The sequence below is a fragment of the Sminthopsis crassicaudata genome, chromosome 1, assembly GCF_048593235.1.
Source record: "Sminthopsis crassicaudata isolate SCR6 chromosome 1, ASM4859323v1, whole genome shotgun sequence".
NCBI lineage: Eukaryota > Metazoa > Chordata > Mammalia > Dasyuromorphia > Dasyuridae > Sminthopsis > Sminthopsis crassicaudata.
The window spans coordinates 711,703,667-711,847,845 of record NC_133617.1 but is presented as its reverse complement, the minus strand read 5'-3'; the positions used below and the strand labels follow the sequence as shown (position 1 = coordinate 711,847,845).

Below are 144,179 nucleotides of genomic sequence, written 5' to 3'. Positions count from 1 at the left end.
ACTTGATGGAGTTACTAGAACAGCAAGTCTAATCTGAAACTTGGAGTATTCCATCAATTTAAGAAAGGCTATGGAGCAAACTGAAATCAAGGAAATGCTCTACTCTTCAAATTTCTGGGGCCAAATCCCCAAACAATCTAATCTTACATTAAGCTAATTGCCCCAGTAAAATAGAATTGATTTGAAATTAATCTACTTTTTCTCTCCCAGTTTCTTTTTATTAGGAATGCTAATGAACAGGGAAGTTCCAAACAAGGAGAAGGATGTGCAACAGGAAGCCTGATCTGTGTGTGTGTGTGTGTGTGTGTGTGTGTGTGTGTGTGTGTGTGTGTGTGCACATGCTTGCAGGTGTGCCCATATGTGCTTAATACAAATCAGGGCCTCTTCTGGCACAAATAGTCATATTCATTAAGTATTACAGGGTACCAGCTTCTGTGCTAAGGTCTCTGAGCACAGCCCCAAGCAAAAAGAAAAACAGTTCTAGTTCTCAAGAAGTGTATATTCTAGTAGGGGAAAATAACAAATAAAGGGAACCTGAAAGGAGTAGAGAGGGGAAGAAAGTAGTCAGGAAGGGACATGGTAGAGGAAGCCCAAAGAGATAGAAATGGAGTTTGGAGAGTTTGGAGAATTAATTAAGACTTGGCTGGCCTGGACATTTCCCTTAAAATGGAGGCTCTGGTTCTGAGATCAAGCAGAGGAAGGGGTCACAGGAGCCCTTTAGTGGGTGCTCAAAAATGTGTGATGAATGAATGAATGTGGACAAGGTTGGTCTATTACCAATATATAAGAAAGGGAATAATTGACACTTAAAAAGTGATTTAGGGTTTGCCAAATAAGTGTTTTCCACAAATTATCTCATTAGGTTCTTTCCACAACCTGTGAAAGAAAAGTTTTTATTAACCCCATTTTATAGATGATAAAAGTGAGACTCAGAGAGGATAAGGGTTTTGCATGAGTCACACAGCTACCTAATAAGTGAATGTGGCAGGATTTGAAGCCAAGTTTTGTTTCTTTCATGATTCTATCAGACAATCTAAAGCACTAGGCTAAGGTAAACTAGAAGTTGTGGATTCAAGTTTTAGTCCAGGACTACTGGCAAAACCCCTGACCTCCCTACTTGGGCAATGGGACTGATGAGGGTGGAGGACAAAAACTCACACCTTGCAACTCTGGGGCTGGTAACCCCAACATAATTTTGGGGCCTAACACTTCCAAATTCCAATACTGCTTGTACTGTCTGTACTTCAGAAGCATTGGCTATAATGAATATGCTTTGTAAATTGTAAAGTCCTATATAAGTGTGAGCCTCACAGAATGCAATAAACACTTATCAAGCACCTTCTATGTACTTGGTGCTGTCCCAGGTGCTGAGATTCGAGAGAACTATAACCCTACATTCTGATAATATGAAAAAGAATGAATTCAGTTCCAGAGAACAAATAACCAGCTTCCCTCTAGTAAAGAATTGCTTGTAAATATTCAACCAATCAATCCAAAAGCATTTATTCAATACCTGCTATTTCCAGGTGCTGGGCCAGTCATGAAATCAATTTGATGCCTGTAATCATAAAAAAATGCTTTTTGACAATTTTTTTCCTTTGAAAAGTTGCTCCAGGTCATTTCGAGTGGCATTTGTGTTTTTAAAAGTGTCTTCACCATTGGAATGAGGTCTTTTTGGAGTGTTTAAAAAAAAAAAAAGAAAAGAAAAGATCTGGCCTTACATTCAGCTTTCACATTGCCCGAATCATAAAAGAACTTTACCCTAGGAAATAGCCTGGTTCCAGGAACTTGTAATAAGAGCTGGGCTTGTCATGTCCAGGTCAGTAATTTCAGTCTAGCTCAGGAGATTTTTTTTGTTGTTGTTGGATCATCTGCCACTTGATCTATGACCTGAAGAGAAGGGGAAAAAGTTGGGCTCTATCCATTCTAGGAGACAGGCATTCTTTTCACAAAGGCCAGAATATGGTTCATTAGGTGGAGTGGAAAGGTCAAAAAATGAATGGTTTTGGGGATCAAAGGATTTTTTTTCTTTAGCAGTGGTATTTCTAGGTCAAGGGTAAACTAACAAAATATTGAGAAACTCTTCCTGTCTTCTTTTTTTTTTTTTTTTTTTTTTTTGGGTGGTGGTCAGAGAGGCTTTGCTTCTAGGACACTAAGGTTTGTTCTTTTCCACAATAAATATGGTCAATAAATGGCATAGAATTTTTAAGTACGGTTGAGAAATGACTTGAAAAGGTAATTTTCAGGAATTGACACTGGTTCTTTGTCTGAAAGGAAGGAAATTAAAACTGTGTACCAAGAAGAGGAGAGTTTTGTTTTTTTGGATGGAGATAGTAGGGTGTGGGAAGGAGCCTTTGTTATTTGTCTTTTTCTTGCTTCTCTAGGTAAACATTCTCTCCCTGGTGAATTTAGATACTGAATTTGGAAAATACATTGAGTTCTGGGTCTGACATCTTCTAGGTGGTTGTACAGTTCAGGAAAGAGGTGGTAGAAAAATCAGATGACATATTCATCTGCCACTTCAAGAATCCTCTGGGGAGAACATGTCCAAATAAATTGTTTTCATGTGTGAGTTAGTTGTTAGCCATTGCCTGGTTTTTACAAAATAAATATTCATTTAGGGATGAGGGAGACCAGGAGTTCTTAATGTAAAACCTGACAATTTTCAGTAATAGAATCTATAACTGTCATCTGCTATTTAAGGCTCAGCAGTTTTCTTCCTAAATGTCAATTTCAAAATCACTACAGCAAATTCCATTTGATGGCTTGTAGGATTATATAAAGATGGAAGAGACAGTATCATCTAATCTAGTGTTTTAAGTCATTTCATTTGATTCTCTCAATAGTCTTATAAAGTTAGTGGATTATTCCCATTTTATAAGCAAGGAAATGAAGGCCCAGACAGATTGTGAGTTGCCCTAGGTATTGGTTGTTTGATCAACAAGAGAATCTGAATATTGATGTGTGCATCTTAACTGCACATGATTATTTTGACTATCACCAATGATAGTGACTATCTTTCAATTCTAGATTGTTTTGGGGGAAAACCAAACACATACACAACAAAGTCATCTGGAAGCAAGTGTGGTGAAGAAAATGGACAATTAGGCTTAATATCATTTAGGGTAAACAAAAAAAAAAAAAGCAAATAAAACAATGTGCAGCTACAAAGCAATAAAGCTGATTTTCTTGTAAGGTTCATTAGCTGGCTTGGAAGATAATTCCCAGTTTAAAGATGTGCTTTTTTCAGACATTTGCAAATTTGCAGGTCATAAAGGCTCAAATAACAGAGACAATGAAATGTAAGTGATCATCCTACCTTGTAATCATCCTTGTAGAAGGTGAACCGCTTTTCAGATCTGAGTGGATGATTCTAAACCTTGTAAAGGATATGAAAGTTTGAATGGCCTATTTGAAAAAGCTCACATTTTTCTCTATTCTTCTGCATAGAGAACTTTTGAGTTAGAAAAAGTCTAGAGAACCTCGTATCCCAGAGCTTTTGGAGAATTATTGAGCACTTGGCCTTTGCCTGGTTGTGACCTAGTTTGTAGAGATGCCGAGTTGGGAAATACATCGGATAATCTCCATAAGTTACGGTGAGTTCTCTGTCCAAGGGGACCCATTCCTGAACCAGGAAGAATTAAATAAATATCACACTTTTAGATCTTGAAGGGAACTTTGTTGAAAGAAAATGTTAACCTGTTTTCCTACTTCCAGCCTAGGAAATAATGTTTTCAAGTTTGTTACACTTTTTAGAAGACCATAGCAATAGCCTAACTCATCCAATAGAGATAACATTTCTTGTGAGGAGTGAAGCCAACTGAGCAATCTGTCTAGCATAATGCCAAGCCCCAAAGAAAAATTTTGGAGCATTCTACTAATAGGGAAAGGACTTCAAAGCACTATAAAAGTTTTGAGTTACTTTGACCACATGTGAATGTGTGTGCCTCATTATACTTATGTTTTAAATTTATGACCACTCTATGGCCACAGTATATTTTGGGCAGAGTGCTCCCCAGGTTTATGGGAATCTTATTTTTATGATTAGCATTCTTCCCGTGTCATATGAGTAAAAGCCTTTGCTAAGACTTAATTGAATTTATTGACCGATTCTTAAAAGGAAGTGCACAAGTATCCAAAGAATTTCTACTCTAGAACTCTAGAACAGCAACCATTCTTTGGGAGACTCAACCTGTGTCATATAAGATGAGGAAGTCAGCTGAGAGGATGCTATACAATAGGACATTTCACATCATCATCTGCAAAAAATTATGACCTTCCAATGATGTCCACTTCTCTCCTGTTTTAGTACATTGAAAGAGGAGATTCTTTGTCTCAATTGCTCTCCAACCTTAATCACTGAATGGGTATAGCCTCAGTCAAACTGAAACCTATTAAAGAATTTAGCTTCAAAAGGCCAAGATCTCCCACTGCATCGAGGACCATCTCCAGTCGTCCTGATCTATATCTGGCCATTGGATCCAGGTGGCTCTCAAGGAGAAAACGAGGCTGGTGATTTTCCACAGCCCGCACTCACTGAAAACCAATTCACTTGCATGTCAGGGCATCAGCTCCCTGATGTCATGGTCCTCCTTGACAATGAAGGACAAACAAGAACAGGAAAAAGAACGAGAACAAGGGCTTTGTAATTTCCTATGTGTTGTTCTCCCTTTTTGCATTACAGTTAAGTGCATGAGAATCAGATTATTAGGAGAGTCAGCAGTAAGTTGCCTGAAGTTTTGAGGGATCAGCTCCAGTCTCCTGATCTATATTTGGACACTGGGCCCAAATGGCTCCAGAGGAAAGTGTAAGGCTGGAGACTTTGCACAGTCCTCCCTCACTTAAATCCAATTCACTTGCAAGTTATGTCATCAACTTCCTGATGTCATAGTCCTTTTGGAGAGTGAAGGACAAACAATAACAACCTGAAGTTCTGGGAAGATGGTGAGACTTGTGTGACTCATGTCAGAGAAGAGGCAGGACTAATGTGCCTCTAACAATAGGTTCTGGGATCCTCAAGGGCTCTAAGGACTCAGTCTTCTGGCCTTTAGCCAGCAATCACTTGTCAGATGAATTCACAGGGGTCTGAGCCGGGTTACTTGTAGAACAGCCCAGTGAAAACATCCCTCTTTCCCTTATCTATTGCTTTAATATTGAGTGGAACAAATTAAGGAGCACCATTTTGTCTAGGAGGGATTAATTTGTGAACTCAGCCATTTAACCTGTTAGACTTACGGATGAGAGCAGTGAGCAACATTTGGCAGTCTCAATGCTATGTTTAATTATCTTTCGCTTTCTTGCAATAAATGTACCTAATCTATAATTTGCATATGCTTTCCTTTTGGGTCACTTGAAGCTGAGATGAAGATGAAGATCTTGAGGAAACGAGGCACTGGTTATTTTGTAGATGTCCTTAGAGTATAAATCCACAGTATGAGCTTATTTTGTGATCTATTTGTGAAATGTCATATGCAAATGTTTTTGTACAAAATTTAACCCTTTACCAAATCTAGAGAAATCCGGGGCAGAATAAGAGTCACCATTATTACACTGAGAACAAATTCTCTGCTCCCTCTTCCAATATTTAATAATGGGATTAATGCTCCTTCCTCTTATAAGGCTTCATTCTTATAATATTCACACACATATACAACACATGTATGTATATGTATATGTACACATACACAGCTTACATGCATATATGCATATATATGATATATTTCTATATGTCATGCATTATAATCTCCATATCTCCATGTTTATGCCATCACAGAGAGGCAGTGTGATGTAGTAGATAGAGGGTCAATTAGAAAAACCTAGTTTTGGGGCTTGCTTCTGACTTATAGCTCTTAATGCCCTAAACAACTCTTTAAGAGTGTAAGTTAAAAAATAAATTGTCAGGAAAAATCAAGGGAAAATTGGAGTTTAAGGAAAAATACCAAATAGTTAGTTACTTGTAGTATAACAATGAAGAAATGATCACCTTTCTTAGTTTCTTCCTCTGTAAAATGATTGCATGAGACAATTTCTAAGGTCTTTCCCAATATTAAATAGTTTATGAATCTGTGAGCTCATCTATCTTTCCAGAGTATTTGAATTTTAATGAACAATTTTTGAAGATTGAAAAGCATTCCAGATCCAAAGATCTAGTGGTGGTATTTCAGGTATTGTGATAAGCAGTAAGAATCTGTGAAGAGTCTTTTGATTCATACACAAAAAGCAGGTGTCTACGTGTAACACTGGCAAGAATGTTTCTTTAGAGTAGTTGATTGTCATGTTCAACTCAGAATCATATGCCCATAAGATATTAGATCTTAGAAGAGGTCTTAATTCTTATCTGGTCCAACCCCTAATTTCTTAAATTAGGAAGTTATCTTGATCATGAAGTTTTACCTAAAATCACAAAATGTTAGAACTGGAAGCTTATTTTGTTCAATAACATCTGTATTACTGATTAGGAAACTGAAGCGAAGAGTGGTAAAATTATAGAATCATTGCATTCAGAATTGGAAAAGATCTTTGAGGTCAACAAGTTCAATATCCTTATTTTATAAATAAGGAAACTGAGTTCTAGAGAATTTATAGAACTTGCCCAAATTAGCATATCTAATTAGGGATAGAACCTTGATTAGGTTTCCTGATTCTTTAGTCCAGGATCAAGCCATACCTCATTCTGTGACTCCATAGCCCCTCTCCCAGAATTAAGAAAATGAACTTGAGAAGAAAATATAGTTTAACTTCTTAAGTTACTGGTAAATTAAACCTTGCAGCAAGATTTAGTAATCTTTTCCCCTCCAATTACTTACATGCAAGCTTGAGGCATAGGACGGGGCACACACACCATCTGCTGGCCACTAGTGTTTTCTAACTAATAATATTTTGAATCCAGTCAAGGCAATTCCACTTAATTCAGTTCTGCAAGGTTCTATTTATGCCTACTATGTGCCTAACATTGTGGCGGAATTCAGACAAAAAACATTCTCAGTGAAAAGTTAATATACATTTCCACTTAATCAACTGGCCTCCATTAATTTCTGATTTTCTTTTTCAGAGTGTTATTTTGCTTGGAGATGTAAGCCCTTTGAGGGTAGGGTCTGTTTCAAAAAAGAACTATACAAGGAAGTGGTATAAATTATCATTCAATCTAAAGCACTTAAGTTTACTACAAGCTGGGGATTGTGCTAAGTGCTGGGGATACAAAAATAAAAATGGAAGATTCTTGACCTTGAGGAGTTTACATTCTATCAGGGAGACAATGTGTATAGACAAAGGTATATATAGAGACATGCGTGACCAGAAAAAAAAGGTGAAATGGTCATGTAGCAAAAGTAAGAACTCATTGTTGAATAGCCTTGGTGAACTATTGATATCCACACAATATCTAGAGAATATATTCAAGGGAGTCCTCTAGCATATTGGATATAAGTCCCACAAAAGAGGGGTGTCTCATATATGGACTGGGAAAAACAGGTTGATATCATCTGTATGGAGCAGAGAAATTACCCACAGTGATAAGATTGCAGGTCTTTCAAAGTACTAAAATAATGAAGGAAAGAAGGGATTAAAAGTATTACCTTCTGATTTCCATTTGAGGTTTGAAGGACTAACTTTTGCTCCAGTTCCCCAAAACAGGCTATTTCAGAAACAGGGGGGAAAAAGTTCTCCCATTTTTTTTCTCCACCACCACTAGTGCAAAACATCATGGATTTTGTGGGGATTTTTTATTATTTTCCTTGGAGAGAACTAAAGGCAACTTAAAAGTCCATATAATCAAAGTAGTGCTGGCCATGCTTGCAATGAAGATAAGCATATTGGATCTGTGATGGAAACAGATGCACATTACCTGTGCTTTGGTATAGGTGAGTTCCTAGACATCAAGGATTATAGATTTCGTATCTTTGGATGTGCCTTTAGTCCCTAGTGACGTGGTTAAAATTAAGGTGAACTGAAGAATAAATTCTGAGCACTATCAATTTGTTATTAAAGTACGAATTATTAATAAAGAGGGTCAATGAATACTTCAGCTATGCCAGAGAATGAGGGCTGAGAGAGTCCTTTATAGCAATGAACAACATGACTGAATAAAATTTAGACCATTCTTCTACTTGACTATTGATGACATAGGTAGAATTAAGATCACATCAGTTGGACCTCCCTTTTTGAAACTTCCCTTAACTAGAGTCATATGATTTAAATTACAAAGGTAAAGGTTCTCAGGGGATAGGAGTAGTCTTCAGGGAATGGGAGTTGCTACTATAGCTTAAATTGATGAGATTTGACTTTCTAGATTAATCAACTTTCTCTGGAAAGTGGGGGATGGGAGAGTGATGACTAACAAAGGTGAAAAGGCAGCTAAGTGACACAAGTGGGATAGATAGTCCGGAGGACCTGAATCCAATGTGGTCTCAGATACCTAACACTTCCTAGCTGTGTGACCCTGGGCAACTGCCTTGCCAAAAAAGCCCTCAAGACAAAACAAAACAAAACAAACAAACAAAAAAAAAATAGATCAGACATAGGGATAGTGAGAGGAAAAAACAGTTTTCTTTCCTGACTATCTTTCTAAATATGTTTCTTCCCTATCCCTCCATTCCCATCTACTATGCTCTCTATTGGAAAGAAAAAATTTCCTTGTCTTTATTATTCAGTTGTTTGGTTTTCTTGGCACAGATACTGGAATGCTTTGCCATTTCCTTCTATGATTCATTTTACAGAAGAAGAAACTGAGTTAAATGCTCAAGGTCAGACAGCTGGTAAGTGTCTCAGATCAGACTTGAACTCAGGAAGAGTTTTCCTGATTCTAGGCTGGTGGTCTGTCCATTGTGCCACCGGACTGCCCCACAATTCCTTGCAAATTGGTTCCTATTTGCCTGGAAACTAATAGACACCATGCCCCATCTTGTAAAATATGTGGCCCTCTTCCTAAACTCCAAGGAACCTTATTTTGTGGGACAATCCAAATATTCCCACTCCAAACTGAGAGGAGGAGGAGGCAGAGTATGTCAAGCTCAGGAGGGCTAGGTCTGGAAGATGGCTCTCTCAAGATTGTCGGTCCCATTTTCCTGCCAAAACCTGGAAGATAATCTCACCTAAGACTTGAGCTCCCCCTTATGGCCAATTTGGGGATGAATCCTGTTTGGGGGAGCTTTGGTTTTATGTTTTTCTGATGACTGTGATCAGAATGTATCTTCTCCACACCCTGCTTTGTCTTCTACTGTCATATCTTATTTTAGGCGCTTTTTCATTTGTGAGTTCTAATGTGTTGTATCAAATGTTTATTGATTTTAACATCATTGTCTAGTTTGCTCTTTCTGTGGAAATCACTAAGTTTCCAAAACTAACAGCACCTGGGACAAATGGTGACTGGGACAGACACTAGAAGCAATTATGTCACCTTGGAAAGAGTGCTGTCATTGGACCTGGGTTCAAATCCTAGCAAAAGGCAATTTGCTTAATATTTGTGAGATTCAGTTTCCTCATCTGAATGGAAGCTGCAAGTGATACAGGCAAGCTAGGAAGGCTGAACTCGAGAACTCCAGTTTTGCACATACAATTTACTTCCCTAATAGTTCATTGTCTTTCAGGCTTTCCTTTTCCAGGCAATTCACTTTCCCTCACCTCTCGGAGCATGGATTTCTTTTCAAATCCCGGAATGGCATGGAACTGCTAACTGGAAAGCAAGGAAAATGCTTGACTTTACTTTTTTACAGACTCCAGTTATGACCAGCTTGTAACTGTCTTTTTAGAGTTTCTGAATTATGAATCCTTTGCCAGGCTTTCCAGTCCAATCTTGGTCTTTCCTCTTTCCTCAACTGTTCTCAATCAACTCCAAATTCTTGGGCTCAATTTGAACTAAACATTTCATCTACCCAGAATAAGGGATACTCTCTTTTCTTGTCTATAAGTATAACATTGATTACTCTGGCCTCTCTGAAGGCCAGATGTGTTGCATTTCCAGTATCTTTAATGATTGGGAGTCTTTTGTCATTGCCATTGGCTGAAATTACTATTAATTATGCTTTTTTAATTTTAGGGTTCCAAATATCCCAGTTCCATTTAGGCTTTAGAAATATATTTGCTTCAAAAATATAAGAAAAAAAGTCATGTAAACATTTCTCCCCTAACCAGAAGGACATAATCCAGCTTGAAGCACCTTGGTCTCTGGAGAGGGGAGGAGAATTAGTTTTATAGCTTAATTTCCAAGTATCTCCCTTCTCTACCTCCCCACTTCAGCTTGCATCCAGGCACCCTGGTTTCTTAGGAATTCCCTGCTTAGCTCTTTGCACCAAGTTTGCCATGGCTTGAGATCCTGGGTCAGGAAACTAAAACCCCAAGCTCATTTTCCAGGCATAGGAGAGGACAAAGTGTTCCTTTGCTTTTTCCTTCAGCACTTTACTACATGCTGTCCCTTCTGTGAATGAAGAAGTCCTTCATGTCTATATGCCACTGGAGACAGAGAGGCTGTGTCTCTGTGGTTGAGTTTAAACACACACAGCCAATTCTGGCTACCTAGCCAATAGAAAGAAGCTGCTTCCAAATATATGATAGATCAACACAGAATGACCATGTATGAGACAGTCCTCTCAGAGTCTCCAACAAGAGTGTCTCTATCTTAAATGATCTAGGTCCAAATATCTGTTACATAAACATTAAATAAAGTAAATACAAGTTTAGCATTTCTTCTGTCCAAGAGGGTTTCATGATAAGTGAACAAAATCAGGATTAAAGTAACTAATAAACTTGTGTTTCCAGCTAAGTGGGGAGGGAGAACAGATTTCCTACAAGGTGGAAGGGGTTTCAAGATCAGCACTGTTTTTCTCTATGATCCCCCACCACTCACCACTATAAATTGCTGATTCTGGCCTCTTTAATAGCTTTAATTCTAGCACAGGAAAAATTCAGACTTCAGAAACTACCTATTCTTCGTGATTCTGCTTTCATGTCTCTTCATCCAGCTTGATTGACTTTTTTTTTTTTCTTACCCACAATCCCCTTTTTGAAAAGTAAAGTCAAGGTCACTCTGCTAGCAACAATGAGTTCCTCCTCCCAAGTCTTTTACCTACTGTGGACATGACCAAAAGTCCGATTATATTCAAAATAACCACTTTCAAACTCTAATTAGGATCTTATAGACATGGACTGATGTTTCAAATTGTAAAGTAGGTACAATAGTTCAGGAATTCTTTATCAAGCATCTTGCAATTTCATTCTCATTCCTACCCTTCTCCCAAGTCTATTTTCTTCAACCCACTATCTTTAATAATGTACACCTGAAAGTGTACATGAGAAAAAAAAAAGTAGCTAAAGATATCACTGAAAGGCAAAAAGAAGTAAGGGTGGATAGGATTAAAATATGAGTACGTGGAAGAAGAGGGGAAGGAGAGAAGAATAAGCTTTAATTATTCATTATCTGAAATGTTTGTTTCTCAGCCCATAAAGTCACCCATTTCAGGGGAAAAAAAAAACCAACAAAACAAAGCACTACATCTTCTTGGCTTCATACCAAACAAAATGTTTTCTCTTAAATTCTTTTGATGCCTTGTATTTTTATGTTACGTTAATTTCCAAATATTTCTCCTCTACTCTTATCTAGAAAGCATTCCAGTGTAATAAAGATTAAAAAAAAAATAGCTCAGTAAAACCAACTATCACACTGACTGTGTCTGACAATATATGTGATATTCCACAACCATAATAACAATAAAAGAAGGGAGGGACATTTTCTTGATTTTCTCTTTTTCACTACCAAGCTTGGTTCTAATAATTTCCAGTGTTCAGTTTCATTTTACTGTTTTTTCCATTTGTTATTGTCATTGTATAGATTGTTTTTCAGCTTTCACTTTCTCTATATAAATCTTCCCATCTTTCTCTGAATTCTTTGAATTTGTCATTGCTTCTTAGTATACTAATATTCTAGTATATTTCATATAAATAATATATAAATCTGCTTATTTAAATAAATAATTTATGCAGTGATTTCCTAAATCATTGGGTATTGATTTTCTTCCTAGTTTTTGCCCCCCTGCTCCCCTGATGCTACACTGAATTGGGAACTATGCCCTTAAAGTTACCAAACTGGGTATATGTGCAGGTATACCAACATACCACAAAGAGATCAAAGAAAGAGAAAAAGGCACTATATTTACAAAAATGTTTTTATTGATAACAAAAAATTAGAAACTAATGAAATGTCCTATTATTGGGAACTGGTTAAACAAATTGTAGTAAATGAATATAATGGTGTATTGTTCTACCATAGGAAATGATGAAATGGATAGTTTCATAGGGAATTGACATGGGCTTTATGAATTAATTTAGAGCAAAGTGAGCAGGGTTAGGAAAAACAATTTATACACATGGTAACAATATTACAGAGAAAAACAACTCTGAAAGATTTTAAAGCTAATTAACACGACAAATCATGAATCCAAAAGAATCTAGATGAGACATGACACTCACCTCCTGAGAGAGAAAAAATGAACTTAAAAAGAAGATAAAGGATGTATATTTTCAGATATGGTCAATGTGGGAATGTGTTTTGCTGAACTATGTAGCTATGCATTGAAGGCTTTATTTTTATTTTATCTTAAAAGTTTGTTCAACAGAAAGGGGCAGGTTACTTTTTATGTATACTTATCCTGGTATGCCATATTTATTCCAAAATAGTTTACTGATATACATTTTTGTTGCTCTGAATTAAAACTGGAGGACTACATCACACTATCAAAAAAGAAAGGTAATAATACATTGCATCATCTTCCTACTAAAAATAGTATTTCAAGCACTGTCTTGATTGGGTAGGGCTGCTATTGATACTATTGTGCTTGAAAATAAATGAGGAATTATTATTATTATTTTTTTTTAATTTTTATTAATTTTATAATTATACATTTTTTGACAATATATATGTATGAGTAATTTTTTTATAACATTATCCCTTGTATTCATTTTTCCAGATTTTCCTCTTCCTCCCCTAGATGACAGGCAATATGAGGAATTATTATTGAAAAAAATTTAAAATGGACACATTTGTGTTTTAAAATCATTGTATAGCTAAGACTTACATGCTTTGTAACAAAATAAAAAAGCAAAGAAAAGCTATAAAATAAATATTTGGTGGATATATAATCTTTCTTTCATAGAGAATTGTTCAGGAGAAGGGGCCTTGTAAAGAGAACATGTTTAGGTGAAAGAGAACTGAACCAGGGTTCTGGTCCAGATGAGCTGTGTGACCATGGTTTTAACTTCTCAGTTTCTTCATCAATAAAACAAGTTATAACAATACTATAGTATCTCTTTAGTATAGTGTAGCATAGTATAGTATCTCTTCCTTTCCCTCTGGTTTCTGTAATTAGAGTGCACGTATAATTTGATTTTATTGTTATAATATAAAAAAGGAATTAGAAAGGAAAGGAAAGGGGATTGTACCAGAAAAAGGGAAAAATGGAGCTAAAATTACATCTCACAAAGAGGCAAAGGAAACCTATTGTATCTGAAAGAAACAAGGGAGGTGGATGAACATTGTGTGAATCTTAGTCTTATCAGATTTGGCTTAAAGAGAAAATATTAGACATATGTGGTTTACAGAGAAACTTCTCTCACCTTTTGTAAATCTCAAATAAGATAACATATATATAACATATTATAAATCTTAAAATGTCAGCGATTTGCCAGGTCGCCAGTTCCGTGGTTATTGCATATGTGCACACACATATATATCCATATATTTGTATTCATGTGTGAATATATATGTACATATATATGTATATAGATAGATAAATATAAAGATGACAATCTTGTGAAAATCACTTCAATCATAAATTTCTTATTTCATATTCATTTAGAAGGCTGGCATTTCTAAACCCATGGAAAAAGAAGGCTCATTAACCTTTCTTTCAGATCAGCATGTTTTAATTCATTTTTTCAATATGAGGGTGAGATCCAACACACAAGTGGGATACTGCTAGTTCCTTATGATTCAAAGGAGGGAGAAATAGTCAAAACATGGTTTTTACATAATGTTTAGAAATAAGCATCTGAGAAGTGGGGAAACATGCTGGCTGATTAGCCAAGCTACATCATTAAGTCATGGCATTATCACCATCTGCTCACTGGGGACAAGTATGAAGTGAGTCATCAAGTGTTGGAAACCTTCTCAAAGAGACTGGCTCTACAGATAATTCTCAGTCTCCTGGAAGTAATGAAAAGTCTGTTCTACTTGCATGGATCTAGAAAGCTCAAGAGAGTTCAAATTCCCCCAAGTGGTATTCTAGTTATCCTCAAGTACCAAGAAATCAATTTTCTCAGTGCTGTGGTATATTCTGCTCATATATCAAGAATGTTAAATGGCTTGGAGTACTGCAATATTACTTCTAAACTCACCAAGACTTTTCCTAAATGAGATATCCCCTGAGACAAATTCTTATCCCATTTTATAGATAAGAAACCTGGTATTTACGCAGGTTTCAAAACTTGCCTGAGGTCACATAGAACTGAACAGTGTCAGAGGTCATACCATAGGTCATCTAATGGCAGAACCAGCTTTTGAATTTCTGGCTTTTAGATGTAAAATCCAGTGATTTTTTCCCCCACTAAAAACACAATGATGCTTTAAGCCTTTGACATCCAGTGATTTCATGAAATGCAGACTCTTATTTGCTTATTCATTTATTTCCCAATAATCTCTTCCAAGAATACAGGCAGTTCCTTCTAGCTCCTTGGAGAGTAATCTCATTAAGGATTTTCTAGGACATTACCTCCTTCTTTAAAATATGATAAAGGAGGAGGAATTCAAATGTATTTACATTTGTAGAGTCCTTTCTGGATGATACTAAGTGCTTTCCCATTCTATCCAAGGTATCTTTAAAACAATCCTGTGAAGTGTGTAATAGAATTATTAATATTCTCTATTGGGTTGGGGGCAGGGTGAGTAAGGGGGCCAATAAACATGCATTAATTGTATTTCTGTATCAGTTATATGAAGACATGTTTATTGATTGATTTATTGATATTTTAAGCTGAGGATTGGAAGAGCTGCCAGAATTGATAGTGCAATCCAAAGATTTGAGGAGATGGATTGTATCTTTCTTCTTTGGCAGCTTTCAAGAGAGGAATGTGACTATAAGTGCCAAGTGGAGGAAGGTCACATTGTTGTCACCATGTTGTTAGATTGAGTCACTATATACTCTGAAGTATGTTTGTTTTATTTTATTTTATTTGCTTTTTATTTGCTTTTTTTTTTTTTTTTTCTGATTTCAAGTTAATTGAGTATTTCAAGGTGGATCTAACTAAATTATGACCTTGAAAGCTCCCAGGAGCCATCAGGGATCCCTTCAGCAACTAAAACAGGTAGCAGATACTGTTAGTGTCTATAACAGCAGTAGCTAAGTCCCAAGGGAAGCCAGCCTGAGTAAGGAGGAGGACTTCCAGGAGAGTAAGAATTCTTTAAAGGGAGAAAGGATCTCTAAAAGATTAGTTATTAATGGCCCTTGGCCACATATGTTCTTTAGAGTGTTGACTTTTTCTCTATTTTTGTGCTTTAAGGTTGTGTTATCTCTCTACAAGGACCAAGCGTATACAAAGGGGAGAATGAGCCCCCATTTTAGGAGAGATGTTTCTGTAACCTCTTTTCTTGCTTTACTTTTTGATCAAATATCCTTCTATAAAAGTTTGTTGACATAAACTGATTGATAGAACTGGGGAGTACTGCAATGAATGGAGACTCATGGGCAGTAGTGTTCAAAATCATAAACTCTGAGAGTTAATCCTAGAATCTTGAGGGAAACAATAACCAATCACTGTCGGAGAACTCAACCCACCAGTGAGAATGGAAGCTGGCATGGTTTTTTAATTAGCCAATTAGACAACCAATTATTTTTGTATTTTCTAGCACCTGAAATTAGCTCTTTGGTCAATTCCCCACTCTCTCCTCTCCTGCCCACACACTATTAGTATAAATATTTGAGACAGTTGTATACCATGGGAGTTTTTATTACAGTTAGTCAAAAAAGCAATTTTTAAAAAACCTTTATTATATGTTGGATACCTTGTTAAGTGCTGGGGATACAAAGATCAGCAAAAATAGTCCCAGCAGGCTAGCACTATTATTTAAAAAAATAAAAAGTGGAAAAATATGTTAATATCAATTTCACCTCTGGTCATTCAGGATGTAAAGAAACCTACCTGAAGACCCTGAGCTATTGCTATGTTGGTGACTTACAAAATAATAACATATATTTGTATAGTGTTCTAAAATTTGCCCTAGACATTCATTGTTCCTGTTTGACTCTCAATAGGCCAGTGACTAACTGTTGCTAACAGTAACTAACTATGCAGACCTCACTTTCTTACATGAGGAAACCCAAGTTCAGAGAGTGACTTGCCCTAGTTTATATATCTGTCTAAGTGGCAGAGCTGGAATGTGAATATAGATCTTCAGATTCACAGTCATATGAGGTTAAGCATGATGGAACAATGGTCAGAGGTGGTCTTGGAATCAGAAAGATCTAGGGTCAGATACTGTCTATTGACAATCACTAACTAGGAGCAAATAGTTAATGCAGTGGATAGAGCACCAGCCCTGAAGTCAGGAGGATCTGAGTTCAAATTTGGCCTTAGACACTTAACACTTCCTAGCTGTGTGACCCTGGGCAAGTCACTTAACCTAAAAAAAAACCAAACAATCACAAACTGTGTAATCACAGACAAGTCATCAAATGCCTGTCAGCCTTTGATTGTTACTCATTTGTTAATGATAATAATAGCTAGCATTTCTAGAGCATCTTAAGTTGTGCAAAGTACTTTATAAAATCCAAACAATTAGAGAAATATCAATTGCTCATAGGTAGGCCAAGTTAATAGAATAAAAATGACAATTCTACCTAAATTAATTTATTCAGTGCCATAACAATCAAATCACCAAAAATTATTTTATAGAATTAGAAAAGTAACAAAATTTATTTGGAAGAACAAAATGTCAAGAATATCAAGGAAATTGATGAAAAAAATTCAAAGGGAAAGTGACCTAGTCATTTATATTATAAAGCAGCAATCATTAAAACTATTTGGTACTGTTTAAGAAACTGAGATGGATCAGTAGATTAGGTTACATACCCAAGATACAATCATCAATGACTATAGTAATCTGTGGTTTGATAAACCCAAAGACACAAGCATCTGAGATAAGAATTCACTATTTGATAAAAACTGTAGGGAAATGGAAAATAGTATGGCAGAGGGTAAATGTAGACTATCATCTCACTATATACCAAAATAAGATCAAAATGAATCTGATTAAGATTTAAAAGGTGATCCTATAAATTTGTGGAGAAGGAAGGAATTTATGGCCAAGGAAGAACTAGAAAACATTATGAAATACAAAATGGATAATTCTAATTACATTAAATTAGAAAGGTTTTGCACAAAGCTAATGCAACCAGGATCAAAAGGAAAGTAGAAAGCTGAGAAATATTTTTAAAAAGCCACTGTTTTTGATAAAGGCCTCATTTCTCAAATATATGAAGAACTGAGTTAAATTTATAAAAATACAAGTCATTCCCCAATCGATAAATGGTCAAAAAATAAGAAGATGTAGTTTCTACATAAAGAAATTAAAACTATATTGTAGGCATATTTACAAAATGTCCTAAAACACTATTGTTTAGAGAAATGCAATTTAAAACAACTCTAAGGTACCAACCTCATACCTAACAGATTGGCTAATGTGACAGACAAGAAAAATGATAAATGTTGGAGAAGATGTGGAGAAATTGGAACATTAATGCATTGTAAGTGGAGTTGTGAACTGATCCAACAAGTCTGGAGAGTAATTTAGAACTATACAAAAAAAGATAAAAATCTATGCGTACCCTTTGATTCAGCCCTGTTTCTACTAGGCCTATATTCCAAAGAGTTCATAAAAAAAGGGAAAATGTAAAGGGCTGAAACTTTTGAGTTGATACATTGAGGTGGGACAATCGAGCACTTGAGGCTAATTACCAATTGGACATTACTTTATAGGAATATGCTTGGAAAATGGCCCTTCCCACTATTCTGTGCTGGCCCAATCATTTGGTGTATACAGAGAATTGTAGGAGGGACTAGGAGATGCAGAGAGACTAGCCAGACTCAATCTTGGCAGGAAATGAGGAGGTGAGATTGCAGAGATCCTACGGGTCCACTTTCTTCACCTCTACTGCTAAAGACCTAGAATAAAGACTTTTGCTGATCCTGACTCTGGCTGATTCTAAGGCATCCAGGGTCCTAACACAGTGGCCACATTTGATGCCCAACTTGATTGCCACATTTGGTGCCCAACGTGGGTCCTAATTTCACTGAACAAGTCCTCGGGGACCAGGAAATAGGGTGAGTATTTTAATAGACAAACAGGGAATTTACTTTGTTAAGGGCTAAACTAGTAACCTTTTCTAGCTGAAATGGGGCAGATGTTAGGAAAAGATTCTCCCCCAGCCCCACCCCACCCCCACCCCCACCCCAAGGGGGTACTATAGAAAGCATACTTAAATTGATAAAGGGACAAGGTTTAATTATAACTTGGTTGCAGATCACTAGTCTCTTGAGTAAATTAAGGAAGAAGAAGTAGAGGCAGATAATGGGAAGCTGGGAGGACAACTATGTGAATACTACAATGATAAAGGTCCTCATTCAATTTCCAAGGAAGCATTCTATATATACAGCATAATACAATTGGTCTTAAAAAATCCTGCAAGTTATAGAAAAAAGAAAAAATTTCAGAACAGCCAGATGAGGAAGAGTGAAGGAAAAGAGGAAGACAAAGGACAGATTAATGGCAATATCTCTAGAGGGCCTGAGGACTTAAGTGAAGATGAAGGGCGTGGCAATTCTACCTCTTCCAACATAGCTTCAACCCAACTGGTTCTTGACACACCCCCATCAACTCTACTTTCCATGATGGAAGGAGCAGGAGGAGTGGGAGGGGCAGTGATACCACCAGCACCTCCCCCCCAGCAATCATCCCCTCCTATGACTAGATTGCAAAAGGCACTACTTAAAGCCACAGAAGAAGGTCAGTATTTAGCTGATCTGAAAATCAAGATGTATCCAGTGATTCAACAGTTTAACTCTTCAGGTCAAGAAAGTAGAAGATATGCTCCTTTTGATCTAGAAATCCTCAAAGACCTGAAAAAGGCTTGCTCTCTTTATGGGGCAACATCAGCTTACGTTAAGATGTTATTACAGAATTTGATTTATGAAGTCTTAACCCCTTGTGACTGGAAAGACATTGCAAGGGTATGCTTAGAACCTAGACAAAACTTGTGGCTTTCTGAATATAGTGAGCTCAGTAGGATTCAAGTCCAGCAAAACAGTCAAAGTGGAGTTAATCCTCCAATCACCTATGACCAACTCACTGGTGTAGGTTCTTATGCAGACATTTCAGTACAGATTAATTACCCCATAGCAGCATATGAGCACATTGGTGCTGCTACTATCAAAGCATGGACTTTTCTCCCCAATAAAAACGACAAAGGCGAGACCTTCACAAAAAGTGTACAAGGATCAAATGAACCCTTTGATGATTTTGTGAGATGTTTGCAGAGAGCTGTCATATGGACTAATGGTGAAAATACAGTAACAAACACTTTGGTAAGACAACTTGCTAAAGAAAATGCTAATGAGGTTTGTAGAAGGATTACATTAGGACTACATAGGGATGCTCTTTTAGAGGAAATCATAAGATGCTGTGCCACAGTGGGCACAAATGCCTTTTATTGCTAGGCTATGGTGCAGACTTCCCAAGATCCCAACATGGGAAGGCAGGGTCCCTTTTGGCAAGGGATTTCCAGAGAGACTCATCAATGCTCTCAATGTGGTAAAGTAGACCACCTGAAAGCTCAATGTTGGCATAGAGACAGAGTGAGAAAACAGTGTGGGAGAACAAGACCCAATACCCCATGTCCAAAATGCAACAGAGACTTTCATTGAGCATCAGAATGTAGACTGATTCAGGGAAATGGGATGAGGGGCCCAGCTCCAGGGCCCCAGGCAAAAAACACTTGGGGCATGATGGCAGCGATACCACACCCAGAGAGTGCCTCCAAGTCCAATACCCAGACATGACCAATCAGCCAGGAAGCAACCTGATAGGAGAAAGGAATTACAATTGAGGAAGATAGAGTTATATGCAGCTGGGACAACTGAGATAACCCCTGATGGGTGACATCTGTTCTTCTCTAGCCTATGGATCCCTTGCCTCCAGGCACAGTAGGCTTGACCATTTCACCTCCTGAGAGTACTTACAAAACAGTGTCCATCCATACACTGATGTGGAAAACTGGGGAATGTGTAGATAATATTCCAGTCACTAACACGGGTAGATAATGTGTGACTTATCAATCAGGAGAAGTAGTAGCATTAGGTTTACTGATACAGACCCCTAATAAGCAACCTGGTGATAGTCACCCACATCCTGACTCCATGAGCAAAACCCAGGAATATACTGGACAGCAGCTGTGACAGCTGACCAACCTATGCTCACCATCTATATAAATGGCATACTGGTGGACACAGGTGCAGATCACACAGTCATTAGAGGTGCCAACTGGCCCAGTCACTGGCCAAAGACTAAGGCAGACACTTACATGTCTAGCATGGGAGAATCAATTACAGCTGAAGTTAGAGCTACCCCTTTGAGATGGATATTTGAAGGTGAAACAGTTTTTACTCCTTTTATAGTTGAAAAAATCCCCATCAATCTATGGGGAAGAGACATTTTACAACAATTAGGGTTAAAAATGAGTATTTCATTTTTTTTCAGGCAGGGCTGCTGTTGAAGGCCTGCCACCACTTTCACCTGTTCCTATCCAATGGAAAACTGATACACCAGTGTGGATAAAACAGTGGCCCTTAGGTAGTGATAAAATTCAAGCCTTATTAGATATAGCATAGGAGCAACTTGACCAAGGACACTTACAACCTTCTCTAAGTCCTTGGAATTCCCCAGTATTTGTTGTAAAAAAGAAATCTGGAAAATGGAGGATGTTGACTGATTTAAGAAAGGTAAATGAACAGATGAAAACTATGGGAACTCTTCAACCTGGACTTCCATCTCCTACTCAATTGCCTAGAGAATGGCCTCTGTGGGTTATAGACATTAAGGATTGTTTCTATTCTATCCCTCTAGATAAGGAGGATATGAAAAGATATGCCTTCTCAGTGCCCAGCATTAACTTCACTGTGCCTTATAAAAGATATGAATGACAGTTTTGCCACAGGGAATGAAAAACAGCCCTACTATGTGTCAAATATATGTTGCTACTGCTCTTACTCCAGTAAGAAAAGCATTTTCAAAAGTAATGTTATTACATTACATGGATGATATATTGGGATATGCACCTGAGGAACAAATGTTAGAAGCATGTCTACAAAAGATCATAGAAATACTAAGGAATTACAAATTGCACATAGCTCCAGAAAAAATTAAAAGACATGCTCCTTTTCAATATTTAGGATATGAAGTATATCCTGCGGTGCTTACAGTACAAAAACTCTCCTTAAGAATAGAGAAGCTAAACACCTTAAATGACTTCCAGAAATTGATAGGAGATATCCAATGGATATGTCCAGTGTTAGGCTTGACTACCTGTCAATTGCAACCATTATATGACATTTTAAGGGGAGACAGAGCTTTAAACTCACCACACCAGCTCACAAAAGAAGCCCAAGAGGCTTTGAGAGAAGTTGAACTGGCTTTATCCAATGTGGTTGAAAGAGTCACTCAAAAACCCTTGGAAATATCAGTTTTTGCTACATAAGAGGCACCCACAGCAGTCCCTCATCAAGGAGGCAGTATGATAGAGTGAATCTCCCAGAACAACCAGAACAAAGCCTTACTCCTTACCCAGTGCTTGTGGCTAGAATTTTATTAAAGGCTATTAAATGAGCAGTACAATTATCTGGGATAAGACCTGACAAGATATATACCTTTTATACCAATGCACAAATTAATGTATGCTGTGAAACCATCCCAGAGTGGCAAATTTTATTAGTCACAGCTCCAAATTTTACACACGGGTCTCCATTAAAGATAACCAGACTGTTACATAATTGGCAATGAATTCTTGAAGAAAAAGTTTTTAAATTTCCTCTTAAAGGACTAACTATCTTTACAGATGCATCCAAACATAATATTTGTGCTGTATACTCTCATGACTTAAATATAGAAAGTAGTCAGAACTCCTTTTCAGTTCACTTAGCAGAATGAATTGTATGCAATCATTCTAACTCTTACTTATTATCTGGGAGATATAAACATAATATTTGATTCGGCCTATTTAGTAGGTGTGGTACAGAGAATTGCCACAACCCAAATAAAATTTGTAGCCTCTAATATATATCAGCTCTTTAAGGAACCTCAAGAGCAAGTGAGAAAGCATCCAGGTAAGATTTATATCTTGCATGTCCACTACCATAGTGGACTTCCAGGTCCTATTTTTGATGGTAATTCAAAGGCAGATAGCCCTCTAACCATATTGGCCAATATTCCTTTATTTCAAGAAGCCCAAGAATCCCATTTTGAATGTCATCAGGCTGCTCAAGCTATACATTTATAATGTGGAATAATAAGAGAGGAAGCTAGGAGCATAGTAAAAGCCTGTACAGCTTGCCTTCCTTTCCGTGGTCCTACACTCCCTCCAGGGAAGAACCCTTATGGTTTGAGACTCAATGAAATTTGGAAAATGGATGTGACCCATTATAAATCTTTTGGTTGTTAGTCTTTTGTCCATGTTGTGGTAGACACCTTTTCAGGATTCACATTTGCAAATCAGCAGCAAAAGAGACAGCCTTAGTGGTCACTGAATTCCTTATACAAACATTTGCAATTATGGGTGTGACACAAGCAATAAAAACAGACAATGGACCTGCATATACCTCTAAATATTTTGCACACTTTTGTGCACAGTATAAGATTTTACATACCACTGGCATACCCTTTAATCCTCAAGGTCAGGCAATAGTAGAGAGGAGAAACAGAGACATAAAGATGCTCCTCCAAAAACAAAAGTTTAGAGAACTTCTAAATCTAGCTCTTTATACTATTGACTTCTTGATTTTTGACAAAGATGCACTGGCTCCTGCCGACAGGTTTTATAACCCACCAGAAAGGCAGTGTCCAGTACGAGCAATACCATTATCTTTAGATAATTTCCAGGTAATGTGGAGAGACCCAGAAAGTGATGAATGGAAGGGACCAGATAGGTTAACTGCTTGGGGGAGAGGGTTTGCTTGTATCTCTATAGATCGAGAAGGAATCAGATGGGTGCCAATAAGCTGTATTCGCCTTGTCCATTGGAGAGAGATGGAGCAGACTTGAAACGAAGGAGAAGACCCAAGAAACATCAGGTGGTTCCATTGCTGACTGTGCTCACCACTGAAAGAACCTGGCAGTTATGACGTTTGATTCATGGACATCAAGAATAGTTGGACTTCAAAATCCTCAGGAATCATTGGAATCCCTGAGACATGATAAGACTATTGTAGGACTTCTAAACCCTCAGGAATCATTGGATTTTCTGAGAAATTATAAGACTGTTGCAGGACTTCAAAATCTGCAGGAATCATTGGATTCCCTAATACATAAAAAGATTATTGCAGGACTTCAAAAACTTGTGGGGATCATTGGATTCCCTGACATGTGAAGCAATGGACAATAGATTGGTTTTGGATTATCTCTTGGCTGCTGAAGGAGGCATATATATAATTGTTGTTTACATGCCCTCCTTCTAGGATTTCTGGAAATCTTTTACAAGAACATGTTGATTTATATTGTTTGTTATATCACTACTTGCATGTATAATTCATGTTTGTTCACCTCATCGAGCCTGCACTGACTGCACTGATTGTGTAATACCTCCCATGATGATGGGTTTGTGCACATCTGTTTCTAATGAGACCCTGCAGCCCAGAAACCCGCTAGCAATCCCTACTTCCCTTTGGTGCTTTTTATTTCACTTCCTGAGAAGTCAGGGAGAGCGTGATCACCTCCTTTTTGGTGTTTTCCTGAGAAGTCAGGGAAGGTGTGACCACCAGGAGATATAAAGGGCTGAAACTCCTGAGTCAATGCACTGAGATGGGACAATCGAGCACTTGAGGCTAATTACTGATTGAACATTACTCTATAAGAATATGCTTGGAAAATGGCCCTTCCCACTATCCTGGCCCAATTGTTTGGTGTATACATAGAATTGTGGGAGGGATTAGGAGGTGCAATGAGACTAGCCAGTCTCACTCTGAGCAGGAGACTTGAGGAGGTGAGATCACAGAGATCTTGCATCCATCCCCTTCTACTGCTAAAGACCAAGAATAAAGACCTTTGCTTATCTTGACTCTGGCTGATTCTAAGGTATCCAGGATGCTAATATGGTCATCACAGGAAAAGAACCCACATGTGCAAAATGTTTGTGGCAGCCCTTTTTGTAATGGCAAATAACTGGAAATTGAGTAGCTGCCCATCAGTTGAGGAATGGCTAAATAAATCATGGCATATGAATGTTATGGAATATTGTTCTATTAAGAAACGATCAGCAGGATGATTTCAGAAAAGTCTGGAGAGACATATATGAACTAATGCTAAGTGAAGTGAGCAGAACCAAGAAAGCACTGTACACAGAAACAATAAGATTATAATGTGATCAATACTGATAGATGTGGCTCTTTTCAACAAATTGATTCAGGCCATTTCCAATGGTTTTGTGATAGAAAGAGCCATCTGCATCCAGAGAGAGGGCTATGGGGACTGAATATAGATCATAACATAATATTTTAACTTTTTTTGTTGTTTGCTTGCATTTTGTTTTCTTTCTCATTTTTTTCCCTTTTTGATCTGATTTTTCTTGTGCAGCAAGATAATTGTGGAAATGTATATAAAAGAATTGCATATGCTTAACAAGTATTGGATTATTTATTGTCTAGGGGATGGGGAAGGAGGATGAAGGGAGAAAAAAATTTGGAACACAGGATTTTGCAAAGGTGAATGTTGAAAACTATCTTTGCATATTTTAAAAATAAAAAGCTTTTGAAAAAAATAAAAAAGGAACAAAAACCAACCTGTCAAACTGTGCTTTGTTATTTAAATTAAGACATTCTGTAAAGACTCTAAACTAGCTATCTTTTAAAAAATAGTCCTGTGAAAGAACAAACTAATGCATAAAGGCAACAGGAACTCATTTTTAAACTGTATATCAAGATAGAAGGAAAAATATGAAGAAAAACAACATATTAGTCTCTTTCAAGTAAATGAGTTCGACAATGATCTCAATTCAAAGCAGAGCTTAGCTTTTTAAAATCTCTAAAGTATATGTTGCAGATGGACATGATATACTGATTTTGAATTTAAAGAGCTAGGCCCTCTGCAACATCAGGAATGATTTAGTGGAATTATACATCTATTAAAAGAAAAAGGAAGCAGCTGGCAAGATCTTTCTTCTTTGACTTATTATATGCTAAATCTATAAGGATTCTTCATATTTAGTTCAACCCTTTTATTTCACAGATGTGTAAACTGAGTTTTGGAGAGATTAAATTACTTGTCAAATTGAGGACAGAGAGAGTTCATGATAGAACTGAAACTAGCATCCTGATCTTGTGATTTCTAGGCCAATATTTTTTCAACTATACAACACCCATACTAATTTTCTATAAAGGATAGGAAACTTTTAAAAATTCCTATTAAAGACCATAGACCAGCAGGAAAAAGCTGCTATACCAATAAAAAAAAAACACCCTAAAACAAACTACCTTACAGATATTGTTTTATTTGAGCCTAACAACAATCCTGGGAGGTAGGGGCTATGGTTTTCCAGGGTCACACACCTAGTAAGTGTCTGGGACTGGATTTGAACTCATCTTCCTGATTCCAGATCCAATACTCTATCCCCAGAGAAACAGTTTCAAATCATTTCCTTTCTTAGTCCTCCTAGATTTCACCCTGCCCTCTCCTCTCTTTGCTAAAGATTTTTCCTCTTTACTGAGGAAATTAAGATCATTTGCCAAGAACTCCCTCTTCTCCCATTCTATTCATCTCAAAACTCCTTGATCTCATGCCACAAAGTGTCCTCTTCCCCCTTCTCCTATGATGGTAGTTCTTGCCAAAGTTAACTTTCCTATGTGTATATTTGATTCTGTCTTTTCCCACCTCTCCTGCCCATTGCAATCTCAGTTGTTCTCCCTCTTTTTCTATTCTTTAACCTCTCTCTAACTATTGGTTCCTTCTTGCCCAAGTCTTTCTCATCCTTCAAACAAAAGCAAAACCCCCAAAAGACCTGAACATCCCCTTAAGTAATTGAGTTGTCATCCTACAGCTTGTCTTCCTTTCTCAGCCAAATTCCAGGGAAAAAAACAACTAAAACTTGCTTTCCTTCTCACTCACTTTTCAACTTTTAGCAGTCTGGCCTCTGATCTCATTGCTAAGACAGTCTTGTCTGGGCCAGACTTAAGGCTGCTCTCCGGAAGAAGAAGAAGTCACTACTCTGGACCAGAGTTGGCGGTAGCTGTCTGGAGACAAGGGTTCCCTACAGGAAGAAGAATTTGTCCGAGAGATTTGAGTTGACACAGCAGATCTCCTCCCAGAGAGCAATCAGTAGTCTCGGGAGACAACAGCACATTACAAATGGTCATGTGTCAGCTAAGACTTGGATATAAAGAAAGGTAAAGACAGTCCCTGTCCATGAAAATTGTTGTTCAATCATTTTTGAGTCATATCCAAACCTTTGAGACCCCATTTAGGTTTTTCTTGACAAAGGTACTGGAATGGTTTGACCATTTCCTTCTCTAGCACATTTTACAGATAAGGAAACTGAGTCAAACAGGATGTAGTTAACTTTCCCAGAGTCCCACAGCATCTAAATGTTGGAAGCCAGATTTGAACTCAGGAATATGAGTTTTTTAGAACTCCCAGACAGGCATTTCATCCACTTAGCTTAGAAACTCATAACATAATGGCAGAGACAATATGAAAACAAATATGTATAAAGTAAGCTATGGACTGGATAAGAAAGAAATTAACAGAGGGAAGATACTAGAATTAAGAGGGATTGAGAAAGACTTTCTGTAGAAAATAGATTTTAGCTGGGATTTGAAGGAAGCCAGGGAAGCAGGGGACAGAGATGGGGAGGGCATTCATCCCAGCCAGAAAAATGCCTGGAGCTAAGATATGGAGTGTTTTATTCAAGGAATAGCAAGGGAGCTAATGTCATTGGATAGAGAGTATGTGATGATATGGGGCAGGAAGAAAGGTGTAAACTAAAGGATTGGAATGTGGTAGTGATTGAGGGATAGGAAGTTAGGTCATAAAGGACTTTGCCAAAAAGTAGAGTTTATATTTGATCCTGGAGGTGATAGGGAGCCCAGGAGTTTACTGAGAAGGATAGAAGAGACATTGTCAGACCTTCACTTTTGGAACATCACTTCATTGTTTGAATAGAAAATTTCAGTGGGGAGAAACTTGAGGCAGACTGACCCACCAGCAGGCTCTTTTCATGGGGTGATGAGGGTTGGACCCAGAGTAATGGCAATGTCAGAGTAGAAAAGGGGATCTATTCAAGAGACATTGCAAAGGTGAAATCTATAGGTCTTGGCAACAGATTAGATATGGAGGATGAGCTTATTAGATATAGGAGTTGAAGATGGCATCTAGGTGGTCAGTTTGAGGAACTAGGAGGAACTTAATAATAGGAAAGTTTGGGAGGCAGGAGACTTTGGGGGAAAGATAATGGGTTCTCTTCTGGACATAATGAGTTTGAGATGTCTACTGGCTATCCAATTAGAAGAATCTGACAGACAGTTGGAGATGTGAGACTGGAGGATGGGGAAAGATGAGTAGTTTTGAGAATCACTGGCATAGAGATGAAAATCCATGGGAACCTTTGAGATCTCCAAGTATGGTAGTATAGAGGAAGAAAAAAAGATTGGCCCATGACAGAGCGAGCCCTATGGGAAAATCACAGTGAACTGGGTGAAGATCAAGTGGGAGGAGCCTGAGAGGATTCTAATAAGAACCACGAGAGTGGGGTCATAAAAATCTAGAAAGAAGAGAATAATAGAGAAGAGACGGTGACCAATGATGTCAAGGTTGACAAGTAGTTGGGGATCAGGAAGATTGGCTGAAGACCATTGATTTTGACATCTAAAAGATTATTGGTAAATTTGGAGAGAGCAGTTTGGGTTGAATAATGAGCATATAGAAGTAAACAAGAGAAAAGGTGAAGAAGAGTTTAGCTAGCTCAAGGAGCTTAGGCACAAAAGGCTCAATTGAAACTGCTCTCTTCAGATAATAATAACAAAGCTAACATTGACAAGGCACTTACTATGTGCCATTCTTTTAAATTTTTTTTTTTCAGTTTCAAATTCTCTTCTTTCCTCCTTTCCCTCTTCTGTTCTCAACAAACAATTTGATCTAGGTTGCACATGTGTAGTCATGTCAGATATACAGTAGATGCTTACTAAAGGCTTGGTAACAAATTGATTTGTAGCATTCACCTCTCAGGATTTAATGCAAAAGCATTCCCTAAGCAAAATTCTATATAAATGTCAGTTATTGCTACTATTCTCAGTCCCTTTGAAACTTTAAAATAATATTTAAAGTACTTTATGTGTACTTCTTTTGTACACTCTCCATGTTTTAAATATATTTATTAATAACACATTTATTAATACATTTATCAGCAACCTATTAGATATTCATTATTAATAATTATAAAAATTATAATTAATACTTTATTCTTCAATATATAAATTTTTCTGTTTTATATAATTAGTGAACCAAATATAATTAAATCTATTTATCAATTTTTTTTTTACTATTATCATCATGTAGCTATATAAGCATTATGTCACATTGGATAGAGATCTGGCCTGAAACTAGAAAGACCTGCATTCAAGTTCTCTTACTTCTGACACATACTGACTATGTGATCCTGGCTACGTCACTTATCTTTGGGATTCTCTAAGACATTTATAGGGAAGATGCTCGTAGAGGGAACTTTCTCATTTGGGAATTCCCTATCCTGATGAAATCAAAATTCCCCTCCCTATCTTATTTCTGGGAGCCATGAGGTGGCCATGTTTTATTAACCTTTGCTTCTTGCTACCATGCGTAACTGCAAAAACATACTGTGCTGGTTGAATTGGATTATCAAGTTACACTTTAAACTTCCTTGTTACTAATGTGAAAATAGATTAAAATGGACAGAATTGTAGGATCATAATAAGATTGCAGATTAAGAGATCAATGAAAAGAAAATGTCAGTGATTTGGTGAGGCAATCTTTCATTGTCAAGCTTATTTGGCAAAGGTTCTGAAAGAGTCTCGGAATCTCTGCAGCAAGAAAGCAGTGAGCCAGTGACAATTTAACTTAAAGTAGGATTCATTACTAAAGTATCTCCCTCCTTCTCTACACACACCATATTTACAACTGATGAATCAGTCAATAGAAATTGATTAGGTGCCTACTATATACCAAACACTGTACTATGCCCCAGAAATAAAAGAAAAATAGAAATAATTTTCTTTTTCTCAAGGAGTGTATGTTCTATAGGCAGATACAAGCACAAGTGAGGACTGTATGATATAAAGTAATGATAAATTTGTAAAATATAATCCTCCACCACAAAATCTCCAACCAAATCTCCAAGACAAGTGGAAGGGGTGTCCTCTCTGTAAATATGGGAGTTTGAAAGATACTTTGCTATTTTCAGTGGCTTGGACCATTTAGATAAAGTTCAAGAACAGAATTAGAAGAGAATAGCATGAATCAGAACAGAATTTGAGAGTTTTAGGAAGACTGATATGTAAATCAAATTACTGGGTCACAAAAAGTCTTCTGTGCTGAGAGAGGGAGAGAGACAGAGAGAAAAAGAGTAAATCAAAAACTGGTTTGTTCTTTTTGAAGTTTTTTTTTTTTCTTGTGGAGATAATGCTAGAGGATGCTAGAGAGTTTTGCTATTTATAAGAAAATATGTACAATCCTTTAAAACTGGGAAATAGCTAAAATTTAAGATCTCTGATAGGAATTGGAATTCACAATTTTTGTTTGTTTATTTTTTAACCAATCTGTTACTTAACTAAATAGCTACTATTTAGTTAGGGAAATGGAGCAGTGAGATGGTACAGTGCATAGTGTGCCCAGTCTTTGTAATGCTGGAGAAACTGAGGAAGATAGAGATTAGAGAGTATTTAATACAGAATTCATTAAATGGAGAGACTTACTGGATCCATTGGTTGGTCCCAGGGCTGAAGGACACTATGGTCTCAAAGAATCCAGCCTTGAATATCCGATACAGCATTCTTTTATGGGGTAACAAGAACAATGACCTAATGGGGGAGGTATCTGGATGGGGCTGACCTAATGGGGGGAGGTACCTAGGATGACATAATGGGAAGTATTGGAGAGGCTCCTGGTATTCTAATGATGTCTAAAATGGATATAGACCTTTATCCCATCAAACATTAAGAGGGAATAGTTATAACCTGACAGATTAACTGAATAGGACAATTAGGGAAACTGAGTCAGGACCTTAAAAGAAAACTGTGGCACAACACCTGGAATTCAGAATACTCATTTTCCTCTGTACAAATCTGAACTCTAATAAAATGTGTGATCCTGGGCAAGTCATTTCATCTGTTTGCCTCAGTTTTCTCATCTGTAAAATGAGCTGGAGAAGTAAATGGCAAATCACTCCAGTGTCTTTGCCAAGAAAACTCCAGATGGGGTCACAGAGTCAGCCATGATTGAAAAATGACTGAACAACAAACAACAGATCTCTGAAATGTTCCAAGTCCGAAATGCTATATATGTAAATGCAAACATGTCAGTTGTTTCTAGGAAAATCTGTATAATAAATATCCTTCTCCAATTAATTTAATACCTTAACATGTTTAGCATAAAAATAAGATTTCTGGTGAATCTGGGATTTTGTTGATGTGTGGCTCTCTCATCCTGTATAATTTATGGCCCTCTACATCCATAATTCTTCCCCTCAGGTCCACCCAAAGGACTAAGAGCTTGCTTTGACTTCTCTTGACATTGCAGGAATATCAGTAGAGTACTTAGCCTGTCCTTGAGTCATCCCTCCCTTTCACCCCTTGACCAGTCTAGTAACGGACCTCTTTGATGATTTGTTTTTCATGACATTCCTTGCCCAATTCATGCTTAGAATTGATTCTGTATTTCAGTTTCCTCATCTATAAAATGAAGCAGTTGGATTTGGCTGCTTCTTTTCCTTCTAGTTCCAAATCTATGACCGCATGATTGACCAACCAATCAATCAACAATCATTTAAGTGCTTTCTATGTAATTGTAAAATGCTTAGCACAGTAATTGGTACATAGTCAATACTATATAAATGTTAATTATTATTTTATATATTATTTATATTATATTATTTTATATCACATTTATTTATACATTCGTAATTTCATATTATATTAATATTATTATTATTATTATTATTATTATAGTCACTGTGGTAGGGATATAAGTTCAAGGACAACCAATATTAACAATAGCTATCATTTTAAAGTTTGCAAAGACTTTTATAAATGTAAATGCCATTGCATCTTCACAACAATCCTGGCAAGTAGATCTATTACTATTCCCATTTTATAGAGGAGGAAACTGAGGCAGAGAGAGATTAAATGACTTTCACACAGCTCATAAGTATCAGAGAATGGAAATGAACTCAGATCTTCCTGATTCCAGGTCCAATGCTCTATCATCTATCTTCCTATTTATATAATCCCTATTTATGACTGAATACTGCCATTCTCAAACTCAAGAATATTCTAGTCTTATAAATTAGATCCATAATCTCTGAAAAAAGTTTGGCCTAACTATCCACATAGGAAAACCCACAGAGATGAAGAATGTATGTTCTCCAGACTATGATATTGCTACTGAATGCAGTCCATTGAGTCTATATATTTTGTCCTGACCCTGTAAGAGGACAATGAGGTGGGTCTAGAACTGAAAAGAAAGGGGAAAGTGGTTGAATTTTTTCTTAGTGAATTGCCCAGTGCTCTTAATGATCCTAAGCTTTTTCTTGAAAAGTCTTTTTTATTATTTTTTTTAGTAGCAATATTCTTTCAGTGTTCAAAGTATCCAGAGTATTAAAGTTGGGGGTGTCACCAAAAGGCATTGAAAAACATAGAAACATTTCTTTTTAAAAATTTACTTCCAAAATTATAAGTTTCTTGAGGGTAAGGATTGACTTTTGGTTTCTTTTGTTTGCTACAAAGCTCCTGAGAGCAACCATCTGAAAAGAGACATTTCTTGAAGGGTTGCAGATGATTGAAAAATTATGTAATCCTTGTACCCCTGACTCCTTTCCCCACAGTCTGCTAAAGTCCCTGTTAAAGCAAAACAGGGCCACAGAGGACTCTTAAAATTGTGAATTATGCTCTTGGAAAAGAGCCTATAATTGGCCGACTTCCACTTGGAAACTAGATTTTGTTAATAACCATTTTATTTTTTCTTTCTCAAACAGTTATCTTCCAGCACCCCCTATGGAGCAGGTCACCAGTCTTCAAATTTGTGCCAGCCATGGTTTTCTGGGCAGAAAGCTCCCATCTGGCTTTGAATTCTGCTTGGATGCTGAATACATGCCCTGTCATGGATCCCTAGACAATGCTGCTGAGCTTAATAATAGCATTTCTGACTCACTTCCTGTCAGACAAAGCCTTGGCAAGCTTCTCTTCATCCATCACAAGTTAAACTATGAAGTGTGCATGTGTGTGTGTGTGTGTGTGTGTGTGTGTGTGTGTGTGTAACTCCCTTGATTTAATAATTTTGTTTGTGCTACTCCAATTCAATAACAAGTTAACCTGGAAAGAGAATTGAATAGTCTGTAAATTTGCTTCTTTCTTTAAATCTATATCTCTTGTACAATGGTGAACATCTAGAGAGAGCTCTAAGGTTTGCAAAGCATTTTATGGCTATTACCTCCATTGATCCTCACAATAGCACTGTGAGACAGCTGCTATTGTTACACCTGTTTTTTGTTTAGATAAAACTAGGTAGGAACTAGAAGCACACATGACTAGTCCAAGGGTCACAGAGGTAGTAAGTCATTGAGGATGGATTTGAACTCTGCTCTTTTGACTTCTAGTCTAATTCTTTACCTCCTGTGACATCTAGCTGCTTTGAGAAGAAGAAAAAATGGCCTTGGAGTCAGGGACTTTTTCCTTGGACCATGTCTCCAGGGATTTTAGATAATGAGTTAGTCTACTGAAATGCTAGCCCTAGGGGTGGGAATAGAATAAAAGCAAAGTGACTGGAATCTAGGGAAGGAATTGCAGAATCAGGGGGAATCAGGTCTGGGGAGCAGTCAAGGTTGCCTCAATCCATCTACTATACTTGTTGAGAAAGTTGGGAAGCCCTGGAATGACAGCAAGATTTTCCACTCCTCCTCAGATATCTTCTCCCTTTCTTGTTTTGGGGAAGGAAGGGAGGGAACAAACCTACTAGGTGCCAAGCACTATGCTAAGCTTTTTATGAATATCTCATTTAATCCCCATAATAATCCTGAGAGTTTGTTGTTCAGTAATATCCCACTCTGTATAATCCCATAGACTATGGCATGCCTGATTTATTTATCCTCCATCATTTTCTAAAGTCTGTCCAAGCTCATGTTCATTACTTCCACAACACACTACCTGGCCATCTCATCCTTTACCGCCCCTTTCTTCTTATACTTTCAATCTACCGGAACATCGGGGTCTTTTCTAATGAATGCTGTCTTCTCATTACGTGACCAAAGTATTTATGCTTCAGCTTCAGTAATTGACCTTTCGGTGAATAGCCTGAATTATTTTCTTTAAGTATTGATTGATTTAGTCTCCTTCCTATACAAGGGACTCTCAAAAGTCTTCTCCAGCACCCCCAATTAATTCAGTTGCATTCAGCTTTTCCTATAGTTCCACCCTCATAGCCATTCATTGCTATTAGAAAAATTTAAACTTTGACTACCTGGACTTTTATTGGCAAGGTGATATTTCTGTTTTTTAGCATACTGTCTCGATTAGCCATAGCTTTCCTTCCAAGAAGCAAACATCTTTTAATGTCATGACTACAGTAGCTATCTGCAGTGATCTTTGAGACTTAAGAATATAAAATCTGACACTATTTTTCTTTTTTTTCTCTCTATTCACCTGTATATAAGACATATAAGAGCTGACAATGCTTCTCTTTCTATTTGCCAAGAAGTGTTGGGCCCAGTTACCAAAATCTTAGTTTTCTTTGATGTTCAGCTTCAAACCAACTTTATATTCCTTTCTTTTACTCTCATCAAGAGGCTCATTAATTCTTCATGCCATCAGGGAGATATTATTTGCATATCCAAGATTGGTGATATTTCTCCAGGCAATCTTCAATCCAGTTTTTGATTCATCTAGCCTGGCATTTTCTATAATGTACTCTGTATATTAAGTTAAATAAATAAGATGATAGTACACAATCTTGCTGTACTGCTTTCCCAATATTAAACCAATCAGTTATTCCATGTTCAGTTTTAATCTTTGCTTCTTGGCCTGCATACAAGCTCCTTAGGAAACAAGTAAAATGATCTGGTTTTCCCACCTCTTTGGGGATTTGTCACATTTTGTTGTAAACCATACTGTCAAAAGCTTTTTAGTGTAGTCATTGTTTTTCTAGCTGTTTTTCTGGAACTCCCTTGCTTTCTTTATAATCCAGCAAATATTGGTAATTTAGTCTTTAGTGCCTCTGACTCTTTGGTAATTTTCACTTCACATATTGCTGAAGCTTAGCTTGCAGAATCTTAAGCATAATTTTGTTTGTATGTGAAATGAGCACAATTGTTCGGTAATTTAAACCTTCCTTTACTTTGTCCTTCTTTAGGATTGGGATGTAAACTGATCTTTTCCAATCCAATAGTCACTGTTGAGTTTCCCATATTTGCTGGCATATTGAATATAGCAGTATCTTTTAGAGTTTTAAAAAGTTAAGCTGAAATTCCTTCACCTTATTGTTAGCAATGCTTCCTAAGGCCCATTTTGACTCTATTCTCCAGAATGTTTGTCTAGAACAGTAACCACACTATCCTGATTACTGATGATGTTAAGATCTTTCTGGTTCAGATATTTTGTGGATTTTTTTTGCCATCTCTTGATCTTTTTCTGCTTTTGTTGAATCTCTACCATTTTTGCTCTTTATCATGCCCATTTTTGAATGCAATATTTCTTTGATATTCTTAATTTTCTTGAAGAGATCTTTGGCTTACTCACAATATTGTTTTCTTTCTTTTCTTCTTTCTTTTCTTTTCTTTTTTTTCTTTTTTTTTTTTTTTTTTGCATTTGAGTAGTCTTTAAATTTGCTTTATTTAAGAAAACCTTAATTCTCCTTGCTATTGTATTGAATTCTTTCCCTTTCCTTCTTTTTCAGAATTTTGCCTTGTTGATGTTTTTTTATTTGGGGAGATATTTTTTTTTATTGCTGCTTCCTGTCCAATATTGCGAACCTCTTTCGATAGGTCTTTAGGCATGATATATACCAGATATAATTCTTTAAATTTATATGTCATCCCCACTTCATATTTATAAAGGATGTTATTTAGGTCATACTTATTTGGTCTGATGGTTTTCCTTACTTTCTTCAGTTTAAGTCTGAATTTTGCAATAAGAAGCTCATAACGTTAGCCATAGTACTCCAGGTCTCATTTTAAGTGATTGTGTAAAGCTTCCCCACCTTTGGCTGCAAGGTATATAATCAATCACTCTTCAGTATTGACTGTCTGGTGATGTCCATTGTGCTGTTGTCTTTTTGGCTTGTTGAAAAAGAGTGCTTTCACCTCTGAATTATCTTGACAAAACTCTATTAATCTCTACTCTGCTTCATTTTTACTCCATGGTCAAACTTTTCTTTTATTCTTATTATCCTTTGATTTCCTACTTTAATATTCCAATCCCTTATGATGAATATGAATTTTTTTGTGGGTCTTTATAAAACTGAGCAATTTTGGCCTCTTTGGCATTAGTGGGTTGGAGCATAAACTTGTATTACTGATATTGAATGGTTTGCCTTGGATCCTAAGAGATATCTCTCCCTATCTCACCGTGACCCCCAATTTCTGCCTTGTTGTGGCAGAGGAGCTTATGTAACCCAATGAAACTATGCGCTATGCCATGCAGGGTTACCCAAGCTGGACAGATCATAGTGGAAGGTTTTGACAAAAAGTGATCCACTAGAGAAGGAAATGGCAAATGACCCCAATATCTTTACCAAGAAAACCACATAATCTATACTAAAATGACAAAGGAGATAACATCAGAAGATAAGCCCCTCCCATCAAAAGGTATCAATATGCTACTGAGGAAGAGTATAGAACAACTACAAGTAGCTTTAATACTATTGAAGCAGTTGGGCTAAAGCCCAAAGAAAGCTCAGTTGAGGAGGAATCTGATGATGAAAGGATAGTTCAGTGTTGTAAAGATCAATATTGCCTAGGGATCTGGGATATAAGATATGAAACAAGGTAAACTGAATATGTTTCAACAGGAAATGAAAAAATTAACCACTGTTATCTTAGGAGTCAGTGAATTTATATGGACAAAAATGGGTGAATTTAATTCAGGTGGTCACTAATTGTGGGCAAGAATTTCTTTTAAAAAATTGAAGTAGCTATTATAGTCAATAAAAAGGAAAAAAAAAAAGCAGTACTGGAGTATAATTCCAAAAAAACTGAATGATAGTTGTTTGAATCCAAGGCAAACCATTCAACATCACAGTAATACAAGTCTACATCCCATTCCTGAGGGATAAATGCTGTTATTATCCTTATTTTGCTTTTTAGGAAACTAAGGCAGGGAGAGACTGAGTAATTTGCTTAGGGTTACTCAGTTAGGAACAGCATATTTTGTTGTTATTTGCATTTTATTTCTTTTTATAATATACTGTTCTTTTATTGAATTTACTGTCAAATTATGTGTGGCTGATGTAGGGGAGGATGGAATATGTTAATGTGGTGTCTGGCACTTAGTAAATGTCTGCTGAGTGACTTATAGACTGATATGAAGGCTTGTGAGTATCAGAATTGGGGACCTCAAACAGTCTCTAGAACCTACCTATTGCAATTATTGTTATAATAACATAATATTATGTTATGTAATTTTAATACCTTGCTATGATTGTAACAATATATCTACGGTAATATTGCAGACTTCATTAGGAGGAAACAGTGCAGTGGAAGGGGATTCAGAGGACCAAGATCTGAATCTCAACCCTGCCACTTACTGCTTGTGTGATGATGGATGAATTGGTTCACCTCTCTGGGCATGTTTTTCCTATCTGCAAAATGAGAGGGTTGGATTTCATGAGCTTGATGCCCTCATAGGGCAGCTGCTTAGTACCTTAGTACATAGAGTGCTGGACTTGGACTCAGGAGACTCATCATTGTGAATTCAAATCCAACTTCAGACACTTACTGGCTGCACTACCCTGGGCAAACAATGTAATCTGTTTGCCTCAGTTTCCTTATCTGTAAAATGAATTGGAAAAGGAAATGGCAAAGCATTCTAGTACCTTTGTTAAGAAAACCCCAAATTGGGTCACAAGAAGTCAGACATAACATGATTGAACATCAAAAGTTCCTTTCACTTCTAATGTGTCAGGCAGTTAATAAATATTTAAGTCCCTGTATACCAGAAATTGTGTTAAGCTCTGGGGATATAAAAAAATGCAAAAGACAATCCCTTCTCTCAAGGAATTCACAAATTAAAAGGGGGAGACAGCATATATACAATTTATACACAGGATAAATAGATCATTAGCAGAAGGAATAGAATAGAATTAAGAGGCATTGGGGAAGGCTTCCTGTAAAAGACAGGATTTCAGTGGGCAAAATTAAGAAAGAGAGGATTCCAAGCCGGAGGAAATGCTGAGAGATGAAATATTTTGTCTGTGGAACAGACAGAAAATTAGTGCCACCGGATAGAAGAGTACCTGTTGGGGAGCAAGTTGTAAAAAGATTGAAAAGAAAAGGGAAATTAGATTATGAAACTTTTTGAATCCCAAGTAGAAAATTTTTGTTTTTTTATTCTGGAGGCAATAGGAAACCAGTGGAATTTATTGAATAAAGGGGTGACATGGTTGAACCTACATTTTAGGAAAACTATTTTTGATGGATGAAAAACCAGTTAATGGAGAATGTATTGGAGTGGGGAAAGAATTGTGGTAGGCAGAACCAGTCTTGGGCTGTAGTGTTCTTGTTGGTTTTCTGGAGGTCTCTGGACCAGCCTTAGTTTCAGCAGAGTAATCATCGAGAATAGCCAGGGATAAAGTCCAAATTCTTTATTGTCTCCTTTACAGTTTAATTTCTTTGCCTGGGGCCCAGGCCAGCTTTCTTGAAGTCCTCCAGAATATGTCTTGGTTTCTGTGGCAGGAGGACCACCACCATGGTCTTTGTCTTGAAGTCTGTCTCAGTCCAAGAGCTTGTGCCCCAACCTCCAGCCACCACAAAGGTGGAAGAGGAAATGAATCTCTCTGGCTGAGTTTGTCCCAGCTTATATGCCGTATACTGAGCATAAACCAATCATTATATCACTAGGGAACCATTATTTGTTGTAAGATTAAATCAATCATACTGAATTAGAGAACTATTAATCATCATGCTAAACTAGATAACCATTGTCTCATCAATTCCACTTAGTTAGCATCTTATAAGAATCCTTGTTTTAAGTACAGAGGTCTGGCCCATAACATTGGGCTATTACAATAGTCTGGATATGAGATGAGAGCTCATATCACAGGTTTATCTGTAAAAAGAGGTGTTACCGAGGTGAAATCAAAAAACCTTGGTCATAGATTGGATAGTGGGACAGGAGTGAGAGATAATGAGAAGTGTCAAGGATGACTTGTGAGCCTGAGGGACTGGGAAGATGAGGCTGCTCTTGATAGTAATAGGGAAGTTGGGAGGGGGAGTATTTGGGAGAAAGATAATGAGTTCTGTTTTTGACATATTGAATTTATTATGTCTGCTGGACATCCAGTAGAGATGTCTTAAAGGCAGTTGGAGATGTGACACTGGAAGTCAGTAGACAATTTACAGCAGCGTAAGTAAATTTGGGAATTATAAGTATATTGGTGGTAATTAAATTCATGGAACTGATGAGATCACCATGTAGTAAAGAAAGAGAAGAGAAGAGGGTCCAGGACCCCCTGAGGAATACCTATGGTTAGAGGCTGTGATCTAACAAAAAAAAAAAACAAAAAAAACAAAGGAAATGATCAGATAGGAAAAGCAGCAGAAAGTGGTGTCTGGAAAATGTAGAGAGAAAAAAATATCAGGGAAGACAGAATGCTTAACAGTGTCAGAGGCTGCAGAGAGCTCAGGCAGAATGAGGCCATTGGATTTGGCAACTAAAAGATTATTGAAAACTGGAGAGAGAGGTTTTGGAGGAATGATGAGAGTGAAAGCCAAATTAGAAAGAATTAAGAAGAGAGTGAAAGAAGAGAAAGTGGAAGGCTCCCATTGTAATTGGCCTTTTTATGGAGTTTAGCTACAAAGGATGTAAGAGATCTAGGACAATCATGAGGATGGAAAGATCAAGGGAAGTGTGTGTGTGTGTGTGTGTGTGTGTGTGTGTGTGTGTGTGTGTGTGTGTGTGTTTTTAAGAATGGGGAGATGTGGACAAGTTTGTAGGCCATAGAAAAGGATTCCTTAAAGAGAAGAGATGGAAAATAAGAGAAATAAACCTCTAAATCTATGATTATTTCATTCATTTAACACTTCTTGCCCTGTTTTAATATCTGCCACTGGCAAAGTTTCTTGTTGTTCCCTAATATTTCTGAAATATCCTTTCTTTTAAAGTAGAACAATTCTTGGCGAAGGACCATGGGTCTAGGTGGCAAAAAGATTAGTTGATACGGTAGCTAAAGTTGATATCAATTCAGAAAGTGCTGACCCTGAGCAATAAAATATTTTGTGCCTTAGCATTTGGCAAGTTGCAGGGTCCCACCGGCAAAAAAGATATGTGTGCTGCCCCTTTAAGATGCCTTTAGGATGACAGCATGTCTATAAGACCATGTGGGGTACATCAAACTTGCTTTGGTCTTTAGCCAGAACCATTATCACCTTGGATAGGACAAATCAACTGGGAGTTCAGATAACAGAGGCCTGAGAGCCAAGATTTCTTGGTTTCAATCAATAAACCCACTAATCAATCAAAATAGCATTAATTAAGTACCCATTTGAGCTGGGCACCATGGAGATTATGATATACAGGAATGATCTATATAATTTGTTATCTTAGATTCTCAGGCTTGAAATGTCTCTCAGCTTCAATTTTCTCATCTGCAAAATCTTGGGATTGGACAAGAATTATGTAATCAAGCATTCACATTTCAAGAGCACCTCTAAATCCTCTTCAGACTTTAACATCCTATGGTTTTTCCTAAGAAAAGCAAGATTTAATGTTTCAGCTCTTTCTTCAGAGTTTAGAAAGGGGACCCAGTACCTTTTGCATGGCTTCTGTGCCCTGTATCCCCATTTTATGACTGTAATAATCGCAAAGCACTTATCCAGTGCCTGGCCTCTGGTTTGGCTCAGAGTCTAATAAGGCCCTTGATAGCAATTTAAGAAAACATTAGTGATATCAGTAGAGATAACACAAAAGATTGTATTTCTTTTGTCTATCTCTTGTTCCTGGATGCAAGTTAGTTTGGTTTCCTGGATGTAGTTCTGATCCGCCTCCTGCTACTTTGAAGGCTCTGGGATTCTTTTTACTGCTCAGATTCTGTGTCCTGTGGGGCTTTGGGGAAAAAAAAAAAAAAAAAAAAAGAAATAGCCTTTAGGAGCAGCTAGATAGAGCAGTGGCCCTGAAATCAAAAGGACCTGAGTTAAAATCCAGTCTCAGACACTTAACACTTAGTAGCTATGTGACCCTGGCCAAGTCACTTAACCCCAAATGACACACAAACAAAAGAAATAATCTCTGTTCATAGTGATTCTGCTCTTGGATGTGACTCATGTCATGATGCAATCCACTCTTTTGCCCACATTTAGAAAACAAAAACCCTCTAATGATAAGTGGCTCCCATTGAACCCTCAAGTTTACAACAAAGGGAAACCAAGCAACAGAGTACAGGATCAAACACAATTGTTTCTAAAAAGTAATATTAATTCCATCAAATGTATTCTCTGGTACAATAATATAATGCAATTAAGCAGAAGTAAGACAGGAAAGAGTAAGAAATATCAATTCCTCATTCCTTCCATCTGTTTTTCTTTCAGCAATTCAATTTGTAATTTTTTTTTAAAGGTGCACATTTAGACTCTTCTGGTCTTGAAAAAGGGAACTACAGATGTTGCAGCCACTGGCTGCCACAATTGTGCTGCTATTGTGGGATTTGCAACTACTTTTCCTTTTTCCTCTCCTCTCCTTCCCAACCTTTTCCTCCTCTTCTCTTATTTTAATTTCTTTCCTTTCCTCCTCTTTCCTCTCTTCCCATCCCTTTCCAATCCTCATCTTGTGTTAACTTCCTCTCTTTTCAAACTGGGAAGAATTACAACTTCCAGGGCCTTTGTGGTCAGTCAAAGCTTTGCTATAGGTTGTTATTTAAAAAAAAAAAAATCTGCCATAGAGGATATACCCACAATCCTCTGTTTCTTTTAAGATGTCAGTGTTGTTCTGGAGTACTACTCTGGCTGGCTATCTGTAAGCTCTCATTCTCAATTCATGAATAACTGATCTTTTGTTGATCTTCTTGGATATGAATAAGCAATCCAGTCTACTTATATCCTCCATAAATTATTCCATTGACCATTGATTTGCTGGTAATCTTGATTCTTGTGAAACTGTAGCAGTCCACTATTTGCAGCCACATGACATCATCAAGAAAATATTGGTGTTAAAAGCAGGGACTTTTATGATAGTAAGTAATTTGCAAACAATGGATTGCTCTTTTCAATTTCTCAAATACAATCTAGTCAAGTTTCATCTTGCAACTAAATTCTGGATATGGTTCATTGTTCATTTCTAGCATCTGTAAAATATACACTTACATTTAATGCACCTACATTTGCTTATATGTTTGAACTTTTGTCTACTCCCTCCCCAACTCCCCACCTCACAATGTACTACTTTCTTTTTCCCTGCCTCTTAAAATCTCTTATTTATGTCAAGGCTCAGCTCAAATGTCACTTTCTGCCTCTTTCCCTCCTCTGAGAAATTTCCTCATATTTATGTTGTATGTATCTTGAATATACTTATATTATACTTAACCCCTAGCACTCTTAGCATCTAGTACAATGCCAACATTTATATACTTATTTAATAAATGCATGCTTATTTACTGATTGATTCAAATATAAATGTATATTTGGTATGTACATTAGGTAAATATATGTTTATTATATAAATATACATATATGTATATGTATCTGTAAATATTTATATATTTAAATGTGTAAAACCTCATAGATTTGTGATTTTATTGATGTGTTTCCTCCAAGGATACAAATTAGAACCCATCCATGTGTTTTTATCCTGAATGACACTTGTGTGTAAAGCTCTATGTATCTTTCACAGAATGTCCACCCAGATGGCAGGACCTGCTCCTAAATCTCTTTATATTATCGTGGATACCAATAGATCATGCAGGATATGCATTGATTATCTCCAGTGACATAACTGACTTGTTTTTTTTTCTGGTTGTACTTCTGCCTACTTACATGTTTTAATGTTGTTTTCATATCAGGGAATACAACATTTTTTTCTCTCCCAAATATAGCTCTTCTTGGAAACAACTGTCTCTGCCTCTCCCTTATCTTTTAGAGAAGCAGCTTTGTAGTATTTCAATAATTTAGTCCAACTGTTCCAAAGGATATTTAGAGATAGAGGAAGAAATGGAAATAAATTGTTCCCCTGAACCCTGAGATCTAATGGAGATAGGCTACTTATTACAAGGGGAGGATTCACTACACTTCCCAAGAACTAGGGGACAGAGAGGCAGAAGGAACTGATTTATTGCCATTTTGAAGATAGGCACTCATTTGAGCAGCTTAAGAAGAACATTCCCAGACTCCTTAGAGACCCTCAGAGTTGGAGGGCAAGTACTTTGGGCCCTGAGTGACAAAAGCAATGGAATGCAAACACTCTGGGGATGTTTGAGAACTATAGACACATTCCAAAGTAATTATTCCACACAGACCAACTGCTAGAGAGCTGTTCCCATGGGAAAGTGAAAAATGCCATATACTAGAGAGTGGTAAATTTATTTAATTTATAAGATAATAGACTTAGAGCCAGAAAGGAACTTAGGATCCATCAAGTCATAATTTACAGAGGGCAGGGAGTTTAAATGACTTGCCTAGAGTCACATGGCTAATGTGTCCATATTGGAATTTGACCCCAACTTGTGCTGACTCCCAGTCTAGACTCATCCCCTACACCATGTAGTTTCTCCATTCAGCCTATATTTAACAAACCCCTACCTATCTGCTGGATTCAGATAGAACTCTGGAAGACAATGAATGAGCTGAGCTACAAGAGTTTGCAAAAGTGTGGAGAACAAAAAATTGGACTTGTATGGAATATTGACTAACTCCTGGCAATTGAAGGGAGCTCTTAGTAGCCAGAATGTGAAGAACTTGTGAAAGCTTAGAAAGAGCTGGGAAAAGAAAATTGGGAGAGTTGGGACATCAGAAGTAGGAAGTGTTCCTGAAAAGGGGAAGACAGCCATCAGGTCAGAAGTACTCGACTTCCTGAACACCCATTGGCTATAAGTTATAGGGGCGTCTCTCTCAAAGTCAGGTTTACTACATCCTACCCTTCAGGGTTCTAGGATAGCCTGAGGAGTCAAGGATTCTCCTCTCTCTATTGAAGCCCCTCTAAGTTAGATCCTGGCATTATTAGGAGCTGGTGCCTAGTGCTGCAGTTAAATTTAAATGCTTCATAGTGATTGACTTTTATATCTCTTTTACTACAAAGTACTAAGGTACAAGAATTCCCCTTCTAAGACTTTGGCAGTGTATTCTCCCAGATACCACACTGGTCTCTGGGGAAGTAGGCTTAACTTAGCTCAGTTTCTATAGAACACTGGTTCCATCAAATTCATGCCTGATCACTGCCTGATGAATCTTTGTTTTAGCTATGGTTTGGCCTGAGGTCACTCCTAAAGACTTCCCTGTTCTACTGGGATGATGGGAATTCTGGATTTTCAGGAAGATGAGACATTTTCTATTCTTATCACAGCTCCCAAGACTGTAGAAGTTATACTCCCTTCACCTAGAATAGAAAAATCAAACAAAGTTCTGAAGCCCATTTCTGGGGCCTCAGAGTGGGGAAAGCCTTTGAGCCTTCCAATCAATCAACATTTATTATAGACCTGTGCTAAACACCTTTTATCCTGATAGCTCAGATAGCCATCTCATTGGGTGTCACTGGGATCCCCCCAAAACAAAGGTGGCCTGAGAAGCAATAACTGAAGCTAATAGGCCTTTTTTTTTTTAATGTCTTTGTAGCCAATCAAAGAGCTTCCTCTTTACCATGGATTAGGTGACCACAAGCAGTTATAGGATATCTACACATCCATCACAAAGCACATCCTTTACATATATGTCATCCCCCTGACTCTCTGGAGAAAGTGCCTTAGCCATTTCTTAGACATTCTCCAGGGAGTTTTGTGCATGAATTTACTCCCTTCCCCCAGTATATAATAATAAAAGACTCTAAATTACACTCAATCCTTTGACCTCAAAATCACCATTTTTCTCCACTGTGCCAGATAGGGCCATAGTCTCACAATCTGGTTGGGTAGGTTAACAGTCTTTCTGGTAGGTTAGAGCTCAGAACTTGGGCACTTCTAGCATAGTCTACAAGAATCCAGAACACTTCACAATTTCAATAAGACATCTGAATAGGATTTTTATGAAGGTGCTTTTATTTATGACTTGTTAATACATATTAACATGTAATACTCATATAATTAACTATACATTTTGTTATTATATATGATGTTTATTATTATGTTTATTATATATTATATTATGTTTGATATATATTAACCATAATATATATTATTATGCAGTTTTCCCCCTCCCTTTTTTATTTCTTTTAAGAAGGGCTATAAGGAACAGATTTAATGGTGGATGTTGGATAGCTCCCCAGTTCCTAGGGAAGTGCTGAACATACTGAAGATTTCATATGGTTGAGGGATTGGATTCATTCTGCTTGGTCCCACAGGAAAGAACCAAGTGCAACACTGGATAAGCAAGACTGGCTGCTGCAAAGGATCTGATGACAAGAAAAACTTCCTAACAGTTAAAGCAGGCCCAAAGTGCCATGGGTCACCTTGGGAATTTGTGGGGCTCCTTTTACTGGAGGAGTCAGGCAGAGGCCTGTCATGTTCATTTTATAGAGATTCCTTTATCAGTATGGGCTGTGTGGACTGGGGGACCATCAAGATCCCTCGTAAAGAGGAGTGTGCTAAAACTGTCCTCAAGAGCCCATTGTTAAATATTTAGTGTGAACATTTATACCCTCAAAACAACAATTCCAAAAATCAGTGCTTGAATTATTATTCTGTTGATTGTCCTGACTTGAGAGTGATGGAGAAAATGTTGATATAGTAGATTCAACTTAAAAGTGTATCCTGGATGCATTTTATTCCCTGGAGAACTGATTGTTAAACATTTACTGGTATATTCCTGCTTCTAGCTCTAAAATTCAATGATACTATAATCAATATTTGTTAAATTTGCAGCAAATGATAGGGAAAAGAGTCCTGGACTTGGAATTTGAGAACTTAATTTCAAACTCCAGTTCTGGTACTCATTGCCCGTGTGACTTTTTGGACTTTTATCATTCTGGGCTTTAGCTTTTTATCTATAAAATGATTTGATTAGGTAGAATTGGATGAGGTTCAGAGTAACTAGGGGGAGTTGATAAAGTCTAAAATGCTAACAAAATTACTCCCTGAGGCAAGCAAGGAGGGCACTGATGGAGTTCAGTTCAGTCTTATAGTTCTACCCTCTGTGGTGGCTGTGGGTATCCAGCCAGAAATCCAAGTTATGTCAAACTCCTGAAAATAAATTTCTTTTATAAATCTGTTCATGGCCCATGCCATCTTTGCTGAACCCCTTTTGAGTTAGTCCCCCATAGCCTTCTGCCTCATGGTGTCTTTCCTCTCTTATCTTCCCCATGGCATATTGTGTCTCTACTCTTATTCTCCCCTCAGTTTCATGGTGTCTTTTTCCTTATTACAACTAATTCTTTTAGGATGTTGAAGCCCCTTTAGGATTTAGCCTGCAAATCAATGGTATACTCCCAATTCCTGATTAATTGTGAGTTCCACTAGGGAACTTCTCTTTTCCATTGTTACTTGTTAAAAATCCTTTCTTTGCTAACTATATGATTTCCCAACCCTTTTATACTTACCCAATGTCAATTATATCGCTTTGATGAGAGTTAGGGAAGGGGGAACCCCTCTTGGGTCTGCACAAAGATAGTCGTGAAGGTGCACAGTCCCCTGTAAATGAACTTACAGACCCGACAACCTAGATTGATAAAAAGGTTTATTGTAGGGTTTGGAAGTAAGGTTAAAGGTAGAAAGACGACAGGGCCAAAGGTGGTCTCTGAGTGGGCGGGAACTCTTACATGGCCAGAAGGATACCATGTTTGGGGGGAAGGGCTGCTGCAAAGAGAGAGCTCCGGTTTGGGTCTTTTATACCTAAAGGGGCTTGTGGGTAAAGTCCCAAGCACCTGCTGAGCTTTCAGCCAGGGTCAGCATTGAATAGAATTCAATGGGTTTAAACTGTGGGGGCTGGGAAAACTCAAGTTAGTTCAGATCCTGTGGGGGGATGGGGAAAGCCCACTGACCAGGATTTGTAAATCAAAGGTCAGCCTTGGGGGGTTTCTTAAAGGGACCTCAACCCCATCAGCTTCATTTTGTCTGTAACCTCTTCTCCTAAATAAACCTATCTTTTGTCAGAGAATGGCCATTGTGAAATTCTTCATATGACCAAATCCCGATATTTGATGTCTATGCAAGTCACATCAGGATCTAATATTATTCCAGCATTAACTCCTACATTTGGTTAATCACTTCACCAATGCAAAATTTGTTGAACTTTTGATTAATCAAGAATTCATAATTAGTCATTTCTTTTAAAGAAAAATGTACACCAGGTCACTAACATTAATCAAGAATTAATTTCCTTTAGAAGAATATAACTCCTTGAGGGCAGCACCTGCTTATATTCATGTGATGATGATGGATGTTGGATACAAATTGTTTAGTTCACTCCTTTCATTTTATAAATGTGTCAGAAATGGTGAGGAGTCACCATTTAATAAAAAAAAGCTGGAGAGATCTCTAGAAGCAAAGCAAAGTTTATAAAACGTCCCCTCCCACCACTGACCCTCATCCTCATTGGCTGAGAGTCTAAACTCCAGATCTACCCATGAAATTGAACTTGACCAATAAGTACATAGTTGCCCATATCTGACTGAAATAGGGAGAAAATGATGTCATGGGAGGATAGCAGGAGGGAGACTCAAGTAGGTCCTTCAGGCCTACTCAAACTCTGAAGTAGATGAAGCCTTTCTCGATTTTCACAACTGTCTTGAAAGCTCTCACCTCATCTTGTTTCAAATGTATAGAGTAGGGGCTCTCAAACTACGGCCCGAGGGCCAGATGTGGCCACTGAGGACGTTTATGTGACCCCCGGGTTATGGCAAATGGGCTGAGGGGTGGAGACAGAGTGGGAGCTTTTCTTTTTACTACAGTCCGGCCCTCAAACAGTCTGAGGGACAGTGAACTGGCCCCTGTTTAAAAAGTTGGAGGACCCCTGGGATGGAGGTTGGGTCACATTCCTAATATCCCACCAAAAGTAAGCAGGGAAGTTAAAAAACATTTTTTTTGATGGGGGGGGGGAGGCAAGTGGAATGAACTGATTTGCCAGAGTAACACAACGATTAAGTGTCTGAAGCTGGATTTGAACTCAGAGCTTCCTGACTCCATTATGGTTAGAGCACTCTATCATGTACCTGTCCCGGGAATTAAAACTGAACACAGGTCCCGTGACTCTAGAAGGAGAGCTCTTTCCACTGCCCCACTTGCAGCAATAATAACACTAGAGGACCCAAAATTTGACCAGTCTTTCCATGCATTCAGCCTCGCTCCTTTCCTTTAGGAAACAAATGCAAAGCTTTGATACCCCGTGCCTTGTGTTTTTTCTCAAGGAAAGGCTACATCACATGTTTCCAGAAAGTTTCCGGAGAACAAGTCTATGAAGTAGACAATGCGAGTTGTTTTGCAGGGGCTGGGAGTGAGGGGGTTTGTTTACTGATGTTTCTGAGGGAGAAGAAGGTTGGAGTGTGGGACCCGGACCTGGGGTCTCCTCACTCCCATACTCTTCCCTGGTGTCAGTCTATAACTCTTGGGTATGGAAACACGTTAGAGAGTAGTTCCATTTTTATAAGTAAGTAAAGGGGGCTTTAGTGAATTTACGGGATTCTCCCCAACAGACCTAGCTGGCGGACAGGGCAGGGTGGGGCAGGTCTGATTTAAATCCTAATTTAATAAATTAAATGAATTAAATTTAAACTTAATTTAAATCTCTAGCTTTGTGAGTGACCTTGGGCAAGTCTCCAAAAAAGGAAGGATGTAAGAACCAAGTGAGCTTCAGCTCACCTGCGGGAGTTAGCATGGGATGATTGACAGGAGCTCGCGCTTTGACACTGTCCGAGGGGCGGGGCGGAGCGGGGCGCGCAGGACTTTCGGGCCTCCTGTGTCTGGCTGTCCGGTAGGGGCCGCTGTAGGCTCCGAGGGAGGCTCGCCGGCGCAGGCGTGCCGCTCTTGCCGTGCGTGCAGGCCGGCGGGGCGTGGAGGGGAGGCCGAGTCATATGACCGCTCTCTCGGCTTCCTGGCTCCGGCCGCCGCCGCCGCCGCCTCTGCGCGTTTCCCTGTCTGTGTCTCGGTCTCCGTCCCCGTCCGCGTCGCTTCCCGGGGTCGGCCGAGCCGTTGGCGTGAGGGGTCCGTGTTGCTCGCGTGGAAGCCGCCCGTCCCCGCCATCATGTTGGCGCTCATCTCCCGGCTCCTGGACTGGTTCCGCTCGCTCTTCTGGAAGGAAGAGATGGAGCTGACGTTGGTGGGGCTGCAGTACTCGGGCAAGACCACCTTCGTCAATGTCATCGCGGTGAGTGTCCCGCCGGGCCCCCCGGAGGGACGGACACGGGGCGGGCCCCTACTCCCCCTCCCCGCTTGGCCAGGCCGGTGGAAACTCCGGGCTCCCACGCCCGGCGCGTAGTAGACGCTGCCTCCGTGGGGATGGTTGTGTGTGTGGGGGGCTCTCCCTTTCCTCTGTGTCCCCGGCCGACCCCCGCGGCCCTTTAATCCTTGTCTTCTCTCACTTAACTCCGGGGGCCTCCTCGGGCCTGTGGGGATGGCGGGGGAGATGCCGGCGGTCCGGCTCCGAGCCGTCCGGCCACTGGGATGGGCAGGAGCTACAAAGAAAGGCAGAAGACTGCCCGCCGTCCGACGGAGCAGGGCGGGGGCTCCCGAGTACCTCTACGGTGGGCAGTGCGGTCAGTTGGGTAACTAACCGAGGCCGTCGGGAAGGGCTTTTCTCCGGACCTCGAAGGGAGCCGGGGAGGACGGGAGTCCCAGCCGAAAGTGCAGGAAAAGCCAGAAAAAATAGAGTCAATTTGAGATTATTGGGGAAACCCCGTGATTTTAAAGGTCTCGAATCTCGTGGAAATTATTCGTCAAAACAGGGGAGATTACACGAATTCTGCGAAATTCTTACCTCCAGAAATGTGACTGTTGCCAGTTGTTGGAGGAATAAGGGTGTAGGGGCTGACCTGAAGGGTGCGGGGCCGGGGCTGACTGGCAGTCACTCCGCTGGTGTCGGGGGCTCGTGCGAGAGCAGGGGACTGTTTAGTGTTGATTCCATGTCTGCTGTAAAGTTTGGTCTGGGAGGGAAAGATAGAGCGTGCCGAGAGGAGAAAGAGAAATGGGAGTCGGCTGTTAGTCTTGTGGGGCCGAGAAGTTCGGACCGGCCTCCCGGGCCAGACCGCGCTGGTAGACCCGACACCTCAGCTGCCTTTGACAGAAGGCAAGCTGCTCAACTGGTTTGACCACGGGAATGAATCAGGAGTTCCTCTCCCATGTAGGAAAAGCGAAGTAACCTGTGACTCTTAATCATTCGAATCCACTGCCATGTTACTGCAAATTCTGACAGAGCCTACGAAATCGAAGCCTAAGGAAATGCTTTAAACCCCAACTTGGAGGGAATTAGGATTTCCAGGAGTAATGCTCGCACTTTTAAAAGCTATTTTAGAGTAATAGAAGTTACTTTTAAAATCTGGGATGATCACCACTGTTTATTGTACATACATATTTTAATGAATAAAGATGAGTGAACATTTAAGTTACTGAGCGGATAGTGGCCCAAAATTTAAAATTAAAAGTAACAAAAAAAGTGCAGTAGTAGGCCAGATGAAAACAAATGAATCCTTTTTTGATTCTTTTGATCATTCTAACTTTATTTTGATTGTAACATGACCATTTGAGGGTTTTTTTTTTTGTTTTTTTTGGAATTTTTGTTCTTTCAAAAGATTCCTCGTGGTTTGCAGAAAGGCAGAGTACTCAAGTGTTAATTTTGTGCCAAAGAAGCTGGTAACTTTGGGAAATCTTAAAACTTTTTCACTTCTGAAAACTTTTTTTTTTTTTTTTTGAGAGTACTGGTGATATTTTGTAGATGTATTTCATATAAAAACAGGGCAAATTTTGAAAAATATCCATGGAATCACTCCCTTTTCAGTTCTCGGTTGACTTTTTTTTTCCCCTGAGGCTGGGGTTAAGTGACTTGCCCAGGGTCACACAGCTAGGAACTATTAAGTGTCTGAGACCAGATTTGAACTGGGGTCCTCCTGAATTCAGGGCTGGTGCTCAATCCACTGCACCCCCTAGCTGTCCCCAGTTGACTTTTTAAAAGCTAATTAATTATCTCTTAATTGTATTCAGCACTTTTGCAGAAGGGCATTTTACAATATTTCAGAGCCTCTTGAAAGAAGTCAGAATTCTACAAATAAAATTAAGCAGATGAATGTCATCAGTGTGGTTAACTTTTGGATACAAATGATGTTCCATGTGAGATAAATTTGGACTGGTAACTTTAGCTCATACTAATGTTGTTTTTTTTAAAGAAAGAAAACCTTACTAACTTCATGTTAAGTGTGAAATTTAGTATCAAGAATTAATTTTGGAATTTTTATTTTATTTTATTTTACCCTGAGGCCCCATGGGGTTAAGTGACTTGCCCAGAGTCCCACAGCTAGGAAGTGTTAAGTGTCTGAGACCAGATCTGAACTCGGGTCCTCCTGAATTCAAGGCAGGGGCTCTATCCACTGCACCATCTAGCTGACCCTGGAATTTTTATTTTAAAGGACAATTTTTAATTTAAAAAAGTATGTAATTCTTCAGACACTTAAAAATAAACTTTAGATATCTATTTCTACTGTGATTTAAAAAAAAATTAATTTTTATGCTTCAAACTTGAATGCAGATATTTAGACCACGTTACGTCTTTAGTGAAAATTGAATGTTTATTCTAATTTATCAATCCTGCATTAAATACTTGCCTCTTCCTAGACTTAAATTGATTAGTTGAAGCTAATTGTCATTTGGAATCATTAGCTTCTGAAATAACTTTCAGTCAAATCAAAATAATTGGTAATGCTTTTAAGAAAAGCAATTTTAGGGGCAGCTAGGTGGTGCAGTGGATAGAGCACCAGCTCTGAATTCAGGAGTTCAAATCTGGTCTCAGTCACTTAACACTTCCTAGCTGTGTGACCTTGGGCAAGTCACTTAACCCCAGCCTCAGGGGGAAAAAAAGTTTTTTGTTTTTTGGTAATAATCTTTATTTTATTACTAATTTTAAAGGCAAGGCCCCTTGGTAATCTAATGGAATTTAGGGGCTCCTTCCTCAAAATTACATTTTTAAATGCATACAATAAAATATATAGGACTGTAGAAGGAAAGCAATTATATTGAAATACACTTAATTTAAAAAAAAAAAAAACTTATTTACTGGACTTTAGATTAAGAACCTTAGAGTTAGAGGGGGATTCAGAACTTAGAAACTGAAATTCTCCTTCAAACAGAGAGAAGTTTTATTGATCTCTGAATTTCTTAATGAAGGTATTTATTAAGAAATGAAAGACTCCTAAACTCAAAGACAATGCAAAATCTTATGTTTAAGCAATTATTGCACAATAAATCATGTGCTCTGTTTACGATGTGATCTGTGTGATGTATGTTGAGTAACCTCTTTTTAATTAGAATTCTTCTGTTATTAGGAAGTTGATAGAGTCCACATATTCCTTATGAAGTGTGTGTGTGATGGAAAAGCCTTGTGCACCCTAGAAATTCTATAAGTACTGGTGTTGAGGTAATCTTAGCAAAAGTTTCCTGGTGATCTAAAGAGATTTTGTCTGTGACTTTCTGAGCTTGAACTATCAAGATTTTTCTTTCTTCATTGGCCTTTAAACATTCTTTACCAGTTGATTTTTTGACTTAACTCATATAACATTTATTTTTGCTTTTTGTGCTAAAGAGAAACATATTGTGAGAAGTGTTAGGTAAATATAAAAACTAATTGGAGTAGAGAATTGCTTTCTAAACTATTGTTGTTCAGTTGTTTCAGCCATGTCTGACTCTTCATGATCTCATTTGGGGTTTTCTTGGCAAAAATACTGGAGTGGTTTGCCTTTTCTTCTCCCACTCATTTTACAGATGAGGAAACTGAGGCAGACAGTGACTTGCCCAGAATCACACAGCTAGTGCCTAAAGCTGCATATGAATTCAGACTGCCCTTCCGGATCTGATGCTGTATCTACTCTGTCATCTGGCTTCCCTCTAAATCCTTAGATTTAGATAAAATTGCTTATTACAGTCTCTGTAATATGATAAATCTAGACATTTCAGATCCTTTGATTAACAGTGAGAAGCCTAAAGAGACCAGAAGAGAGTATATAGTTACTCTCAGAATATTATGGATAGAAACTTACTGAATGTATTGAGTTACTGTGTTACTTTTATATCTTCAAAGCAACAATTAATAATAGATTAAATATTTGCTCAATTTTTTCATAAAAAAGTGATAAACAATTGTTAAAGGAAAATCCTTATTAAGTGACCTATGTACAGATTTAGAGATAAATAGTGAAATCTTTTGATGGAGTACTCTTCATCTACATAAGCAGTTGGCTTTTCTGAGAGGTTCAGGATATTATTACTTATGAATATCCTGGAATCTGCTGTGAGAAGCTTGAGGGCTTTGAAACCCTCAGCCACAACTTATCTGACTTTCATAGCAATTAGGGGAATATGTATAGAGCTGGAAGAGACCTTAGAAATCCTGTAGTGCAGGGGTTCTTAACTTGTGATCCAGGAACTTGCATTTTCAATATTTTAATAACTGTTTAAATAAAGTTGATTTCTCTTGCATTCCTATGTATTTTTCTTTTTGATGCATTTAAAAACATATCTGGGAAGGCATCATTAGGCTTCATCAGACTTGCAGAGGAGAACTTTACATAAGAGAGGTTAAGAAGGCCTGGCCGAGTCCAATGCTTGTGATTATATAGTTGGACTAGGAAAGGGATTGACTCCAGATGAACTCAGGTTCTGCTTTAGCCTCTACTATGTTGCCTCTCAATGCTTTTATGCACTTTTCTTTTACTTCATTTTTTAGTTCTTTTTGTTCAGATGCCCATTTCTATATAGAGTGGAAGGTCCTTAAATACAAAGACTGTCACTTATCTTCAAGCGTCCTTCAGCATTACCTAGGAACTATCACACTCTACTTTGGTATTGGGACTCCTGTGTGCCCTCCTGTTGGAAGACAAAGGCAACAATTAAATAGCCCTCATCTCCAAGGGTCTTAGCTCAATTTTACTCATCTACTTGCCTATCTTTTGTATTGACATGTTCTCTAATCTATAAGTGAAATCAAAGACCTAATTTAAAAAAAGAATGAATTTTACTGTATTTAAAATTACTACCTTAAAGAAGTTATTTCATAGCCTGTTGTAACCTTCCTTATTGCCCAAAGTCACATGGACCATCAAAAATCAAGTGGAACATCCATTGAATTTCAATTAAAAATTCCTGGCTTCTATAGGAAATAAAATTGGTATTTAGGAAATTTGGATATTTAAGTGATCATATTCTGCTGTTATAATGTTAGCCTAGATTGGAATTTTAGGGTAAATTTTACTTATTTTTCTGGGAGAAAGCCCAGTACCAGAGCAGTGAGTATTTTTGAATTTATTGACACTATTCCTTATCTGTGTTAAATTGTTTCTTCTAAAACTTACTACTAATAAAACTAGGGCTACAAAATGGAACATCTCCCACTTTACCCCCAGTTTCTTTGTTAAACTGGTAGGCAATCTGTGTAAATATGACTTACTCTTTCTAATTGTTGTGATACTACATTAGCATTAATTGGTTTTAAAATTATTAGTGGACTAGACTTTGTTAATTTTTCTTTCAGAACCCTAATGTTTATTCTCTGCACTACTTACCTGACTTCATACTGCTTGATGGATGCTGACTTATTTCGGGGTTTATAATAAGAGCAATTATTAATTCCAAACAGTTTCACAAAGTAGACTTCATTTCTGAAAAATATTTGAGATTATTAAACTAATCATTTATTTACTATCTTTGGGTGATGCTATGTGATAGTAATGCTGCAATTCCATAATCTGTAAATGATTAAAGTGTGGATCCCTGAGTGGCAGTGGAGAGATTCATGGGGAGCAAAGAAACAAGGTGTAAAATGTTACCATTGAAGAATTGTACATCAGAAAAATTGTTGAAAGATATCTCAGAGCTATACACCCTAAAAAGGGGGGGCATTATGTGTTGAGGATGAAGCTTAATAGAGAGCCTGTGTGCTTCATGGGTGTTCCCACAAAATATAGAGATGTAGAGGAAGACCACCTAGCCTCTGACTAGATTTGCTATGGGGGGTTTAACAAAGGACTTTAAGAGGATGAGAAGACATGGACGTGTTGTAATCAGTATCCACATTAGTGTAATAAAAGAGCACTGAAGTATTAGTTATTTTTAACTTGGGCTAGGTTATTATTTGACTGTTGCAAATAAATTATTATATTGGAACTAGAAACATAGTAAATAGAAAGTATTTCTCTTCTGAATTAAGAGAAAAACCATAGAATTATGTACATAAGCATTTAGATTTAAATTAAGCACTTTAGATACTGATTTAGATACTACTTCCCAAGGTATATTTGAACTTGTTTTAAAATCTTGTTCTGCACTAAAGTTTTTAGGTTCAAGTTGTTTAGGTTTTAAAGTTTTTAAGTCATTTTCTTAAAGTAAAAACACAAGTACTCCATTTTATTATGCTGTTAAGCTTACCCTGTTTCTTAAATTAGATATGGATGGCTCTTGTGTATGGATCTGATTTCAGCATTTGACCAACCTTTTTCAACAAGATTATATTCCCTTTGATGTCCTGCACTGGACAGATCTTTTTGTTTTGTTTTTCAATTGAAAAATTAGTTTTTGTATTATTTTTAATGTATTATTTATTATTCATGTATTATTTAAAAAAAAAAATTCCTGTTTCTTGTTCTCCTTCCTTTTTAAATTAACTTCTGGAATTACCCAGATGCTAGATCTCTTTTGCATTTGGAAGTTTCTCTTCACATAAAGAGATGAAAAATGTCTTTTAATACTGAGGAACCTGCATTACCATAGCTTAATTTCTGTACATTACAAGATGTTTGGCAAAGATAATTTTGGCTAGCTGTTACTGACTTTTTTTTTTTTTTTTTTTTTTGCCAGTTAAAGTAGAGTTGCTCTAAGCATGTAGGAATTTTTATTATGAGCCTCAAAATTTGAGCATGTGAAGATTCTGTGAGAAGATATATTTGGGAAATGTTGAACAATTATGAGAATAGTTCAAATTGATTACTCTTGAGAGTTTAGTTTTTTTTTTAATGCATTTATCTTTTAGCTTTATGAATTGGATTATTTTTAATTCAGAAATTTCTGACCATTCATAAACTGGGTAATTTACAAAAGATAGACAAATTATATTTCAAGGCTCTCGTAGTAATTGGTGTATGGCACATAATTATACATTGAATTTGATTATCTTAGAGAATAAAATAAGACTTAATATACTTATTATTAGAAAATGTATAATTGCAATAATAACGTGTTTTTATGGATTTTTTTTCTGAATTAAAGTAGGGAAGCTGAAAATTCTCATTCTTCTGATTCTAGTCGGAAAGATTTAATTAAGACTTTATTAGTAATGACTACACTTGGAGGATTTATACTCATTCTCATTTGCTATCCTTAGGAAGGAGAAAAATCTTTGCTAGTAAAATTATTGATCAACGGAGTATCAGTACTGTGTGATTTCAGACACTGGCCATGAAGCCATACCTTTTTCAAAGGAAAGCTAAGATGAAGTAGAATTTGGTTAAGTTTTCTATTTAACAAATGTTTTTGTGCCAACAATAGTACCCAAGGTAGACTTTTTTTTTTTTTATCATCCACACATTAAAAAGAGGAGGGCACTTGGAGGTGCCTACTTGTAGAATTCTCTCCTGAGAAGTGGGCTTTTGTGTTTGTTTTCTATATAACTCTTAATAAGAGAATAATCTTGAGATTTTAGTGGGGGTAAAATCCCAGCCACCTTAAAACAGTTATTTCATGGAAGCTGAAGCTTCATTCCGGTAATGCCTGAGCATCCTGTATAAGTGGGGTGTGGGTAATTGAAGGTATGTGCTTCAAAAGCAGATGATGTGGATGAGCTAGAATTCTGAATTTGTTGTCAAGGAGTCAGCCTGGCCAAGGCTAGAGAGAGGCTTTCTGTCAGAAAGATGATGGATGTTTTCAGCAAAAGCAATTCATGAAGACAGTTTACTAAGTTGTGGAGAGGATGAGACTTGCTTTAGTGACAAGTTAACTACATAATCTCGTGTTTTTGAAGTATTGAAGATGAAAGTTGTATTCATGGGAAAGTCACCAAAACTCCCGAGAGAGTCAGTTCTCATCTGTAAAATAATACTTATAATACAAATGTCAGAGTGTAATTTATAAGGTTTAAGTGAGATGTTGTGTGTGTGTGTGTGTGTTTGTGGGTGTGTGAATATTGTTTTTACAAATCTTAAGTCACTGCAGAAATGTCTTTCATCTAACTACTGAGAAAACCTGTTTGCTAACACGATACAAAAATTGTCAGACTGAAAGTTAGACTCTTTAGGAGGCAGGAAATGTATTATATCTTTATATCTTCAGAAACTCTACCCCCTTGTCTCTGTCTCTCAAGTTAATAGGGAGAAAAACTAGAATGTTTGTGAATTTGATATCTACTGACAGCATAAATGCCTGTTATCCATTATCCTTTTGGTCTTAAATGTTCCGTGTTGTCTGCTCTTGGAGTTTAAGTTCTGGATTAAATTCTGTGATTATTGAGCCCTCTTTCAGTTAAAGCAAATTTAGTATTTGCATTGTGCCTGCACAAATTGATATCATTTTTATTCTTTTAAAATGACATACTTTAGAAAAGAAATCAGGAAAGGTGATATAGCTAGCATTTCTAGATAGCCCTTTAATGTTTGCTAAGAGCTTTTAAAATATGATCTCACCTGATCCTCGTAATAACCATAGGAGTTTGTTAACTCCATTTTATAAGTGGGGAAAACTGAAGCAGACAGAGGGAAAGTGACTTAGCCAGAATCACCCATCTTATAAATAAATACTTGCCTTTCATTTAAAATCAGGTCTTCTTGACTCCCTGCCCCATACTTATATTTTGAATCACATGTCCCTGTTAGCCTCCTATCAGTACTTCTTTACCATATTTTAACAGCTTTAAACATCCTCAAAAGAGGGTCAGAGGGTCAGTGGATTTCATTCTCCGGTGGCTTAAAAAAAAGTTTATAATATGTGTATTATTGACCTAAAATGTTAATATGATGGATTGTCAGTCACAGCTTTTGTTTCAGAGTACAGGAAATGATTTATTTGAAATGTTTAGGGTTACATAAGGAAGTGAAAATTATTGGAAGTCTGCAGAAGGACAGGTGTCAATCAACAGAACAAACCCTGGTATTAGTAGGTGCAACCATTGCAGGCTGTGAAACTGGCAATCTAGCTATATATCATCTTGGGCCCAAACTTCTCATTATTGAGCACATGATGAGTGCTTGATAAACTAGACCATTGGGTCTACCATCCTAAATGTTGGGTGACTCAAGAGTCCCCCTATAGGGAGAAGTGTTTTTTTTTTTTTTTTTTTTAATGCCCCATGGAATGCATGGTTGGAAAAATATTAACAGCTTTCTCCCTTGAGTTTCTTTTAAGTCTTAGATATTTATATTTGATGTCCTACATTTTGTGATATTCTTTCTACTCAGATTATGACACTCATTACCTTACCATTTGAACCTAGTTAGTTGGAAAGATTGTTGCATGATCCCTAATTTCATTTCACCTGGTTTGTTTATGGTTTTCTCTGTAATTGCTTTGGGTCCTGTAGAGCTGCTCCCATTCTTTTTCTGTTGCATCCTGTTGCTTACTACTCAAAAAGAACCAGCCCATGATATAATCAGTTACTGTAAAGCATTTGGTCTAACTCATTTATAATTGTATCTTTTATTGGCTGTGACCTGTTGACACTATTTCTTGTCATTTAACCTATCTATACATACATTGAGAGCTGAGTTTTGGTGACCTGATTCTGTGTTAGGTTGTTAGAGGTGACAATTTACCTTGCCTTTGGTCTTAGAGGTCATCTGTCTACTAAGAACACTGACCTTAGTTTTAAGTGGTCACTCTTAGAGAAGAGAAGCTCAGAACTTGTGTTGGTACAATCTAGTTTTAAACATTTGATACTATGAATTACTAAACATAATGAACCTTATTTCATTCAGTTAAAAAAGTGGTTGTGATCATTTGTGGATTGTATGCTTTATATTTTTTAACTTGTCTATTTGTACTTTCATTTGGCTTTTGATGGTATCTGTATATTCCAAATCTAGTAAGAGTTGTACTAACTCTTAAAAATCCACATTTCCTACTTCAGCCTCATTAGTAAATTGTCACATTTATGGTAGCATAGCTTTTGGGGAATAAGGTGGTTTGGAAAGTGTGGATTTTTGTTTATATTGCTAGTCAAATAATCTTAACCAGCTTTCTACCTGGTAGAAGGACAACTGGATTTATGCTGAGGTAATTTGTTTCAGTAATTCAAAAAGGAATGCAGTATCGAGCTACTGACAATTCTTAATTATGATTCTCATTTAATAGCATAGTATGGGATCTCTTCATTACATAAATAGAATTGGAACTTTCTTTTAGGACCTTTTTCATTGATAGGGTGAACTTTCCAGGTAAGGAAACTCCTGTTACATTGGTAAGTTTTAACTTTGAGCCTTAGAGAATTTGCTTTGTAATTTCCACTGAGCACCCAGAGGTTACTGTATGATTTGACCAGTCATATAAACACTTATGCACTAGAGATGAGATTTGAACCCAGACCTTCTTGGCTCTGAGGCCTGTTCTTTCTCTCCTATGCGAGGCTACTTCTCATTACGTGGCTTCTCATATGTGTAGTAGTCTGTACTCTCTTAGGTCACAAAACCAATCCAAGACCCAAGTGATGCAGCCAAGCTAGTGATGAAAGAGACATCCTTATTGTTTCATAAATTGCATTGAATTCTGATGAGGGGACAACTGAAATTTTCTGGAGAGACTGATGATGCAGATATGCAGGGAACTGACCCAACAAATTTGGATTTAAAACAAAAATGTACCAAGGATGAAGTAAAAGAAAATGAATCTTAAGGATGTGGCCTGTAAATGCTGTATCAGCAGTGCTGGATCTCAGTGGGAGTCTTGGCTGGCACAGATGCTAAGGATCAACACAAAAGGATTTTTAAGGTGGTATTGTGAGAAGGATCAAAGTAGAATGGAGCTTTATCAATGGGTTGATGATTACCAACAATAAAGAGAAGGTAGAACTGCTCTGATCTTCTGTTTTTTGCCAAAGAGAATTACTTTTGTCCTGGACATAACTGAACAAAGATTACTAACTGGGACTGAGACTAAAGATGAGAAAGGAGAGATAATAAGAACATAATTGACCACATGGTCACCTGACCCCAGGGACCTATAGCTTCAGGGACTAAAAGCCCTGAGCTGCTGATAATGATTACAGCAAGGTTACAGAAAATAGAACTAATATGAGAATGTAGAAGAACAAATGTCCTAGTCTTTAAAGATAGAGAGAGGAAAGGGAGGAGAAAAGGAAAAGAGGGAAAGAGGGGGAGAGGAGGAAAGGGGGAAAGGAGAAGGGGGAGGGGAGAGGGGGAGAGGGAGGAAAAAAGAGTAAGAGAGGACAGAGAACAGAGTTTGCAGACTATAAGTTAGGCTTTAATTCCAGGGAAAATCCTAGAATGTATCATTAATAAGGTGATTGGCAAATGTTATGGGTCAGAACTTGAAACAAGGTGCTTAGTTCACACCTTTAAAGGAGTTCACACCTCTAAAGAGCATATAGAAGGAGGAGTTCACACCTCTAAAGAGCATATATAAGGAGGAGTTCACAAGCCTACTCTTGGACTTTGAGGAGATTCACAAGCCAGGCAGAAATATAAGCAAGAAGCTCTCAGGACCAGAGTGATAAGCCCACAGAAACCCACAATTCCACTCTCTGGGAGGGGAGGAGTCAAGAGTCATTCCAACTTCCACTTTTGTGCTGGCTAGAGACATTGGGAGGATGAGAGGCTGAAGGACAAACCTTTGGATTTGGAGATATTTGGAGGGAGCTCTTGGAATCAAGGAGAGATAGGCCCCTAAGAAAGCTAACCGGGTCCCAGGAAAAGATTTAAGACTTTGAAGGAGAAAGTAAAGAATTTGGACTTTAATTCCTGGCTGCATTTGGGATGATTACACAGAACTGAAAGGAAGGCTGTTTCCAAAAGTCCCCCAAGAAACCTGCTCACAGAGAACGATTGTACTTTAGGGAAGAGAACATTACAGGCAAACATTTAGAAAAGGAAGCAGTAATTATTATGAAGAGCTACTGGCTTTGACAAGAAGTGGTCAAACTAGACTAACCTCATTTCCTTTTTTAACAAGATTATTAAATTAGTAGATGTGGGAAATCTGTGGAGATAGTTGACCTAGATTTTAGCAAAGCATTCTAAAGTATCTCAAAGTTTCATTTATTTATTTATTTATTTTTTTGTGTGTGGAGAAGATTATAATGTGATATCAGTGGTCTCTGAACTTGAATTGTGTGTTTATCAGTAACAACTTTTTGCAAATAACACCAATATTATGTATCTACTTATAATGATTTGCATGTGCTACAATACATTATAAAACTTAATAGAAGATAAATTAAAACAATTATATGGAAATAATTGGAAGTGTATTGAGTTGTATGGTTAGACTTGTGCTTTAGGAAAATCACTTTGGCAGTTCTGTGAAGGATGAGATTGGAGCAGAAAGTTACTTGATTCGGGAAGAACAATTAGGAGGCTTTTACAATGATGCAAGTAAGAGGTAATGTGGTCTTGAGCTGGGGTGGCAACTTTGAAGAGAGAGAGGAGGTAGGTGAAAACTATTTGAAAGGTAGAAATAACAACTGATTAGATATGTGCACTGAAGGAAAGTGAGGAATCAAGGGTAAAATGTTACAAGCCTGGTTGTCTGGAAGGATATTGGTATAAAAATTTACTTATGTGAGTAAAAGGGAAGTTTGGAGGAATGGTATTTGGGAGAAGAGAAAAGTAAGTAGTGTTATTTTGAGCCTATAGAGTTTGAGATTCCTATGGCTGATTCAAAGACAACTAGATAACTAAATGGATGGAATATTGGACCTAGAGTCAGGAAGATCTAAATTCCAATACTGACTCAGATACATAGTAGCTTGGGTGAAACTGGGAAAGTTACTTGACTGACAGTTACTTCAGCTTCCTCATCTGTAAAATGGAGATTTGTTGTAAAGATCAAATGAGGTATTTGTAAATCACTTAGCCTGGCATATGGGAGGAGCTTAATAAATGCTTTTTTCCATTCCTTCCCTTCTCCACTTTCTTTTCCTACGTAGTTTGAAATGTCCATTAGGCAGTTTGTGATGTGGGGCTGGAATTCAGGAGAAAGATTAGTACTATATAGATACAGATATAGATATAGATATAGATATAGGTGTAGATCTGGAATGACCTCTAATGAGGTAATAATTAAACCCCTAGAACTGATAAAATAAGCAAGAAAGTGAATTTACAATGAGAAAAAAGGGGGGATCATGATAGAAACTTGGGGTCCATTCAAGTTAGGGGGCACAATATGGATGACCATGTAGCAAAGGGGTTTGAGAAGGAGTAGTCAGACAAGGAAGGAAGATCAAAAGAGATATAGAAAAGAGATGGCAAATATCCAAGAGGAAAGAATGATCAAATGCTGCTGAGATGTCAAGATGTCAAGATTACCTAGAAAAGGCAATCAGATTTGGCAATTAAAAAAAAAAGGTTGGTAGCTTTGAAGAGAGCACTTTCATTTGTGGAAAGAGTCAGGAATAAAGAGCATGAGTTTTTGGGATGTTGGAAGGGTGGTTATTTCCATAAGTAGAGAATTCCAGAAGAGGGTTGTTTTTTTTTGGGGGGAAAGTAATACTACAATTACTACCTTTCTACATTTGCTCATTCTATGCTACTTAGTCTCATTGAAAAAATGAAAAAAAGTGTGGTGGGATTGAATTTTTGACCACTGTACCATAGAGCCTGCCACTACTGTGATCCAGGGGCAGATGTAGGGACATTGTGGGGCTGGGTGAGGGAAGGGAGTATAGAAATTTACTTGGACATTTGACTGGAGGAGGTAGCTGGATCAAATTAACTTAATACGCTTCCTGCCTTAAAAGTCGAACCTAGTGAATCCACAGAAAGCAGTTGTGTTGGAAATCTAAGGGTGAGTTATGACCTGTTTTCACATCCTCTGAGTAATTCATCACCCCATGGGTTGAGCAGCCCCTCCCTCCACTTTCCTTAGAGCCATTCCATGATCTCTACTTTGGAGACCACTGGGTTAAACAATTCATTTGGAAAGACTCAGAACTGATTGGATTGCTAGAATTGGAAAGTAGTTGTAAATGAGTTAATGTGAATGTGGCAGGAGATTTCCAGTGCAGTACCTAAGGAATTTGCATATGGTCCTATATTGTTTAATATTTTTACCAATGATGTGAATATGTATATAGATGGCATACTTATCTAATTTGCTTGATATAGTTAATAAAAGCTTGACAGGATCCAAAAGGACTTAAGAGTCTAGAATCTTTTAAGATGAAATTCAATAAGATAAATGTAAAGTCTTATTATGGGTTAAAAAAAAATCAAATCTGCAACTGCAGGATTAGTCATTATTTTGAAAAAGATCTGAAAATTAGTGAATTGTAAGCCCAACATATAATGTTGGAGCCAAAAAACTATTAATTCACTTTGAAGCAGAAATTCCAGGATTAGGGACTTGATAGTCCCAGTCTTCTGTTCTCAGCTGAGTTGTCTTTTTCAGCGTGCTATAGTTTAAAAAGAACATTGACAAACCTCAGTGTCCAGAGGAAGGTATTTAGGGTGGTTGCAGACCTTGAATCCATGTCTTCTTGAAAACTGGTTGAAGAAACTGGGGCATATTTAGCATGGAGAAGATAAAATCCTGAAAGACTGAAGGAGGGTAGTAGAGGTAGAATGGTTAACTGTCTTCAGGTATTGAAAAGCTGCTTTTCAATAAGGGGAATTAATTGGTCTTGTTTTTAGGTTCCAGAGGTCAAAACTAGGAGTAATAGAGAAAATTTTCTTTCTTTTTTTTTTTTTTTAATTAATTTTATAATTATAACTTTTTTTGTTTCCTTTTTTAAAAATTTTTATAATTATAAAATTTTTTGACAGTATATATGCATGAGTAATTTTTTTTGTAACATTATCCCTTGTATTCATTTTTCCAAATTTTCCCCTCCCTCTACTCCCTTCCCTAGATGACAGGCAATCCCATACATTTTACATGTGTTATAGTATAACCTAGATACAATATATGTGTGTAAATCCAATTTTCTTGTTGCACATTAAGTATTAGATTCTGAAGGTATAAGTAACCTGGGTAAATAGACAGTAGTACTAACAATTTACATTCACTTCCCAGTGTTCCTTTTCTGGGTGTAGTTGTTTCTCTCCATCATTGATCAACTGGAAGCGAGTTGGATTTTCTTTATGTTGAAGATATCCACTTCCATCAGAATACATCTTCATACAGCATTGTTGTTGAAGTGTACAGCAATTTTCTGGTTCTGTTCATTTCACTCAGCATCAGTTCATGTAAGTCACTCCAAACCTTTCTGAATTCATCCTGCTGGTCATTTCTTACAGAGCAATAATATTCCATAACCTTCATATACCATAATTTATGCAACCATTCTCCAATTGATGGGCAACCATTCTTTTCCAGTTTCTAGCCACTACGAAAAGGGCTGCCACAAACATTTTGGCACATACAGGTCCCTTTCCCCTCTTTAGTATTTCTTTGGGATATAAGCCCAGTAGTAGTACTACTGGATCAAAAGGTATGCACAGTTTGATAACTTTTTGGGCATAATTCCAGATTGCTCTCCAGAATGGCTGGATTCTTTCACAGCTCCACCAACAATGCATTAGTGTCCCAGTTTTCCCATATCCCCTCCATCATTCATCATTATTTGTTCCTGTTATCTTAGCCAATCTGACAGGTGTGTAGTGGTGTCTCAGAGTTGTCTTAATTTGCATTTCTCTGATCAGTAGTGATTTGGAACACTCTTTCATATGAATGGATATAATTTCAATTTCTTCATCTGAGAATTGTCTGTTTATATCCTTTGACCATTTATTAATTGGAGAATGGTTTGATTTCGGGGGCGGAGCCAAGATGGCGGAGAAGATACACGGGAATTTGTAAGCTCCCTTCTTCCCTCATTACCAATTAGTTAAATCAGCTTCAAAAATAACGTTGGATTGATAGAAACCACAAGGATTAGAAGCACAACTTATGAGCTGAAGAGAATCTGGAGTTTCAACTGAAAAGGTTGGTTCCCAGGGGAGGAAAAAAAAAGAGGCCAGCACAGACAGTTGGGTGTTAGCACACTGCGCTGATCGTGCTGGGGAGAACTCTGGGATCAAAGAAGCCACTGAGATAGAGGAATCTGACACAGGCTGTTAGCTCTTCTCTGCTTATAAAACAGCAGTTCAGAAGAGAAATTAAGCCACTTTAAAATATAAAGCCAGATCCTAGAACCACCCCAATGCGGAAGTGACCTAACAGATCTCGTCAGGGCTGTGAAGCCGCCTTTGGGGCTTCACCTTAGGGTAGTTAAGAGCCTGAACAGCAGGGACACAGCCTGAGGCAACATCTAATCCACATAGTGTTGTGCTTAGACTGAGGCTGTGGAACTCTAGCAGCCCTGGAATTCCCAGAGAAGCGGAACCTTTGAAATAGGGACCTCGGTTTCTGGGCAGACACTAGCAGTTTGAGCGCAGGGGCTTTTCACGTCAGCTGCTGATATCCACGACCGCTTTGTGTCACTTTTACTGTTCATTCTTAAACCTCAGGGCAGTCGCTAGGACACACAGTGGGGTCCTTCACTGGGCAACTCTCACAGCGCAGCCGTATCACCTCTGAGGCATTTCTGGGGAGAGAGAGGGGAACTCTTCCAGAGCTCTCTCTTAGTTCAGGTACAGGAGCTACTGCATCTGGTCTGGGAGGAAGCTGATAAATAAAATTCTTACCCCAATTCTTTCTCCTAGAAGAGACTTTTAAAAAGTTAAGAGAGTTTGAAGAAAAATGGGGAAAGGAAAGAGAAGCTATGATAGAGAATAACAATGTCCTGAAATTTGAGTTGGAAAAAATAAAGAATTCATAGGAGGTGCAGGGAAACAAAATTTGTGAATTAGAAAAGGTTAAAAAATCACCAGAAAGTAGGATTTCTGAATTGGAAAAGATAAAAAATTCTCAAGAAAGTAGGATTTCTGAATTGGAAAAAGAAAATAATTCTCTAAAAAAAAATTAGGGAAATGGAAAAAAATTCAATAGAGCAAAATAATTCATTTAAAAACTCAATTGGGCATATACAATAAGAGAATGGTTTGATTTCTTATAAATTAGGGTCGGTTCTCTATATATTTTGGAAATGAGACCTTTATCAGAACCTTTAACTGTAAAAATATTTTCCCAATTTGTTACTTCCCTTCTAATCTTGTTTGCATTAGTATTGTTTGTACAGAAACTTTTTAGTTTGATGCAATCAAAATCTTCTATTTTATGATCGATAATGATCTCTAGTTCTCTGGTCATAAATTCCTTCCTCTTCCACAGGTCTGAGAGGTAGACTATTCTCTGTTCCTTTAATCTATTTATGATCTCATTCTTTATGTCTAAATCATGGACCCATTTTGATCTTATCTTGGTATATGGTGTTAAGTGTGGATCTATATCTAATTTCTGCCATAATTATAACTTTTTGACAGTACATATGCATAGGTAATTTTTTACACATTATTCCTTATATTCCCTTCTGTCCCGAATTTTTCCCCTCCTTCCCTCTACCCCCTCCCCTAGATGGCAGGCATTCCCATACATATTAAATATGTTATAGTATATCCTAGGTACAATATATATGTGCAGAATCGAATTTTGTTGTTGTTATTGCAAAGGAAGAATTGGATTCGGAAGGTAAAAATAACCTGGGGAGAAAAACAAAAAATGCTAACAGTTTACACTCATTTCCCAGTGTTCCTTCTCTGGGGGTAGCTGATTCTTTCTATCATTGATCAATTGGAATTGGATTAGCTCTTCTCTATGTTGAAGACATGCACTTCCATCAGAATACATCCTCATACAGTATCATTGTTGAAGTGTATCATTTCACTCAGCATCAGTTGATGTAAGTTAGAGAAAAATTTCAAAGAAATAAATTTTGGTTTGATGTTAGGAAAACAATCCTAATAATTATAGCTATCAAAAAGTATCATTGAATTCCTGAAAAAGTTGGTGCCTTCCTCATGTATCCTGTAATAACCTGGAGAGCTCCAGAGGGACCCTTTCAGCTCCAACTCCCAAATTCTTTGATTTTGTAAAATGTTAATTTTTTTTTTTTTTTTTCTGAGGCAATTCGGGTTAAGTGACTTGGCCAGGATCACTCAGCTAGGATGTGTTAAGTGTCTGAGGTCAAATTTGAACTCAGGTCTTCCTGACTTCAGGGATGATTCTCTATCTACTTCTCTAAGTACTTCACCATCTAGGTGCCCCAACATTTAACAATTCTTAGAAAACAATTCTGTCTCTCAGTCTCTTTATCCCATATTAGGCTTATTGTTGTAGTGCTAGCAAGTATGACTGTATATGGCTAATGAGCAAATGCTGCCTATGTAGTATCTTGAAAACACTATAATTTGGCATTTGATTACTGTCCAATGAATTAGTATTCCATGACTATCTATAGGTAGACTATTAGTATGCGGAAAGTGATCTACTGTCAACTAATAAGCCTGGACTTTTACAGAGATGTCAAATTCCAATAAAAATGGAGGCCATTAAACTGTAAATAAGGATTCTTCCCTGCAGACAGATTGTGTATTGATTTTGGAAATCATATGTTTATATATTTATTTTTTCTTAATATGTTACATTAATATTATATAGGAATTAGGGAAAACTAATCCATAAAATATTACTATGAGGCAGCTTGTATTATTATTCTGTTTAATTTATAGTCATTATTATTATTATAATTATTATAGGAACAAATAGGTGACACAGTAGATAGAGTGGAATTAAGAGGACCTGATTTGAGTTATGGCCTCAGACACTAGCTAAATGAATCTAGCTGTCACTTAACCTCTGTTTACTTTAAGTTTCCTCATAATTAAAATGGGTATAATAATAGTACCTACTTTTCAAGGTTATTGTGAGGATCAAATGAGATGATAATTTTAAAGTGCTTAGCACAGTGTTTGGTGATATATACCTATGGGACAGTTATTTTCATCCCTGAAGAATATTAAAATTTCATATGGGTAAGACAATCAAATAAGCATTTATTGTCCACATGCATTTGACAAACTACATTTGATAAATAACATAGTATTTGAAAACTGAATGATAAAATAGTTTCTGGTAAAAGATGCCAAGTTTCTATAATTCCTACTTGATTTGAATGCATGTGATAAATATAAATGCCCATAAATACTAAAAACAAATTGCCTAATAACAATAATATTAGCTAATATTTACTTAATATTTATAATATTTACTTAATATTTATTTAATAGTTTTTCATGATGTCAACAACAATTACATTAATTCTTTTTGTAACAGTATTTTATTGTAATGAAATCTGGAGAAACCTTTTTGATACAAAGAATTTCACTATATATTTCTTTACAAAATCACCTTCACTAAAATACTTTGAATGTTTAGTTATGAAATTTTAAATAACATAATTACTTCTGACTAAAGTTTTGTATTTGTTTTCCTAAGTGATTTTTGTAAGTATTTTTTATTGCTTTTGAAATCTTTTCTTTTTAAGTATTGATCATTCTCAGAACAATGTATTTATTTCACAATAGCATTTTAAATTATAGTCCTTATGGATACTAATAGTATATTAAAGATAAAATCTTGTATTCTGCTTCATAAAAGAAATATCTCTTTTCCAACATCTGAAAAATTCAATGTTGCTCTTGTATGGATCTTGCTTCTCTTAGAATGAGATATAATTTATACCTTTCCTGTAAAATTAAAAATAGTTCTTTTTAAAACAAATAATTTACAATTGTATATTTCTAGTTACGAATAAATGTATAATTCTTATCTTATGAGTTGCAGTTAAAGACTCTCTTAACCCTTTTACCTATAGTGAAGACCTTCTGACTATAAAAACAACAAAATATCATTTCCCTGCATACTCTTTAGCACAGAATGGATTTCATTGGTTCATGAATCAAAATTAGAGATTATCTGCATAAATTGTGCTTAAAAGAATCTCAAGGTCAGAATTCCAATGAGTTGGTGGGCATGAAACCTTTCTTCAACTGCTTGGAGTGAGGGAGTGAATTTCAGAATGTGATTACTGGAGAGAGAGACAAAGGAAGACAAAGCCTGTTTGGGAAGGTCTACTCCATGCGTGTTGGTTTTGGCTTTTCCTTTTCAGAAATAACTGCCTCTTTTCTGCTTAATTTTCAAGCTAACTCTAGTACATGGCTTGCATCTGACATTCTACTTGGAAAGGAAGGCTGGTGGTGGTGGGATGGAAGGGGAGGCCTCCCCCATATACTGTACTGCACTGGAAGATCCATACCTTTGCAGTATGTGTGCTGCTTCAAGGTGCTTGTCAGTGAACCTATATAATCTACAATGCTATATAATGCTACTGTGCAGAATAGCAGTATTCTTCAAAAGAAAAATGATCATTTTTACTTTTTACCAATAGACCTTCAAATACTAAAAATATCACAAAATTCTTTGTAATAAACATTTTTCTACTTTTCCCACTGGAACCAGATTGCAATATGCAAAAAGAATAGATTGGCTGTGAAGTCTTAAATCTACCTTGGGATGGTTAGCTGCATGGCTCATGTGCTTATAGATTAAGTTATGATCACTGGCTTCCGTGTGCTGAAAATTTGTCGTAATGTGACACATGCCATACTGAACTTTGTTCTTACTTATCTCTTATTCCCATCTATTATCTCTCTGCCTCTTCTAAAATTATCAATAACAACTAGATATTTGAGAGGGGAAATTATTCCTTAAAATCAATAATTTCCACAAATATCAGTGCTAACAAATGAGAACTGGTAAACATGGTAATAAAATTATTCAATTTTATAATTTATGATTTTCATTTTTAAAATGGAACATATATACTTTATTGTATTTTTATTTATTTTGTTAATTGTTTCCAAATGACCGTTAAATTTGGTTCACATTACACTTGGGTACCACGAATTAGACACTGTCATTCTATAGCATGAGGACCTTTCTTTTTTTAGTGTTTGGGTCTTCTAGGTCAAAAGCCTGAGTGTTCAGAGACCTTTATGGACTACCTTATAACTCTAGGAAGTATGATGATGTGAAGTCACCATGTCTGCTAATACAATTAATGAAAATAATGGATTTTTGAAACTTAGTAATTGAAACTTAATATATGGTCAAATAAACAGTATTGTTGAAGCAGTGGGGTCAGGAAAACATTCTGTGTGATAGTTATAAATAAGGGGGTTAAATTTGAGCATGGCTTGCCTTTAAAAACTATTGGAGCAGAGAGCTACGATATTAGAGATGAAAATAGTGGTCGAAAATTTGCAAAGATTTTAAGGGAATCTGAGATGAAAAACTACATAAAACCTATGGTTATGTATCATAATGTGCTCTTCTTGTTTAGGGGGAGGGGACTTTATAAGTTGTATCACTTTCAACTTTTTTTTTTTTTTTTTAATAAGTACCTCATTGTTAGAAAAGATCAAGAATTAGCTTGTATATTAGCTATATTACAATCTATCCATAGTGCTGAGATTTTTTTATAATGATAAACTTAACAGACATGAGCAGACATTGACATTTCAGTAATATAAAGAAAAAGAATGAGTATTGTATATGAATTTATGGATCTCTAGTGAACAGTTTTTTTAAGTATATATATATATATATATATATATATATATATATATGTATTCAGTTAAATATGGCATTACCAATACTACCTTATCTGTGACTTCTTTTGAACTTAGCTTCTGTGAATTTTAAAAATGACTCCCTCATTCCCTAAAAAACAAAAACAAAAACTCAAACAAAAAAAACAATCACATCAAAAACTCTCTGCAAAAAAAATAACTGTCTGGAATGTGTGCCTTGTTCTGCACCTTTCTCTTAAGGGATGGGAAGCACTCTTTTTCAGGCAAGATTGATCATGGCATTGTTCAAAATTCTTAAATCTTTAACAATTGTTGTTCTTTACATTATTGTCATCATATAAATTATTCTGATCAGAATGGAGTAGTTTTAGGAGAAAACAAAATATCCCATTCACTGAGGGTATTGAAAAAACAATTGTATAAAGTAGTGATTCGCTAAACAAATGAATTTTTGCTTAAAATCAAATGGCCTTTTGGAATAGGCCACATGCACAAATCTAACTGAACATTTATGATTTAAAAAAAAAAATAGAGCCAGGTGCCTTTATCTCAATGTATATAAATTAGCGACTACCTTGAAAAGTTATAGGGTAAAAAGGAAAATAAATAAGGAATGGCAGAACTTGGGGGGGGTCAGTTTCTGGGAACTATTAACCCTGAGGAGGAAAGGAGATAAGTACTATACAAGTGAGTCGTCATGTCAGATTTTTATGATTGAGCATTGAAAAAGCAATAAAAAGGGTACTACACATAGGTGCTTACTTTACTTATGGGTTTCTACTGACAATAAGTCAGTTCAAGAATTGTGTTTCTTTATACCTATGAAATAATGCCTGCCAAATGAGATGACCAGTAAATAAATAGGTCCTAAGCTGCTTTTAGTAACAGTGGCTAATTGTCCTTTATGGATAATGAGGCTTACATATACATACATACATACATACATACATACATACATACATATATATATATATATATATATATATATATATTTTTTTTTTTTTTAGAAAAATCTAGTCAGCAAACTATAATTGTTCAAGAAATGAATCTTTATAAGATGTTCTCTAATTAAATTTACCTAGAAACATGGCAATAATATGAAAAGTAGAGGCAGAAAAATCATGTTAGGATTTTGAAAAGCATTCTCAGTTGGGTTCAAACAGTTGTAAATTTTCAGTGTGAAGTGGATACAGTAAGAGATAGTGAGCTTTTGCAAGCAGTAGTCCCAGTGATTGCCAGAGGACAGAATGAATAGTTTGTGTTTTTACGTAAATTATTGTGTTCATTCTTTTCTGCCAGTATGTATTAGTAGTAATAGCATTTAACATTAATATAATGCTTATTTGACTGGGTTTTAATGATTCAACAAGAGAAAAGCTGATGACATTGTGCAAGTCTTGCCTCACTTAAATCCAATTTGTGCACAAGTCAAGACATCACCCTGTGTTGTCATTGGACCTTTTTAAAAGTAAAGTACAAACAATAGTAGTGCTTACTGTATGCAAGCCACTATGCTGTGTTTTATAGTTATTTTCTCATTTGATCCTCACAACAATTCTGGAGGTAGATGCTATTATTATCTCCATTTTTCAGCTGAAGAAACTGAGGTAAAGAGAAGTTAAATGACTTGGTTGGAGTTATACTGCTAGTAAGTGTCTAAGGTCAGATTTGTTTTCAGTTCTTCCTTTTTCCAGGCCCAGCACTCGATCCCCTAAACTATGGTTGGCTACGTGTGTGTGTGTGTGTATGTATGTACAGTTTATTAGTATGGGGTCTTTTTCATAATGTTGTCCTTAGGGATCATGAATAGAGTCCTTTTATTTAATAAAAATTATTACCTTTTATCATTATCAAGGTAAAGGATGAAATCATACACAACAAACTCATCTATTTATAGTTGAAAGTTTTGTGAGGTTTTTTTTTTTTTTTTTTTTTTTTTTTTTTTTACTAACTAAACCTCCTTGATAATAATACAGGTGTTTTTTTTTTTTTTTTTTTTTAACATTGAATTAAACTAAGAAGTAATATTATGACAAGTGGTCTTTGTATTTATTCTTTATTTAGTTACATATTTCTCCTTCAATAAATGTGAATTTCCTGAGGTCAAGCATTGGTTTTTATCTCTATCTTCAGTAGCTAGTATTATATAATGTGATTCATAAATTCTTATTGAATGAATGAATGCTCTATGGAATACATTGCATGATCAGAAGAGGATCTCTTGAGTAATTCAGTAATGAGGAATGGGTTAGAGAAGTATGTTGCCATTTCTATTTCTCTACCCTGAAAGATGCTATAGTTAAAAAACTTCTAGAGAATTAGTTAGTATTGTTAGGGAAATGCTATTAATATGTTTTTGGATATAAGGGAAGTATATCTTCTGCCATCTCTCTCAGACATTGCAGTTTTGGAACTCCCTTCTTACTTGGTACTTAGCAACTTTATCTCTAACCAAAGCAAAATATACATAGAATTAATGAGTGATCTCAAACAAATAGATACAAATATTCAAGAGGTCATAGTTGTTCCTGGTACCAAATTAAAATTAAATAATAACGGCAGTTATAATAATCTACATTTAATTAGCACTTTTTTCAGATTGTTTTAATTTCAAGGTTCTGTGATTTCATTGGTGTGGCTAATTTCACTTACTGATACAACTCCCCTGCCACCTTCATCTCTCTCTCTTCTCTCTCTCTTCTCTCTCTCTCTCTCTCTCTCTCTCTCTCTCTCTCTCCCTCTCTCTCTCCCTCTCTCTCTCTCTCTCTCTCTCTCTCTCTCTCTCTCTCTCTCTCTCTCTCTCTCTCTCTCTCTCTCTCTCTTTCCTCTCTCTCTCTCTTCTCTCTCTGTCTCTGTCTCTCTCTTTCCTCTCTCTCTCTCTCTCTCTCTCTCTCTCTCTCTCTCTCTCTCTCTCTCTCTCTCTCTCTCTCTCACACACACACACACACACACACACACACACACACACACACCACAGTCTCTCTCACACACACACGTTCAACCACTCGCTCTAGCAGTACGATTAACAGCTAATATCACACACGTGTGTGTGTACATGCCAAATGATTTTTGAGAGCAGTTGTAGTTGAAATTTCATTTACCTTGGGAGTGATGAACATCTTTAAACTTGATTTGGCCAGCTGTTAGCTTTTTGTCTTAATAACTCTTCAACCTTCTGTTAAAATAGCCTTGAGGAAACCAAAAGTCACCTCTGTTCCATGAAATGTAAAACTTTTTTTTTTTTTTTAATTTTTAATTTTATTTTATAATTATAACATTTTTTGACAGTACATATGCATGGGTAATTTTTTACAACATTATCCCTTGCACTTACTTCTATTCAGATTTTTTCCCTTCCTCCCCCAACCCCCTCCCCCAGATGGCAAGCAGTCTTATATATGTTAAATATATTACAGTATAATTTAGATACAATATATGTGTGTAGAACCGAATTTTTTTGTTGCACAGGAGGAATTGGATTCAGAAGGTAAAAATAACAGTTTACATTCGAAATGTAAAACTTTTGTATGGTTTTCTACAAACTCATTTCTTCTTTTTGACTTAAGGTATACCTTAAAAAAAGGAGGGGGCTGGGTTGGCTAGATTATGAGGTATTGTATTTCTGGTTTCAAATCCTGCCTCTGATGCTTGTTTCTTGTGTGACAGGTAAAATGAAAAATATGGGCTAACAGCCTCTTTGGTCCCCTTTCTGTTCTAGATGTTATTTCTATTTTTTATTGTAAAAGGAATTAAGATAAAATATCTTTATTTAGCACCTAGCTTGCTTTAACAGCCCCAGATGGAAACTAGGCTGCTTTTCTTCTATTGTATTTTGGTCTTGGCTTGAAGTCTTGTAGCCATGATACAAATTGCAATTTTCATTATAATTTGTGTTTTTTTTACATATTATATAGTAGGAAGATAGAATTCATGATAGAAGGGGGCGGGGGAAACGATTATTGTTCAGAAACCACTTGTCTCTGAATTGTTCTGACCGAACGAATGTGTGAGTGTTGTTGGGAGTCATGAAGATGTGATTTTAGATTTATTTTTTCAACCCTATATTCTCCAACTTGCTGATATGCTTGCTTGTATGTTGACCATGGATTTTGAATATAGGTTCTTTAAATTATTGGGAGTTTATAGCTCCAGGCATTTATTTGTGAACTATTTATTTTGCTAAATAGGCTTATAACAAAGACAACTCAGCTTATATTGAAAAAATTAGATGTTATTAAGTTTTACACTTAAGTATTATAAATAATCCATTAAAAACAACCTATTTTATTGTAATAAAGCTTAGTGTAATTTCTTCCTCTTAGGGAAACACCACAACTTTACAAAACATGAGGTATTAGACTGTGTTCCCAGCTCAGTATTGAGGAGTATTAGTGGATGGGAGGTACCTCCTTTGAAGAATATTAGTGTATGGGAGGTACTTTTTAAGGGCTGGTAATCAAGTCATACCAAATTTTCTGCTATTCTAGATATCCCTTGCTACAATAATGGTGTCCAAATAGTAGGGAAAAGAACCAAAATGTAAAAGGCAAAATGCCAAAAAGCAACATTTAAAATGCTTACAAGTTATTATTGGATAGATTGAATCTTAGCTGATGAAATAGCCTTTTATGTTAAAAATATTTCATCTATAGAATCTGGCATGCTTGGATAAGCAGGTTTTAGATCTAGAAGGGATCTTAGAAATCCTCCAAACCAGCTCCTGAGACTCATTTATCTTATAGATCATACTGGTAGGAAGAGGCAGAGTTGGAATTTGACTGGGCTCCCTAATTCCCAGTTAGTCTTTAGTTTTTTGTCCAGCCAAATGCCTGATATGTGCCAGGCACTGAAGACATACCACCCCAGCAGATAAAGAAATGCAGAACAATTTGAGAATGTGGCATCTTGGTCGACCTTTGAAGGAAACTAAAGATTCAGAGTTAGAGAACTTGCACTGAGGCAGAGATGGAATGCAGAGTTCTGACAGCTAATTCATGGTAATTTTGGTAAACATTAGCAATCCATTGTCAGAATTGTTTTAATCAGACTTGGGATGACCTGCTTAGGAGGAGAAAATGCTAAGTTAAAAAGGAATGTCCTTGTTTAAGGAACAAATGAGGGGTAGGATTGAGTGGTTAGGAAGCCAAAGTCATCCTCAATTCCTGGTAAGAAGATTTGGATTTGAGTCTGACACATGTTATCATTGGGTCTCATGCTCCATGGCATCTCTCTAGAACGAAGTCACAGAGTAAGTCCAGGTAATCAATCCTCAGGAGCTCCCTTCTAAATGAAATCAATGGTCTCTTCAAAAGAAAAAAAATGTTGATGCCTGTTATCAACCACAGGCCTTAGTTATGCCTTGTTCTGAGAGATTTGGGGGGGGGGGAAACCTTGCAGTTTATCTAGTAAGTAATCCATTTCGTGCTTAACAATTCTGAACTAGAAAGAGCATCTCTGCTTCCTGAAGTTAATATTACAAAATTTAGACTAATTTTTTTTTTAATTATAGTTTTTGTTCCAATTTTCCCCCTCCTTCCCCCCAACCCCCCTGCCCCAGATGGCAGGTTGACCAATACATGTTAAATATGTTAAAGTATAAATTAAATACAATATATGTATAGTTTTGCTGTACAAAAAGAATCGGATTTTGAAATAGTGTACAACTAGCCTGTGAAGGAAATCAGAAATGCAGGTGGACAAAAATAGAGGGATTGGGAATTCTATGTAGTGGTTCATAGTCATCTCCCAGAGTTCTTTCACTGGGTGTAGCTGGTTCAGTTCAGTACTGCTCAATTGGAACTGATTTGGTTCATCTCATTGTTGAAGATGGCCACGTTCATCAGAATTGATCATCATATAGTATTGTTGTTGAAGTATATAATGATCTCTTGGTCCTGTTCATTTCACTCAGCATCAGTTCATGTAAGTCTCTCCAAGCCTTTCTGGAATCATCCTGCTGATCATTTCTTAAAGAACAATAATATTCATATACCACAATTTATTCAGCCATTCTCCAATTGATGGGCATCCACTCAATTTCCAGTTTCTGGCCACTACAAAGAGGGCTGCCACAAACATTCTTGCACATACAGGTCTCTTTCCCTTCTTTAAGATAGATCTCTTTGGGATATAAGCCCAGTAGTAACACTGCTGGATCAAACTTTTTGAGCATAGTTCCAAATTGCTCTCCAGAATGGCTAGATGTATTCACAATTCCACCAACAATGTATCAGTGTCCCTGCTTTCCCACATCCCCTCCAACATTGCGCATTATCTTTCCCTGTCATTCTTGCCAATCTGACAGGCATGCAGTGGTATCTCAGAGTTATCTTAATGTGCATTTCTCTGGAAATCTAGACTATCTTTGAATTGGCTTTAACTGTTCTTAGGAGGGACAGATCTCAGGCAGATGTATTTGAATCAAGGACCAGAAACATACCTAATGGATTTGTCTGACACAGGCTAGGAAAGTGTCCAGAAATTTAGGTTAGTCATAATTCTGCAACTTAGTAGTTTTTTGACTTTGGGCAAATAACCTTTAAGCTTCAAAATGAATGGAAAAAAAGTGAGAAAACATAAAATATTTAAATGTTTTATTACTAAAAGTGACTATTTCCTGTACTATCATTAAGTCTCTTCAGACATTAGGTGCATTTTAAAAAATGTCAATAGTTCTTCAGGTAAGAATTGTAGTGTCGTATGAAGCATGAATTAGGTCATTAGACTGTCATTTAAAATGAACTTTCTTGAGTGGTTAAGGTTGATTAATAGGTTGGCTCATAGTTGGAGCTTTTAAGTTGGAAGAATTCTTTATCAAGGAATTTGTTGCTAGGCAGATATTGTTGTTAGCTATAGGTATTCACTAGCTTTATAATGTGACTTAAATGGTAGTTATGCATGTAAGTAGTAGTAAGGAGAAATTTTTCTGCTGTTAAAAGTTCTTATAAAATTTTAATTTTTTAACATACTAAATGCAATGTCAAAATAATAAGTTTAAAGATTGAACAGTCCCAGCCTAAATTTTGCTACAGAAATTACTTGTGAACCCATATGGCCAACTTATTGGGATTGTTAAATATAATAATAATAATTGATGGCCTTTGGTTGTTGTTTTTCATTCTTGAAGAGGACCAAAATGTCATCTTAAATGAACTTGAAAAGTTCTACCAAGGGGGGGGGCACAAATAGTCCACATGATCATTTGAAGTTGAGATGTCTCTAAATTTGCACATCTTGTATTTCTTTAGAGCTACTGCAAGTTTTCTTTGCTCATAGAGTATAGCACCTTTTATGTGGGCACACCATGCTGGGCTCTCGTTTGCTAGTATCTTTTATGTCACACAATCACTTTGGAAGTTTTTCAGAGAGATCATCAGAATGCTTTTATGTGGATTCTTGTGACTTTCATAGGAGCGCTTGCTCTGTGTGAATTCTTCATAAAACAGTTTTTTAGACAGACGTACATTTGTCTTTTGAACAGTATCGCTAGTCCAGAAGAGTTGTGTTCTCTGCAGTAGAATTTGAATGCTTTGGCAGTTAAGCTGGAGAAAGGACCTGAGTGTCTGGTATCTTCAGACACTTCAAATGGAAGCAATTCAATTTCCTGGCATGACACAGGTATATTGTCCAAGTTTCACAGGCAAGGGGATCAGCACAGAGGCTTTGTAGACCTTCAGTTTGGTAGGCATTCTAATAGCTCTTTTCTCTTATACTTTCCTTTGGAGTTTTCTAAACCCTGGGCTAACTCTGGCAACTTCATCTTCTCTGTGGACATCCCTGCAACTGCTAAGATGAATTGGAGCTTAAAATCTAGCAAGGTGCTACTAATTTAGTACTCTTTTTGATGCTTAATACTTTTGAACGAGAAAAACCATTTTTGCTTCCTGAAATTAAATATGAAACCTAGACTGCCTTTGAATTGGTTTTAACTATTTTTAGGAGAGACAGATTTTAGTTAGAAATTGTCAAAGTCAAGGACCAGAAACATCTCAGTGACTTTAGACAGAAGTAGTCAAAGTCAAGGAACCAAAAACATCCCAGTGGATCTGAATTTGGATTTGCCCAAACCGATGGTTCCATGGATGGATGGATGGATGTGTGGTGCTGGTTGGTGGAGAATCTTGTGTTTTCTTGGTGCTAATTGTTAGGCTAAAATTAGCACAAGTCTCAAAGAACTGATACATACTTTGTTGCATCTCAACCTATGAGGCTACATTTAGTCCATAATCAATTGAGAATTTGAAGCATCTAAAAAACCCCTAAGGAAAAAGAGATACAAAACAAGTTGTCACTGCCAATGGCCAGAGGGCTCATTTCTGACAGGAGATGAGGTTTAAACCCAACTTTCCTGAATCCCAAACCTGTCCCTTTTCCACTCTTATCATGTCTTCTGAAATGAACTAATAAATTCTTGATACTTTGCAAGAACAAATGTAACTTAAGTTTTGAATTTTTATACTTGTGCATGCCATTGTTAGCACAGGTAATTTCAAGTCCGTTAGCTTTCTCATAACAATATTTAGTTAGAGGAAGAAATTATCTAATGAACTCATGAGTATAATAATATGAAGGAAGTGTCTAAGGATTGTAACTTACAAATTTTCCATGCTCCATTTCTTCCTCACTTTATTTTCAAAGTGCTTACAAGGGGAGTTGGTAAGAGTAGATTTTTTTCTATTTAAAATATCATGGGGGGCAGCTAGTTGTTGCAGTGAATAGAGCACCAGCCTTGAGGAAGACCTAAGTTCAAATCTGGCCTCAGACATTTCCTAGTAGGCAACTCACTTAACTTCATTTGCCTCAGCAAAACAAAGTATCTTGGAGTAAGTTGCTAGATTGTTTTAATATCAGTAATCAATCCACAAACCTGAAATAAAGCCTATAGCTTGAAAAATTAAGAAAAACAGCATTATTGAACAGTTGTGAATAATAGTACATGTAGTCTTACACTTTTGTAATTTCTTGTTTCTTAAAAGGAGTATATGCTTTAATTCAAATGAGCTTGACATGTTTTGTTGTTGATTAATATTAATTTCACAGTTGTAATCAATATGTATATTCTTTTGATTGTTACTTCCTTCACTCTGCATTGCTTTATGCAGGTTTTTCCACATTTTAAAAAATAATTCGTTTATAATTTCTTATTGTACAGTAGTGTTCTAGGGCATTCCTATATTAAAATTTATTTAGTTATTGCCAAATTGTTGGACATAGTTCTCAGCTCTTTGCTTTAGCTTTATAAAAGCTGTGTGTAGCTTTATAAAAATGAGTCTTTTTGCCCTTGGGATATATGAGCTTAGGAATGTGATCACTGTTAAAGGGTATGACCAAATTTGCAACTTTGCCCATATAATACCAAATTGCTTTCCCAACAATAGGATTGTTTGACAAATCAATCAACAATACATTAGTTTCACGTATAGATTTGGGAGACTGGAGAATCATTTTGGCTTTGTGCTGGTGCTGGTGGTTGTGGGGAAAGGATCTAGATACAAACAAAAGGAAGTTTAAGATCACCTTATGTAAGCAGAAATGATTTCTCCAAGTGATTAGGCAATTTGTTATTTGTGAAACCAAACTCTTCTGTTAAAATTATTGGTATATATTAGCTATTATAGCTTCAAAATTGACATAGGGAAAGGTTTTGGTAAAAATATGTTTTTCTTCCAGTAGCAAATTATAATAGGGATGAGAACCAGGAAGGTCATTTGACTGATGAATATGACTGTTATTTTGAAATATGACTGTTATTGTGAAATAACTGTTTTGTCTGTATGTGAACAGTTTAATAGGAAGTATAAAAGCTCTGGTTAGCTGAGAAAAGCAGTGAAGAATCTCTTTAGAAATGGCTCTAAAAAGTGTATGTAGCTAATATCCTGATCTCAGCCTGACTTCATAGTACAGTGACATTGAATACTATTTTAGTTAAAATTTAGTTAAATTATTTTAGTTAAATTTGATCTCATCACACTTGAGTTTTTGCCCCATTGGTTTGGATCTCAGCCTGTCCATACCTTATCAGACCTTGTGATTCTTGACCATATTCTTTGCTTTTTAAAAAATCTTAATAAATTAGTCATTTGTTGTGATGTCATCTTCATTTTCTCACATCCCTTCCCTTTATCCACTGGGTTGACTATTCCTTTTAATAAAGAACAAAATAATCGGCACATCAATATATGTTGTGTTCTTCTGCTATGATTCCCCATTTATACAGAGAAGGGAAGGGATTATATTCTCATATTCATTCTTTGGGACTAGATTTTTTTAGTTATAATTACATTGTATTCAATTTTGATTTGCTGCTACTGCTATTTTTTTTTTCTTCCATATTGTAATCATTGCATATATTTTCTGTGGCTTGCTTACTTCACTTTTCATCAATTCATGAGTCCTCCCATGTCTATGATGAATTTCATGTAGACTTATTTGTAGGATGTCTTATTCCATTTAATTCATATGCCATATATAGGTTTAGCAGTCCCTCAATTAGAGGACATATATTTTGTTTCTACTTTCTTTGCTTTTAGGTTGTTTATGTTCTTTAATACAGAGACTAAAGGCATTTTTCCTAGGCTTTTTTGTATTTTATTTGCATCACTGAGTTTACTTGAGATGTCCATTTTTTATCCTTTGTACTTTCCAACTCATATCTGATCATATGTTTCCTTGGGATGATAACAAATCAGGGATCCCTTGATCATGTCGGGTAAATGAGAAATAATATATATACACAGACACACACACACACTATTTACTTTCTCCTTTCTCTTAATTACAGAGATAATCAGTCAACAACAATTAATTATGTACCTGCTAGATTTGGGGAATACAAAGATAAATTATGAGAACTCTGCCTTCAAGGAGCTTACATTCTACTGGGGAGACATGGATACTTATACATATATGCTTACACATTCCTGTATACATATATGTATGTGTTATCCTTATTTGTATAAAACAAAATAATTTTTTGCAGGGGAGGCATTAGCAATTAGGGAATCAGAAAAAGCCTCATATTCGAAGTTGTATTTAAAAGAAACCAAGATATGGAATTAAGGAGAGAATGCATTCTAGGAATGGGATATATAATCTGTTTTTTTTTTTTTTTTTTTTTTTGAAACAAATTGATATTGTTGGTGTGTATTAGAGTGATTGAAGGAAGATTTTAATGCTTAGGTAATTTATATAAATTCAGATTTGTCTAATACATAGTTTTCCTTTTATTCAGTCAGGTCAATTCAGTGAAGATATGATCCCAACAGTGGGCTTTAACATGAGGAAAGTAACTAAAGGTAACGTCACAATAAAGGTATGTAAAAATCAAATTGGTCATTATGGTGTAGATTTGAGGGGAGGTGGTTTCTTTTACCCTCTTTTTAGTCCTAGAGTCTCCAAAGTATAAGTGGGTCATATTTCAAAAGCTTTAAATCATTTGCTAATTGGAAAATGTATTTTGAGTTAAAATCTTATAAAAGGTATCTAAGTGGCTAGGCTACAACTACTTATGGTAGTAGTAGTAGTGGTAGTAATAATAGTAGGAGGAGGAGGAGGAGAAGAAGGAGGAGAAGTATTTCAAAATCCAGGTGCCACTTTTCTAATGTTAAAATGTTTCTGTGGACTAAGTCTTTTACAAATCTAAATTAATTTTTAAATAATAATAATGAGATAGTACACATTCAAGTATTGTAAATGTACTATGAACATGATTTAATGTGATTTGAATGGTATGTTTTGCTTAATCATATTTTTCAAAGAATTAAGAGTCAAAATGATTGAAGTTAATCTTTGATTTAGAAGGCAGAATCCTTTGGATATGTTTTGGGAATGGTTGGGAATTTGAATTCTTGGTATTCCCCATGTTGGTCAACAACTTACTTCAAGTCTTGGTTGATAAAAGTTATATCTGGTATTTTACTGTTTTCATAAAACTTGAAAATAATTTTTTTTTTTTTTTGAGGATGGATATTGTCTTTCCTTAAGAAATTGTTAAATGCTTTTGAAAATTTCCCCATCTTTCCTCTGTTATTTGAAATGTTCCTCATAAAAATTGTTGTTTTGGTTTAAAGATCTGGGACATAGGAGGGCAGCCACGATTCCGAAGCATGTGGGAGCGATACTGCAGAGGAGTTAATGCAATTGTGTAAGTGGGGTAGGGACAGGAGCATTTTTCCTGTTTTTTCTCTTGGACAAATTCATTGTAGCATTGCATTCAATCACCAAGCATTTAATAATTACTCTGTGCCCAAGTAGACTAGGTCCTTGAGACACAAAGAATAAAACAGCTCCTCTGAATAGTTTTACCAGTCCAGTGGAAAGAGGGATTTTTTTTCCTTAATTTTTTTACTTGGTGGGTGGGGACCACCAAGTTAAAAGTTTTTTAAAATAATTTATTTTAATTGAATTATTAAAATTTAAAATAAAAGCATGGCTTTATTATCATATTTAACTTTTACTTAAAAGAAAACTATGGATTAAAAATTGACAATTATGATTTTAACTGCCACTAATTGGGTGTATATAAGTATCCTTGAGAGTTTTAGATCTGTTAGGCATCTAGGTGTTGCAGTAGATAGATCTGGAGTCAAAATCATCCAAGTTCTAATTCAGTCCCAGACAATCTTGGGCAAGTCACTTAATGTGTGTCTACTTCAGGTTCTTCAACTGTGAAATGTGCCTGTCTCACAAACTTGTTGTGAAGAACAAGTGAGATATTTGTAAAGCACTTTGAACAGTATCTGGCACATGGTGGACACTGTAAAATGATAGTTATTATTAATCTTTTTTCAATATTAGGTTTTTGCCCTGGCTCTTCCCTTCTCTGGGCAGTTCTAGTCTTTTCTACTCCCCTTCTTCACTCCCTTCCCCTTCGCCTGAATAGTTTTGTCTGAGGTTAAACTATGGGACCAATTTTTTTTTTTTAAGAAAGTGAGATTCTTAGATATTATTATTAAGGAATTTTACCCTGAACTTTTTAAGTTACATGGTGGATGCTGCAGATCGTGAAAAGATTGAAGCTTCTCGGAATGAGCTGCATAATCTTCTGGACAAACCACAGTTACAAGGCATTCCAGTAAGTCTGAGAAGTTTGCTTTTTGATTATAATTAGCACATTTCACTAGCATTTGAAATGGAGATCACTCTTTAGGAAGGGGAGAAGTTGCTTAAAATACAAGTTATAAACATAATAAATGAGACTGATTTATATTTGGCTTAAGAAGCCCTATTTATAACTTGAAATGGTTTTATATATTGAAATCATGAAGGTAGCTCTCATCTTCTGTTATACAATAGAAGGACTATAAGACAGTAAGCAAGATGTAATGGGCTACACTAGAGTTTCCTAAACAGTAGTCTTTCTTGTTGGTTGTCACACAGGACAGTATGGAGAAATGGTCTTACTCTTCCTATCATTTGAACTCTCGTCTTTTTTTTTTTTTTTTTTTAAGGTGCTAGTACTTGGAAATAAGAGAGACCTGCCTAATGCCTTGGATGAGAAACAACTAATTGAAAAAATGTATGTTTCATGACAATGTAAAAGGAATTTTCTTTTGTACCAAATTCCTTTCTATTGCATCCTTTTATTGATGACTATTTTAGTGACTTATTTCTTGACATTTTTCTTCCCCATCATAGAACTGGCCTTTGAAAATAGCAAAAGAATTAAACAAAATTGACTACATCTGATAATGTTCCTTACTTTCTCTTTGGAAAAGCAATTTTTGAGATTTATCATTTATTAACCTGAGCTGAAACTTAATTGTCAAATTAAAAAGCAAACTTTGGCTTCCTTTTAGTGTTGTTTTTATTTATTTTAGTAATTTAGTATATTCTTCTGGTTCTGTTTTCATTGCTCTGTATTAAATCCAAACAAATTTTTCCTGGTTTCTCTGAGTTTTCCATATCTTTCATTTCTTTGAACATAGTGTTATTCCATTCATATTCCAAGATGTGTTCTCTTACATATTATTTTAATTATTTAAAACTCTGGATTTATTCAGCATTAGTAGCCATTGTGGTTTTATCCATGTATCTGAAAAATGTTTAGCTTGTTAGAGATATCATAGATGATTATACATTCTTAGTGTTAAAGAATAGTCTCTCTCTTTATTCTATTTATTAACACAAGTACCTAAACAAAATTGGCAGTCAGACTTGGTTCTTAAACCCAAATTTATTTTTAAATTTTGTTTTTTCTAGGAATCTCTCTGCTATTCAGGACAGAGAAATTTGCTGCTATTCAATTTCTTGCAAAGAAAAGGATAATATAGGTAAGTAATGTCGATATCTCATGGAAATATTTGCTATTTGTTTTTGTATTTTTTTTTCCTTCCTCGTTATAGGTTAAGTATATACATTTGTCTACCCCTTTCCCCAATGATGAAGAGTAGATTTTAAGCTCCTTGACATTGAGTATTACATCACTAGACTTTTCTCTCCAATTGAGATTAACTCAACAAAGCCATGCAGTTAGATGTTGCATGATATTTATTGTCGTAATCTTTTTGGTGTTGGTATCCAACTGTGCTGTACATTAAAATGCTACTTTTGAAATAGGTTTTATAAAGACTTTATTTTTAAAGACTGTTTGGGAGGTACTAAAAATTTTTCACTTGCTAAAACTGAGTATATTGCTGTAATATATTAGTACTCTTTGGGAGCAATAAGCCAGAAATACCCACTAGCTTAATGTACTTGAATACTCACTTATGTTTAATACTTGGTCACTCAAACTAATCTGTCAAGAAATCATTTAGTAAACAAAAGTATCACTGTATAGTGTTTCAGAAATGGTTCAGAGATGATTTGTTAGCTTTGCTTGTAGCCCTCAGGGAAGTTTGGGCTTTTCCCCTCATTCCTTTACTTTTTTTTACTTTTACTAGTTACTGTTTTACTATATGCCTTCTCATCTCCAGTCTTCAGGATTCTTCTGGGTATTAATTACATCTGATAGTTTATATGAAAGTGTTTTTGCAAATTACAGCGTACTTTGCTATTTGTAAAGTCAGTAAGGTTTGTCTGATTACTATTTAGAAGCTTTATTTTAAATTCATTTAGGGCCTACATAAATTAATGTTAAAGTTTAAGGCTTCTTTGTAAATAAGAATGCCATTTTATTTCTCTTGAGAAATATCTCATGAGTTTCCTGAAATGCTCACTTTGACTGGGTTAGGACATTTCTTTTCTTTGCTATAATGTCAGAGGAACACCAACCTTCTTAGATGCACTCTTAATTTCTATTCTGTTCCACATCAGAATAAATGATTGGCTTCTTTGCATTTGTCACCATCCTAACATCCTTATTCTTCATTTCATTATGCTTTAATTTTTTAGTGGCACATCATATTTCATGGATTTAAATTAGTTCTTTCCTATGAGAATGTCAGAAGAGCATTTTTTCTAATCCTGGTCTTTTTTTTTTTTTTTTTTTTTCCTCTTTTTTCTGAGGCTGGGGTTAAGTGACTTGCCCAGAGTCACACGGCTAGGAAGTGTTAAGTGTCTAGAGACCAGATTTGAACTCAGGTCCTCCTGAATTCAGGGCTGGTGCTCTATCCACTGCGCCACCTAACTGCCCCTAATCCTGGTCTTAATGGCTTATTTCTGGGATAACAAAATCATTGGGGTATTATTTCTTCTTGCCATTCATAACTCAGAATGTATATCTCTGACTTTTCTTACTCTCCTCGGTTTAAGAGTACAAGTGAATTTGTCCTCTGTTCAGTGATTATAAATGTGTGTGGGGGAAATAATTGAAAAATTGATAAATTCAACCGTTTGATTAAGGTAGTCTTGCCCCACTTCTTAGGCAAATTATTTTTTGCCACATTTCTATCTCAGTTATCCGTTGTAGCTGTTGAATAGGACAGATAGCTTTTGTATCATTAAAAGTTGAATGTTTGAGACCTTTAAAAACATTCATCTATCTAAACCCATAACTTCTATTTTGCCTAGTATTCATTATTAATCATAAGGAAAGATTTTGATTTCCCGTTTCTCCTCCATGGTTAGTGCATGAAATATTCTGTACACTTCAATATTCCACTTTGAATATAAATTGTAGGTATCTGGAACTGGAAAAGGAACCTTAGTGATCCTTTAGTTCTACCCTGTCATAGGATCATAGGATCAGATCTCCAACTGGAAGGGGTCTCAGAATTTACTTACTGCAACACCCTCATTTTATTGATGAAGAAGTTGAGACTCATGAAGGAGAAATAACTTAATCAAGCACTTAGCTAGTACCTGCATATATGCACATAGTAGACATATAATAAAATGCTTATTGACTGATACAGGTAGATGGGATTTGAACCTAGCTTCTTTGCTCATGATTGCATTTTGAGTGAGTGCTTAGTGCCAAGGATGTAGCCAGAGTAGATGCTCAGTAAATCTAGAGTGACTTGATATGTCCCTTAAATGGAAATTCAGAGTCTTCAATTGTATGGGTTCTTAAGAATTGTTTTTCCAGTTCCAATTGTTGAGTAATGAAGAGAGCCATCTACACCCAGAGAGAGCATTATGGGAACTAAGTGTGGACCACAACATAGCATTTTCACTCTTTCTGTTCTTATTTGCTTGCATTTTTGTTTCCTTCTCAGTTTTTTTTTCTTTCTAGATGAGATTTTTCTTGTGCAGCAAGATAACTGTATAAATATGTATACATATATTGGATTTAACATATTTTAATATATTTAACATGTATTGGACTACCTGTCACCTAGAGGAGAGGGTGGTGGTAAGAAAGGGAAAATTTGGAACAGAAGGTTTTTCAGGAGTCAATGTTGAAGAAATTACCCATGTATATGTTTTGTAAATAAAATGCTATTTAAAAAAAAAAAAAAGAATTGTTTTTGAGCCCATTCAAGTCTTATTGACAATGAGTTCACCTTTACTGTCAAAAAACTGGAATATATCCATGGAACCAGTGAGTTAGGACTCAGTAATTAGGGTCCAGTTTTGAGATATTAGTATCACAGATAATACTCATTATTGGGCACCCTTTCTGGGGTAGAGATTGTACTTAATTTTGGAAAATGAAGTGCTTGGCTCTTAGTTTTTTTAGGATGTATCCTTATTGCTTAGATTTATTATTAGATGTGTATGTTCTGCATTTGGAATCTGGAACAACTCTCCAGCAACATCTTAAATATAGTGACGCTCCATGAGGTTTCTCTCCTCAACATATTTTGCATTTGTTTTGTATTCATATCTGAATATACCTGTACCTGATAGAAAGTACCTACTTCTTAGGTTGTTGAAGCAGTTTGGAGATGTGATTATTGAGTTATTGCTGTTGATGTTTGAAAAACTAAAAAATATGATGCAAGATTGAAAAAGGCTAAATTTCCCATTTTGCTAGAAAGAGGAAAGACTAGGTCCTCCAAATTTCAGGCTAGTGAGCTTAATTCCTGGCAGAATTCCATAATGTCTTGTTAAGGGGATAGTTACAAATAGTGATCACAAAGAACTTCCTCAAGAGTAGGAACTGGGGGCAGCTAGGTGGTGCAGTGAATATTACATGAGCCCTGAAATCTGGAATATGTGAGTTCAAATCCAGTCTCAAATACTTATTAGCTGTGTGATTCTAGATTATCCTTCCCACACAACTTCCAAAGCAGGTTATCCAAGCTAACCCCTTCTCCTTGACACTCTGCAGGCAAAGTGTTACAAGTGTCTCCCAGTCAGGATTTCATATGCTGTTTTTCCCTCTTGCTTCATGGTTGTAAAACTTGAGTTTAGCTAATTTAGCTTTGATTTTTTTTTTTTTTTTTTTTTTACAACATTGATTGTTCCTATACTGATGCTTTTTCTTGTACTTTGCATTCAGTCCAAATGTTAACTGTTGGTAGTCTTACCACCATTTTCCCCTTTGTCCCTTTAGACATCACTCTTCAGTGGCTTATTCAGCATTCGAAATCTAGAAGAAGCTGAGATCACCAACCCCTGGAGCCCGTTCCCCCCACCCTGCTGGCTGTGATCCCAGACTTGTCGTCCATTCTTCTGACGTGCTACCCAGAATATGGTCCTTCCTACATCCAAGAAATGGCCTCTTGTCTGAGTTAATTTCTCCTGTGCACTGCTGGAGACGTGTATCCTTCACCTGTCACAAAGCATCACCTAGAGTTGTCATGATAAAGTCAGCACAAAAAGGCTTGTCACAAACAGCACACAGAGCTGTTGAAGCAGTCTTGACCATCTTAAATCAAGGAAATTGCATATTTCAATTCGGGTCATTCTGGCCAGATTTTTATATTGATTTTCAGCAAGTGTTTATGATATTTAATTAGATTTCAGTAGCTTGATACTGAGACAGCATGAGGATTCTAGTACCACCTACAGTATTTAGAAACCCTTTAAGCCTGACTCCTGTGGGATAGAAGCCTATTGTTTCTTTGTCTTATCTCACACATGCATGTGAAATGTATTTTTAAGCCATAGAAATGGAAATTGTCTGAAAAGGAGACACAAAAGGCTCATTGAGGTCAATGTCACCATTTCTCTTCTCAATTGGTGAGATCTTATCCAGGGATTTTTAGAAATGAACTCTTTTCTGGTGATATTTAAAAGCCACATATAGAGTGGTTATAATGGGGGGAGAAATTAAGGCATGTTGTTTTGTAGCTGTCCAGATCATTACCTGTATCTTTTTTTTTTTTTTTTTTTTTTTTTTTTTTTTTTTTTGGTTTAACACTTTTTTAAGGGGATGGGAATTGACTTTCTCAAAAACTTTCAAGGGTTAGAACATTCCAGTCAAAAAATAACTTACAAAGAATGTTACTTTGTTCAAAGCCCTATATGTTTTTCTATCTCCATGTCATTAAATCAGTGCTGCTGCATGACTCTCAAACTATTGAATTTTTGTATCCAGTCATAGAAGGACTTTCAGCACAAAAGATCCCTATAAAAATTGTCACGTTTTTGTCTCTCTTACTTATTTCAGGCCTGATACCACTTTGCCTGGTTCCCCCAGACATCTTGGTTATTGTGACAACTCTAGACCTGCTTGCTCTTGTAATGTAATCATGCGCCATGTGGACAGGTTGTGGGACGTCTGAGACAGGTGTCTAAGCACAAGAGAGCTGATTAATTGATCCTGTTAGTTGATTCACTTCTATAAGGTAGAAATGGGTGGGTTAAAACTAAAAATGGACATGTTTTTGTAGTTTAGTAATCTCTGTATATTTAAAGGGACACACATGTTAATTCTGATTCATTCATAAAATATTGATGTAGACCACTGTAGGAGATAAAACTCTCTGGTACACCTGCTTATGTGTTGCCTCACACTATGTGTGATTTTTTTTTTTTTTTTTTTTTTTTTTTTTAAAGCAGCACTTAAATATAGACAGTGCATTTCCAAAATCGTTGAGCACTCAACGTGTGGTCAACAATGACTTCTTTTAACGAGTACCCATTTTAATTTATAGACTGCCATGGCCTTAATATTCTGTACAAACTACTGCACCATGTTGCACAGACACTACTTGGTTTTTCTCCATTTTCTTTCTTTCTTTCTTTTCTTTTCTTTTTTTTTTTTTTTTTTTGAGAAAAATTGGGACTTTAAGAAATTGTCTTTTTGTTCCCCCCTCTTTAAAGCATGTTGCATATTTCCTGGATGATTTTGGCGCTATGGGGGTCGGGTTTTGTTAGATATGGGGATATTAACTTGCTGCTATAGTTGAACATCTTTAATGTTCACTATGATTTGCGACAGTTAATTTAGCAACTTGCTTGTGCCTAAAAAGGAGGAAACTGAACTAAAATGAGTGAATCTCTATGTGGGGACCAGGTCACATTTTATTAACTGACCTATAGCCGAACTTGAAGTGTTTGTGTCAAAATCATTGCTTTTCAGCATTTTAAGGCATCCAGACACTACTATTACCAACTGTTTCCCTGTGCATTTATTAACCTTTGCATGTGAAAACTTACATAGTTACTGAACTTTGTAAATAAGTGAATTTTTTTATTTAGGTGGATGCATCTGTCTGTTTACTGCATTTCTCAGCTTAATTCAATAAACTTGCGTTTCAAGGGTTGTATTAGCAATTTTAACTTGCTGAATTGTTCAAAATGTGAATCATGATGGAAGATGCTGACTTTATTGAAAAAGGATGTAAAGACACAGTTAACACAAGGTCCAGAGATCCAGGGTTGGAAAGATTGTTAACCCTCCAAGAAATTGGGTTGTAGGCCAATAAAAATAAAAATAAACCTTTTAAAATATATAACCCACCAAACTGATGCTGTGATTCTTTTTCATGCTATTGTTATTCTCTTCCATGTATGTATTAGTGTGATTTTGAACTGGGAAATTCTTTTATCTGTGAATGAGTGGTTTGGACGACATGAGAAGTTCCTAATCTGAGGTCCATGACACTCCCCCCTTTTATTCCCTACCTCCATCTATGTCTAGATTTGGGGCAGGTCTGTCTCTGGACTTGGATGAGAAATTTTCTTTCCTTTCATCCCTCTCTAACTGAAATCTAGCATTTCCTTCAGTTATTTAAACACTTTTGATAAAGGGGTCCACAGATTTCCCCAGATTCCCAGAGGGATCCACAATAACAATAACAGAAAGTGTTTTGAGATTTGCAAAGTACTTTACAAATAGTATTTACACTCACTACAGCTCCTTGACACACACAAAATTCCCTTGAACCAACTGATCTCCAAGACCACTCCCAACTCCGTTCTGGAAGCTTACCCTCTCCAAAGAACACAGCCTCCTGATGCTTCACTGCAAGTGTTTGCTGATAATTAGTAAATATGACCCCATGTCATTTCTTATTCAGAGACTGGCAAATTGTTTTAAAAGCAGATGTTTTCAGTACTTGTTGCTAATAAGTAAATGCTATTTAAAGCCAAGAAAATAGCCACCTGGCATATTTAGGGTAACACAGAAACTACCAAAACTTGCAACAGAAGGATTCTTAGTCTCAGCTGCAGCAGTATAGTTAGGTTTGCATTTGCTGAATAAAATCTTAGATCAAATAAGCAACCATGCACCAATCTCCATTTGGAAACCAAGCAGGTTTTTTACTCATAGAACAGGCCATCATGTAAAATCTCTTTTAAGTGCTCACACATGCAACTGCTTACATCTGATCCTCAGCTGACTGACTAGCCATGGGAAAATGACTAGAGAAATAAAATAACAGTGAGTTTACATATTTACATATCTGTAATTGTGCTTAGGAAGAAAGGCATATCCTTAAAATCTTAAAGCATCAAGATAATATATAGAGTACCAGCTTTTGGACTAGGAATAGGGAAATACGGACTTTTGTTTTGATCCTGAGATTTTTAGGAAATAGCTTGTAAACATAAGGCTTTTCAGGTTTGCTAGGCCCTTTATACAGCATCTATTTTGAGACAGGTGCTATTATTTTTGTATATATAATATATACATTTATAATAATAATATATGTATTTTTATATATTTGTATCAATATATTTAGATTTTTTTCTAAGTAAGGCCCAGAAGGTTGTGAATTGCTTAGCCTTAGACAGCTGCTTTATATCTGAGACTGGGCTCCCTGCCTCCAAAGCCAGTGTTTCATCCAGTATTCCATGGAGTTAACTTGTCTTAAGTCTTGATTTCCTGACTGAAACATGACAAGTTAAACAAAGTTATTACTCTCATTCTAAAATTCTAGAATTTTAAAATTTTTTTTCCAAGTAAGATCTCTTATTTCCCTAGAGATATTTGGACTACATACATCCTAGGGCAGAAAAAAGAATTACCCACTTGTTTCAAGAAGTTTTTTGTTTTTTCTTTGTAGGGATTAAAAAAAAAAAAAAAGCAGTTACCCTAGGCTGTTTTATTTAAATGTATCTAGTTTTAAACTCTAATAAAAGCTAAAGGGTGGAAGTATTTATTGTACAATACTTTAACTGTTTGTAGACATTTAATAGATGTTTAATTGATGTTATTTTTTAAAATTGTCATTGTTTTTCCCTAAGCAATTTGCTAGTCCACAGCAGAAATTTGTAACAGAGTGAATATAAATGATTCTCAGATGGTCTGAGATTTTCCCTTGTAACTTGTAAAACAAGAAGCAGTTTATACAAAACAGGTTCTGTAGGGTTTGATCCCTCTTTACTTTTGAGATGGTAGGAAAATGGGTAAGATTGTCCAAGGCATTGCCTATTATAAATGGTTCAGCTATGTCTTTTTGTAACCTTATAACCTCTGGCATTCATTCCTAAATATTTTATAGCAAGTCACAATTATATAACACCACTTGTTTTTGGTTTTTTATAACTTTTTATTGACAGAACATATGCCTGGGTAATTTTTTTACAGCATTGTCCCTTGCACTCATTTCTATTCCGACTTTTCCCTTCCTCCACCCCACTCCCCTAGATAGCAAGCAGTCTTATACATGTTAAATGTTATAGTACATTCTAGGTACAATATATGTGTGCCAAACCGAACAGTTTTGTTGTTGCACAGGGAGAATTGGATTCAGAAGGTAAAAATAACCTGGGAAGAAAAACAAAAGTGCAAACAGTTTACACTCATTTCCCAGTGTTCCTTCTCTGGGTGTAGCTCATTCTGCCCATCATTGATCAATTGGAACTGAGTCAGATCTTCTCTTTGTCGAAGATAAAGGATATCCATCAGAATATATCCTCATACAGTATCGTTGAAGTGTATAATGATGTACTGGTTCTGCTCATTTCACTCAGCATCAGTTGATATAAGTCTCTCCAGGCCTCTCTGTATTCACCCTGCTGGTCATTTCTTACAGAACAATAATATTCCATAACATTCATATACTACAATTTACCCAATCATTTATTCTCCAGTTGATGGGCATCCATTCATTTTCCAGTTTCTAGCCACTACAAAAAGGGCTGCCACAAACATTTTGGCACATACTGGTGCCTTTCCCTTTTTTAGTGTCTCTTTGGGATATAAGCCCAGTAGTAGCACTGCTGGATTAAAGGGTATGCACAGTTTGATAACTTTTTGGGCATAATTCCAGATTGCTCTCCAGAATGGCTATTATCTGTTCACGGTTCCACCAACAATGTATCAATGTCCCAGTTTTCCTGAGTCCCCTCCAACATTCATTATTTGTTCCTGTCATCTTAGCCAATCTAACAGGTGTATAGTGGTATCTCAGAGTTGTTTTAATTTGCATTTCTCTGATCAATAGTGATTTAGAACACTCATGAGTGCAAATAGTTTCAATTTCATCATCTGAAAATTGTTCATATCCTTTGACCATTTATCAATTGGAGTATGGCTTGATTTTTTTTTTGTAATATTTATTTTTTTTAATTTTATAATTATAAATTTTTTTGACAGTATATATGCATGAGTAATTTTTTTATAATAATATCCATTTTAGGAAATCTTGTTGGCTTAAATTTCAGAAGGCAATATTTCTGACTCTGAATCCAAATTTTGAGGTAGTACCTAGTTGGGGTTGTACAGCACTACTAGCATTATTTTTTTTCCCCTTAAGAATAACCAACTTTGGGGCAGCTAGATGGTACAACCCTGAAGTCAGGAGGACCTAAATTCAAATCTAGTCTCAGACGTTTAACATGTTCTAGCTGTGTTACCCTGTGCAAGAAACTTAACTCAAATTATCCAGCCTAAAGAAGAAAAAGAAAGGGAAATGTCCAACCTAAACATAAATCTCTTAAGCAGCTTTAAACAAAACAGAAAATTTGCTTTGGGGCAACTAGATGGCCAGTGGATAGAGTAATCAGGAGGAACTGAGTTCAAATCCAGCTCCAGACACTCTTAATACATCCTAGGTGTGTGACCCTGGGCAAGTCATTTAACCCCAATTGCCTCAGCAAAAAACAAAAACAAAAAAACCCAACCTTTAGGAATTACTTATGAGAAATATTTCTATTCAGTTTGAATGAGCATAAAGACTTAGAGCTGGAAGGGAACTTAAAGATCAATTGATCCATCTCTCATTTTATAGATAAGGAAACCGAGGCCCTGTGATACTAAAGTGATTTGCTCAAGATCACAAAAGAAGTGATAGAATCTGAAGTTAGGTCCTCAGTGCCAAGTCCAGCATTCTTTTCACGGTGATATAGTTTAGAGCTTGGCCATCCGATGAGGCTGTATCATGAATATATTTAGGTGCTATGTCTTTCGAATGTCATATAAATTTTAAGTTGTAGTTAAATCACATCATACAGAATCCTGCAGCAAAAAGGTATTATGATGCACTTTAAAATTCCTGGCCTTTGTAATTCTAGCAGGCGTGGATCCTATAAATCCAGAGTCAAGGTCCTCTGATGTATAAGTTAGCAGGACCAAGTTTCTAGAGGGAGTGGCACATACTCCTAGTGTTTAGTAAGAAGTGCTTTATTATGGGACTATAATGGTTACAACAGAATGGGCAGAAGAATGTGCTTTACCCTGCTGCCAATTCTCTAGGAAAGGAGCCCTTGACCCAGAGAGTGGGGCTGGGTATGTACCCTACCCCACCCCATCATTCCTCTTGTAGTCACCACTTTACTCCGAAGGCCAGTTCTGGGATCCCTTTGATCTCCAAGGTCTTCAGCCTGAAGAGACCTGAGGAACACATTAGTTCAACAGCTTAAGTTCTGCTGAAGAAAATCTGGAGAATCAGAGCGACTTCCGCGAGCTGGGCTCCTTAATGGCACACATTCCTGCCTGGCACAGAATCAAAGCTTAATAAGGCATTGTTAAATGACTTTCAGCACAACTTCAGTATCGTTTCTTCGCTCTGTCCTTAGTTTTAAAAGCATTTAGCTTCATAAGTTTTATTCTAGATGTAGAACAGATGTTCTAAATTGAGCCTTCACATATAAGGGATAAGGAAACGGGCATAAAAGACATATGAAGTGTCTTGCCCGAGTCCCTATCTTGACAATTGGGAATTGAAACCAGACCCTTTGCTCTTGAAGTGCTCTTTCTCTGGTTAGGTGCTGAGCAGCCATGTTTGAGTGGCCAAGCATGGCCAGGAGTGCCAGGGCAGCAAGGTTGAACTTAAGATTTCAGTTTACTGTTTTATCAGTTTACTGCAAAGCAGATGGATGGCCCCCCCAGGGCAGCAAGAATGTTAATAGCTAACATACATCAAGTAGCATGTCAGGATCTGGGATCAGCAAGACCCGAGTTCAAATCTAGCTTCAGTCACTAACCTTGTGACTGGGCAAGTCCTTTAACCTCTTGCCTCAGTTTCCTCAACTGTAAGATGAGGATAACCTCTCCCTCTCAGGGCTGTTGTTGATCAAATGAAGGTGATATTTTTAAAGGGTTTAGCACACAGTAGACCCTATACGAATGCTTAGAGTCAGAGTCGGGCAGAGAGAGACAGACAGGGACAAAGAAAGGGGGGAACGACACAGATAGGAAGAGAAACGGAGACACAGAAGAGAGAGGTTTTGAAGGGTTTTGAACGCTAAGCAGAGGATTTTATATATGGTCTTGGAAGTGTTAGGGAGTCACTGGAGTTCATTGAGTAGGGGAGTGAGAGCCAAGGTCACTGGCAGTTAAAAAAAGGATAAATTTGCAGCGGGCAGAGCAGCCAGAAGGATACAGATTTTCCTCTGTGATAAACGGAACCACGGATCCAGCCCATGTGGTGCAGAGGTTAGCGTTGTTAAACCTACGCTCTTAAACGTACTTCTAATCTCAGCTCGGAGCTTTCTACTCAACTATAAAATAGGAATAATAACAGTAGCCAGCGTGCTGGGGATAGTGCCCCTGGAGTCTAGGAGACCTGACTTCAAATTTGCTCTCAGACACGTCTTAGTTATTGACCTTGGCCAAGTCATCTAACCCTAATTTGCCTCAGTTCCTCACCTGGAAATTGCTGGAGAAGAAAATGGCAAAGCACTCCAGTACCTTTGCCAAGAAAACCCCACGGGATCACAGAGCAGGACAAGACCGAAAACCGTCGCACCCCCACACTGGGGGTTATGGGACAATCACAGGAGATAAAACTGGTACTTTGCAGGACTCAAGGGGTGTATTGTAAGTTATGATTATGATGGGGGGAAGGGAGCCAGCTGGGAAGAGGCGGGAGTGTTGTTAGACATCGAAGCGCCGATGGAACGGGGGAAATGCTCACCGCCCAGTTTTTCATTTACTTGTCCAAGTCGCCCCTTCCACGTGTGACTGCCAGCCCTAGCTCCTCCCAGTCGTGTTTAATTCTCAGGAGCCCAGATCCAGAACAGCGAAGCGAAGGATGGGGCGAAAGTGGAACAGATGGGGGAGGGTCCGACGCCGGCCCATTTCTTACCGGGTGGATGGAGTCTCCCAGAGCTAGTTAAATTCCCGGCTTGGGAAGGCAGAGGGGGCGGGCGGGAAGCTCCCAGCACGTGCGAGCTCAAAGCCAGACTTACGCTTCACCAGAGGGAAAACCCTAAAGCAGCCACAAGACCCTAGAGCCTCAGTTACTTCCCACGCCAACCTGCGGGGGGCCCCCTCTTCACCCAGGCCCCCAGGGGATAATGCGGCGACGTTAAGGTCCGTAGCGTCGCTTCTCCAACCAGCCTCGAGAGGGGCGTCCCGGACTCCCGGAGCCCGGAGCAGATAGGCTGGGGCGCACCTCCACCCGCCCGGCTGCCATTGGTCGGAAGTTCCCGAGTGGTCACAACTTGCCACGACAACCCTGTCCCCGCATTCCACCCCGCCCCTCTCGGCAGTGCTGCCCTTTAAGGGGGCGGGATCTCGCCGCGGCTACGGACTTTCGGCTGGGCCTATGAAACCGGAGGGAATCCCCAGTCCGGCCCCGCCTTCCCCGTGGCGGGGCCGGACCCCTGGGGGCGGGCGTTGGGAGAGGGCTGGGCCGGGCGCCCGTGCGCGCGCGAGTTCCTGGTTCGTCACGGGGGAGTCCCTTAAAGGGGAAGTAGCTGCGGCGCCGTCGGAAGGACGGTCGGGGCGTCTCGAGGCTCGGTGGGTCGGTGGCCGGCTGCCTCCGCCGCTCGCTCGCTCTCTCCGTCCGCCGGTCCCTCCGCCGCTCGCTCGCTCTCTCCGACCGCCGGTCCCTCCGCCGCTCGCTCGCTCGCTGGGCCGGCGGGGAGGCCCCGCGCTCGGGGAGAATGCCCGCGGAGCCCGGGCCACCATGCAATGGAAGTCGCTGGTCCTGGGGCTGCTGCTGCTGCGACTCGGCCTCCACGGCGCCCTGTGGCTCGCCTTCGGCCTGGGCCCCAGCCTGGGCTTCTATCAGCGCTTCCCCATCAGCTTCGGCTTCCAGTGCCTGAGGGGCCCCGCCGATGCCGAGGCCGCCGCCGCCTCCGCGCAGCCCTCCTGGCTGGAGGCGCCGGGGCTCGGGGGTCCGCGGCGAGCGCAGGCGGGGCGGCAGCCTCGGCCCCAGCGGGGCCCGGGGACGCGGGGACCGCCGGCGTCGGGCGTGTGCCCCAAGTCGTACTGGGCGTCGCTGCTGGGCGGCCGGGCCCGAGGCGCGGGGGGCGACGAGTACGAGCGGCGCTACAGCGGAGCCTTCCCGCCGCAGCTGCGGGCGCAGATGCGTGACCTGGCCCGTGGCATGTTCGCTTTCGGCTACGACAACTACATGGCGCACGCCTTCCCCGAGGACGAGCTCAACCCCATCCACTGCCGGGGTCGGGGGCCGGACCGCGGGGACCCGTGAGTGCGCCGGGGGGAGCTGGGGGGAACCCCGCCGTGAAGGGCCGGACTGCCCGGGCTTTGCCCCCTTGGGCACACGGCCCCCGTTCCGCCCCCGGTTAAAGTGGGGGCACTGCGAGCTTCCGTGGCGGTCCTCGGGGCTGCCGGCACGGGTGGGAAAAGGGCATCCCTCCGTAGTATGTTTAACAGCTGCCAAACCCCTCACTCGTGAAATCCCCCTCGCTTCCTCCCCATTTTAACAGTCCCCGGAAAACCTGGGAGGTGGAGAGCCCCCTTTCCCCCGGCTCGGCCTGAATCTCGCCCCTGGGGAGAGTGACCCCATCCGTCCAGCCCCGGGAGGGCGAGGTTTCTGAGCCGGGGGTGATGAGTCAGCCGCGGCTGAGGCGAACGGGATTTCCCCAGAGCGAGGCGCCCGGTTAGCGCTCTGCCCCGGTAGTCACAGAGCAGCGGGACCCCCGGTCACACTTCTGGCGCTCGGTTAACTTACAAACTCCCCCCTTAATGACATCTCCAAGTGCCTTATGGTAGGGACCCAGAGAGGGGAGGGGGGCAGACTCCGGAGCGCCACCGCTCCGAGCCGGAGGCTTCTGGTTCACTCCTGTTAACTCCGGAGTCCGAGGATGCAAAGGTCTTTTCTAGTTTCTCCGAGAACTGTTGCCATTGCCAGAAGCTGTCCAAGTTAGCGGCGAGAAGGAGCTACTTTTTTGTGGATTGCGGAGGCTGTTCCTTTTAATTTACATTCTCCTGAGCCACCTGAGAGAGGCTGCTGCAGCCAGTGCCCACCTTCCACTGGAGGCTTAGTAGGTTTGGGACTCCTACCGACGTTTTCGAATCCCATGAGTTAGAAAAGTGAAGTGGACCGATCAGAACCACCTTTCTGTGCAATCCATTCCGGAAGAGCTGGCTTTAAACATATATGTTTTTATTATTATCTAAAAATTAACCACTAGAATTGTTATCGAGACCTATTTTTAAATTCCACGATGACTTCAAAACCAGGACATTCTAAGGTATTTTTGGCTAGCAGATAGAATTAGCAGAGAGAAAGGAACTTGGTGTAGGGAACCGAGCTATTTATCTTGTCTTATTCAGATGCATCATACTTGGTTTTAATTTTTCTCTCACGTTTTTCGTGGGGAGAGGGTGATAGTAGAAGAATGGGAAGAAACCTTTTTTCCAGCGGTCAAAATGAATGCTTTGTTTTTCATGTCAAGTTCTATTTCCCTTCTCACCCCCCCATAAAAGGAAAGGGACTAGAAGTGAAATGTGCAAACATTTTCAATTACAGTTAATGGGAGTATGGAGAGAGACTTGGTAGAACTTTAATGTGTTTTGTTGAAACCTCTGGAGACTTTACCCTTTTAAGCTGGATGAGGTTTGAATGATTGAATTTATGGGCCTAGAACAAATAGATATTGACTTGATAAACTTTCTGATTCGGACTTTTATCTCAGCAGGATATCATTCATTCCTTCAACAAGTATTTATTAAGGCCCTGGTACATGCCAGGAATTGTATGTGCTAGATTGGGACATAAAGGAGTAGTTTACAAAGACAAAAACTCAAGTCTTTACTCTTAAGGAGTAGAATAGCTTGGGACCATTTCTCCCCCTCCCCCAGTTCCCCAAATCCCCTGTGTTTTGTAGTTAAGATCAGATGGAATTTTTATGGGAATAAAGTTAGAGAGGGAGTGGGAAATTATAGGTCAGTAGCAAATATATTTAGAATCCTTGAATTTTGCTCCAGGTTTTACCAGTTAAGTAGAGTAATGTTTGCACAAGCCAATTTTTTTTTTTAACCTCCTTGAGACTCTGTTTCTCCATCTGTAGAATGAGAGTGTTGGACTTAGGCCTCTGGGGTCTTATAAATCAGTTCAAATGTTCCATCATCTCCAAGATTTTTAAAAGCTCAAACATTCTGTGGTCTCTAAGATTATATGTTATGTGGCATTATTATGAACTATTTATATAACCTTTTTGAAAGAATAGTTGTTGACTGGTAAAGTGGTTATTGTTGGTTGTGTTTTTAAGGGGCAGTTAGTTGCTTAGCTTGTGGTATAAGTTTTTAGTAGTGTTGGCATCCAGGGTCAAACACTATCTTCAAAACTGCTGGCCATCCCTGGAATTCTCTCTTCTCCAATCTCTCTTTTAAAAGATTCTCAGTCTTTGCATGCTGTCACGTGATCAGAGTAATGGAAGCTCCTTCCTTTTTCTCATTCCTGATTCTTTAAAAAACTTGGCCTCTGAAATGTGCGTTAAGACTTTTGTAGGGAAAGTGGGGTTCAATATAGGACTATCTAGATCCTTCCTCCCAAAAAAGGCATATTTATATTCCAATAATAAGGCTTCCTTTTTTTTTTTCTTAAGATGCATGCAGCTGTTATCTAGAATTCATTCTTTTTAACTTAAAAATAATTTAAAAGGACAGTAATATTGAAGCAGCTATGGGTACAGTGGATGAGAGCCCTGGGTCAGGAGTCAAGAAATTTGACTTTCAGGCACTTATTAGCTGTGTAATCCTGGGCAGATCACTTATCCTATTTGTCTTAATCCACTAGAGAAAAACAATGGCAAACCATTTCAGTATCTTTGCCCAGAAAACCCCATGAACAGTATGGTCCATGAGCTCATAAAAATAGGACTGAACAACAAAGAACAGCAGCATTAAGGCACAAAGTTAAACATCATCTCTTAAAAATCTGTAGCTGGGCATGTATGGTTTAGAATTTTCAGTGATGTTTTTCTGTTAGAGCTAAGAAGAATGGAAGGGTTGATACTAATAAATCCTAACTATTTAACAAAACTCTTTTCCACTTCACATGACTCGTAACACAGATATATACATCCAGCTAAATAAACATGAACTTCCTTTAACAGTGACAGGACTTGTTGGGCTGCTTCAGAATCCTGAAGCATAAGACAGGCAGTAGCAGCCATACTGGAAAGGCTTGCTGCTATTCATATCAGCTGCTGGCTCTTTTCTGGGTTGGCTATGAAGAATGAGGTCTAAGTTACAGGATTAGTGGATTGTGTATTTAGAGCTGGCAGGGACCTCAGAGGCACCTAGTCCAGCCTCCTCATTTTTGGTTTGGAGTAACTGAGGCCCAGGGAGGTCAAGTGAGCTGAGATCACCGAGGTATTAGGCATCAGAAACAGCCATTGCTCTTTTCAGGAGTAATTATCCATTAAGTGAAGGGAGTACTCACAATTCATAAATCATGGATCCTTGATGGATTCATTCAAGTGCTAGGTCAGATACTGAAGATACACAGATGAAATGAAAACTAAACCCACAGAATTTATTCTTCCGCTTCTGCTTGTGTTGGATACTGAAGTAGTACTTCTAGACACTTTTCAATGTGAATTATGTAGATATTTACTTGTAATTTCATTACTGATCATATTCTATGAATTATGTACCCTTTCCTCCTCTAGCCTCCACAGTGCAATTTTTTTTAAAGGGAGATGATTGTTTTCAGAATTTTTGAAAAGGGTTTAGATTTATTCTGCTTATCTTCAAAGGACAGAACTAGGAACAATGAGTGAAAACATGCATATTAAAATAGATTTCTGTTTAACGTGATGAAGTATTTCCTAATAATGAGAGTTGTCCACAGATGGAAAGGACTTCCTCAGAAGACATTGTAGGTCTTCAAGCTGTGGCAGACCAGGGATTCTTGTTCAGGTCTTAGGTTAAACGAGGATCCCTTCACACTTTTCTTAGGATAGTTTCCTTGCTTGGGCCGTGTCTTCCCTATTCCTCTGTACCTTACAAATGCTTCAAAACTCAATTCATTCAATTTTTCCCTGATGCTCCTCTCTGACTGTTCCTCACAGATAACTTTTCCTCTGAGCTCATAAAACTTAAGGACCATATATTTTAACATCCAATTATGCTAATTGTACATTTCCTTATATTCATTAATGGCTTCATTATTTTGTTGTCTCCTTGCTTCTGACTACTTGAGACCAGGATATTATTTTGAACATGTCCACATTTTCCCCAGTCCTTGACTCTTAATGCTTTGTGCTAAACATCTCAAACATCTGACATTGCAAGGTCTTAGTTTTGTTGGTTGATTTATTTATTTATTTATTTATTTATTACTGGTTTTGAACTGAGATTGTTTTTATCAGTCTTGGGAGCTGCCCTGCCCAGGGAGCTCTGCTAACAGACCGGTACATTGTCTACCATTTCTTGTTTGGGGGGTTGCTCAGAGGTTAAAGGACTGTATCTGTCACAGGTAGGACTTGAACTCACCCCTGAGTGACCCTTGAGGCTGAGGATCTATTTGTTAGTACTCATTAAGATGACAAATTGTTTTAGATTTATTTTTCAAAAGTGTTTTTCTCTCTTTTTCAAGGCACTGTGCATTTATTAAAAACCTACTATTTGCAATCATTAGACTAAACACTGGCGATACAAAGACAAAATAAGCATTGTAAAAGCTGAAACAAATTTGAATGCTATAAAAATTCATATGTGCGTGTGCGCGCACACACACACACACACACACATTTTAATAGTTTAATAGTCAGTTACTATCAATGGAGGCAGTGTACTTCCTGCAGGCAGCAGGTATGTAGTCCTGTCTGTACTGCAGAAATAGATAATCATGTTCTTGCCTTTTGAAGTGTTTATCATTTCATGAAGCAAACCAGAAGTGATTGAAAACAAAAATCAGAAGGAAAGAGCCTCGTAAGGCAGAGGTTCTATGATCTACTTTGGTAGAGGGATCATTTCCTTTTCCCATGAAGTAACAGGTCTCTTGATTGTACCAGAATCTGCTTTCTCATAACACTCACAAGTCTCTGCCCCAACTTCTACAAGGCAGCCTTTTAAATATTTCAAGACAGACCTCCTTTTCTAATGTAAGACTTCTTTTCCCCAATCTAAACCTTTACTTATTCTCCAATGAAAATGGTGTCTGATCTTGATCACCCTCCTTTGGGCCCTTTATATATGTGGTGCTCAGACCTGGACATCGTATTCTAGACATGGCCTGATCAGGATGAAGGGCAGCCAAGGGAGCTGTTGCTTTCCTCACACTGAACACTACCAAGTGAATAACTTCTGTTCTGACATTACAGATGTTTCCAAACAACCCTCAGTGTCTCTTCCATAATCCTAAGATCCTCCTCCCAACTCCACAGTATGTGTTCAGAAAACATTGGTCTTTAGTCCATAGGAGGGATTTGTGTTGGTAGCATGAGATATTTCTATTAATTTAGCCTAAGATTGTATTAGTTTAGGTTCTCTTTGGGCTACTACATTACACTCCTGACTTGTTCTGCTTGTGGCACACTAAAACTGTCAGCATTTTTGACTTGATCTCTGATACAATAAAAGTGTTGAATTTGGAGTCAGAAAACCTAAATTTGAATCTCTGCTATCACTTTATATCTGGGTGACTTGAGGCAAGTCACTTAACCAGACTTTGTACTCTTCTGAATTTCCGGGGTCAACCTCTACCATAATGGGGCACCAAAGGAGAATTTTAGTGACTTTTCAGATCATCAGGGAAAAATAAAATAGTTAGAAACAAAGGTTGGCTGGCCATGAAGTGAGATGCAGCCACAACAGATGAACAGCTTGGAGCTCCATTGGTCCCCATGGGAAGAGGAAGGCATTCAGTGCGCTTGTGGAAATTTTTGGTAGGACTTAGACAAGAAGTGCAGAGCATAACAAAGTGAATGGATTGTAGTCTGCCGGCTGCATAAGTAGATGGGGATGACTGCATCAGTAGATCAGACCTCCTCTTCTTGGTATCCAGGAACAGGCAATTAGAAAAGGGAATGAAGGAAAACTTAATGTACTAGAACATCTTTGCCATTATTAGGAAATGTTTATTAAATCTTTATACCTTATCCATTTAGATGGGGGACTCCAGCAACAACCTATTACCTTATCTCCATTAAGCCACTTTAACTTTGAAAAATCTTCATAATAAGAATAATGGTACCACTCTGGATGAAACAGCATTGAGGTTATTCTTTGTTCATGCCAGAAATCAAAATGTAGACTAGGGATACCCGGATTAAAGTGATAGGTACATGGTTCTTTCATTGTAACTAGCTAGAGACATCTAATTTTCTGAATTTGAATATTGTACTAGACTAGAGAATTTAATAGACACATAGTGATGATGAAGCATAGGAGATAGAGGAGATCCAGGAGACCTAGTCTAGCCATTTTTGTTTTACAGATAAGGAAACTGAGGTCCATTGATTAGCCCAGTTCACAAAGAAGGGATAGTGACAGACCTGGAACTACAAGATTGCTAGTCTCCTGACTCGCTGTCTAGTGTTCTTTCCACCAGCCTTCAAATGTGGCTCCAGAGTTGATTAACTGTGAGTACTGCTGGTATGGACACTTGTTTTAAAAATATTTAGCATTGTGAATCAGCCTATGGCCTGGCAGGAAGAGACTTGCACTTTTTGTTTTTTTCTTTTGAAGTACCTAGCTTAACTTGATGCAGAATGGACCAATTGGAAAGAAAAAAAAAAATATTCTATGTATCAGAAGCCTGGGCTTAAGAGTCCAGCTGCTTTCCAACTTTATATTCTTGGGCAAGCTCAAAAGAATTAAGCCTTAGTTTTCTTTATTTGGTAAAAAGGGGGCAATAGAGCTTACTGGGTTGTTGTGTTTATCAAATGAAATAATATATGAAAATGTTTTGTATCTTAGGTATAAATCCCTATATGAATGTAAGATACCATTCATGATTCTTATAATGTTTCACTTTGTTTCTATTTCAGTTCAAATCTGAACATCAATGATGTTCTAGGAAACTATTCATTAACCCTGGTGGATGCCTTGGATACACTTGCAGTAAGTGGCTAACTTAACTACTTAAAAAATTTCTAATTTACTCAGTTGGTTTTCAGTAGTATCTTTGTTATTTCTTTCCAAAGGATGTCTTAAGCAAAAGAAAAAAACCATCTAAGATGACAGCTACACAAGGCAGCAGTGTAAGATAATGCATTTAGATCGTTGCTCTTTTTGGAACTGAGAAAGTGGAGAAATTGATAATTGATTTTTCAAAGGGGAGGAAAATATGAAACATGTTAACAATTAAATAGATTAGGTTTTGAGAGATTTCCCTTTTCTCTTTGCTTGCTTCTTTTGTGCTTTGATAAGAAAGCTCTAAGAAAAGAGTTTTCTTCAAGTTTTCAAAATTACATAAAGAACTGCCCATTAACAGACAAGTGGATAAACCAGATAATCCCAAGTTTGGGCACAACCATGTCTGAGACTGATGGGATCTTTATTCAGGCAGGCCTCATCTTTTATAGTAGTAGAGTGGCTATGGTTTTTTATGATAGAGTAGAGATATTTTTAATAGGGGAAAGAAATAAGGATTCCCGTATTCTCAGCCTATTTTCTGAAGCTGGATTATCCTCTGACATAATTTCCAGGAATAGTTTGCCATCTGAAAGCCAAAGTGTCCCTTTCTGTTCTCTTATAATTTATGATAAGAAGGTCTTCCTTTGATCTAGTCTCTTGTTAGAAGCTTTTGGAGTTTAGTAAGTTTGGGGAAAGTTGTCCAATATCCAGCCAGGTGGGAGAGATGGGGGAATACAGCAGAGTCCTTTTGTTGAATCATCTGCTTCTCTGTCCTAGTTTCCCCTCCCTTTTATGGTAGCCCCTTTCCTTCTACACTCTTGTTGACCTGCTTTTACTGAACCAATGTATCCATGATGATTTCAGTTTTGTATCTTAAAATTAAACATGACCCTGAGCTGTTCATTATCCAAAACTTGCTGCCCTCCTTTTCAACATACAACAAAGAGAAAATGACAAATTGGGCAGTTACTTCTGGCACCAGAGGTTGAAGGTTGGAAAGGGCCATGTTACTGAGTATCAGATAAACTGAGAGTTAGAGAATTAAGGTACTAATATATGCCTCTGTGTGATCATGAGCCAAAAAGGAATTCTGTTAGCTTTTCAGAGCCTCAGTTTCATCTACAAAAAATTACAATGGGGTTGACATATTTTAAAATCTACCTAAATAGATTTATTGTGAGGATTAAATGAGATAATTGATGTTACCGAGTCATTTTGGTTCTGCCTGACTCTTTGTAACCCCTTTTGGAGGTTTCTTGGCAGAGGTATTTGAGTAGTTTATTTCCTTCTCCATTTTACAGATAAAAAACAGAGGCAAACAGGATAAAATGATTTGTCTAAAGTCACACACCTAGTAATGTCTGAGGCCAGATTTGAACCTAGGATGATGAGCCTTCCTAACTCTGGGTCTAGAACTCTATTATTTGTGCCTCTAGCCATGGAGAATGATTGATTTGAGGCATTTAAGTAGTGCAGTAAATACAGTGCTAAGGCCTGGAGTCAGGAAAACTTGAGTTCAAAACCCATTTTAGACACCTACTGACTGTCATCCTGGGCAAGTCCTTAATCTTTGTTGACCTCAGTTTCCTCTGCTGTAAGGTATGAATGATAATAGTGCCTACTTTCTGGGGTTGTTGTTAGGATGTAATGGAAAGATATTTGTTAAGTGCTTATTACAATATCTGACACATAGTAGGTGCTTTATAAATGCTAGCTATTCATATACAAATCTTAGGATTATGGAGGGAAAGGAAGAAGGAAATATATACTTTTTTCTATTTTCTTTTTCTAGTAATCTGTAAAAATTTGTAATTGTATTAGTGTGATGGTTTTCAAGATTCATCTTTGCAAAATCTTGTATTCTATATTTTCTCCCTCCCTCCCCTCTCCCCTAGACAACAAGCAATTCAATATAGTTAAACATGTGCAATTCTTCTAAACATATTTCCATGTTTGTCATGCTGCATGAGAATAATCAGATCAAAAGAAAAAAAAAAAAAACCTTGAGAAAAGAGGGGAAAAAAAAGCAAATGAACAACAAAAAAGATGAAAATACTATGCTTTGATCCGCATTCAGTCTCCATAGTTCTCTCTCTGGATGCAGATGGTGTTTTCTATCCTAAGTCTATTGGAATTGCCTTGAATCACCTCATTGTTGAAAAGAGCCAAGTCCATCTTGTTTTGCTGTGTGCAATATTCTCTTGGTTCTATTCACTTCACTTAGCATCAATTAAGTCTAGGAAATATATTTTTAAATATATTTAAATTATATGTTTATCATATTATTATATTGTATTGTATTATAACAATATATTATGTTTTAGTTATATAGATGCATTATGTATATTGTTATATTATATAAATATGTAAATTATATATTTAAACTTACGGAACCTCCTCTCCCCTCTCTCCCAAAAAAATATTCAAAGGCTTCTTGTTTTTAGTCCCTTGTGACTTCCTTTGGTCTTCATTTTCATGTGATTTGAACTATCTGAGAGGTGATTTATAGAGCAGATGCCACTCAGAACCTCCTGGGATAATGACTTTTCTAGATGAGCAATTTTGAATTTGAGTCCTTTTGCTAAGATTCTTCATACTTGCAGCAATCTGCATCTGCTTGCAAAAGTTATTCCTTTTAAAAAAGAAATCAATGACTTTTTTAGATGGTTTTCTTTGTAGAACATAGGGACTTTGAATGTTTAAAATGATACTTATTTTGCAGTTTCACTGTTGGGGTGATCTTCATCCATAGTGTGTTAAAGTCTTGTAACCATTATGTCATAGTAATGTCACAAATGAGTCTTGAGCATTCCTCTGAATGTTGCTGCACCCTTCAGCATGCTGCACAGTCTTTAAAAAGAGGAAAGCAGTCAAGCATTGGGAGATTCTGGGTTCTGATGCCAGCTGTCTTCTAGATAATTCCTGATTTTCTGGGAGAATGGACCAAAGCAGTGATGTGGTTTATTAAAGCTGTTTGACACTACTGCAGGAACAGAATCTGAGTAAAGAATAGTCACTTTCATGGCTTAGGTCAAAGGAAAAGTTTATGGGGGAGAAGATGGTTGTCTTGAGTTAGAAGTAGGCAGTGATACAAAATAATAACAACAATGATAACAATTCTTAGATGACATTTTAAAGTTTATAACCTGTGGGCTTTAGGATTTTCAAAGTACTTGTCTCATCATAACCCACATGGTCGCTAACACAAGTATCATCATTCACATGTTACAGATGAGGAAACAAAAATAAAGGCTAAGTGATTTATTCCACATTCTCCAGCTAAGAGTTGAATCCAAGCCCTCCGCCGTACCACTGCTCTTCCCATTATCCTCTCAGATTCCAGATTTGAAAAAAAAAATTGTTGATAAAGTGAATTAGTTTCCATTCATCCTATACCAACTTGAAATGACTGTCATAGATTACTCTTTAAGAAAAGGAATGAAGTATTTTGATTGGTACACAAACCCCCCAACCAAACAAATAAACTCCAAACAACATAAAACACTGAAGTGACGTGATGTCTATGTCTTGATAAAAAGTTAAAAAACAAACAACTCATCCATTCTTTGAGATGATGTAGTTCTGAAATCATCAACTAGATATTTGGCCTGTAGACAAAGCTCATAAATGAATTTATGGAGAAAAGAGCAAGATTTTTGTTTTGTTTATTTGTTTTTTGTAGACTCAATTTGCCATGCATTTTTATTGGAACTGATCTTGAGTAGGAGGGGATGGTTGGGTGGAAAGGGAGAGTAATTTTGTACCTTTGTCTTTTGGAAAAAGGGCTTGGGTTCCCCAAGAAGATGAATTTATTCCCTGATAGAGCACATTACATAACTGGGACTTTTGCAGTTTTCAGCTTCTTGTTTTTGTCTGGGTGGATTGCAACACCACATCCAGATGCATATGTGGGAGTAGCCCAACTGTCTAAAACATCTGCAGCCTCCATTTCATTTTAAGCGGTTTTAATGTTTTATGTTCCTCTTTCAAGATAATGGGAAATTCATCAGAGTTCCAGAAGGCAGTGAAATTAGTGATCAACACAGTTTCATTTGACAAAGACTCCACAGTCCAAGTCTTTGAGGCCACAATCAGGTAATCACAAACAAGATTGACTGAGGAAATTTTTTTGTGTGTAGAATGAAAAGTGCCCCCAGTTGTGAAGTGGGGGATGGGAAGGGGCAAGAAATAAGCATTTATAAAGTGCCTGTTGTGTGTTAGGCACTGTGCTAAGCACATTTACAAATATTCTCTCATTTGATTTTTCACAGCAACCCTGAGAAGTAGGTACTATTATTTTCCCCATTTCACAGTTGGGAAAACTGAGGCAAATAGCAAGTAAGTGACTTGCCCAGGATTATTGTGTCTGAGGCTGGATTTGGCTTCCTGATTCTAGGCCCAATGCTATAACCACTGGGTCACTTAGGTGCTCATTTTGAAGTGACAGAAGTTCATATAACTTAGACAAATGGTAAACATAAGTTTCAAAGTAACTAAATATGGAATAAGAAGAATGTTTTTTTCGTTTTCTTAAGGACAAATGTTTATTTCATTGAAGAATTGCCAGATTTAGATTGCTTCTCTTGATGACCAAGTTTATTCTCCTTTTGTGATAATAGCTCATTTTTCTGGTGCTTTAAGGCTTACAAAGACATTTCTTTATGACATCCCTGGATAGTAGACAAGTATTAAAATCCCCACTTCATAGTTAAGGAAACTGAATTTTGACAGAGGCGAAATGACACATCTGTTGTTGCCTCAGAGCTCTGACTGGCCCCCGGCCCGCTCGGCCTTTTGAGCCCTAGCGTTTTTGAGCCTGAGAGAAGGGGAACCCCTCTGATTATTCATTGCCTTCTTTATCTTTAAGGAGTACTGTAGGCTCTGGACTTGCTTTTCCTTGTATGTTGTACTATTTGTCAAGTTGTTATTTTTTAAGTTAAAGTACCCTTTTCATTATTTTATTCATAGGAAGACCCATTCTGAAAAATCACTGGGCTACTGGCTAACTGGCCAGTTAACTTTGAAAACGCCTATCTCAGAAATCTCTTTTTCATTTCTTCTCCCTGACCTCTCTGTCTCCCCTTCCTCATCCCTTCCTTTTTAATGGCCACTAGGCCCCAGTGGTAAAGGGGATATTGACTGTTTATCAGCCAAACCTAGCCACCTAGGTGGGCCCTGGGTGATGGAGACTATTTTTTTCTAAATTGGCCACATAATTCTATTTTTCTTGGATACTTAAATCCTTCCAAAGAAGAGGAGCTTAATTTTTGAGGAAATATGTTAGCACTTCAAGGAAGATAAATTTTTATTGCTCCATTAGGAGTTTTTTTTTTTTTTTTTTTTTTTTTAATTAAAAAAAGATTATTATCCTCTACTATTTCTTTCCTTTTTTGGGGGAACTTTGACATTCATTAATGTTCCCTCAGATTCATCTGATATCCTGCTTTCTCATTCTCCTTAATCCTCAGGACCCTCTCAATCCTACAGTTCTTCTCTGTATGCTTGTGGGGGGTGGGGTGGTCATCGCTTGGGTCTCAGCCTTGCTCAGAAGTGTCCTTCATTTCCTTTATCAAGACCTCCAACCTTCCTTTGCCTCTGGCTGTCCTTTTCTCTTTCCTTAAGCCTCCACTCCCTCTTCTCCCAGTTCATCTGGTTACCCCCCCCCCTCCTGCTCAGAATTCACTTTCACTTCTTTCCCTTCCTCCCCCGCCTTGTCATTCTCCCCTTGTTAACCTTTCCAGTTGCATACTGTCATCATTTCCCAGATCTCTCTGCTCCTGTCTTATTGACTCCTTGTCCTGTTGCTGCTCATCCTTTGCCATAGAACTCATCTACTTCCTCTCCTCCTACTTGTAATACACTAGGGAAGAGAGCTGGAGGAAATTTCACACTTGTGCCAACTTAGGTACATTATTAATTAATGCTACTCAGCTTCATCTGAGCCCTCACTGCAGCTGCAGCAAGGTAATCCTTTTATTCTTCCTTAATTGATTTCCTATCTCACCTCCTTCAAGCTATTCCAAGTCTTCTCTTCCTTCTAATGGTATCTACTCTGACCTTTCTTCCTCCTTACCTGTGAGTTAATCATCCCTGGCCTTCATACCTCCCCAGGTCTTCACCCAACTTGAAAAATCTTCACTAGTCCTTAAAAATCTTAACTATCGCTTTTAGAGAATAGTTATTGTCCTCTCTCTTTCCTCATTTTCCTTATCAAATTTCTAGGTAGAAAGCCATTGGCACTCATGGCCTCCACTTCTCTCATTTATTCCTCAATAGCCCTTGGGAATCTGGCTCCCAACTTCTAAATTCAACTGAAATGACTTTTTTGTTTTCCAAGTCTTCATTCTGCTTGACCTAGGTGCTACATTTGACAGTATTAATAATCCTCTTCTTGAAAGCATCTCAGCTTTAGAACTTTATCACACTATTCACTCCTGGTTCTTTTCCTACTTATGTGGCTTTGTCTTCTTTGCTGGTGGTTCTTCCGTATCTTGCCCTTCTTCTCTTCACTCACTCTTCTCCTGCCATACTTTTGCACATCATAATATCATCAGCTCCCTTGAGTTTGATGTCTTCTCTATGTAGCAGATTCAGTCCGCTAAAGTAGATCTAGCCTGTCTCTCCTCTGATCTTCAAGCCTTCATCAAAAATTCCAAACGTCAAAACATTCCAAACTGGACTTCCCAAAAACATTTTAAACTCAACATGTTTAAAACCAAACTCATTGACTTTCTCCCTAAACCATCTCATTTTCCAAACTTCTCAGTTTCTGTCAAGGAGCCACCATCCTTCCAGTCTTCCAGGTTTCTAACCTTAGCATTTGTCCTTGGCTTCTTACTCTGCTGCATACACAGTCAGTTATCAGATCTTGTCATTCCTGCTTTTACAAGCCTCTTCCCTCTGATCCCTTCTCTGTACTCGCACAGCAGCGCCAGACCATCACCATGACTCATCCAGATTGTGGCAATAGCCCTCCAATGGGTTTTCCTGCCTCAGGTCCTTCCCTGATTCTGTCAGCTTGTCTTTCACCTCGTTGCCTGGATCTGACCATTCCCCTCCCTATTTTCTACTCTGGTGGATCTTTTTCTTCCTAGCTTAAATGTAAATTCCTCTTTTTGACTTTAGGAACCTTTAACAGCCTCTTTATATCCTGGGTTTCTTGTTTCATTAGACATTATTTCCTTTCCCCTACTCCAGCCAAACTGACTTCTCTATTCTTAGATACAGTATTCTACTCCCATGTACATTTCATGCCTAGAATGTCCTCCCCTCTCACTTCTGATAGAATCTCTTTTCTTTTAAGACTTTGCTCAAGTTACAACCTCATAAGTGAAGTCTTTCTGGATACACCTTCTCCCCTCTTCTCTATGCTTACTTGTATTTGTTTCTATTTATTCTCTATATATTTAAGAATGTTAGATTGTAAGCTCCTTGTGAGCAGAGATTGTTTCATTCTTTATATTTGTAATTCTAGTCCCTAGAACAGTGTCTGGGATGCTTGTTGTTTGGTCCAGGAAATAATTGGAATCCATAAGTGGGTCAATCTCATTTATTTAAATAATCAGGATTATAAAGGTACCTTGTATCCTTTGAGTGATCTTCCTGTAAAATAGCTGTTCTCCATTTGGGTGACACAGACCATTATTGTGTCTCATTAGGACTGAAGTGGATGTCCAGAGATGGTGGCCAAGTGCATTCCTCTGGCTCCAGATGATATTCTGCAGTTATTCTGTAAAAATATACAGTCTTCTGCTATTCTGAGTCTGATCACAGATTTCACCATGGGAGTATAAATCTCAACCTTCTAACCACTTTATTTTACAGAGGATGGAACTAAGATCTAATTCTTTTGGGATAAATATATTTACATGTATAACATGAGAATTTCTTTTTTTTTTTTTTTTTTTTCCTTATTCACAATAGGGTCCTCGGAAGTCTCCTTTCTGCCCATAGAATAATAACTGACTCTAAACAACCCTTTGGTAACATGACAATTAAGGATTATGATAATGAATTGTTGCATATGGCTCGGGATCTGGCATTGAGATTGCTTCCTGCCTTTGAAAATACAAAAACTGGAATTCCTTATCCTCGGGTAGGTGAACCTGTTTGCATTGTCTAAAGATTGCCTATGTAATGAAACATTCTTTCTACTCTTTGAAACCTTTTTTGGGGAGATGGGGAGGAGGGAGGAGATGGGGAGAGCAGACTAAAAAAAAGGGTAGTTTTGGAGTAATAGATCTGGGACTTTTTCTCTTCAGATGCTATAGTTTAAATTTGCATTGCCCTGTGAATGTCCTTTAGTCGTTTCATGTGACTGTGTAGCATTCACTGGATAATCAGTCTCCTGACGCAGGGAATCTCCATTTCAGTCTCTTATTTGTTCTAGACTCTCCTAACATAACCCTACATACACTAGATTCTACATAAAAGTTGCTGAGTGAATTCAACAGATTATAGGTTTAAAGCTGAAGTTAGAAGCCTTCTGATCAGATTTTCTCTGCTTACAAATGTGGAAACTAAGGCCTTAAGGGTAGTTTCTTTCAGCTGTGGCTTGCACATTGCCCTGTTGCTGATTTAAACTGGCCTTTTTGCATTCCAGCTCTGAGCTGCTTCCTCTAGAGAGCAAATCAAACCCTTGGGTAGTGGTCCTCAAATTTTTTAAATAGGGGGCTAGTTCACTGTCCCTCAGACTGTTGGAGGGCTGAACTATAATAAAAAACAATAGCTCAGCACTCTATCTCCACCACTCAGCCCATTTGCCATAACCCAGCAAGCTGCATCTGGCCCTCAGGGCCGTAGCTTGAGAACCCCTGCCCTTGGGTATCGATGAGAATTGCCAGAGCCTGGAGTCTGGCTGGTGATGGCTGTCTCCTGGCACTTTTGTGCTCAGAATCTCTTATAACTATGGAAATCCACCAGGTCTGCAGTGATGTGGCATAGCCAGTGACACTGAATTGGTCCCCTGTTTAATGACATAGACCCTCATTAATGATATAGACATCTAGATTTCTCATTAGCTATCTTTTTGGGGCCTTTCCCTGGGTCACAAAAATGTTGATTGTGCTTGAACATGTTCCTAGTGACACTCTTTTGACCCAGAGCCGTAAGCAAGTATTTTGGGAAAAGTTTGGAAAGGTTCAGGATTCTCATGAAATGTAAGGCTGCTTTAGCAAGTAATTTATCAATAAGGCGGAAGTCTAGGGAAGAAGAAGGAGACCTAAGGCTAGGGTCTGAGCACAGCCAGCAACTTCAGCAAAATAAGCAGCAAGAACAGAAATAGCCAAAGTTGCCTGGTCATACTCACAAAGAACGGGGTGTAGTCATGTGTGATGCTAAGCCATCCCTTTTTCTGGGATGTCCATGATATCCAGGGGGCTTATACTTGTTGTGGCTAGAGGGGCTCAATCACCTGCAGAGAGGGTGCTTTCCAGTAGAACTAAGAATATATACCAAGAATATTCCTTTATGCAAAATAGTATTGATTTACCAGAACTGGGTACAAGATGCAGGTGGCTGCCGGGGGCATGTAAATCCTACAAAGGACAAAAAGTTCATGGTTTCTTAAAAACTGAATATTTCAGTGTGGGTTCTGATCTTGTTCAGAAGAGCTTAGTTTGCAGAGATTGCAGTTTCAGGAGGTCTTACAGGTGGATACTAGGGACACATAGCTCAGTGGATCAGGAGTCGAGGCTTTCTAGTAATTTTCTATCACACTCTTCACAATCTTGTTGAGTTGGCTTGCCCACCCAGCCCCTGTGCTGTTCTGTCTCCAGGTGAATCTCAAGAGCGGTGTTCCCCCTGACAGCAATAATGAAACTTGTACTGCTGGAGCTGGCTCCTTGCTGGTGGAGTTTGGGATTCTTAGCCGCCTGCTGGGGGACTCGACATTTGAGTGGGTGGCAAGGCGAGCAGTGAAGGCCCTTTGGAATCTGCGCAGCAATGACACCGGGCTCTTAGGTGCGGTTATTGCTCCTCCTTCCCTTTTCTGCCTTTAATCTCCCCCTTCTCTGGGGAGTAAGAATCCTTTCAGATTCCCATCTGGTTCCTTTTCCCTTAAACTTTTGCCTTGAGTATCGCCAAGAGATCTGTCAGAACTCTCTTCTGAATTGATGTCACTCTTGCATGTTCTCTTTAAAAAGTAAATCATAATAACTCATAAATGAGGGCACTATAAAAAGAAGTGCCTCTGAAGGAATTTTCTGCGTGTCCAAAATTAGGTTTTAAACATATACTGGTGGTGGCCAGGGTGTCTTCCTCTGGGGAAAAACCCAAACCTCGGGCACAAAACTAAATTAAATTTGAAGGTGTGTGTGTGTGTGTGTGTGTGTGTGTGTGTGTGTGTGTGTGTGTGTGTGTGTGTCTTATATTCTAAGACTTAAGGATAAAATTTTGAAATGGGTTTAGTTTCTAATGTTATGCTTTGCTTTGTAAAATATTTCTCAGATGTATAGTATCTGTCATCTTTGACCTGAATATTTGTTAACCATAGCTAATGATTGAAAAAAAAGTGAGTTACCTCTTGTGCCTCATAATAGTCACATTACCCCAGTTGTAATTATACATATTGATGTGACGTAATGTGATAGATGACCTGGTATCTTTCTTTTGTTCTGAAGAATTGAGAATTAGGGTTGTACTTCATAGGGGATTTAGGATCTAGGTTTAAAATTGGAATGGATCTCCAAGGTCATCTGGTCTGACTCATTTTATAGATAAAGAATTTGAGGTCTAGAGAAATTGGACTTGCCCAACATCACACAAATAGCAGAGCTAGAGTTTAAACTTCTTTATTCCAATTTTAGCGTTCGTTTCCCTATGACATACTGAGTTAAGTTTTAACAGTCAAGGTTTTCCCTCTTCTCTCACTGGCTGCAAAGTGGGGTTATTTCCAGTAAGTCAGATAACAATGTGTAGTTGAGCAGTAGAAAAGCTTGATAACGGAACCTTGAAATGTCCTATGTTGTGTATTTCCTCAGGGAATGTTGTGAACATCCAAACAGGCCACTGGGTTGGAAAGCAGAGTGGCCTCGGTGCTGGGTTGGATTCCTTCTATGAATACCTCTTGAAATCTTACATTCTCTTTGGAGAAAATGATGACCTAGAGATGTTTAATGCTGCCTATCGGAGTATTCAGAGCTATTTAAGAAGAGGGTAGGTTTATCTAATGCCCATTTCTTTTGGCCTTTGCAAAAGCAAATTTGAGGCGTTTTGGAATTACTTTGTAGATCTCAAGTTGTTTGCCTTTTTCCCCTTCTTCAACCCCTTTTCTTCGTGTTTCTCTTCTTGCTCACCCCCTTCCAGTTTGCTCATCTTCTTCCTCCCCCCCTCCTCTACTTCCTTTCTCCATCTAGGTGATCGATCACATTTTCCCTTTCGGTACTACAAAACCGTTTATTACCAGTTACATGGGTCCAGCATTTTGGGAGATTATTGCTGTGGAGGATTTAATTGACTTGTAATATTTGTAAAGTGCTTATTAGTATAGTTCCTGGCACATAGTAGGTGCTGTATAAATGCTTATTGCCTTTCCCTTTCCTTCTCCATGATGTAATGACTTTCTTCCTTGAGTCATTCTCCTTGGCCCACTTGTATCATTTTGTCTGTACTGTGGCTGACTCCACATTCTGCTGTGTGGTGCCTGAAGTTTTTCTTGAGCTCCTAATGCATTTACCTTGGTTATTGTAGGACTTCCCTCTTACATCATTTTATTTGTAGGAAGGATATGATACTGTGACCTACTAAGAATGGTAATTTTTGTTTATAGGAATGGAAACAAATTTGAACTTTGCTTCTGCAGTCACAGAATCATAGAAAAGAGTTTTTGGTGATGATATAGTCCACCTTCCCTTTATTTTTACAGGTCAAGAAATTAAGAGGCTTAAAAGATGTGGAATTATTTTCTCAAGGTCACAGAGTTAATTTGTTCAGGAACCTCTGAACCACAACCCAGGTTTTCTGATTCCAGTCTAGTATACCACACTGCTCCCAGAGCATATTCTTTGGGTCCAAGCCATGGAGCATGAATTATTCCATTTGACTCGGTAAATGTTTATTGGACACATGGGTTAGGTCCTCCTTCAATTCTAGAATCTTTAGAGTTGAGGGATCTAAAATTCAGAGAATCTGTCTTGATTCCAGATCATCCAAGTTCATCCAATTCATGGTAGACCTGGAGCTAGAAAGAGAACCTGCCTTAGGAGGACTGCAGTAACCCAGCCTCCATGGGTGAAGCCCAATTTGCATTTGCATTGGACTGGATTTCTTTTTCTAGAAAAAGTGATCATAATAGCCAGTTATGAAAGGGTATTTTTTTTTTTTTTGGAAAGGAAAACAGTAGGTAAATTAACTGTTAGACAGTGTCTCCCCTTCAGAAATGGCATGGCCTACCAAAGCCCTGTCTGTTTTGTTTCTTCTTGTAGCCGGGAAGCTTGTAATGAAGGTGAAGGAGACCCTCCCCTCTATGTGAATGTGAACATGTTCAGTGGGCAGCTGATGAATACATGGATCGATTCTTTGCAGGCCTTCTTCCCTGGATTGCAGGTGGGTTTATGCTGAGCTTTCTTGGAAAAGAAAGAAATATCACTGTCTAGAGTAATGAATGCTCCTTTCTTTGGATTGGTTTGATGCCTCCAGGAAAATGACCTCTGAGAATTGTTTAGGTTCTGGTCAGGTTTTTGGTTTGTTTTTTTTTTTTAATCCAATGTCTTGTGCCTGAGAATGTCAGTACTGGAATATAAACACAGATCTGTTCTGAAGCTATTGTGTTGCTTTTAGTCCTTCTTTCTCAAAGGGGACCAAGGACATTATAAGGGTGGCATCTTGATTTGCAAATGAATTGGATTCAAGTCAAGCAGAATTGTGGAAAGTCATTGGCCTCACTCCTCCAGATGCATTGAAGTCCAGTGGCAAAACATAAGTCCAAGATGACTAGTGATGGCATAGAATGCAGTGGATGACTTTGACCTTTCTAAATTAGGGTCTGTGAAGAAATTGGCTTACAATGACCAAGGATTTGGAAGCTAACATTTTGTATGTGCAACTTGGTATCTGGGGAGCTTAGAAATAGTTGCTTTCTTGCTTTTGCTTTTTCTTTCTCTCTCTCTTTCTTGTTTTTTTGATTTTGCTTGCTTGCTTGCTTTTCCTTCCTCACTTCCTTTTTTTCTTTCTCCTTTTCTCTTTCTCTCCCTTTCCCTTTCAGTGTGTTTAGGGATTGAGAGGAGACAGGAGAATTTCCAGAATATAAGGTAATGAGATCTGGATAATCAGATTTACTAGATCTTTGGTCATATCGTCACAGATGTGTAAACATTATGTGATTGGGCCAGCTTGTGAAGTGTCTCCACAGAAGACTGAATTTCTAGTGCTCACCTCTGGATAGTCACTTATTTCCCAAAGGCATGATCATTCTTCAGATATTTAGAGTACTTTAACTTGTGGGCAGAATCATTAGAAATGATGGGTGAATGGTAAAGACAAGAAGATATCAGCACAGATAATTAAAGCACTTTATCTGGGAGTGGTCAACTGAGATGAGACGGTTACGTACCTGCTGGGGAGGCCCAAGAGGCCTCTATTGGGCAGTAGAGTGGACAGTCTGGCTTCTATGATTTCAGTGCTCGAGATTCTATGACTAATAGTACCTATTAATTAAAAAAGCATTTATTATGCACTTATTGTGTGCCATGCATATATTTGTTGCTGTTCTACTTGAAAACCGTGAATTCCTTTTAAAGTAGGTTTTAGTTTACAATCCTTAATTTTCCAAGGCAAAACTTACAGATGGTCCCCATTGTCCTGTCACTTTGCACTAGAACTTTAATCTCACCCATTGCATAGTGGATTGGGAGCTGCACTGAGTTGGGGAGACTTGGGGTTCAGTTTTATTCCAACACAACTATCACTAGGGATGCATTGCTGAACCTCTAAGTGCCCTAGAGGACTTGAGCCCAAGTTAGAGCCAGTGCAAACCTGCATTAATTGGTGTTGGGAGCTCTGTTCACAGATGAAATCATAGCTATGTTAACACTAGCAAGCACTCTCCTTGTTGTGGGGGTGCCAACCCTGGACCTTCTTGGTTATCATCATAAGCAATTCTTATCTCTTCTTTCTGCTGATCCTCCCTAGAGGATCCATTCCACTTACTAGAAGCCTTGCTCAGGTTTCTTTCCTACTGTCCAGTTCAGTATTTGGGTAATGAGTCGATTGTTCCTCACTTGCAGTGTGTGGCCAGGTTGCTTCCTTGTCCCTTCATTGGCTCTTGATCAAGTCATCTGTTGTTATTTCTCAAAGGCAAGTCTTTGGTCATGATGTGCTGAGGCTATTTTTCTTTTCTTTCTTTCTTTTTTTTTCTGAGGCAATTGGGCTGAAGTGACTTGCCCAGGGTCCCACAGCTAGAAAGTGTTAAGTGTCTGAGGCCAGATTTGAATTCTGGTCCTCCTGAATTCATTGCTGGTGCTCTATCCAATGTATCACCTGCAGACCCAAGGCTGTTTTTCTTTAAAGCACGCAGAAGCCTCTGTCTCTCACATACTCTCTTTGGAAGCTGTTGTAGCCAAATTGCCCCAATCTAAGCTTCCAGGGAGACTTGAGAGGAGGCAGCTTTGCAGAGACAGGCTGAGTCGGCTGCAGTAAAGCCATTTGTCATTAGGGAAGAACCGAGTGGAGAAGTCAGATGGCTTCTTAGTTCATCATTGGTTCAGAAGAGTGAATCTCACTCACAGTATGACTTTATTTGAAATGACCCCTTCCCTGCAATGGTGAATGCTCTTACCTTCAGATAGGCTCAAAACTACTCCACAGGTTGGTCTGATTTAATTTTTGAATTCTTTCAGCAGCAGGCAATTGGGTTCCTCTCCATCCATTTATAGAACCTCTGAAAACTTCTTGGTCTCTTTGAAACTCTTTAATGAAATGAGCAAGCATAGGTCAAATAATTCTGTTTATTCATATGTCTAATCTAGCATCCTCGTTGGCAATGTGTCTTCTGCTATGTCTGTAGATAAGTTACAGCAAAATTTACAGAGTAGAAAGTCATTCCTGTTGAATAAGATTAAAGAGCTTTATCTTTTGGGAAGTGACCATCAAATAATCTCTCAGTCTTTTCTCTAGGTATTAATAGGGGATGTGGAAGATGCCATCTGCCTTCATGCCTTTTATTATGCCATCTGGAAGCGATATGGTGCCCTTCCAGAGCGATACAACTGGCAACTTCAGGCCCCGGATGTCCTCTTTTACCCTCTGAGGCCAGAGCTGGTGGAGTCGACCTATCTCCTTTACCAGGTATGAAAGTGTGTGTATGTGTGTATAAGAAAATATATATTTGTGGTGGGACATGTGTATAAATATTACATATTATATATAATGATTATGTAATATGTCATTTTATAATATATGATTTTATATATATATGTATATGAATTCTTTGTGTGTGGATATTCATAGAGAGAGTATCAGAATGATGTATTATATTGGATAAAATGATGTAGTGCTAGGCTTATAATTGGAAAACCTTAGTTCAGATCTAGCCTCTGAAACATTTGTTGGATCTTGAAGAAATGAACCTTTTTTCATGTGTCTTAAGTAACTTTCTGGGGCTTAACTGGATAGATGGAAAGAGCTCTTCTCACAGATCTGCCATATGTTTGCTTGTATGTGTGTTTATACATATAAATACATCATAAAAATAAACAAATATACCCAGAAGTATTTACTGAGCACCAAATAGTTAATTAACATGGAAATTTGGCCCTCAGTAAATATTTGTTGATTGATAATTGTTATAATACTGGAGCCACCTGCCGATGGTTGTTGGAGGTCTAATTCAGACCTGTAGAGTGGATCACTTCATGTGAGAGGAGGATGATGATACAAAGAGACTGAGAGGCAATTGCTGTTCTCTGACCTTTCTCCTCTTCCCTCTTGCCTCCAATTTACTTCATTCCCAATACACAAGGAACATCTGCAAAGGTTGCTTTTCAATTCCTTCAAGTTTCTGATTCATAGCTGTGGAGGCTCTCGGAGAACTGAGCTGCCCCTTTACCTAGGCATGGTCCTTAACAGATAATAAGCAGATTAAAATAACATTATTGTGTTCTAGCATGAGATAGGTATTCAGAGAAAACTAATTGTAGCTTTCTTGTATCCTTGAATCCTAGAGGATTCCTGTGCAGTGTTTTCATTTAAATCTTTTCCTTAAAAGTTATTGAAATTTTTTTTTAATATCACCTAAATTTCCCCTTTCAAACCTGTTGTCTCTCTCCCACAGAATTATTTTATATAATTTTTTTTTAAAGGAAAAGAGAGGGGAAAAAAGAATCAGCAAGAAAAACCAATACATTTAAAAAATGTGAAAACACCTATAATAGAGGTGCAAAGTAATGTGCAGAGTACATGTAATGTCAATGTAAAATGTAATACCACATTTGCAAAGTAATGAGAGAAGAAATCTTTTGATTTCTTTTTAGGTGCAATGCCCAGTCTTTGTAATTCTCTAACATTCATTTTACATTGTTTTATGATTGTTGTCTTTTCCAATTTGCATTGGTGTAATTCATTGTGGGTTTTTTTTTTTTTTTTTGTCTGTCTACTTTCCCCCATCATCAATTCATTTTAAGTATGTGCTTCTGTATTTATCACATTTGTCATTTCTTATAGGACAGTAATATTCTATTACATCCCCAGTTGGTGGGCATCTGTTAGTTTCTATTTCTTTTCTAATACAAAAAATCCTGCTATAAATATTTTGTTTTATGTGGATACTTTTTTTTTTTTTTTTTTTTTTTTAATCAATTATCTCCGTGGGAAACGTATCACAGTAGAATCTTTGTGTTAAAGAGTAGAGGCATTTTTTTGCTATGTGACCCTGGGCAAGTCACTTAACCCCAGTTGCCTCAGCAAAACAAACAAACAAACAAATAAATAAATAAATAAAAGTGTAGGCATTTTAATCACTTTGCATAATTTCAAAGTACTTTCTAAAATGGTTTTACTATTTAAGAGCTCTACCAACAGTATGTGAGTGTACCTCTCTTTGTACAAATGCTCTCCTATAACTCTTCTGAAGTAGACTAGGGAATCTTGTGTGAAGATAAATGTAATGTTCATTTTGAAGTTACTTGTCACTAAGAGCGATATGTCATCCCTTGCTACAATTTTAATTCAATGTATTGCATTTATGTATATCTGAGGATACACATGTTCTAAAAGCCGGGTTCAGGGTAGGCCAGCAGCATTTGTGGAATCTTAGATGTTTTTCCCTGGTGGAAGAAAAAGAGAGGAAGAGAAGAGGGTAATGTTTGGTATTTTGGTTTGGGGTGTCAATTTATTAACAGAAAGAAAAGCAATCTTCATTTTAAAAAATGATCACCATTCCCTTAAATTTTTTGAAATTTTTAAAAAAATAACATCTGTGATCAGCAAAAAGTAAAGGTATAATTTTTTAACTGATAGTCTTGTCATTGGTCTGTTTTTATTTCCACTTTTGTATCATTTTTATTGCCTTCCAGCATTTAGATTTTCTCTCCATAGTTCTATCCCTTGTTTTACCCAATTCCTCACATCTGTTCTTAACTTTTTCAGACTTCAATCATTTCCCATTACATCCATGACATTTTAAAAACAGCATTTCTCAAACTCTTTAGCTACAATTTCTGGATCTGTGTGATTTAATGACAGAGAGAGGCACCATATTTGACCTTTGATTTCAATTCAAGGACCTTTGATTTACAACTTAAATGACTAGAAAAATAATTGCTTGTTCCTTGATATAAATATGGTATTTGTTGATGAAAGCATTCAACCAGATGTGTTCAGGAAGCTTTTTTGTGGAGGAAATGTTGAGATTACAATGAGCTCATCTTATGATGAGAACCTAGTTTTAAGCTTTCTGGAAAAGCCTGGTTTCTGCTCTTAGCAGAGCTTGACTAGATACTTTTTTTTTGGGTGGCACCTAGGTCAGAGATGGAAGCAAAAAGTGTTAATTTGTTCAGCTTCTTAATTTTCCCAATTATTTAAAGAGAAGTAGAACCTGAATTTGACTTTTAGGGTAATGAAAGCTCAGATCCTGAGGTTTCTCTATACTGGTGAATGGGTGTGCATTTTGGTGTTTTTAATTTGCTCCAATTGTGTGTTCTTCAGAGAAGTGAAGTCAAGAACCCTGGAGCAAGATATGCTGAAACCATTGAAAGCTTAAACAAAAGAGACTAAATGTTGGTTATGGTGATATTAAAAAAAAAAAAAGTTTCCCCCACTTCTTCCATATTCTTGAAGTACTCCAAAACATTAACTTTGCTCTGTGCTTAACTTTCTTTGATCACCGTTAGTACCACCCTTCTTAATACTATAGCTTCCTGATACATGTTTTGAGGTGATTTTTCTATTTCTTTTGCTAGTTTATATTCCTTTTTCTTTTTTCTTTTTAGGCAACCAAAAATCCCTTTTATCTCCATGTAGGAATGGATATACTTCAGAGCCTGGAAAAGTACACAAAAGTCAAGTAAGTTTTACAATTTCTTCATTTTTCTTTGTTGGCCACTTTTTGGCTCTATTTTAAGTTGGTCTATGAAATGTTATTTTATATTGCATTTGGAAATAGAAGGGGAGACAGACGATATATTTGAAAGAGTACTGCACACTGTTAGAAGACTTGGGTTCCAAGATAGGCTTCAGAATTGACCAGGTTTGTGACTTTGGGCAAGATAGGCTTCAATTTTTTCTTTTTTAACATGTTTATTAAATATCTCATATTCTCATAGTACAAAATCTCCAGTTTTAGTTTGACTGCAATAAATAGCATCATCTTGTTGGCAGCTACTTTGCAAGTTATAACCTGCTTGTAATTACAGCCTAATTACCATTCCTCAATCAAATTCTAGATGACTTAAAAAAAAAATCTTTTGTAACTACAGTTAAGATTTGAGGCCAAAAATGTTTGTATTGCGGAGCATTTCATTGCCATTCAATGAGCCTATTAGTATGTTTACTGCTCCTTCTAAACAAGAATTGAGAGCATTTAAACTCCCATGATTGTCTATGTGGACTTTGGTTATATTAGGCTCTTAGAAGACTATATCTTGGAAGTTTATTTTACTTACTAGGAAGAGAGAATGATTGGTTGAAAGCACAATTCTTTTGCAGATGTGGTTATGCTACGTTACATCATGTCATAGACAAATCCAAAGAGGACCGGATGGAAAGTTTCTTTCTGAGTGAGACTTGTAAATACTTGTATCTGGTATGTATTGCATTCATAAGTCATTTGCTTAATGATAATATTTTCAAGAAATCTTAGATCAGTGTTCATAACATTTCTTTGGTTCTTGGCCCATTTTTTAAATTTACTGAAGACATACAACCCAGCCCATCCATTCATCCAGATATATTTCTATTCTATAACTCTTCCTCTTCCCTTATTTCCCTCCCACAACATATACAACATAATAATAGTTAGCATTTATATAGTGCTTTAAATTTTGCAGAGTGCTTTATAAATATTATCTCGTTTTATCCTTACAACAATCCTGGGAAAAAGATATTGTGATTATCCTCATTTTGCAGATGAGGAACATTTAAGAAACTTGGCCAGGGTCACACAGCTAGCAAATGTTAAAGTCAGAGGTAGGATTTGTGCACATGTGCGCGTGCATGCGCACACACATACAGAGACACATACACACGTGTGAATTAAATTCACTGGACCAAAAATTTTGAAATCTTGGTACTTGTTCTGGCTTTGCCACAAATTAACTTGATCATCTTGAACAAATAGCTTATCCTTTCTGAGCTCTAGTTTCTTATTAGTTTAGTGAGGTAAATAGGTTATAATAGCAGAGCTCTTCTTCTATCTATACCTTGAGCACATGCTTTTTTCTAGCAATCTTCTTCCTCTCAATACTTTAAAAAAAACTTGTTCTTTATTGGATTCTTCTCATACCTGCAAATATACTAAGGGTTCTCTAATTCTAGTCTTCTGTTGGCCTTTCTGTCACACTCTTACCCATCTGTTTTCCTCTTCACTGCTAAGGTTCTTAGAAAAAGAGCTTTCTTCCTGATGCTTTTCTTCCTCTATATCTTAAAATCTGCTTTACATTGCCATCCATTTTGCAGAGATTGCCAGTTGCCCAGTACTAATATCCTCTGCCCCCTAGTCTTCGTCCTTATTAACCTTTGACAACATTTGACACTGACTGCTCTCTCATGGGTCCTCCTTTCTCCTATTTCTTCTGGTATTCATTTGCCATTCTGTTACCTACGTGTACATTCCCCAGTAAGTCCCAAAGACATAGATTGGGGGTGTGTGATCTTGGATAGGCTGTTTCCTTCTTTGGGTCTCAAATAGTCTGAATTGAGCAGTTTGAGCCATAGGCTTCCAATACTAAATTGTGTACCAGTGACTTTTTTCCTTCCTTCTTTCCCTCGGCAATACTCGATACTTAATGATTTCCAAATTGGACCCATTGCCTGAGCTTTGTGCCCCTCCCTTCAGTGACGTACTTTCTATCTGGATATCCTATGGACATGTCCACTATCGTGCTTATCTTTCCCCTTCAGCCTGTTAGTCCTTATTTGTGGTCTTTTTTGTCACTGTACTGCTCAGCTTGTTACTTTTCCCTTTACCTCACCTTCTTCTGTAATCATTGTATAATCATGTAGACTCCATCTTGCATGCATTCCCTCCCCCCATCTTTTCTTGCTGCTGCTACCAGAATGAAAGCTGTCATTACCACCTGCTTAGCCTAATGCAGCAGCCACTTAATCAGCCTTCCTGGCCCTGTCATTTCTCTGTCATAGCTCTGTCCCTTGGCTGTCAGATGGGCATTCCTTGTACATTAATCTGCCCGTGCTATTCCTTTGCTCAAAGCCCTTTTTTGGCCCTTAACTGCCAACTTATCAACATTAGACTCTTTAATGGCCACTTCCTTTCCCTGCTTTCTATCTTACTGCTTCCCTCTTCATCCTCTTAACTTAACTGTGAGCCCTTGCTCCACATCCTGTGTATAAAAATTAATTCGACTGTCTTCTTCTCTAAAAGGTCTTCTCATTTATTCATCTTTCTTGTGCTCCTTTCTAAATTGGGCAGTAATTATCCTTTCCTCCCTCAAACTACATGTGGCACTTTGCTTTGCCACCTCTGTGGTGTAGACTGTAGTGTTAGCCGGCTGCTGTTGTAGGTATTTGTGTTTGGTGGGATGGGGGTGAGGTCTTCTCCATTAACCGAGTCCCACGATCACCCAGCACCTTCTTCAGTGCTTCAGTGCACAAGTGTTTTCGGACTTGAGGTGAATTTGAGATCACTTGACTCTTGCCCTTGGTCAAGCTGATCATCTTCAATAAAGTCCTCACTATCACCCAGCATATCATGTTGCTGCCTTCTCCCTGTGAGTGACCAACTCCAGATTGTCCTCTGCAGTAAATAATAATAAACTAGTGCTCTAGACACTCTCAGTGGTATATGTTTATGCTATCATCTTTTCCTGAAAGCTCCCTGTCCTTATGTTGATTGTGGAAGGAGGAAGTCCACACCTAAGTCACTTGGGGGACCCTGGCTTTCTTCCTCAGGATTGTATCCTGTTCCTTTGCTTTCTCTCCCTAGTTGTTCGATGAAGAAAATCCAGTGCACCAGTCTGGAAATAGATACATGTTTACTACTGAAGGACATATTGTGTCTGTGGACAAACATCTTCGGAATGCTCCCTGGAAAAAGTCCTTTTCGGAAGGAGGAGAGGAGCATCAGGAAGAAAAACATGTGCCTAGACCCAAACCTTTGGACTTAAAAGTCATCAATTCAAGCCTAAATGTAAGCATTTTTTAAAAGAATGTGTTTGGAAGGTGGAAAAAATACCGGTGAGGACAGTTATTAAGAAGATTGGAGGAGGGAGGGACAGAGAAGTGATTACTATTTAAGTGCTTTTGATATACAATTTCTAGCTTTTGGATAGCCTTGTAAATGTCCTGGTGGTAAAAGGAAGAGACTTGAAATGTGATTTCAGTATAGAGCCAGCTGGTGGGGACTGAGGAAACATTTGAGAAAATTAAATTGCCATCTCAGTTTCTATTGTGGAGTCAAGGAACCGGCTACTCTTCCCATATGTGTCATTGATTAGTTATATGAGCTAGGTAAGCTGACCTCTCTGACCCTAGTTTCCTTATTTTTAAAATGGAAGGATTGCATTTAAATGTTCTTTAAAATCTCTTCCAGGTCATTTTTTGTGATGTCATTTTATGCTATCTATGCAAACATTAGCTATCTCTTCTTTAGTTTCTTTGTATCAAAGGGTGAGATTACACAGCCAATCGTGCTGCCTGAGGGACTGGTGGGCTAGGATTTGGAATTCAGAATTAATTTTCCCCCAAACTTTCTTTTCCTTCTAGTGCAATCGTATTCCTGATGAGAGAAGGTATTCTCTGCCCCTCAAGAGTGTCTACATGAGACAGATTGATCAGATGGTTGGCTTGATTTGAACTATCACCTTGAGTGGTGATGTTTAAACAAACAAATACAGTCTTCTAACTGAAGTGGAAGGAGGACTACAAAAGTCTGGCCCTGAATAATGAAGATGGTGGCAGGTCCGACCAGCAACATACTTGCTCTCTGTTCTTGCATATTTTAATTATTCTCTCCAGTTCAAAACACAACCAAAATTGGTCCCCTGTATTTCTTTATTAAGATTTGAAATCAAGAGTAGCTGAGAGATTATCCTTTTACTGAACACTGTAGTCACTGAGCAGAGCTGAAATGACCACTCTGATTTTACTATAGACTGCTTGGGAAGGCAAGTATTGAAGAGTGGCTGCCACTGGTGTAGGATTGGCACTACCTCTTCACAATGGGATTGTGGTTAAGATCCCTCTGCAGAAGGGTTTACTGGGAATCATTTCTCTTCTTGAAACAGCAATATTTTCTCTTGTGGGATGGGAGGCTGTCTCCTAGCTCATCAGTAAGCCATGGTCTGCCTTGATTTGGGATTACATTTATTTTTAAAGAAAAGAAAATCTATCTTTTGCCACCAGTATACCTAGTAACCCTCACTAATCATTACTGCCATGTCTGAATTCTAAATGGCTTCTGAAAGATCACATCATGGAACTAAGAAAAGGCCTTGTTTTAAAATCAAATGTAACATGGACTTTCCAGAAGAACTTCTGTAGTCCCAGAACTTTGCAGTGAGGCAAAATTGCCCAGTGCTCCTCCTAGGCTATTCATGATTTCAAGTGCTTCAATTGTTGTCACGCTTGCTGGCCATGCTTCTTTATCCTGACTGTGTTTGGGTTATAAAAATCTTCCCTTTTCTTTCTTTTTTCTTGTTCAATTTCATCTCTAGTACTTATTGAATGGAAATGGGGAAAGAAAATGACCAGGATGATACTCTTACGTGGTTTGGGCATTTTGCCTGTCCAAGTTTTCAGTTAGTGCCTTATGATGACTCAGTTATGGGTCACTGAAAATCTAAGCTGCTGCTACTTTCTAGCAGGCTCAGTTTGTGTTAGGATCTCATGATGTTGCCAGAGAACAGGGAGGGCAGGAATAAAACAGTGAAAGACTACATAGATTGTTATTCCCTCGGAACGGCTTTTGGTGGTGATGAAATAAATAGTATGGACCTTTAACATTCTATTTCAGGGAAGGGAGTAACCAGGAAACTAGACTAACTTTTGGAGTGAAAACCTCCTCTTGTTAATGTCATTAGTGATCTCAAACTAGAAACAAACTCTGCTAGCTGATCTGAAAAGTGTTGCCATCAGAGGTCATGTTCTGGACCATTGGTATTTTCTACCTAGTCACTGTTGCCCACTTCAAAATTTCTTTATCTTTTTTTCCCAGAGGGAAACAGATTGTTACCTAAGCCCTCATGTTTATCAACCAACTGGGGAATTTTTCATTCAAATTTTTTTTTTTTTTTTTGCAAGTTTTATAAAAGTCTTAGGTGTTTAAGTTTTCTTAATTAGATATAAAACCCAACTCTTGTATATTTTTAATACTATGGTTCAGAAGCTCATCATCTCATTTTAAAACCCTTTGTTACTATAAATGACATACTTAAAAAAAAAAAAAAAAAGCAAGAACAAAAAAAGGTTTGCTCTTTTTTTACTGTTAATTTTCAAAAGCCTTACTCTGTTCTGAACTACTTTCTGCAGTTATTTGCTGTGTAGATCAAGCTTTCATTCATTATATTCTGCTTTAAAAAAAAAAAAAAAAAAGTCTTCCCATGACTCACCATACTCTGCCTTCCATTTTCACCTTTCCTCCCACATGTTGCCTTCTCCAGCCAACTTTAAGTTAAACCTTTATGGCACTGAGGAAGAGCAGACAGTGGATTTCTCTGGGCAAGAACTGGAACAGCCACCTTTCTCTTCCTCCGGGTTGTCCCTGCTGCTTCCCAAGTTTCCATGACAAAGTGGGAGACAGCCACTGTAACATCCTCTTCCAGACCTCCCTTCTGAATCTCTTCCTTTCTCACCACTCTAGCCTATCTAACACCTCCTTTCTTCTCCTGGTGTCACAATCTATGCCTGACATTATGATCTCCTCTGCTGAGCTATTTATGCAACTCAGGGACTTAAATGCTCCAATCCTGAAAGAGTTCCCAAGACTGCACCTTTGTGTGTGAGTGTTATTGCGGATTGGTGAATGGCTTCATTCTCCAGCCTTAACCAAACCCAGCCCTAGGTGTTTAGGCCCAAATGTTGATCTCGGAACACACCAGTTGTGGTGGTTTTTGGTTTGTCATTAGGGAGGGCAGAATCAAATCTCTAAAGGCTTTTTAAAAAGGAGGCAATATAAGTGAGCTTTCATTTTCTACTTTGGTCAGTGGCAGTTCAAGCGAGTAGAAATGCTGCTGTGATGGTTGCTAACCTAGTTACTTCATGGGGTCACCAGTGAAAGGTGGCTCTCAGAAGAAAAGTCATTACCAGAGATGGCATTTTCTTGCTGATTTGGCCTGAGAGAGGACGATGCTGTGGTATATCTTCTCCACGCGGCCCTGCTGATTATGCTGGCACATAATATTTCTGCAGAAGTGGCCATCGCGAGCATGGATGGCTGATGGCTACCACATGATACACATAACCCAATGGTTTCCATACTGGTGTCATGTCTTCTAGTCACTTGGTTGTCTGTAAGTGTTTTGTGTTTCTGCTCTCTCTCCCAAAGTATTATAGTGCACAGTTCTTGTACCTCACGTGGCCAAAGTCAGGTCCCCAAAAGGTGGAAATTATTTTAGTTTTATTTTTTAAAGGTGTCTTCCAACTTTGCAGGTGCACTGACCTTCAATTAGGTCTCATTGCATGTTTAGATTTTTCCCTCGGTGCCATCAAACTTTCCAAATGTTAGATATTGCCTGGGGGCCTCATGCTGTCAATCTGGCTCCAAACTGCTTAAAATAGTGGCCTCCTTTCATCTCTTAGTTTTGACAGTGCTTTAGGGTGTAGGTGTTTGAAACCTTTAGCTGACTTCTCTTTATTTAAAAAAAAAAAAAAAAGAAAAACTTCCTCAATCCAAAAACATACATGATACAAACCTAATGATTAAAGAAAAATATATGCAGTTCCATATGAAGGAAAGTTTTAGTAGTAATTTGGATGCTTTAATGTACATAGCTTAAAAGAACCAATATATGATTTTTTCCTCCATGAGTGTTGGATGTGGGAGGGGTGCAATGTAAGGTATCCTTGCCTATCATCCCAACTCCGTTTACTGGTTAATTGTCAAGTCTTCCTTGTGCTTTGAGTGCACATATCTTGATGACTTGTATCTATTTCATTTAAACATTCCAGGGGTGTGTTTTTTATTTTTTTAATTTGAAGGTTTGAAAGTCTGCTGCTAGGTCAAAGGAGCTCTCCCATCATGGTTGCCATAATCATCTCTCCTCTGCCCCCAGTCCTCTATTTCCCACCATTGTGCCTCTGCTTTACAATTGAGGGTCCTCCTAGAAGTAAAAGGATCATTTAGTCAAGCCAACTGAGATGAGATCAAATTGGGTATACACTGGTCACCAATGGGGCTGCGGAGCAGGCCTTGAATAGTGACCTCACTTGAAATGAATGTGAATTTGGTCAAATGTCAGGTAGCCATGGCACTTCCCAATTCAACCTCATTCCTCAACATTTGGTTCTTAAGATTTGAGGGGAGGAGGGGAGGAAGGATTTTGGAAGGTGTTATTTTTTAAATAGCAAAACATAGGGCACATTTTAATTTATTACGCATTAGAAAAGCAAAACTGAGAACTGAAAACGGCTGGGGCGACTTGTTGGGATAAACAGGTCTGTTGTGCTTCTCACTCTAATGTGCAATATAATTTGCAACTATAAATGATATGTTTAATCTATGTAAATAAGAAATGGGCTTAAATTAAAGGGGAGCTTTTTTGTTTTGTAAAAGGACCAAATGTTCTTTTATAAATATCCTGAAGAATATCTTGCTCTTTGAAATTTATTAGAATTTTTACAATTTTCATTAAAAGATTTTTTTTAAGTTGTCATCTTTTGTGTGTATGCATGTATATCTTTATGTGACATTGAAGTTGGAATTAGGGTTAAAAGTAGGGTCAGAATGACTGTAATTTACTAAGCGCCTCCTATGTACCAGGCACTGATGCCAGATGCTAGTAACGAAAATATAGAAGTGAGATAGTCGAGGGCAAAGATCCTCCATCCACATTCTCCTGAATTAGGGGCCCTGTTTCTGTCAGTGTTGGTCCTGGGTAAACAAATTCCTTTACAGTTTTGTGCGATAAGGGGACAGAGAGCTGGAAGGGGCCTTAGAAGTCCCACATCCAACCACAACTTTACAGATGAGGCAAATAGAAGCCAGAGCCTGAGCCTGATAGCAAACATCTGATGCACATTCTAAGGCCGGCGCCTTGTCCCTGACACCACATTGCTTCAGCAAGGATATTTGACTAGATCTTGGAGCAATATGAGCCTGGCTCTTCAAGCCTGCAACTAACTCCTTGCCAATGGGGCCCTTCATTGGGAAGGAAGATTGAGGCTGGCACCTGTTCATGATTGAGTTCAGTCCTTTTCAGCTGTTTGCAATTATTCTGACCTAGTTTCCTGCAAAGAAGAAGTGATCCTGATCACTCAGAGATTGACAGATTCTTCTAGGAAAACAGGTTTAAAATACAGAATAGGGTAAAAGAGACTAACCTCCTTAAACAATTTGGCTTCATAATCCCACCCAGAACAGGAGTCTTGCTGGTTTCCATTCACTGGGAATAGCTGGATTATTTTTCTTGGCATCAATGGCCCAAGCTTAAGTTTTGCAGTGAGAAGTACCCTAAGTTAGATCAAGAGTCAGAGAATGTGGATTCACATTTTGTGTGACCTTAAGTTAATGTGTCTGAACCTTAGTTCCCATAAATGTCAAGGTGGTGAGAGATTGCACTTTCAGTCTAGCTCTTTGCTGTGTTTCAGATAAGTCAATTCCATAAAGACAAGGAATAATTGAAGGATCCTAGAAATGGGAAGTGACTTAAAGATGTACATCAACCTAACAAATGAGGAAATGCATCTATAAGGATGCAGTGACTGACAGATGACTTTCAGACTCAGCTTCTAATCTGCCATGCCTCCCATTGAAGTCATGTGGCTATATCAGCACTTATACTCTCTCTGCCACCCAACCCTGTGCACTTTTGAACTGCTTCCCATTTTTATTTTTTTTTTATTATAGCTTTTTATTGACAACATGTGCATGGGTAATTTTTCAACACTGACCCTTGCAAACACTTCTGTTGCAAATTTTCCCCTCCTTCCCACCACCCCCACCCCTAGATGGCAGGCAGTCTCATATATGTTAAACATGTAAAAGTATATCTTAAATACATGTGTACATATTTATACGGTTATCTTGTTACACAAGAAAAATTGGATTTAGAAAGGTAAAAATAACCTGGGAAGAAAAAAATGCAAGCAATCCATACTCATTTCCCAGTGATCTTTCATTAGGTACAGCTGATTCTGTTCATCATTAATCAATTGGAACTGAATTGGATCCTCTCATTGCTGAAGATAGCCACTTCCATCAGAATTGATCCTTATTTAGTATTGTTGAAGTATATAATGACCTTCTGGTTCTGCTCATTTCACATCAGGTCATGTAAGTCTCTCCAGGCCTCTCTGAAATCATCCTTCTGGTCATTTCTTACAGAACAATAATATTCCATAATATTCATATATCACAAATTATTCAGCCATTCCCCAATTGAGGGGCATCCCGTCAGTTTCCAGTTTCTGGACACCACAAAGAGGGCTGCCACAAACATTTTTGCACATACAGGTCCCTTGCCTTTCTTTAAAATCTCTTTGGGATACAAAACTGCTTCCCATTTTTTGGGTACAAAATATAATCATGTTACTGTCCCTAAAACTGCCAATGAACTTGCTTCGATGCATTTCCATCCAAAAATTCCCAGGGTAGAGTTGTTTCTTGTGAGCTGTTTAGGACGTCATCGAGCCAACAGTTCATCCAGAGCTGTTAGTAGAGACTTCTTCACTGGGAACAAAATCCATCAGGGCATACAGAGGAAGGTAGAGTGGTGATGGCACTGTATGTTTGAAACAGGGGTAGTTTTCCTCCTTGGCCCTTTTCTACTACTGACCTATGACCTAGCTCCTTCACCCTTTCTTGGGACCTACTTCCCCAAATCCTATCCACACCTACGTCAGCATCTAAAGTACTAGCTGGGCGCATTGTACCAGAAGGTCTCTGATGGCTTCTTGGATGGACAAAGCCATCCTGGTTGTAGCTCTGGCTGAACCTTTGGCCTTGAGAATATGAAATCAAAGCCATTCTCCCAAGTGCTTGGGATTCAGTGACATATTCTTTGAAGAATATCATGACATTCTTCTGTGTAATGAAACTTTGTCATGACATGGGCCTTTAAAGTACAGGGTGTGACCCCTGGGATCATTTAAAGCTAGTAAGCCTTTAATAGCTTTAAATAGAATAGAGGAATGAAAGAATAGCTAGTAAAGCCTCAAATGTTTTAAAACAACCCAAAGATTTGGAATATCCTTTATAATTTTCCTGAAGAGTTAGTAAACAATAGAATATTTGAATGCTCTTTGTGCATTCATTAATGTGAGAATTTTGTTCTAACATGGACCTGACTATACCTTCAAGTTCCTAGACAGTCATTAAGCAAGTCTGGTCTTCACAGGGAGTAGCAGAGATTTATGAATTGAGTCAAACTGATAAATTAACTGATTCTAATGAGGCTATACATATAAGGGGAAAAATGAGTAGCAGAGAACTCCTGAGACACCAGAAATGACTTCTAGCTAAATGATAGAAAAATCTATCATAAAAGGAGATAATAGCCCTGAACTAGTTGTTTAAAAGAGTCCCCAGAAGCTTGTCCTGGCCAAGAATTTTGTTTTGCTCTCTTTAAGGATGAAAATGTCATGTTTCCCTCTATTCCCACCCCTCTACCCCCCGCCTTCTAACTCATTTAAGTAAACTCTGACTCTTAGGGAAATAAATCCAAATCCTGAAAAATTATTTAAATGCACGAAAATGAAACTAGGAAGCCTTCTAGCTGGAAAAGGACTCTGACGGAAGGAGAAGTGCCATCGGTAAGAGCTGTCCAAAAGTAGGAGAGGCCAGCCGGCCCAGGAGGTGGTGAATTTCCCCATCACTGGAGGTCTTTAAGCGGAGACTGAGTAAACACTTGACAGACATTTTAAAAAGTGGTTTCCTGTTCCGTTGTGGTTTGGATAGGGAGGCCTCAGGATCTTAGAATTGGAAAGCGCTACGTTCCACCTACAATCCACCTACTCCCTTTGGCCGGACATCATTGGCTTCTGTTTATAGAAGCAAGGCCCAGTAAATACTTAAGCAGTGATTGCAAAGTTGGAGCTGGAAGTCAACACTGCAAGTCATCAGTTACTTCATTTTATAGTGAAGTAAACTAAGCTCTGTAAACAGGACTTCCCCAAAGTAACAGGTAGTGAGGGGCAGCGCTGGAATTTGAGCCCAGGTCCTTTGATTCCAGAGTCTGTACTTTTATTCATTGTACCAGACTGCCTCCCTGATAGAGGACCACCCTGCGCAGTCCCATAGTGGCAGGTTGGGGCTAACCCCCATCCCCCCACCCCAGGGAGGGGTCTCTTTTTCTGTTATTCCAAATAGGATCTTCTTGTCACCAAGGGCTTAAAAAAATGGGAACTGTTCCTGCTCAGGAGAAGCCACCATCGCTGCTGCTACTATTGTGGCCTTGACTTGGCCCAAGATTCTTACTGGGATTAGGGCAGATAGTTTAAATCTCTCTGGGTTTCTGTTTCCTTTTCATCTGTTCAATTCATGGAGAAGGGCAGTGTAGTGTGGGGCCTGGGTGCTGGGCTTGTTCAGGTTGAAATCCTACTCCAGACACTTGTTAGTTTTGTGATCTCTCCGGGCCTTGATTTCCGTGTGTGTGTGTGTGTGTGTGTGTGTGTGTGTGTGTGTGTGTGTGTGTGTGTGTGTGTGTGAGAGAGAGAGAGAGAGAGACACAGAGAGAGACAGAGGTGACAGAGACACAGAGGCAGGGAGACAGATAAAGACAGAAATAGAGACACACACGGAGAGAGAGAGATGACAAGAGACAGAGAAAACAGAGACAGACACAGAGGAGAGAGAGAATGGGTGTGTGTGTGTAAGAGAGAGACACACAGAGACAGAGAGACACGGAGAGAGACAGAAATAGAGACACACAGGGAGAGAGACAGGTGACAGAGACAGAGAAGGAGAGAGACAGACACACAGACACAGAGAAAAACAGAGACACAGAGAGAGACAGAGGAGAGAGAATGTGTGTGTTTGGAAATTTACTAACCATGAGATGATGAAGTTCCAAGTGATCAGAGAAATAGATGAGGGAAAGGAGATTTGATGGAATTGGTGGTTGGCAAAAATCATTTAGAGAAGGTTTCCTGGCCCTTATATGTAGGAACATCACTTTATTCTTCTTTCTTGCCCTGTCAAAATCCTTGAGAGACTGGACAGGTTAGTAGTAATGACCATTATTGGGATAGTAGCAACCTCTATTCCTAGCAAATGATCCATCTCTCACTTTACTGAGAACAATGAAGCCGTTCTCTCTCTCTCTTCTCTCTCTCTCTCTCTTTCCTCTCTCTCTTTCTCTCTCTCTCTCCTCTCTTTCTTTCCTCTCTCTTCTCTCTCTCTTTTCTCTCTCTCTCTCTTTCCTCTCTCTCTCTCTTCTCTCTCTTTCCTCTCTCTCTCTTCCTCTCTCTGTCTCTCTCTCTCTCCCTCTCTCTTCTCTCTCTCTCTCTCTCTCTCTCTCTCTCTCTCTCTCTCTCTCTCTCTCTCTCTCTCTCTGTCTCTCAATCTCTCTCTCTCTCTCTCTCTCTCTCTCTCTCTCTCTCTCTCTCTCTCTCTCTCTCTCTCTCTTGTCTCTGTATCGTTTGTGTCTGTCTCTGCTTCTCTCTGTCTTTCTGTCTCTCCTTTATCGCTCTGTCTCTCTGTGTCTGTTTCTGTGTGTGTCTCTGTCTCTGCCTGTCTCTGTGTCTCTCTTTGTGTCTCTCTGTCTCTTTCTGTCTCTGACTCTCTCTGTCTCTGTCTCTGTTTCTCCTCTGTCTTTCTATCTCGGTCTCTCTGTTTCTCTGTCTCTCTCAGTTCCATACTTTGTCAGGAGTCAACAGACATTTAATAAATGTCTTCTAAGGCTAAGGCTTTGGTCTAGGACTGGGGATATATGAAAAGTGACCCACTGTTTTCTCAGTAAGAAACAAGGTAGAAAAGGTATTCTCTTCTGACCTGACCTTTTCTCTTTCAATTTTAGAAGAGGAGTTGGCTTTCTTCCTGGCTACGGCTACATAGACATGCTGCTCCTGCTTCCATCCTCTCCATGTCCTCTGAGCCTTTGCTTAGTCTTCCGTTGCTTTCTCTCCCTAACCCTTCCCCATTCCCTTATCTTCAGTTTCTTCTTTCTTACTGATTCCTTTCTCTCTCCCTATAAATATTTTTAGGTTTCCTCTATCCAAATCACTAAGAAAAATAAATAAATACAAACTTCTGACTCTAGAGTGAAGGTTCAGGGCTTTAAAGGATAATAGCATCCAGTTCCACCTCCTCATTTCACAGAGAAGGAAGATGGAGCCTAAGGAAGTCAAGTGACCAACATCCCCTCAGCTTGTAATTGGCAGAGCAGGAAGTAAATCTAGACCCTCAAGTTCCAAATTCTGAAAGTCATAATGGCTGAAGCCCAGAAGGGACCTCAGGGGCCATTGAGTCCAACTCCATAATTTCATGAATATGGAAACTCCAGAGGATAAATGACTGAAGTTATGGGGGAATTGACATTCTTTTACTTTACCACATTGCCTATTTGTATTAGTTCCCTCCTGTAGTTAGCCAAGCTCTTACCTCTCTTTTACCTCTACACTCCTAGAGAAAACAGCTTATCCTTCTCTTTCAGTTTCCCTCACCAACATTCTCATCCTTTTTCGGGAACTTCTCAATCCCAGGTCTTCATAAATTTTTTTAAAATTAAAAATTTAATTTTAATGAAAAGTATGAGTATCTTCAACTATTACCAAGGGAAAAAGAGGATAAGGGAAAAAAAATTAGGAACTTTATTTTAGGATTTCTATGGATTTGAGATCTGCTTTAGTTTTCTAGTTTGCAGCTGATTTCTGCCTTTTTATCTGTATTCTTCCATAGCTCCTCTATAGAAGATCAACCCAGTGTGCCAAGGACTTTTCTTTAGAGCATTTTTTTATTTGGATTGTACTGTAGAACACTTGGACTCTCTCTCTTATCCCCCCACCCCTCATCATGACATTGATTTAGCTCATCCTTTTAAAAAAAATCTTATTTCCTCAATGATTTTGAAAAAACTCATTAAATGAAATTCGGTTAAACAAAAAAAAGATTGTAAAAGATTCTACATGTATGCTCTAAACTTGTAATTTAAATATTTTAATGTATACATTTTTATGTTAACTTAAGAAAATCTGTTTCCATGGCACCCCTTCCTCCTTAATTTTTTTCTATATATTCTGGAATTTGTTGCTGTTAACGTACCTTTATTTCCATAATTATGGTTAGTGAATACTCATTAATTCATAGTTTTATCTCCCTAATTGCTAAATTCAAGTCCTCACCCTTTTTGAGGAGCGTGTTTTTCCAGCATGTTATACTATTATTAACTCATCTTTCTTGAAGGGTTCTCCTCCTACTCCCATAACACTGCTTTCTCTGGTTCTCCACCTTTCAGTCTCCAATGATTTTCTTCTTGTCTTCTAAGGGGAAAGGATGTCCCCCAAAGGCTTTCTTTTCCTTTGCTTTTTTTCTATGCTTGTTTGGCCGTATAATCTGTCAATCAGTCAGCTAACAACCATTTATTAAGCTCCTATTATGCACCAGACATAATGCCATCTGTTCCCATGTTTTTGGTGATTATTTCTTACTTGAACAATTGTTGATCCTTTATTTTTGAAGAGATTCCATGATATCATGGAATGAGATCTTGCTGTGTTTATATATTGGATTTAAGTGAGACAGTTTACAAAGCAATCAACCTTACCTTCTCCTCCAGAATCATCAAAGTACAGTGGCAAGGCAAAAGTCAAGATGACTGGCAATGGCTTTGCTATCTTAAGTGGGTGACCAAGTTCTAGGCACTCCCTAGTACCTGCAACACATTTTTCTCATCTGCCCATTTAAGGAAGTCTTTACATGATTGTGATGGACATCCCCCTAACTCACAGATAGGTTTTTAGTTATTTTTAACCTGGTTTAGCTGGTCTACTGAGATTTTTTTTTTTGGCTATCTCTGCCTCCTTTGAACCATGATTTACATACATACACATCTTATGCTTGGCTAAATGTTCTTGAGTGGAATTGGGTTGGAATACCACTTGACTAGGGGTTTAATCTATCCTGCTTACCTGAAAACAGATTTATCACTACTAATGGTTTTGAATGATCCTTAATTTTGACTAATCTGATAAATAGACCAGCCAATACACCAGTCAGCAAAAGGTCTAATCAACAAATTGGTCACTTTTATCATCTGGGTAGAAATGTGGAAATACAACCTTCTTCTAATTCCTTCTCTAGCAGAAACTGAGGCTAGTAGATCTCTTAAGCTCAGGAATTCTGAGCTGTGTTAAAGGTTAAAGTCAATATGGGTTTAATATAATATGTCCTGGCTTAAGGAGCAGAGAATAGCCTAGGTGGGAAAACAGCAGGTCAAAACTTCCATGTTGATTGGTAACGGGATTGGATCTGTGAGTGGTCACTAGATATTTAGTCTGGGAGAGAGAAAAGAAAAGGAAGGAAGAGGGACAAGGAAATGGAAGGAAAGGGAAAAGGGAAGAAGAAAGAGAAAGGGAAAGTGAAGAAAAGACATTGTATAAAAGAAAGAGACCCTTATTAGCTTTGGAGTCAGAATGGGATCTTTGCTTGTATCCTTATTACCTATGTTTTTGGACAAATTATTGAATCTTCCTGGGACTACATTTCATCATTTGGAAAATTCAAGGCTTAGACTCCAAGGCTTCCAAGACCCTTTCTAGGTCCAAATCAATGATTATCTTATGGTTCTATGTTCTTATGATTTAGATAAAAATTTCTTAAATTGTGAGTCATGAGCCCATATGAGGTTGCATAAGTGAATGTGGGGGCTGCAAAATTATGACTTATTATCAGTTAATATTTGATTTGTATACCTATTTTATATACCTATATGCCTGAAGTCTCTGATGAAAAGGGGTTGCTAGCAGAAAAAGTTCAAGAAGCCCTGATTTGGATAGCTCACGCTGTCTTTTTTCTTTCTTTTTTTTTTTTTGGCATTTCAGTGGCAAATACAGTTTTCTCCCACAAGAGACCACTATTGCTTCATACTTTGTAATGCTGTCCTTCTTTAAAGTCTTAGCCACCGAGTGGTATAGTGGTAATAAGAATGTGTTGGCAGTGTTTAAAACATAGTGTGTAAAAATGCAATTTCATGGTCCTCTGGAAACTTGTCTTTTACCACTTTGGCTAAGGATGACACATTATGCTAATTGAAAAATGAATAATGGTAACAATGATAATGACACTGAATTCTTATAAGGCCTTTCCAGCAGGATCATATTTTTAAAATATTCATTATTTGATAAAAATTGCTTGACCCCTTCCTAAGGTGAGTATGCTCATAGCTTTGGTAGACGAGCCAGAGTTAATGTGTGAGTTTGTCACCAGGTTTGTTAGAAAACAAGAAACATGATCTTTTTATAGATTTCAGCATTCAGGTGGCTGATTTGATTTTAATCTGGCAAAAAATGTTCTTGGCACTTTGGGACAGCTAGGTGGCTCCATAGTGGATAGAATTCCAGGCTTCAAGTCAGAAAGACTCCTTTCCCTGAGTTTAAATCTATCTTTTAACATTCACCAGCTGTATATCTTGTTTGCCTTAGTTTCCCCATCTGTAAAATGAGTTGGAGAAGGAAATGGCAAACCCCTTCAGTATCTTTGCCAAGAAAACCGTTGCATACAATTTGACTGAACAACAATGAAATACAGCACTTTGTAAAATACTTTATACACATTAAGTCATTTGAGCCTCACTTCAAGCCTCTTAGGCTGATACTATTATTACAGATATTTTTTTAGATGGGGAACTTGGGGCCTTAGAGGGGTTAAATGACTTGCTTATGGTAACACAGCGACTATGTGTCAGAGGTGATAATACCAAATCCAACACTCCATTTATTGTCCCATTGATTTCTATGAGAGCTGAGGAAGTATGTTAGATGTGACTGGAATTAAATGAAGTGGTTTGTGGCTAGTCTGATTTTTTAAAAGAATTTATTGCTATCTTTAGTTTATATAGTTTACATAACCTACATCTCTCTTTCTTTTTCCCCTTCTTCTTCCTAGAAAACCATCTTTTATAATAGTTGAAAAAAGAGGGAAAGAAAATTATTTAGTAAAATTGATGTTTACATTAAATAATTTGATATTATGTGGAATTTCCCACACCTATCCACCCCTATATTATTTTTATAGGAGCAGTAGTAGGAGTGAGGGTTGAGTATATCCATATTATAGATTGAAAAGAGTATAAGTAATTGTTAAAGGTACACAGGAGGGCAGGAGGAAAACTCTGAAAATATGATATCTTTGAAGACAAAGGAGTATGGATGGAATATCCAGTGCAAGAATTCTTTTACATGGAGGTCCGTGAATAGGATTCATGAATAGATCAGAGGGTCCATCAACTTAGAAGTGAGAAGTTGTATTTTTATTTTCACTAACCTCTTGCTGAAATTTAGCATTTTCTTCAATTTTGAATGTAGACAAGAAATATTAGTCTGAAGATTCCATGAGCTGCACCAGGCTGTACTTTCCAAAAATAACCACAAATCATTAAAATTCATATTTTTGTGCTACCCAATAGGGAATTCTCTCTTATTCTTAAAGCCCCAGGGCAAAGATGGGCAGTTATGGTCCACCCACTTGAGCATGGGAGCAAGAATGGGAAAAGGGGAAAGGAAAGGGTTTATAAAGTGCTTAGTTGTGTTTAAGGCATTGTGCTAAGTTCTTGGAGGACTGTTTTCAGATGTCTTCACCCTGAGCCAGATAGATGAGATATGGTTCGCTTTTTTTTTGTTTTTAACATTTTAATTTTCCCCAGTTATATGTAAAACAATTTTTACATTTGTTTTTAAAACTCTGAATTTCAGATTCTCTTCCTTTCTCCTTGTCCCCTTCTCCCCCTACAGTGAAAAGCCATATATAAAGTTATGCAAAACATTTCCATAAAAATCAGATCACTCTTTTTTGACTTCCTAATTCACTCTCAAACCCTTTGGAAGGAGCTTTTGGAAAGAAGAAATATAAAGGGTGAGATCTGGGATGCAAAAGAGAGATTATGTATTTATATATAGAGGTTATATATATATGCTGTTGAGAGAAATGATTATTTTCTATTTTAATACTCAAGGCCTCTTTGAAGAACTTTGGAATCAATTGTGAGACAGTAGCACAGATCTGTCCAGCATGGTGTACCTGCATCAAAAAAAGCTCTAAGAGCAAAGCAGAATTGCAGTAGTTCAAAAGAAACATGAAATGTGTAAATTTAGAGACATCTCCATATGGATGATTTGTCCCCAGCCTCTGGTACAGCCTTCTGAGCTCCTGTTGGTCTGATCAGTCACAGTCAGACACATTGTACCTTGACTCCAACAGTGATGTCATTTTGGTCCTCTTTGAGAATAAATGATAATGATCAACTAATAACTAGTTATCACATTTAGAATTGAAGCTTTTCTTTTTAAAAATTTCCTCATTCAGGGACCGATCTCTGTAGGTCAGTCAGCCAGCTTCTTAAGGACATGGTTGATGTAGATTGCCTAAATCCTCAAAGGAACATGCTCCTCAATTTTGGGCAGGAACCCACCTAACTAGGAGATCTTCCCTTGTTTTAGAGTGTAAATAGAATCATTCCCCCAAACAATGAGCCCAAGTCCTTATATCTTCCATTGTAAACTCCATTGGATTTTAGAATGACCTATCTCATGAGAGAATAAATCAACCAGAATGGTCTGGATGGAGATGAATTTTCCTATCCAGATTACTGGAGGTGGGGCTGAATCTTATGATCAAGTAACATTCTTAGCAAGAGGAACCCAACACTTTTAGCCCATGTTCTCATTAATCTACCCATTCCTTCATTAATTGTTCAGGAATGATTTTCACCTCTCAGGAGCACATCTTTTCTAAAAGTACATTAAAGCTTCCAGGATCTTCATGTTTTTGCCTTTGGTTACCCAGAGAAACCATGGACCATCAATTTATTTTTAACTGGCCTAATTAATAAATTTATTAATTATTCAGAAACTCTGTCTCTTAGATTTTTGATTCATCACAGTGTTCTTCCTTTCTAGCCCTACCTTTATCTAAGCAAAGCAGTGTTAAGTCAGTTATTTAGGTAATTTGGGTAGACAAATAACTGTACTTCTATCAAGCCAGTTTGTAGTATTGGGGGAAAATTAGAAGCTAGGGATTTTTCCTTTTGTCATGGCTACAGTGTGTCATGGACCAACCGTATGGATGCTCTCCCAAGAGAAAAATGTAATAGAAAAAGAGCTATTTATGCTTACTGCCTTCATTTTTTACTTTTTAACCTTCTTAAAATCTGACTTGACTTTTCAACCTTTTAAAATATGACTTGAGTTTTTCTATTTTGAATTTAGCAAGCACAATATGTGAAATGGGCATTTCCAAATACCTATCATACAGAAGAGGATTGCACATGAAAATGTGAAGTACTAGTATGGATGGCTTGCAGTCTGATTTTTGACTGCTCCCACTGCATTCAGAACCATCTCCAGTTATCCTGATCTATATCTTGCCACTGGACCCAATGGTTTCAGAGGGAAAAATGAGAACAGTGACTGTTGCACAGCTCTTCCTCACTTCATTCCAATTCTCTTGTATATCATCACCTCCCTGATATCATGGTCCTCTTCTAGAACAGAGAACAAAAACAACTGTGATGATTTTTGACTTCACTACTTCATTAAACTGTTCCTGCCAAAGCTGCAAATAATTTCTTAATTGCTAAATATGATGGCATTTTCTTAGACCTTAGACTTCTCTGCAAAATGTGCCTCCTCCTCCTTCTAGATACTCTCCCTTGGGTTTTTATAACTACTCCCACCTGATTTCCCCTTTTACCAGTCTGATCATTTCTTCTCAGTCTCATTTGCTGATTATTCTGACTTACTACTGGGTATTGGTGTAGCTCAGGGCTCTGTTTTGGCCTTTCTCTCTCTTGAGATTCTCTTTTAGTGATCTCATCAACTCTCATGGGTTCAATTATCACTTTTACATAGATAACTCCCAAATCTGCATATCTAGAATTTAATTATCTTCCCTCTGAGCTTGAGCATCTCATCTCCACTTGGATGTGCCCAGCATCTCATACTCAAAATATCCCCCAAACGAACAGTTATCTATCCCCTTCAACATCCCTCCTCCCAA

At 37.8% G+C, this 144,179-nt stretch overlaps 2 protein-coding genes across 2 annotated transcripts; both read left to right on the top strand.

The window, feature by feature from the left end:
- The first annotated feature begins 48,740 nt into the window (after positions 1 to 48,740).
- ARL8B (ARF like GTPase 8B) lies at positions 48,741 to 90,992 on the top strand. The gene is made up of 7 exons (XM_074284039.1): positions 48,741 to 49,181; positions 81,992 to 82,072; positions 82,830 to 82,903; positions 83,740 to 83,833; positions 84,210 to 84,277; positions 84,961 to 85,031; positions 88,643 to 90,992. Exons 1-7 carry the CDS (start codon positions 49,059 to 49,061, stop codon positions 88,690 to 88,692), a joined length of 561 nt encoding a protein of 186 aa, XP_074140140.1. The 5' UTR covers positions 48,741 to 49,058; the 3' UTR covers positions 88,693 to 90,992.
- A 6,650-nt stretch (positions 90,993 to 97,642) lies between these two features.
- On the top strand, positions 97,643 to 131,685 carry EDEM1 (ER degradation enhancing alpha-mannosidase like protein 1). Its single transcript, XM_074284036.1, has 12 exons — positions 97,643 to 98,362; positions 105,121 to 105,193; positions 109,200 to 109,303; positions 113,132 to 113,303; positions 114,985 to 115,168; positions 116,188 to 116,362; positions 117,631 to 117,751; positions 120,320 to 120,490; positions 123,631 to 123,704; positions 124,346 to 124,442; positions 126,801 to 127,004; positions 127,580 to 131,685. The coding sequence occupies exons 1-12, from the start codon at positions 97,839 to 97,841 to the stop codon at positions 127,667 to 127,669; spliced, it is 1,989 nt and encodes a 662-aa protein (XP_074140137.1). The 5' UTR covers positions 97,643 to 97,838; the 3' UTR covers positions 127,670 to 131,685.
- The last annotated feature ends 12,494 nt before the right edge of the window (positions 131,686 to 144,179 follow it).

Coding starts and splice junctions, on each gene's coding strand:
- ARL8B (XM_074284039.1), top strand. CDS start 49,059: ATGTTGGCGCTCATCTCCCGGCTCCTGGACTGGTTCCGCTCGCTCTTC. Junction 82,904..83,739: donor AGAGGAGTTAATGCAATTGT/GTAAGTGGGGTA, acceptor GAACTTTTTAAG/TTACATGGTGGATGCTGCAG. Junction 85,032..88,642: donor CAAAGAAAAGGATAATATAG/GTAAGTAATGTC, acceptor TTGTCCCTTTAG/ACATCACTCTTCAGTGGCTT.
- EDEM1 (XM_074284036.1), top strand. CDS start 97,839: ATGCAATGGAAGTCGCTGGTCCTGGGGCTGCTGCTGCTGCGACTCGGC. Junction 98,363..105,120: donor GGGCCGGACCGCGGGGACCC/GTGAGTGCGCCG, acceptor TTTCTATTTCAG/TTCAAATCTGAACATCAATG. Junction 120,491..123,630: donor CGACCTATCTCCTTTACCAG/GTATGAAAGTGT, acceptor TTTTCTTTTTAG/GCAACCAAAAATCCCTTTTA.